General features: G+C 42.3%; 1 protein-coding gene across 1 annotated transcript; it reads left to right on the top strand.

Annotated features, from left to right (window-relative positions):
- Nucleotides 1–34,380: 34,380 nt before the first annotated feature.
- On the top strand, nucleotides 34,381–136,432 carry PDPK1 (3-phosphoinositide dependent protein kinase 1). Its single transcript, XM_077449102.1, has 14 exons — nucleotides 34,381–34,506; nucleotides 96,586–96,852; nucleotides 98,721–98,763; nucleotides 99,205–99,342; nucleotides 102,241–102,385; nucleotides 103,899–103,996; nucleotides 106,670–106,745; nucleotides 110,408–110,476; nucleotides 110,572–110,668; nucleotides 112,200–112,373; nucleotides 116,658–116,875; nucleotides 117,930–117,987; nucleotides 127,515–127,667; nucleotides 129,855–136,432. The coding sequence occupies exons 1-14, from the start codon at nucleotides 34,483–34,485 to the stop codon at nucleotides 129,966–129,968; spliced, it is 1,674 nt and encodes a 557-aa protein (XP_077305228.1). The 5' UTR covers nucleotides 34,381–34,482; the 3' UTR covers nucleotides 129,969–136,432.
- Nucleotides 136,433–144,179: the final 7,747 nt, after the last annotated feature.

Genomic DNA, 144,179 nt, shown 5'->3' with positions numbered 1-144,179 from the left:
CATCACCCCCCCCCCCTCCCCCATCTGATGGGCCCTTGCAAAAAATTAGGGGGGAGGGTGTTTTGGACAGGTAACCCTCTCCACTTGATTGAGAGCTGAATGCCTAAATAATGTGTGATACTTTGGGAAGCCCCTCCTTACTTACACTATTGGCAGCCCACCGGACAGGTAAGAAGTGTAATACCAAAAATTTAAAAAAATGGAAGCACATTTTGACATTCTGCTATTACAAATAAAGATAATAATAGGGGAAAAAAATATATAGCATTTGAAAGTATTGAGGCAGGCCCTTGCACTACATGCTTTGGTGAATTCGTCCATAAATGTGACCATCAAAAAGGTAGGTAGAGTGTGTATTGGGTTTGGTAAAGTCAGCAGATAGAGGATTGCTATCGGCTGACCTAGCAGTTGGGGGGAGGGGGGTTCCTAATGAGTTTGGCATAACCAAAAAAAAAATGTCACTCTGCATGAATTGAAGCACACACATAACATTTGTAGACATTTTAGGGGGTGTTTAGGGGAAAGCAATACTATGGAGCTGACAAAAGACATTGGTAAGTGACTAGACTATAGTTTTATGGGCCAAGAAGAGGATGGTGGGGAAGTTAGTGAGGCAAATATGCATGAGGACAAAGGGGCAGAGTATATGAATTAGAGCATATTGCAATCATGGTAATTAGGGAAGGAGGAAAGAAATGCAATACATTAGCAATCATGAAATACATAGAATGCGATGTTAAAGGATAAAACTTACCTTCATATAGTCCTTCTGCAGGACTTGAATGATGGCAGAACAGGTCTCTGGAATAATGATCCCCAGAACCTGGGGGGAGATGCCTGTGGAGAACTTCAGGTCCTAAAGGCTTCTCCCTGTAGGCTTCTCCCCAAGTAGCGCAACGTGGCGATGAGCCTCTGCTCTGAGTCTGGAGTGATGGCTTGCCGCATGCAGGTATCCTGCCTGGTGATATAAGGGGACAGCAAAGCCAGAAGACGGTGAAAAACGGGGTCCATCATCCAGAGATAATTCCTGAAATCATCAGGATTATTCTCCCGGATCTCACGGAGCAAAGGCATGTGCGAGAACTGGTCACGCTGGCGCAACCAATTCTTGGTCCACAAACGCCTCCTCTCCATGTTAATGGACCGGGTGTTATTGCTCTCACTCTCTCATACTGGTCACTGGAAGTTCAAGATGGCACCTCATGGCAAAGAACTCTCTGAGGATCTGAAAAAAATGAATTGTTGCTCTACATAAAGATGGCCTAGGCTATAAGAAGATTGCCAAGACCCTGGAACTGAGCTGCAGCACGCTGGCCAAGACCATACAGCGGTTTAACAGGACAGGTTCCACTCAGAACAGGCCTCGCTATGGTCAACCAAAGAAGTTGAGTGCACACGCTCAGCATCATATCCAGAGGTTGTCTTTGGGAAATAGGCATATGAGTGCTGCCAGCATTGCTGCAGAGATTGAAAGGGTGGAGGATTAGCCTGTCAGTGCTTTGACTGTAAGCCGCACACTGCATCAAATTGGTCTGCATGGCTGTCGTCCCAGAAGGAAACCTTCTCTAAAGATGATGCACAAGAAAGCCCGCAAACAGTTTGATGAAGACAAGGATAGGGATTACTGGAACTATGTTCTGTGGTTTGATGAGACCAAGATAAATGTATTTGGTTCACATGGTGTGTGCCGCCCCAACGGGGCATAGAATTTATATAGATTGTTTTCCTAACCATTTTCTATGGACATTTATATTTAGTTCACATGCTGCCATCTAGTGACCTTTTGTGGTAATGAATTTGTTTTCTCATGTTTCCTTTCCCTTAGGTCGTGACACGCTTCCTTTGTATGTAATGCTCCACCCTTCTTCCTGAGATTGTACTTCCTGTGTCATGGATGCAGCTAACAGGCCACATGTAGGAGGACACATGTATTCTGCATAGTAAGCTACAGACAATATCATCTTTTGACAGCATAAATACCACAACCTATTCATCTGTTTGTATCCTGTCATCTGCTGTAACCTGATGATCAGAATAAAAGCACCTCTGTGGATGGAATCGGTATTTGGTGAGTTCAAGCTATCTGATGAGGATTGCCCTCAGTGATTATATCTTATACAGGCCAGGCATAGAGGTCTCACAAGGGATAAATTGCTTCACAACAATCGGAAGCCGGAATATAGTGTCAAGCGTGTGGTGGCAACCAGGTGAGGAGTACATAGACAAGTGTGTCTTGCCTACAGTCAAGCATGGTGGTGAAAGTGTCATGGTCTCACCTATCGAATGCCTTCTCCATCGCAAATGGCACACGCCAAGGGTGTCCACTGTCCCCTTTAATTTTTGTACTCACGTTAGAACCACTTCTAAGACACATTCCAGCAAACAGATATATTAAGGGAATAGATGTTAAGGGTCGCATGTTTAAAACTGCTGCTTTCGCAGATAATATACTACTATTTCTTTCAGAACCCTTGACATCCATCCCCAATCTTCTTAAAACTCTTGCCCAGTTTAAAGTCATCTCGAATCTCCAGATAAATGTTGCGAAATCCAATGCTTTAAACATATCACTACCCATGGAACAATGCACACAATGCCACAATAACTTTCCCTTTAAATGGAACCACTATACTCTTTTATATTTAGGCATTCAAATACCTACCTCCTTGACAGACCTATACTCTACAAATTACCTAACTCTTCTCCAAAACATAACCCAAGATCTGAAGAAATGGTCTCTGGGGGTATTTTCCTGGTTTGGCAGAGCTGCCATCATAAAGATGAATGTTTTACCGAGAATGCTATATCTCTTTCAAACAATCCCGATTAAGATTCCCAACACATTTTTCACATCCTATCGCAAGCTTTGCACAGACTTCATCTGGGGCACAATCAGACCCAGATTAAGCTTTGAGAGGCTCGCTATCCCCAAACTCAAGGGAGGAATAGGCTTGCCTGACATACAAAAATATTACTCAGCCAGCCATTTGACAAGAATACTTGATTGGAATATCCACTCAACCACCAAAGACTGGGTCCAATTAGAAAACTTGTTTGCCTCGATCCCGGTAGCCCAAACTCCGTGGCTGATTCCGAAACATGTCCCACTAACATATTCCTCACACCCAATAATTTCTCCGACACTCTCCACTTTTCGATTCACATGTGATAAATACAAAATTTCATCAACTTTAGGACCCCTGACGCCAATTAAACTCAACCCGGACTTTTTACCGGAGATGCAGTCTTCCTTCCTAGCAGATTGCTGGCCACATACCACTGTTATTGCAGACCAATTTTTTGAGAATAACAGCCCGCTTTCATATTCCAACCTAAGGACTAAATTAATGACGGACAAAATCACTCTGGACGTACACTCAAATCAGACATTTTCTGGACACCAAAGCTAAGAACTTAGAATGGTCGAGATGTCAGACACCCTTTGAAGAAATGTGTATGCGTAAAGAGCCCCAAGGGCACTTAATATCATTCACATATAACCTACTGTTCACAAACAAACAACTCTGACAACTGGGCCCATAATAAGTGGCAAGAAGAACTTTCTATTAACTTTACGGAAAGGGACTGGGAAAACATTTACACAATTGTCCATAAAGGATCCCTAAACGTATACGCTCAAGAAAACGCTTACAAATTACTCTCAAGATGGTATAGAACACCCCTAAAACTACACAACATTTACCCGACAACCTCCCCACTCTGTTGGAGATGGAAACGAGAGAACGGATCCCTGTTGCACATATGGTGGTCCTGCTCCAAACTTCAACCATACTGGAAAGAAGTTCATAGACTTACTCAACAAATCACCACATACACTTTGGAATACACCCCTGAACAAATCTTATTGCACAGAACGCCTCCACCACATCGCGCATACCTTAAATCCCTGCCCATGCACATGATTATGGCAGCAAACATGTGTATTCCCTCTAAATGGAAATCGTCTGAACCACCTTCTTTAAAAGACTTGTTTCTGTGCATTAACAAAACAGCAGAAATGGAGGAATTAATTCACCAGGCTAGAGACACCCCTTTCAAATACACTCAAGTTTGGTCATGCTGGCTACATTTCCGTACAACAGACGAATACAGTAATATATTCACATAACCTAACAGTGGGAGCTGTGGTGAACCCCTGGAGAAACTAGATAGCAACGACGCAAGCTAGGCTAAACAGTTCATACCCTTTCTCCAATAGACATATCACAATGGATACGTAATGCTCTTTTTATACAAATACTACAAATACCACACAGATAAAATACGTTAACAACAAACCCCATCAACTACTAAGCTCCATGTCATTTTGTTTGACCATTGATTACTCATAAGCAAACTTTCATTTATTCAACCCCAAAATTCGCAATCAAAATTAATCCAGGTGTAAATGATGATACTATTATGAACATGTAGACACTTTGGACTAACTATCGAATTTCATGTTAAGTTTAAATTGCTAGTCTTTCTGTTATAAATATGCTTAACCAAACCGTACAATCTCTGTGTTCTGATGTACAAGGCATTTAGCAGCTGCGTCCGCAAGTGTTTATTCCTGTTATGCTTTTCAAATCTCAATAAAATGCTTATAACGAAAGTGTCATGGTCTGGGGCTGCATGAGTGCTGCTAGCACTGGGGAGCTACAGTTCATTGAGGGAACCATGAATGCCAACATTTACTTTGACATACGGAAGCAGAGCATGATCCCTTCTCTTTGGAGACAGGGCCACAAGGAAATATTCCAACATGATAATTTGCTAAAGAAGCTGAGGATAAAGGTGATTGACTAGCCAAGAATGTCTCCAGACCTAAGCTCTATTGAGCATCTGTGGGGCATCCTCAAATGGAAGGCGAAGGAGCGCAACATCCACCAGCTCTGTGATGTCGTCATGGAGGAGTGGAAGAGGACTCCAGTGGCAACATGTAAAGCTCTGTTGAACTCCATGCGCAAGAGGGTTAAGGTCGTGGTGGAAAATAATGGTGCTACACAAAATATTAGCATTTTGGGCTCAATTTAGACATTTTCACTTAGGAGTGTACTCGCTTTTGTTGCCAGCAGTTTAGACATTAATGGCTGTGTGCTGAGTTTTTTGAGGGGACAGCAAATTTACACTGTTATACAAGCTCTGCCTTTACCTGTCTCCTGTGCAAAGACTCGGATGACCCTTGTTCCCTGATACTCCTGAAGAGATTGCACCCAGTACGATTTTTTCTCCTCAAAATTTTCTTTTAATCCAACCTGATTTACAGACTTCAATTGAGCAGGCATCCACTCAGTGCACAGAGGCAGAAATCTCTTCCCTAAGAAGTCAGGAGGGGCTCCTTTGGCATCAAGACAGAATTTTTGTCCCACAACAGGCTTCAAGTTCTGAAAACCTTTCCTGACCATCAGCTTGCTGGCCACTTCGGGGTTCGAAAAACAACTAAACTTGTCCAACTGCCCTTATGGTGGCCCACCCTGAGATCTGAATGCAGGAAATATGTCAACTCCTGTACAACATGCCAGCATAACAAGAGGTGCAACGCTAAATCATGGGGCCTGTTAAGAACACTGCCAGTCCTGGAACAACCTTGGAAAAAGATATCCATGGACTTTATAATAGACTTACCCCCTCAGAAGAGTTTACAACCCTCTTGGTAGTAGTGGACCGACTGTCCAAGATGGCACACTTCTTGCCGATGATGGGCACACCTTCCACCATGGACACAGCAAAGATCTTTATAAAAGAGATTGCATGGCATACCAGACAACATTGTGTCAGATAGAGGTGTGCAATTTACTTCTAGATTCTGGAGAAATCTCTGCAAATTACTATCCATCGAGATATGTTTGTCCACAGCCTACCACCCACAGAGTAACGGTCAAACTGAAAGGACCAACCAAATGCTAGAGCAATATCTATGGTGTTTTTCTCAGGACAACTGAATTTCACTATTGCCATATGTGAAATTTGCAGTCACCCTTCTGGGCGAATTACGGGTTTGAACCCTAATTTTTACCCAATATCATTCCCAAGTCCTCAGTTCCGGCAGTCCAAGACAGAATAAACTTCATACAAACAAATTTTGTTGGTCTATTTGAAATAAGACATGAAATTAATCCAGTAGCTTTTGAACTTGCCCTGCCAGAGTCTTATAAAATTCATCCTGTTTTTTTTGTCTCTCTGCTTAAACCTGCGGTTTCTAGTCCTTTTCAAGGGAGAGAAGGAGTACCCCCACCTCCGGTCCTGTCAGGAAACAAAACAGAATTTGAAGTGGAGTCCATTCTTGACTGTGGACGGAGAGGTAGGACAATTCAGTTCTTAATTAAATTGAAGACATACTCTGCAGAAGAGAACTTATGGGAGCTTGCGAGCAATGTACACGATCCTAGGATTTTACAGAGGTTACGCGACAGTCATACCGAAAAATGGGCAGAACTAGGCATCCAGCGGCTACCCCTTGGGGGGGGGGCGTACTATCAGGGAAATAGGTGCATCCCCAGGCGCAATGCAGGGATCGCGAACTGGGGTAGGCAAAGGCACACTGGTGTGAATCAACGCACAAGGACAGGCAGCGCCGTGAACAAGCAAACACGCATGCGCAGCAGCACATGCTCTGCATGATAGTGGTGCCACTGCCTATTTAAACCCACTGCTGACAATGGTGCATTGCTGGTTTATTATCAGTTTGTATCCTGACTTGTTCCTGCTTGCTCCCTGCATCTGATATCGGCCTGGCTTATGGCCTGGCTGACCCTTGGTCACTCTAGTCTTGGACTGTCTTACTGTAAATGACCCCTGGCCTTGCTCCCGACTCAGCTATCCGGTCTGCTCCACTGATCCGCAACTCCTGGACTTTCCAAGCATACCTTGCCTGTCCCAAAAAGCTCCTGGCAACCAGCTCCAGCAATCAGGTAACCCGTGCTTCTGTGGGCACCACACCTCCTGTGTTACCTTCAGGGGTGTGCTGCACTGGGCCGCAAGGGGAGCCCTCCCAGCATCTCGGCTTCCTACCAAGTTCCTGACAAATATATTACATTTTGGGGTTTTGGGCTTAATATAGCTTTAAGTTAGATGACCAACCAAATCATTCTCTTCGTTCCTCCCAAAATCTCCTGCTCTCTAGCTCTCTTGTCACCTCCTCCCATGCTCCCCTCCAGGAATTCCCCCAAGTCTCTCCCATCTTCTGGAATATTCTACCCCAATCTATATGAATATCTCCTACTTTGGCCACTTTCAAACGATCCCTGAAAACTCAACTCTTCAGAGAAACCTATTTGGCCCCCACGTAACCACTGTACATTTATTTTCTTCATCTGAACATCCCCTACAGTTATTACCTCTTAACCCTCCCGCTTAGATTGTAAGCTCTAATGAGCAGGGCTCTCTGATTCCTACTGTATTAAAGTGTATTGCAGTTGTCTACCCCCAAGTTAAACTGCTGTGTAAACTGTCGGTGCTATATAAATCCTGTATAATAATAATAATAGTGTCAACTACATCATCCAACACTAGGTGGCAATAAAGCCTGCCTAAAGAGTAGGTTCCTAGCTACTAACAAAGCCAATTGGATATTGCCTTTGACACATTGCTGCATACAATAGCTTCATGCCGTTAAAATAAGTCAATGTTAAAGTGATTTGCCAACAAATTACCAAAGTTGCACACAAATACAGTAATTAGATATATGTATATATATATATATATATATATATATATATATATATATATATATATATATAGTTACAGTATATATATTTTATACTTTTTTCTTTCACATTTAAAGCTCAGCTCAATACAAAGCTTTTTAACTATAATTCATATTTCATAGGCATAAGCAGGCCCGGACTGGCCATAGGGCAGACCGGGCATTTGCCCGGTGGGCCGGGGGCGCCCGCTCCAAAGAATGTTGCTGTTTAGGCCGCACAGCGGGAGGTAAGCGGCGACCGCGGCCTGAACATGGTTAACACAGGCCGTGGCCGCCGCCCGCCGCTACAGCTATGCGGCCGTTCTGTGTCTCCTCCGGCGGAACTGGCGGCTGCATGGGCTGAGCTGTGTGTCTCTCTCACACACAGCTCAGCCTCAGCGCCGCGCTGACAGTTCCGCTCTCTGATCCCAGGGGCTGCTCCTCCTCCTCCAGCCAAGGTGTCCGCACGGTGAGGCAAGGGGCGGGGCTGCTGTGAAGACGTTTCCCCCGCTCGTGCCCACCCCTTCTCTTGTCGGCAGCACATGTGAGGAGAAAGCTTCCCTCACCATTGGCCACAACAGAGGGCCAATCAGAGACCTAGAGGGGCATCATGGGAAATGTAGCCCAATTGTTTTCAGCAGGGAGCTAACTACACTCCCCAGCATGCACACTGCTGGGGGGGGGGGGGGGGGAGAGAAAAACCTGGAAACAAACAGAAGTGCCTGTAGCAGCTACTACAGGAGACATAAAAAACGAAAGAGAGGACTGTGCTGGGGAACTAATAGCCCCAGCACCACCAGAGAGAGCCATGCTGCACCGCACCACCAGAGAGAGCCATGCTGCACCACACCACCAGAGAGAGCGTCACGCTGCACCGCACCACCAAAGAGAGCGCCACGCTGCACCGCACCACCAGAGAGAGAGCGCCACGCTGCACCGCACCACCAGAGAGAGAGCGCCACGCTGCACCGCACCACCAGAAAGAGAGCGCCACGCTGCACCGCACCACCAGAGAGAGCCACGCTGCACCGCACCACCAGAGAGAGAGTCACGCTGCACCGCACCACCAGAGAGAGTCACGCTGCACCGCACCACCAGAGAGAGAGTCACACTGCACCGCACCACCAGAGAGAGAGTCACGCTGCACCGCACCACCAGAGAGAGAGCGCCACGCTGCACCGCACCACCAGAGAGAGAGCGCCACGCTGCACCACACCACCAGAGAGAGAGCGCCACGCTGCGCCGCACCACTAGAGAGAGAGCACCACGCTGCGCCGCACCACCAGAGAGAGAGCGCCGCGCTGCACCGCACCACCAGAGAGAGAGTCACGCTGCACCGCACCACCAGAGAAAGAGTCACGCTGCACCGCACCACCAGAGAGAGAGTCACGCTGCACCGCACCACCAGAGAGAGAGCGCCACGCTGCACCGCACCACCAGAGAGAGCGCCACGCTGCGCCGCACCACCAGAGAGAGAGCGCCACGCTGCGCCGCACCACCAGAGAGAGAGCGACACGCTGCGCCGCACCACCAGAGAGAGAGCGCCACACTGCGCCGCACCACCAGAGAGAGAGCCATGCTGCACCACCAGAGAGAGAGCCACGCTGCACCACCAGAGAGAGAGCCACGCTGCACCACCAGAGAGAGAGAGCCATGCTGCACTGCACCACCAGAGAGGGAGCGCCACACTGCACCTCACCACCAGAGAGAGCCACACTGTACCACACCACCAGAGAGAGAGAGAGCCATGCTGTTTCTGCACCACCAGAGAGAGAACCATGCTGCACCGCACCACCAAAAAGAGAGCAGGTCAGTGTCACTGGGCAGTGTGGGCACAATAGGAGACAGACAGTACTAGCATTGTATGGCCACAATAGGACTGGGACACTGTAATATAAAGGGGACTGCACTGTAAAGGGGCACTGTAATCATTGCAGTACCCCTTTACAGTGCAGTTCCCTTTATATCACCGTGTCCCTGTACATTACAGTGTGGAGGACCGACACCAGCCACCCCCGCGAATGTCTACCAAATTCCCCCCCCCCCCCCCCGGTCCCTGGAAAAGTTGGCTGCCCAGTCTAAAATGCCTATTTTTTTTCCCAGTCCGGGCCTGGGCATAAGGGTTAAGCCGCGTACACACGGGCGGACTGTCTGTCCAACTTAGTCCGCTGAAACACATTTCAGCGGACAGTCCGCTCGTGTGTGGGCTTCAGCGGACTTTTTCAGCGGACAGTCTGGCGGACTAAGTATTTCGGAATTTCGTAATATTGTCCGTCCAACTTTGGTTTCAGCGGACAGTCCGCTCGTGAGTAGGCAAGTTGGACGGACTAAGTATGGCGCATGCTCAGAAAGGATTTACACGGCCGAAGGTTGCATTGCAGTGTATTGGACGTCGTATTTCTAGTCCCGTCGTACGTGCTGTACACGTCATCGCGCAAGCTTTCAACGGACTGTCTGTTCATTGTGTGTGGTCAAGTCCGTTCATTCAAAAGTAGGACGGACTGTTCGTCGGATTGTCTGACGGACTTAGTTGGCTAGACAGTCCGCCCGTGTGTACGCGGCTTTAGACCCTTTGTCAGTTATTGCTATCTGTGTGCAATGAGAGCCCATTATTATTCTCTATTTTTAAATTTAATGGCAATTTATAAATAATCTGACCACTCTGAAATTATAATGATACAGCAAATATCCCACACATGTTCAATTTAGGCCTCTCTATAGGATAACACACTCATACACAATGAAAAAGAATTAAAAAAAGGAATTTGAAGATATGGAGAAGACAGAAGGTACTTATTCAGTCCACTACCTGTGGGTCCTAGGCATCATGCCTCTGGCCCCTACCTTGGACTCATGGGAGAATGCTGCAGACAGCAGGACTATGGGGTCAATTCACTAAAGATGTCCTTATGCGATATGAAGGTCATGTGACCCATTTTTTGGAAATATCACATTAAAGTGGAGGGCCACCCTAAAAAAAAATTAAATAAATTACATAAAAAGTATCATAAAAATGTGAAAAAAAAAATAATTCCTATTCCATAGTAGTCTTCATTCTTCTCCTCCTGACTTTGTCTTCTGAGGACCTGTGTGTGTTCCAGAACACAGCCGGCCATTTACAAAGCGCCGTGCGACTCGCGCATGCTCAGTAGGGAACGGGCAGTGAAGCCTGCAAGGCTCCACTGCCTGTTTCTCTTAGTTCAAATGGCGATACCAGGACCCGATCCGATGCACGTATCGGCCTCGGGCGGCCGACATCACGGGCACCATGGACAGGTAAGTGTGCTTATTAAAGTCACCAGCTACAGTGTTTGTAGCTGCTGACTTTAAAAATATATATATATATATTTCAGGCACCACTGGCTGCTCCTCTCTGTCCAGTGTATGCTGGCTTCCGAGCTCTGAAGCTGCGTTCATTGACACAGAGAGTGGGACTTGGCCACACCCCCCGCTCCCTTGTCATTGACTCTTCATTGACTTTGATTGGAAGCATTGTGAGCTAATGGCTCCCGGTGCCCCAGAAAAGCCAGTGAGATGTGAGGGGAGAGAAGAGCTGCAGTTGTGCACAGCACTGGATCGAATGAGGGTTCAAGTAAGTATTGGTGGGGGTGGTAAGGGGATGAGGGGCCAAATCAGTGTTTAAACATTTTTTTATCTTGGTGCAAGGAATGCATTAAGGTAAAAAATGTTTAGGCTTAGAACCACTCTAATGATTGATCTTCTTTCTTTTTTTTGTAGTAGTATTTACCTCACATTCTATATTTTGCTTTGATAAACTGACTCTTATTATACTTTTATCATTGAAAGTGAAAGTAAAAGAAATCCCAAATGTTGGGTTTTCCTCAGGGACACTAGTTCCGGTGACTTGGGGGTTCTCAAGAGATTACCTTAATTTGAAGGGATTTTCTCTCACTTCCTGTTTGGCTATGGGACAGGAATTGAAGGGAAATCTACCATATATATATATATATATATACAGTATATATAGCTATATATATCTATAAATTAGGGCTGTTACTGATTAAAATTTTCATGCTTGATTAATCAATTTTTTTTAATCAATTAATTGACTAATTTTGATTAATTATAACGCACATACAGATCTAGCTACTTTTAGTTGATCTCCTTGCATTGCAACTCTGCATTAGTTAGTGGTAAATGTGGTACACACTATATACAATCTCCCGACACTAGTTCGTTTCCACAATCCATGACTTAACTTCACAGTTCACACAAATACGTTTTAAATTCAAACTGTAGCACTGACGTAAGTAATTTTTTTTCCCACAGTAGCGTGATAATCCCTCCCCCTCCGAACTAACTAATCACTCTCACCCTATGGCATGGACCCCTGTGCAAACAGGTGGTCATGCAAGCGAGTATCAAAAGGGTTAACACGGACCATAAACTTCTCTCACGTCTCCTTAGATCTCAGCAAGGACGCCAGGTCATGAGTAGAAAGAAAAGATCTAAGTGCTCACTGCTTAAGTATAAGATTTAATTTTTGTGTTCAAACACAAACTACTCACATAAAGATGATAAAAATACAGCATGTAAAGCCGACAATCGTGTTAGTTCTGTAGGGCAGCAGCGGGTGACGTCATGCGTAGCTCCTCGCCCGCATGCATTTCGTTCAATCAGAACTTTGATGTCACTGGACTCCTCCCCCTTCCCTTCGTTAGCAGATGGAGGCACTTGGGAAAGGGGGAGGAGTCCAGTGACGTCGATGTCCGTGACGTCACCGGATCTCCGACGGAACTCCCTGAAGACCTGGAAGTCGGCGGAGAGGTGAGTACTGATCAAAAGAATTTTGAGCAATCAAAAAAATGTATCGATTAATTGAGGAATTAATCTTTAATTTCCACAGCCCTACTATATATATATATATATATATATATATATATATATATATATATATATATATATATATATATATATATATATGTACTCTATGTAGGTTATTCTATTTATGTTATGTCGTGTCTGAGATTTTAAAATGTTTGTAATTAATTATGTATTTTATGGTGAAGTATTGTGTTTTGTAAGCCTTTGTTAAATGATTAAAAAATTTGTTTAAATATAAAGTGTAAAAAAAAAAAGTTTTTTGCCGTGTTCAGGTTTGTACATTTTTAGCGCACATTTTACAGCCTTTGTTGTGCGTTTTTGCAAAACGCATGTCTGCTTGCTGTGTTTGGTATGCCATTAACTATGATTGCCACTGCGAACACTAAACTGATTTTTAGTGGAAGCAAGTACAGAGCTTTCAAGGGGTTGTAAAGTCAGAAGGTTTTTTATCTTAATGCATTCTATGCATTAGGATAAAAAGCCTACTGTGTGCAGCAGCCCCCCTCAGCCCCCCTAATACTTACCTGAGATCCATCTTTGTCCAGCGATGTCTACGAGTGTCTCGGCTGTCTTAGACTCTCCCTCCTGATTGGCTGAGACACAGCAGCGGTGCCATTGGCTCCTGTTGCTGTCAATCAAAGTCAGTCAGCCAAATAGGAGAAAGAGAGGCGGCAGGCCAGACCACGGCTCTGTGTCTGAAAGGACACAGGGAGCTGTGAATCGGCTTAGGTGCCCCCCATAGTAAGCTGCTTGCTGTGGGGAGACTCGACGAGAGGGAGGAGCCAGGAGGCCAGAAGAGGGACCTGAGAAGAGGACATGGGCACAACACACAGTACAACACACGCTAACTCTTGCACAATATGTACACAATGACATGCAGACTGTGGTGTGAATGAGCTCTCAACCTTCATCTCTTCAGTAAAAATGTATAGTGATTGTTGTGAGTTACTATTTCTTCTTCATTCTTGTTCTGGGTGTGGGCTCATACAGATGGCCAATAAGGGGTGTACACTGTCAAAGATCTGTGTATTTCTACCCTAGGTAGCACAGGTGTTTGTGATCATCCACGACCAGCAGCCTGTACAATAACAGGTGCCATGCTGCACAGCAAGTGGTTACATGCGTTTTGGGACCGATGAAAGGCCTTGGATGTAAACTGTCCATCTGAATGAGCCCTAACACTTGTCAAATAGACAGAAAATGAGGAGCAATACTCTAAATGGGAACACAGACAGCAATTGAAAATAAAAAGTGCAAGTGTAATCTAATTCTAATAGGGAGGTGCAGATCCCCTATCCCCTGCTGCGCACCCAGTAAACTACTTCCTTTCTTTCTCACACTAGTCTTTTTTCTATCCTAAATCTGGCCATGCATAAGTACAACTTAATTCAAAAAAATTAAAGCCCAACTCTGGGCAGAAAAAAAAGTTTTCCCAGGCAAGGGTTCTGTGCCATCACTGCAAAGGGTTAACTGCCCGTTTTGTCCAGGGAAAACCAGAAAGCTTATACTCACCTGATCCTCTGTTCCAGCAGCAAACGACGCTCCCCTGCGATCCAGCGGTGTACTGTTCCTGACGTCCTAACGTTGCCCTTCTCCAATCCCCTAGACAAAAAAAATCAGTTAATCATTGCAGTGCTGGCAAGGGAAAACTTTTTTTTTGCCTGGAGTTGGGCTTTCATTTACAGAACATTCGCTTTTCTCATGGTTAATGGGGACAAATCAATCAAGTGGATATGAAAATCTGAAGGTGTGGGATGGAAAACATTTCTTCTTTATTATGTTTCTTATCTGATTACAACTAAGCATACGAGCCTATATAGTTACTCTATCTCAATGTTTCATCACCCCATGTATTTTCAATAGTTTAAAAAGCTATAAACCTTATTTAGGGATTTTTTTATGATACCAATCCACACACATATACATATATAGTATATGCAGGGCTCGAGGCCTGTGGGAACACATGGGAGCGGAGTTCCTGTACTTTTTCCACAGCAGGAACTCCGTTCCCGTTAGCAGCCGTGCCCTGCATATGCCTGAGTAACTGGTTGCTAGGCTAGGGCCGCACCGCGTCTAGCAGCCAGTCACATGATGTCGGCTGACACGTGGGCACTGGCAGGAGTCAGGGGGCAGTGCACCTACGCGCTACGGCTGAGCAGTGCCTCCAAGAGGAGCAGCCATCCGCAGACACCACACCAGACTGAGCAACACTTACTGCTGGTAAGGATCCAGCCTGTGCCCACTGCCCAGTCAGTGCCAGACAGTCCCGGGGGTCGCCGCCGACTACTCCCGCAGACGTGGCAGCACATTGCCAGCAGTGCAGCCCAACTCTGAGCTGCCAGACTCCTCCATTTCAATTTCTCCTCTCCTGAGCTGAGCCTCCAAGTCCTCCTGCCCACGAGGTCCACCGCGAGTTTGTCGCCCACCAGAGTCATTGACAAACTTCCAGGTTAGTGTATTAAACACACTTTGTTAGTTACAGTGAGCATGCTACCCCTCCATTCTGCTGCTGTGTCCCCCACTCCCCATCCATTCTGCTGCTGTCCCTCACTCCCCCTCCGTTCTGCTGCTGTCCCCCACTTCCCTTCCGTTCTGCTGCTGCCCCCCACTCCCCCTCCGTTCTGCTGTTGTCCCCCTCCAGTTTTCCTCTGTGTCCCCCTTTGTCCTGCTGTCCCCCTCCGTTCTGCTACTTTCCCCTTCCAGTTTTCCTCCACGTCCCCTCCGTTCTGCTGCTGTCCCCACGTACTGCAGCTGCTGGCTTTTAATAATAGGACACTTACCTGTCCTGAATTCCAGTGATGACGGCAATGCAGGTGATGTTTCCATCAGCTGTCGGGTGTTGCCGCCACCATTGTGGTGGGTAAGGGAACCTGGCAATGTAGCCTTACGGCTTCATGCTGGGAAATCTACTGTGCATGCATGAGGCCCTACTCCTCTCTTCTAATGGGCTGGCAGGAGGGGAAGGAGGGGGGAGAAGGCAGGATCCCCAGTGATGAAAGACAGGTATCTGCTCCCCCTCCCCCCGAAATGTGCCAAATGTGGCACCGGAGGGGAGGAGCAGGCAAATGAGCAGAAGTTCCACTTTTGGGTGGAACTCTGCTTTAATGACATTGGCTGCAAGTTTGGGGTTGTTGTCCTGCTACAGAATAAACACATGCCTCCCTGATGGTAGCTTCCTGCCAACGCACGTTTGAGAAATGCATTGACGCTGAGTCACTGTCATCACTTCTGGGTTGTCTCTGACGTCACATCCAGGTCCATGGAAAGCAAGTTGGCTCGGTGGATACAAGTGGCGGTGCGTGGACATTTCCCTTGACTGAGCTGTTTGTGTTGGTGCCTTTCAGGAAGTTTTAAATTTGAGTACATACAACTTTTATTTATGTGATTCCTTTATCTTATTAAATCTATTAGACTTTGAATACATCATTTTATTGGGCTCGTGGCTTCTGTCATTTATGAAAGAGAACATGCATTGGAGAATATGGTGATACCAGATCCAGTCCTCCTCCACCTTTAGTTTTATTTCTAAGGCTCGGCAGGCCTCTCATGGCCACAAATGTGAGTGAGTAATCTTACCACATGTAGCCAGGAGCTGGCTAATATTGTCTGCCTTACCAGGCGACGCTCTGCAGCACTTACTGTAGTAAGACTGCTTCTCTCTAGTGCTCAGCTTAGACTCTGTGTCATCACATCCTGCCAGCAGGGTGAATAATATCAGAGAGTGAAGCAAAGCATCTTGGGGCTTGTAGTTCAAGGAACCGGGGTTTGTATTCAAGTTGGACTGTAATGAACTACAAGTACCAGCTGGCTGAGTAGGGAGAGGAGAATGCTGGGATAGGTAATAAAAAGCCTGGGCTAGGCGGGGATCATTCTCTTGGGACCCCAGCCTGGATCTGCTAGCAAGTGACTCAGTGTCAGACCATGCTGTGGCCAGGTCATGGCCTGTGCTACAGGGAGAGAATCATCACGCCTATGTACAGGAGCATCCACTGCCAGCCATTTCTGGTCATTTAGCAACAGCCTGGAGGCTGTTTTCATCACACCCACGCCGGATCCTGCTGGGCAGCCTCGCAGCTCGACACCAAATTGAGCGCCATCCCTAGAGTCAAGCTCTGCAGAAGCCTATTGTGGAGAGTTCACATCACTGCCCACTAAAGAATATCATCAGGACTGGTGAGCGAGCACTTTCCCACCATCTTAACACAAAGGGGCACTGCATGCAGACAATGTTGTTTTTCTTTTGCCCAAACCCGTAGAACCCTGTGTTACACTTACTCACGGCTAAGAAGTAAGTAGGCATCCCCTGATCAACTTGCACGCTAATAGCCTCAAGCACGGCGGCAAGTCTGATACCTAGCCCCTCCTCAGGATCAATACCCTGATCAGGATCATCATCTTAGGCCCATAGTACCATCAACAGCATCCACAAACCATGTGCCACTTCAAATACTCAGCGGAAGTTCTGCACAGACTAAGGAACATCAACATCACATTGCCATCTTCCATACAAAAAATACTTCAAAGAGAACAACTATTAAAAACCGGACGACAAGCGGCTCCCAACCACAGGAAGACATCTACTCGACCACTACAATTAGACTGCGCCTCGATTAACGCCAGGTCTGCAGTCAAACATAGACTGGAAGTACACGACTTTATCATCGAGAACAATGTAGACTGCCTCTTCATCACCGAAAGCTGGTTAACCTCTGACTGCAACACCATCCTCACCGAATTGGTGCCAGAAAACTACAGGATCCTAACCGAACACCGGATAGGGAAAAAAGAGGAGGTCTAGCAGTGATCTTTAAAGGTCACCTGGATCTCACTAATCCATAATCTCAGAACCCAGTGCCTTTTATGGAAACCCTGACGCTACATCTTCAACCAACACCCCATGACACCACTCATATTCTACTGTGCAACAGACCACCGGGACCAAAGTCCAATCTTCTTTCACCCCTCACAGAATCCTTCGCAATGCACACCCTACAATTCAAAAATTTCCTGTCACTCTGAGATTTTAACCTTTGGGCAAACGAGCCCAAAGTCCCCATTGCGACTGCCTGCATCAATCAACTAGAAGAACTGGGTCTCCAGCAACTGATAAAGACTCCCACGCATGGGTCAGGACACACCCTGGACCTCATTTTCAAACAGAACATTGACGTCAACATACTCGACAATATAACATTGCCATGGACGGATCACCACGCCATCAAATTCAAAATCGCTACCAACATCACCAACGAAAAACGGAATCCTGTAACAACAACGCACTGGACCAGATCGCATAAAAAACTGTACTCTGAATCCTTCAAATCCACTCTGTCCAACAAGATAACTACAATAACCTTAAACCACTCTACGGAGGAAACACTCAATTCCCTGAACAGGGCATTGCTGCAATCAGCAGACTCGGTAGCACCAAAACGCAGGGCTCTCATCAGGAAGAAAAACTCTGGATGGTTTAATAGCTCCCTCGCCATACTAAAGCAAGAACGCAGAAGAGCAGAAAGAACATGGAGAAGAAATACTACCGAGGAAAACCACTTTAACTACAAAGGTCTCACAGAGAATTATCCGAAAGCAATCTTCAAAGCCAAAAAAGACCACTTCTCATATACAATCTCAACGGCCGCAAACCAACCACGGGAACTGTTTAAACTGGTTAATCAATCAATGAATCTGGTGTGCCTAGAACCCCCAGAAAGTGAAAGTGAATCCCCAATTACCGTAGACACTGCAAAAAACATAATTAATAAACTGCGTGACAGTACCTCACCTATTGACATCATCCCCACAAAACTACTGAAAGAATGCTCCGATATCGTGGCTCCAACCATAACCCACCTCATAAACTGATCATTCCATGAAGGGATTGTTCCCAGCATCCTCAAACAAGGCATAGTCAAACCTCTACTCAAGAAACCAAACCTGGACCCTCAGGATCCAAACAACCGTAGGCCAATTACAAGCCTCAACACCATTTCTAAGATCATGGAGAAAGCTGTAGTACATCAACTACAACTCCACCTGGATACTCACAAACTCCTGGACCCGCTGCAATCAGGCTTCCCCCAGAATCATGCAACAGAAACAGCTCTCCTCAAGATTTGGGACGACGCCCTCGAAGCAGCAGATGACAGAGAGCCGTGTCTCCTTGTACTGCTAGACCTAAGTGCAGCGTTGGATACAGTAGATCACAATGCTCTACTCGTCCGCCTCACAGAAGTAGCCGGAGTCCAAGACATACTGTATTTATTGGCGTATAACACTCACTTTTTCACCATGAAAATCGGGTGCAAATAGCGTGTGCGTGTTATACGCCAATACAAAAATTTACGTTTTTTCCTGAAACGTCCCTCTTAAAATGAATGTGCGTGTTATACACCTGTGCGTGTTATACACCGATAAATACGGTAGATCTCCAATGGTTCGCGTCCTTCCTAGGAAATCGGTCACAGACAGTGAAACTAGGAAAATTCCTCTCTGAAACTCGGGCAGTCACCTGCGGAGTCCCTCAAGGCTCTCCTTTGTCACCCGTTCTCTTCAACATTTACATTAGCCCACTCCTTCAAATCATCAGATGCTCAGATCTCTGCTTCCACTCTTACACTGACGACACGCAACTTTATTTCCGGATCAATGGAAAAAAAGATCACCAACAACAACTTGAAAACTGCCTCAAATCAATAAAGGACTGGATGACCACTAACTCCCTCCAGCTGAACGAATCAAGGACAGAGCTTCTTATCTTACACCCAAATCATAAGCCCGCAACCAAAACCTCCTGGTCTCCACCAACTGTCTTTGGGCAGACTGTCTCCCCAAAGACCAAAGCGAAGAGTCTCGGGGTTATTTTAGACGCACAAATGTCAATGGATGCGCAAATAGGAGCAATAGTCAGTGGATATCACCATCTGCTGCGCATGCTTCGCAGACTCATCCCTTTTATCCCAAAGAATGACAAAACAGTGGTAGTTGGAACAATCATTAATTCACGACTGGACTACGCAAATTCGCTTTACATAGGATTACCACAATATCAACTTGCGCGATTACAACTGATCCAAAACACGGCGGCAAGGCTGATAACAGAAAAAAAACCCTGGAAATCCATCTCTCCTTCGCTGAGGAGCTTACATTGGCTAACCGTAAAAAATCGGATCACGTTCAAGACCCTTTGCCTCACCCACAAATGCGTGCATAGAGAAGCTCCGCAATACCTAATGGAGAAAATAAATCATTACACACCAAACCGCAGTCTTCGATCAGCCAACAAAAACCTCCTCCTCATTCCCAAAGCCCGGTATAAATCCAAGGGGGATCTGAGATTCGATGTCCAAGGGCCTCGGCTATGGAATGCTCTACCAATCAACATCCGCCTGGAAGAAAATCACCTGACTTTTAGGAAAAAACTCAAGACCTGATCAAGATGAAGATCAAGATGATCAAAGCTCGCCACAGCGCCTAGAGGTGATTCAGTTCGCATTGTGCGCTATACAAGTATTTCATTAATTCAAGAAGCAACAGTATTCATCTTGCTTTAGGACACCACAAGTACACTTCACATCACGCTGCTTGCCAGGACACCTCAGCCAAATTGACTTCACTCTGCTAGTCAGGATATCTCCAGTATACCACCAAAGAGCTAGCTGATAACACAAGGCCTTCATTTCTCCCAAGGACTACAACATATCCACCCCCCACAAGGGATTAATGCTTTTTGTACCACAAATGCCCTATTTTCACCCAGGATTCTAATTATTAAATGAACAGGTTTAAAATTAAAAGGTTCAATTGTTTGCATTGAATTAAATACAGTGTTATACCTTTTTTCTGGACCTGTGGTGTTGAGGTACAGAAGGAAGTGGTTTGATATACCAAAGAAAGGCCATTCTCCTGCCCTTATTCTGCCTGTACCTATAGATCTCAGCCTAGACAGAGTTTGATCTTAAAGTGGAGTTCCAGTCTCCTTGTTTATTTAAAAACAAAAAAGCATCCCTATGTTTTTATTTGCTAGTTCAATCAAAAGTGTAAATTGTTATTAGTGAGATCATTGATGTGGCTGATAAATCTTTGTTTACTCACAGTGTCCCTGGTATGCATACAGAGCCATTTTTACTGTGAGCCCACTCGTACTTGTTTTCGGGAATTGGTGCACCACACGATCTGGCGCTTGCGCAGTCAGGATACAGAGCGGCGCACTGTGGATTGCAGAAGAAACACAATGGCAGCGGAGGATGTCTGACATATCTTGACTCCCATTGACTCCTGGGATATCAGTGTCATCAATTCCGTAAGTCAATGGAAGTCAAGATGTGATGTACATCGTCATGGCAAAGTGGAAGGAAGTTTAAATTTAAAAAAAGGTAACTAAAAAGAATAAAAAAAAAAACAATAGCCAAGATTACAGGCACAGGTATCGGTTACCAGTGGGGCAGTAGGTGTAAGAAAGGGTGGAACTCTGCTTTAAGTCCTGTAAGATTTGCCTGCTTAATGACCAGGCCATTTTTTCGATACGGCACTGCGTCGCTTTAACTGACAATTGTGTGGTCATGCAACGCTGTGTCCAAACAAACTTGACGCCCTTTTTTTCCCTACAAGTAGAACTTTCTTTTGGTGGTATTTTATCACCTCTGCAGTTTTTTCTTTTTTGCGCTATAAACAAAAACAGAGTGACAATTTTGAAAAAAAACACAATATTTTGTACTTTTTGCTCTAATAAATATCCCCACTTTTCGTTAAAAAAAAGCAAATTATTTACTCAGTTTAGGCCCATATGTATTCTTCTGCATAATTTTGGTAATAAAAATCACAATAAGCGTATATTGATTGGTTTGCGCAAAAGTTTTAGCGTCTGCAAACTATTGGAAAGATTTATGGCATTTTTATATATTTTTTTATTAGTAATTGCGGTGATCTGCGATTTTTATCGGGACTGCGACATTATGGCGGACAAATCTGACACTTTTGACACATTTTTGGAACCATTGACATTTATACAGCGATCAGTGCTATAAGAATGCCCTGATTACCGTGTAAATGTCACTGGCAGGGAAGGGCTTAAAGCTAGGGGCGATCAAGGGGTTAACTGTGTTCCCTTGTGTGTGTTCTAACTTGTAGGGGGAAAGAACTGACTGGAGGAGATGGCAGATTGTTGTTCCTAGCTAGTAGGAACACGCGATCTGTCTCTCCTTTTCTCACAGAACAGGGATTTGTGTGTTTACACACACGTCCCTGTTCTGGTTCTCGTGCCTGCGATTGTGCCATGTGCATCGATTTCCCCGCACAGTGCAGGGGTGTGCGTGTGCCTGCTATTCCTGCTTAAAGGGCTAATGTACAGCTGTGACAGCTCACAGGAACATGCTGACCTGCCGCAGTATATTGACGGCGGCTGGCTGGCAAGTGGTTAAATACTGGAATTAGTTACTGTTTCTTTTTTTGACTATCTTCTACTATCATCAGTTATTTGTTATAGTAAACTCTCAGTAGGCGACAATTTTATGCTACTGAATCTTAATGCTCTTAACCACTTAAGCCCTGGCCAAAGACCAGAGCACTTTTTGCGATTCGGCACTGCGTTGCTTTAACTGACAATTCACGGTCGTGTGACGTGGCTCCCAAACAAAATTGACATCCTTTTTTTCCTCACAAATAGAGCTTTCTTTTGGTGGTATTTGATCACCTCTGCGTTTTTTTTTTTTGCACTATAAACAAAAAAATAGCGCCAATTTTGAAAAAAAAAAATGATTATTTTTTACTTTTTGATTTAATAATTATCCCCAAAACTATATAAAAAATCTTTGGTAAAAAAAAAAAATCGCAATAAGCGTTGATTGATTGATTGGTTTGCGCAAAAGTTATAGCGTCTACAAAATAGGGGATAGTTTATGCCATTTTTATATATATATATTTTTTCTAGTAATGGTGGTGATCAGCGATTTTTATTGTGACTGCGACATTACGGCAGACACATCGGACACTTTTGGCGCGATTTTGAGACCATTCACATTTATACAGCGATCAGTGCAATTAAAAATGCATCGATTACTGTGTAAATGTGACTGGCAGTGAAGAGGTTAACCACTAGGTGGTGCTGTAGGGGTTAAGTGTGTCCTAGGGAGTGATTTTAACTGTGGGGGGGAGGGGCTGTGTGTGACACGACACTTATCAACGCAGAGAGCTGTGATCAGTGTCAATGTCATTAGACAGAACATGGAAATGCTTGTTTACATTAGCATTTCCCCATTCTTCCTCTCCGTGAGATGATTGCGGGTATCCCCGTGGACATAGAATCTGCGGGATCCACGTTCACGCTCATGGAGCTCCCGGCGGTATATCTGTGTGAGGAGGTCGTGAAGCAGTTAAAGCGTAGGTCCGCCTACCGCTGCAAGAATGAATAGCCAGCAGCTGCACATATTGCATAAGTAAGTATCTACAATAATCTGTAGATGTAGGCTATCTCAAATCCTTCCGTCTCTTCTGTAATCCCAGACAGACTTAATGATGATGAGATCAGGGCTCTGTGGGGACCAAACCATCACTTCCAGGACTCCTTGCTCTTCTTTAAGCTGAAGATGGTTCCTAAAGCGGAGGCCAGCAGCTACACATACTGCAGCTTCTGGCTTTTAATAATAGGACACTTACCTGTCCTGGAGTCCAGGGATGTCGGCACCACAGCTGATGTTTCCATAAGCTGTCGGGTGCTGCCGTTGGGCATTGCGGGTAAGTGAACCCGGCAGTGTAGCCTTACAGCTTTATGCCTGCAAACCTACTGCACATGCGCGAGGCTCGGTGGTGACATCAACAGCTGTGCAAGTGGGAACAGGATACCTGTCGAAGACCTGTCATATCCTTCCCCCCCCCCCCCCCCGAAAGGTGTCAAATGCGGCACCCGAGGGGGAAAGGAGACAAATGAGCAAAAATTCCACTTTTGGGTGGAACTCCGTTTTAAGACCTCGGTAATCAAGATTCTTCTGTTTCACTTGATTGTGTGTGTCTCTAATTGTCTTTGGTCATCACAAGAATGTCTAACCTCAGGGTGTCAGAGGTGTTGGAGGACTTGCAAGGTCAGGGCAACCAGTGGGGTACAAATTCTTTAGGGAAGAGATCATTTTTCACTGTCACTTAAAGGCACAGTGATTGGAAAGACACCTATACATCCTATGAACAATATTTGATATTTATTATTGTGTACATTGTGCCATTTCATCAATTGTTTATATGAATACTTTTTAGTTTATCATTTTAATTATCTTTCTAGTGATTATGTAGTGTTTTTTTTTTTTAGGCATTTTACAGGTGTTTTTTAGGTGTCTTAGGCCTAAATCACATTTGAGCGTATTGGAATCGTGGGCATTATCATGTTATTCTGTCTGTGTTTCTGGAACGCACTAAAACCACGTGGGGCACATTTGGGTGCCATTTATTGTTAAAGACCCCCCCAAATGCGATAAAGAAATTGGTGTTTTGTCACCTGACAAAACACTAGAAAAACTAGTAAAAACTATTGCTGCTATTAAAAAATATGCCAATGCAGTGGTGTGAACTGACCACACTGGAGGCAAAGCATTTTGCTATGTTTTGCAGTGGAGCTGTGCTGGAAAATCTACCCAATGCAGTCCTACCGCACCTGATGTGAATGGACCCTTACTGCTAATTTGTCATGACAGATTGGTGTGTTATGACAAAGGAAGGAAGTTGAAAAATAACAGACTTACTGGCAGGATCACCAGGTAAAAAATAAGTAAAAAAGAGCCTAAAAAAAGAGCACGCAGGCAGCCGGCCACCACATCTAAGATTTGATAGGCTGCAATATAATATTTTATAGTTTTTTGGGTTTAATTCCACTTTAACCACTTCTGGACCGCCACACGCCGATATACGTCCTAACTTTGAAGAGGGATATCTTTGTTATGGCAGCAGCTAGCTTCGGGGAGAGGCCCCTCCCCCTCCCCTCTCTCCCGCCGCGCTCTGGTGCCCTCCGCTGCTTACAGGAGCCATCAGCAGCTGTGGAGGCGATCAGATCCTTCTTCCTGCTAGGCATGGAGACATGGAGTGAGGGGAAGATGGCCCTAACCCATCTTCATACCATTGCCGGAGCGGAAGCCACGTCAAAATGTCACTTCTGCCCACAGCTCTTAAAGGGCCTTTTTTTTTCAAATGACAATTTTTTTTATTGCTTTATGTTTTATTGCATTTTAGTGTAAATATGAGAACTGTGGTAAAAAAGAAGTGGTATTACACCCTAAAAAAAAAAATAATAAGTTCACGAATGTGCCTAAAAAAATGTGGAATTTTTTTTTTTTTACTCACCACTAAATGGCTGTTGCTAGGGGGTCCTCCGTAGCCTGCCTCCTTCAGTGCCTGGGCTCTTGACTTAACTTCCCCTTGCCACAGGAAGGGCTCAGTTCTGCCCCCTCCCTCTTGTCAATCATCTGGGACAAATGACAGGTCACAGATGATTGCGCGGCCAATCACGGCATGCGGTGCCACTCGCGCATGCGCACAGCCACGCATGAAGCCACAGCCGGGCGCCCACAGTTACAATGCCGGCGCCGTTGAATGGAGGGGGAGACAAGCGGGGCTTCGATCCCCCACATCGGTGGACCCTGGGACAGGTAAGTGTCCGATTATTTAAATGTATTTATTTTTTTAAATGGGAACCCCTCTTTAAGCGGTCCTGTCATGCTTTTTTTCTTTTACAAGGGATGTTTACATCCCTTGTAATAGCAATACAAGTGAAACCATTTATTTATATTTTTTACAAGAACAGTGTAAAAATAAAAAAATAAAAGGTAAAAAAAATAATAAAAAATAAATAAACACACCTCATCCCGCTGAGCTCGCGTCCAGAAGCAAATGTATATGTGAGTAGCGCCTGCATATGAAAACGGTGTTCAAACCACAAATATGAGGTATCGCCACAATCAGTAGAGCGAGAGAAATAATTCTACCCCTAGACCTTCTCTGTAACTCAAAACATGCAACCTGTAGAATTTTTTTAAACGTTGCCTATGGAGATTTTTAAGGGTAAAAGTTTGTTGCCATTCCACGAGTGGGTGCACTTTTGAAGATTGACATGTTGGGTATGAATTTACTTGGCGTGACATTATCTTTCACAATATAAAAAGAAATTGGGATAACTTTACTTTTGTCTTATTTTTTATTAAAAAAAGGTATCTTTTCCAAAAAAAGTGCGCTTGTAAGACCGTTGCGCAAATGCGGTGTGACAGAAAGTATTGCAACGACTGCCATTTTATTTTCTAGGTTGTTAGAAAAAAAAAAGTATAATGTTTGGGAGTTCTGAGTAATTTTCATAGGTCATATGACTCAAAAACTACATTAATAATGTAAAAGGGGTGCGTTATTGACGCATTCTTGCTTCGTTTTCAATGCACTGTAAAGGGATACATTTTTATTGAACTTTTCTTGTGCTAAAGGTGCCAGTAATGGCCGACAATAAATTCAAATGTATTCAATAAATGTATGATATTAATTAGAAAGTTGAATATAATACAATTTTGGTTTTCAGCCAAGTGCATCCTGCATTTTCGGTTTCGGCACCAAAATTTCCATTCGGTGCACCTCTACTGTATATGTGTATATCTTACCAAGTGTTGCATACCCCATATTGGCAGTACACCGATATGTTTTGTCTTACTGTGGCTAGAAAAAATTTTGTGTTTTGGTTAAAGTGGGGAAGGTGTAAACCTTTGTTGGGTATTAATTGTTGGTTTTACCCCATTTACCAATATCTGCAGGACAAGAGTGAGGGGGAATCTAAAATGTTATATCTGTCACTGAGCAGGTGTAGAGGGGAATCTCCCAGTGGGGAAACATGTTCAGTGGGATTTCCCCCACATTGGGGAAATTTCCTCCCACTTTCAGAAGTAAATGGAAATCACCCTATACTTTTTTTAAGTGATATTCTACTGTTTGGTAAGGAAAAGTCCATGATATTCCAGAACATTAAGTGACTGTCTCTTGAAAAGAAAATCTTTCTCAAAAGGGTTAACAATATATTAAATAGTGCCACGCAGAATTAGATGAAATAAATATTAATGAACTTGTATAATGCCACAAATCATATAGCCAAAAACAAAACCCAAAACCAAAATCAGCTGTGCAAGTTCACAATTATTATGACCTCATGTTGCAAACAGAGTGTGTGGGCCACCATCTTGCGTGAACCATTACCAATGTACTTGTAATCTGATGTGGACCAGCAAAATGTGCACTTTTTAACTTAAGTTTTTAATCTTGGGCTTTATTTTTAGTAAAAATGATCTTAAATATACAGAGACCACTATACTGTATATATATCCTTCTTTTTTGAGCTTCCTATACACAGTAAAACCTTGGATTACAATCATAATTTGTTCCAGAAACCTGCTTGTAATCCAAAGCACTTGTATATCAAAGCAAATTTCCCCATAAGAAATAATGGAAACTCAAATGATTTGTTCCACAACCATTTATTCATAGGTCCTTCAGTTTATAGTCCATATAAAAAGGTTATAGCAATGTGACCAGGTTGTGTAACCATAAAATGTCCATCCACAAATGGAAGCCTCCACAAGGGGATTACAAACAAAATCCAGCAGGCGCTACAGATTATAAAAGAGAAGAGAGGCGCCTCTAATGCTGCGTACACACGACCGGACTTTTCAACAGCAGAGGTCCGACGGAACGAATCCGTCAAACAATTCGATCTTGTTTGGGCTCCATCGGACCTTTGCTGTCCAAAAATCTGACGGACTTTAGAAATAGAACATGTTTCAAATTTTTTTGCCGGAACTCCGCCGGGTCCCAGTTTTTGTTGAGAAATCCGCTCGTGTGTATGCTAGTCTGATGGACAAAAACCAACGCTAGGGCAGCTATTGACTACTGGTTATGAACGTCCTTATTCTAGTCCGGTCGTCATCACATTCAAATCCATCAGACTTTGGTGTGATTGTGTGTGGCCAAGTCCGTTCATTCAGAAAGTCCATCAGAACTCCGCCGAAAGTCCGTTGGGAAGACCATCAGACCTAGTCTGTCGAAAAGTCCGGTCGTGTGTACGCAGCATTAGTGTAGCAATATGTTGCTAAATGTTGTACCTTCATTGAATGTAACCATATTGCTACACTTAGAGGCGCCTCTCTTCTCTTTTATACTCAGTTGTGACATGACGCTACTTGTATATCAAGACATCGCTTGTATATCAGGTCAAAATTGATTTAAAATTTTTGCTTGTCTTGCAAAACGCTCTCAAACCAAGTTACTCTCAAATCAAGATTTTACTGTACAACCACTGAAGGATTCCTGTGGATGGAGGTGGATTGAATCACATCTGTATACAGCAGAGGTGAACAACACTTCTGGCATACTGTACCATACCTTGTTGAAAGAAAGGGAAAGCACATGAGACCTGATTTTTATTGGGTCAAACCACAAGGTGAGAGTATTGGAATGTTGGTGATGGTGATCATGGTGATGGATTTTGCACAAGACAAGTTGGAGTAATCCACAAAAACTTTACAGAAAGAGTACAGTATTTATAGCATAAGTGGAATAAAATAATACTGAAAACACACATTCACATTTCTCCATGGTGATTGGGCTGAGGTCTTTTAATTTCTTTGTTTCTCAAAAAGGCTACCTGCAAAAGAAGACTCTTAAAACGCACCTCATCCACAGGCAGAAAGTTCAAACTTCAATGTCTTCAAAAGATAGAGCCTCCGACAAAACCTTCAGCATCTGATACCTCCGGGTGTGTTGGAGGTATCATGACTGTGCCCCCATCCATCATTGTGGTTCCTTTCACACAGTAGTAATGTGGTGGCAGGGGGGAGGAACTAAAACATACAGTGGGGCAACCAGACATCCAACACACCTATAATTGTTAGATGCTGAGAATTCTTCAGCTGCCAGTGCTCTTGAAGACAATTAGGGTCTTGCTTCCAATGCTGTCAACAGGGCACTTTTGGGTGTTTTTCTGCTCTGTAATGCACAAATGCTTAATACACCTGCAGCGATGCATTTGATAGCCACAGTACACACAGAAGTGACAGCATGTAAGACAAAAATGCTAAGTACAGTGTTTAACCACTTGACCTCCAGAAGGTTTTACCACCTTGACCAGGGCAGTTTTTGCTATTCGACACTGCGCTATTTTAACTGGCAATTTTTTTCTCATGCAACGCTGTACACAATTGAAATTTATATCATTTTTTTTTTTTTTTTTAAAGAGCTTTTAATTTTGAGCTGAAAATTTTGAAAAAAAAAACAAAGAAACATTTTTCTTAGTTTCTGTTATAAAGTTAAGTTTTGCAAACAAATAATTGTTCTTCATAAATTTTAGCCAACATGTATTCTGCTACATTTCTTTGGTGAAAATCAAACCAAATCAATGTATAGTATTTAGTCTGTGGGAAAGTTAGAGAGTCTACAAACTATGGTATATATTGTATATTTGAAAATTTGATCAATCCTGATTTACTGACTAAGAATCTAATTTCTTCAGCCCGAAGATGTCAAGACAGTACAAATATTCCCCAAATGACTCCTTTTTAAAAATTAGACAGTCCGAGGTATTTAGTAAGAGACATGGCAAGTTTTTTGAAGTTGTAATATTTGTCATAATGTTTTGGAAAATGAAGAAATTAAATAAAATTATTATTATATTTTTTTTTACAATTTTATGTTTTTCATACTGTCACCAGTACAGTATGGCATCATCACACAATGGTGTGGTGGTGATCAGGGACACTGACTGGTGACAGTAAATAAAAAAAATAAAAAATAAATCTAAACAATTTATTTTTCATTTTTTACATACATTCATCAGAGTAGTTCAGTGTCACCATGATAAAATGTTACTGCATGATCACTGTAACAGCAGTCGTTTGAACTGTCATGAATGGCTTTCATTTTACTATTGTGATGTTATGATTGGCCACGGCTATCACACGGTACAGGGTGCTGTGATTGGCCCATGTGCCATGTGATCACTGGTGACCAATCACAGATCACACATAGTAGTAAACAATGGTGTCATGAAGGGATTATAGTCATGACTGTTGTTTACTAGGTGACGTGATCGCTCAGCGATCACATGGTGTCTGGGCAGATCACAGCAGCCTGATACTGAGCACTGCAATCCACTGTGTCTGGTGGACACATCAGTCACAGACGACGCGGCTGAGCACCCCAGTGGCAAACACAGTGCACATGAGTGGGGAGACATACTGGTATGTTGTGATGCCTGCTCAAGCCCCTGGCAAGCAGTAAAATTACTGTTGGCACATGGGCTGATGTGACTCACTGCCTGTTTTTTCTTTGTTTTGTTTTTATTTCTGATTGGCAAATCCCATTTGTACTTTAAAAACTTAAAATAAAGAATTCAAAAAAATAATTACTGTTGGCCACTCGTCAAGTGGTTGAGAGTGGCAATACAAGGCTAACAATTGTTTTCTATGTACCCCAGCAGTGACCTGTGTACTGGTATAAGTTCTTGAAAACGAATCTACCACATTGTGGAAATAACACTCATACACATGTGAACATGAGTGTCAATGTTTACAGGTGTATACCTGTGTATAGTGTATTCCATCAATACAGTCTTATGGACAGAATTAAGCACCGGCTGAGACTTCTCGATGCCACAAATAGAGGAGTATTTTATGTTGTATGCCTACATGCCTGTCTTTATGTCAGTGTGAATGAGCAGATCTTCACCTCCAAAAACAAATAGTTTTTATCTTGCTCCAGCCCCTTCAATCTCCCGCAATTTAATATTTTTATTTTTTAGTTATACTTTTTTTGTGCTCCTGCGCCGCACTTCCACCAAGGTGAGAATTATGTTGTGCCCAATCTATGCATGCACAGCTATGCTGAAGGGCTCTGCCTGGCCTTCGGTATACAGCAAAAACCTTCTGCACAGCTGCACATCACGATATGATTCGAAAGGCACCCACACCAAAGAATCGGTGCATGCACAGACCAAATAGAATTCTCCGTACTTTCCTAACATCCCACATTCCCATACATGCCATCCATGAATGTGCAGATTTTTCAGGTCCTAGAGGTAGAACGGAGTACTCTGGCACATCTGTTCATGCGCCTGGCCATCAAAGATGGCGGCGCCACTAATGGGGGACCGGTGTCAGGGCCAGCGGTAAGGGCACTGAAGTTCCCCTTTTAAATTGTTGGGTTTCGTTTCAGTTTATGGCTCATTCACATGTGTGAGGTGACCTGTGTTTTTTCACACTGAATAAACACAGGTCACAAAGAAAACATTTGTTTTGTATGTGCGCTGTTCACTGTTCAACACTGGTATGATGTGTGGTGCACTGCAGTGCGGAAAAATACAGCATGTCTGCATTTTTCTGCACCATACAGGATGAAACATGCATCACACAGTTCCTTGCCTGAGGCAACAAAACATTAGACTGCACAGTAAAATGCTGCATTTTACCATGCCGACCACTGTATATACCTATTTTAATATTGGGAGCGGGGAATCACCAACCAGCTGTTTATGAAAATAACACAATCATTATTGTTCCTTCAAAATCAGGCAAATAAAACACGTTTCTTCATCAAAACAAATACAGACAGTCCACAGTTCTGGTATATTGCAAACAATATTATGGCTCACTACCAGTATACCAGTCCCACACCTGGGTTATGGTTCCCATCTGCTGAAGGGTATAGGAAAAGATGCAGGAGCTTAGAAAACTGAGTGTCAGTTGCCATTCAGTCCACACTAGAAATGTGTGCTGCCGAAAAACTCGTTTTCGTTTCATTCGTTTTTTTTTGTTTTTTTTTTGGGTCATTCATTATAATCTCAATTCATAAAATCGTAAATTAGAAAATTCGTAAATCCAAAAATAAGAAAGAAAATCCGAAAATTCTAAAGAATAACTAAATAACTAACTAAATAGCTAACTATTAAATTATAGGTATTGTAATTTCCTTTCAAATATGGCTGTTAGCGAATGTAACAAATTAGAATTTATGCGAAGTTACGAATTATCCGAAACGAATGCCGCATCTAAACAAATGTAACAGAATGAATTAGTAATAATAATAATAATAATAATAATAATAAAAAGTTTTTTATTATTGTTATTTATTATTATTAATTTGTTACGTTCCATTCCTTTAGATACGGCATTTGTTATTTAAAATAATTCATAACATTGGATAAATTTGTATTCGTTCACTAACAGCTAAATTTCAAAAGGAAATTCCAATACCTATAATTTAATAGTTAGTAATAGTTAAGCTATTATTAGTTAGTTATTATTTCAGATTTTCACATTTCCGGGTTTTAGCATTTGCAAATTTCCAAATTGTCCAATATACAAATATTCTGAAAAATCTGTTAAATGGGTTTTTGTGAATTCGGATATTTCTGAATTAACGAATTTGTCGAAATTTGTTAAAAAAACTAATTTGGAACGAAACAAATTGCACATGTTTAGTCCACACAATAGCACAGCTATGAACTACTCTACTCCACCTCAAAGACAGGTACTGACCCTTTTCAAGGCTCCCTTGCAGGCAGGTTAATCCTTTTTGGAACCAAAGTCCCTGTAATCAGAGTTTGGAGGCTCTTTCCCACCCAAAGGCTCTCTGAGTTTCTCCAAATTCTGGGTCCTAAATGAGGACTTACCAATCCTGGGAAAACTGCCAATCAGTCCTTCCCTCTGCATGGGTGAGAACCCCTGAGTACTAAAAATGTCTAATACTGCCCCTCTTAAAAGCACCACAGCCCAAATAACGGAGAAACATATAAGGAAATGATTATGGATGGCTGCACTTCCAAAATCCTTCTAATGAAGCTTCATATAACAAGTGGTTGACAGATAGAGCAGGGGACAAATAGGTACATGTGCTTCGCACAAATGTTAGCCCTTAGGCACTGCAGTGACCTGCAGTGCCTTGCGGAAATATGCAGAATTCAGACCGCATGCACCACTGAAGTCAGCGACTGCATGCAGGGGGAATAACTCCTAAACCGTACAGGTTTAGAAGATATTTTTTTTACCTACCGGTAAGCCTTACCTGTAGGTCAAAGTAAAAAAAAATGGGTATACAACCATTTAAGCACCACGTCCAATCACTGTCCAAATCCTGCCGCCTCAACCTCTGCAACATCTCCAAAATACGCCCCTTTCTAACCAATGACACAACAAAGCTCTTAATTAATTCGCTAATCATCTCTCGCCTTGACTACTGCAACTCCCTGCTCATTGGTCTACCTCTACATAGTCTATCACCCCTTCAATCCATCATGGATGCTGCTGCCAGACTCATCCACCTTACCAATCGCTTTGTCTCTGCTACCCCTCTCTGTTAATCCCTCCACTGGCTTCCGCTCGGACAAATAATTAAATTCAAAATACTAACTAGGTACAAAGCAATCCACAATTTAGCCCCCAGCTACATCACTAGCCTAGTCTCTAAATGCCAACCTACTCATTCTCTTCGTTCCCCTCAAGACCTCCTTCTCTCTAGCTCCCTCGTCACCTCCTCCCATGCTCGCCTCCAGGACTTTTCCAGACCCTCTCCAATCCTATGGAATGTCTTACCCCAATCTGTACGCTTATCTCCTACTTTATTTGCCTGAAAACTCTTCTCTTCAGAGAAGCCTAACCACACCTAACAACTGTTTTTTAATTTTCTCCATCAGCTCATCCCCCACAGTTATTATCTTTTGTTCCACTTGACCCTCCCTTCTACATTGTAATCTCTAACGAGCAGGGCCCTCTGATCCCTCCTGTATTGATTTGTATTGTAAGTGTACTGTCTGCCCTCATGTTGTAAAGTGCTGTGCAAACTTTTGGTGCTATATAAATCCTGTATAACAATAATAATAATATACTCCCTAGTGGTGACCCTTTGTTGTTTGAGTTATACAACTGTTAACCTTTTCATTTTTCTAAACTTTATTGAAAGTGTTTCAAAAGTGTACACGCCATTCAAGCCTCCACCCAGCAGTGTAGTGACCTGCAGTGCCTTCCAGTGCATTGCCTAAATATGCAGAATAAAAGACGGTTGTTTCCTATGCCCCTTTGTTGCTTTTTACAAACACATGGCACTTGTTTACTTTTTTTTCTAAACTTTATTCAAAGCATACAAAGCGTACACTCCAGTCAGGTCTCCGCCAAGAAGCGCAGTGACTTGTGGAAATATGCAGCATAGAAGACGATTGTTTCCTATGCCCCTTTGTTGCTTTCCTTTTTACAAAAACATGGCACTGTTTACTTTTTTTTTCTAAACTTTATTCAAAGCATACAAAGTGTACACTCCAGTCAGGTCTCCGCCCAGAAGTGCAGTACCTTCCAGCGCGTTGCGGACAATGGTTTCCCATGCACCCTGGCGGAGGCCGGCGTTGTTCCAGGGCAGGAAAACGCAGGTTACCACCATCTGTGTGAGGGAGGCCACGAATTGAAGACCCCTCTTCTGCACTGATATTTAATAACAGGTATTTTATTTGTCATGCCACACTAATTCACCCTGCATTGCCCACACATTTCTAGTGTGTCCAACGTCCATGGCACACAGAAGCCCTGAGTGCCGGCAGGTGTGATTGTGCCCTGGCTGTGCTGTGTATGAGGCAGTCCCCCTCACAGAACATCCTCACACACATCACACTGCGAAATGGAGGAAACAAACAAGGAAACGAAGACGCTTTTTCTGTGAATGAGGAGGAGGGGGAGGAGGGCGCGGCCAGCGCTCACAGACGAGCACTCGCGTCGCCCAATCCACGGCGAAAGGAGGCGGGCCCGGGTCGACGGTACCCAATGGCGGCGAGGAGAGTGGCGGAGCGGCGCCTCCCTTCTCTACCACGAACATTGTTGTGGAGTGACGTCAGCTCCAGACGATGCGGGCGGCCATTACTGTTGGCTGTGTGATTCCCTGAAGCCATCTGAGGAGAGGGGAAGAAGGCCATGGCCAGGACCACTAGCCAAGTGGTGAGGCGCTTGTGTGATGCTGGCGGGGGTGCGGTGGCGGGGGGCGGGGTACGGGTGGGCTCAGAGAGGGGAGAGCCCAGGGCAAGCAGGCTGAGGGAGAAGGCACCGGCAAGCAGGCCTCTCCAGAGCTGCTAGGATGGGCACATACCCTATGTGCCCTGTGCCTGTCACTTGGTCACACATGGACAGGAGGTGATGACAGGCCAGGGGGAGAAGAAGAGGGAGGCCTCCCAGACTGAGCCCCCACCTCTGCCCCCTGAACACTCTTCTTATGTATTTCTATGGAGTGTTTATGGCAGATCTCCACCCATACAAGGCTCAGGTCCTGCACAGGTTAGACACAGGGCGCTATGCACGAGATCGCCACCCCTCCATTCTGATGTCTGTGTGCAGAGTGTCCAGACAGCGTATCTAAGGGCGCAACCCCTCCCCCCCCCCATTTTGTATTGAATAAGGGGGAGGGGTGGCGCATAATCCCCGTCAGTTTTTTTTTTTTTTATGTCATCTTTGCCCCATTGGGGAGATTTTCCTTCACTTCCTGTCCCATAGTCACAACAGGAAGTGAAAGGAAATCCCTACAAAGTGGAGAACCCCGGGTTGTCACCAGAAATACTGTCCCCATTAAGGATGAGCTCCAGCATGTTCACACACTCCACGTGCAGAGCCCGCCAGGAAGTCGGCGCAGCGCTGCGCTAATCACAGGCAGTGAGACATTGCCCCGATGCGCGGCTGCAGAGATCGGGCAAGGTCTCACTGCCTGTGATTAGCGCAGCGCCGACTTCCTGGCGGGCTCTGCACGTGGAGCGTGCGAACACGCCGGAGCTCATCCTTGGTCCCCATTAGGGTTGCCACCTCATCCCTTTAAAGCAGAACACATATGAATTACACAGGTTCTGAGGCTAAGTGAATGCAGAGTGAGTTTAATTACCACCTTAATCGGCCACAGAACCCGTGTAATATGTGTTCAGTTTTAAAGGGATGAAGTGGCAACCCGAGTTCCCTTCTGTTACTGTTCTGGGGACAACCCCCAATTTGGGATTTTTCCATACTTTCACTTTCAGGGTTAATGGTAAAGAAGGCAAAGAGAGATTCCACCTAATGGGGGTGCAGACAGCTTAAAAAAAAAAAGCTGACAGGGGTTCTAATCCTTCTCCATTCTATCCAAAACTTAAAAAAAAAAAAAAAAGCTTTTATCCTTTACTTAAAATCTACTTTAAAAGTATAAGGCAGAAGGTTTTTTCTTTTGTTTTTGTTTTTTAACCTTAAAGTGGTTGTAATTTTAAACCCTTACATATACCCAGTGAAGTGACTGGCCTTGTCTGATACACAGAGATGAAACAAATCTTCCTACATAAGGTGCATTTGTTTATCTTCAGTCTTCTCTTCTCTATGTCCATTTAAAGTTCAGAGAGCTGAAGTTACACCCTGCAAATCTCAGTGAGGAGAGCTCTGAGAGCTGATTGGAGGGAAGGGACACCCCCCCACACTCAGAGTTGAAGCTGTCAATCAGCGGGGGATCCCTCCCTTGTCACCATTTTTATTTTTTTTCTCTTGGTGTCAGGACAACTTGTCTGAAGTGATTCATGCTGATAGCAGAGGAATGAAACAGCAGACAGAAATGACACTTAGTGCTCTAAATTGAGACAAGTACACACTATAGAGGGATATGCTTTGTTCATATTTAATGTCTGAGGTTTACAACCACTTTAAGACATAAATCCTCCCTTCATTTTTTAATAGCACTGTAACAGAATGAAAACGGACTCTGATCGCTTCCTAATTAGGTGTCGGTTTAGGCAAGATTCACACTCTTGGTGCAAGAATCCAATCGTATTGATATATGGAATGTGATAATTTTTTGCAATGTACAACCACTTTTAGGTAAAAAGCCTTCTGTGTCACATGATTACCCCCAGCCCCCCTTACACTTACCTGAGCCTGATCTGGATCCAGCAATGTGCACGGGGGCAATGGCTCTGCCTCCTCACAGGGCAGGTTGATAGCAACGGGAGCCATTGGCAGTCCATTAATGTGATGAGGGGGCGGGGTTGATAACAGTAAATTGTCCTTCTGTGTTCCCATTTTTTTCTTTTCTAAGCTACACTCGCCCCAGCTGCCTAACCAACACAAGGGCACATAGAAAGCAATTGTAAAATTGTGGGGGGGGGGGGGTTTCGGTGGCTGCAGAAGATTGTAGACATGCAGCATTTATACACCGTGAAAGGTACCGCATGTCCCTGAGCTGCAGCTTATTGTGCCATTTTGTGACACTTCGATAAAATTGAAGAAGGTAAACCGTGCCTTGGGTTGTATAAATACAAAGCAGCGTCCCCCTACATGGAGGATGCCAGCCTGCATTTTTAGCATATGGGCTAGTGTGAAGAAGCTCTGATTGACCTGATCATCAGTGTCCCCAGGAATAAATGTGAAAGTAAATCCACAATTTTTGAGTTGCCAACAGACTAGTAATAGAGGTGAAATCTTCCACCTGTTCTGTCTAAGAGGAGGGTTCCCTCACATTGGAAAGATATCCTCTCACATTCTGTTGAGTCTACAGGACAGGAAGTGAAATGTAGTTAGGGTAAGCTCAGGTGTGTTTAGATCCTAGCCTGAACCCATGTGAGGGTGCCAGCCAGGAAGCTGCCACTGTACTGGGTCAATCCTGTGTGACTGAGGCATTCCCTGCCCCGCGGATGCTCATATAGAAGAGGTGTGTGTATGTGCTACTGCAAGGCAAGGAATGGCTCAGCCACAGGTGATTGGCCCTATACAGTGAGAGCCTCCTGGTGGGTTTGGACTAAGATCCAATCAGGCTTGATCTCTTCTCTATTTATGAGGTGTAGATGGCCCCTAATATGAGAAAAAAAGTTAGGGCTTTAGGTTTACTTTGAAGGCATTGTACACTTTTTGTTGTTGTTGTTCAGTAGGTGTTAGTGTAGTTCTATTCCCTGTGTTGTTTACCTTGTAAGGCTTCATGCACACAGGGCGTTTGCTCAGCTCTTCTGTACGCCTTTTCTCCTGGCAGGAGATAAGCAGCATTAACAACTTGCCTGATGCCATGTTTTGCTGATGCATTTGGGCATTCATTCATTTCATTGGCCAGAACATGAATTGACTCTGGCCATTGAAACAAATGCTCAAGCGCTATATGCACCTAGCGCTTAGGCATGCTTATGCATGTTTTGTGTTTTTTTTTGCCAGAGCTCTCCTGAATGTGCAAGTGAGTTTTATTTTTATTTTATTTTTGCCTCTAAACACCTTTTAACGTCTGTGTGCAAGGATACAGGGGGTAATATAGAGGGTCGTTTAGAAGCAATAAAAAAGACATCAAATGAAAAGTTGTGTTTTTGACCCCCCGTATGCATGATACCTAATGATGGGCTCACATGCTGTGGCTTGTAGCATTATGGCTGGCTGATTCCCATATGGCCATGCATTCATTCACCTAGCTTGTCCCTATTTGCTATAGGAACAGGCAACCTTCCAAGTCACGCAGTGTCCAGTCCATGCCATTCCCTCTGTGTTTTATCACAAATGTGGCAGTGCTAATGTGATGAATACGCATCTCTTCCAGTAAGGTGATCTCTTTGTGAATGATCTGCCTGCTTGTGGCTGTGTCACATCTAATGACTGCACCTGTACCAGTTCTAGATTAAGAAACTCAGTGATTGTGGAATATGTAGGCTACTTTTACACTGAGGCGGAGTTTTGGCACTAAAGCGACGCTAGCTTTAAAAGCGTCCTGTTAGCGGCTGAATAAAGGGTTCAAAGTGCCGCTGCAGAAGTGCTTTGCAGGCGCTTCGGCAGCGCTGCCCATTGATTTCAATTGCAGGGGCAGTTTAGGAGCGGTGTATATACCTGCACCACCCCAAAGATGCTGCTTGCAGGACTTTTTCTCTAAGCATCTTCCTGGACAGCCACGAGACCTAGGGCTCCTCCTTCCAAGACAGGAAAATCGTTAACCCCCACCAGATAAAAGGGCAGTCCGGACAGGGGTAACATGTTTCCTGGAACTAGTTCCCCCTAAGTCTCGAGCGTGGCTCCTGTGGCAATGGGGTGGTATTCCTACTTTCTTCTTGCGTCCCAGAGTGGCACAGCCACTGGGGGAGTAGGTTTGTGGCTGCTATCCCTGCTTCTTAATGCATGGGGAATGCCATCACCTCTGTATTTGTCTGAGCTCCTGCACGCGGGCCGCATGGCGGCAGTCAGCTTGTTTTCCCTGCTAAACAGCCTGGCTGGAGTGTGCAGTGGAAGAGAGGCAGCCATGCACGTGGAGGGGCGGAACTTTCATTCCAAGCTGGCCCACAGGAAGTACCCTGCGGGGTCACTTCCAGGGCGTGTGACATCATCAGCGGGCGCCGGAGGCGCTAGTTCCGGTCTCTAAACCGCGCGAACAGGGACGCTGGGGAGCTGGTGGTTTTAAAAACAGTGGAACCCAGCAGAAGCTGCGGACCACTACAGGGGCAGGATGGACTCCTCTGCTATACCTGCACAGGCAGCGGAAGCAGGCCCCAACACCAACACCTCACAGGTAAGCCTGAAGTGTATTTTACTTGCTTGCACTGTTGCACATCCTGTGAGTGTTCTCCCCCTTGTAACCAGTAGGGACTAGGTGAAGGGGGTACATTTTCCTTTTCTTCTGCACGGGGTGTTATGGAGTGTATGTGGCCTAAAATTTATTAGGGTCATTTGTTCTCTTGCAGGCCAAGACTCAGGACAAGGCCCAAGCACAGCCACCAAAAAGTAAATGTGCGGTTTGTGTAAACAAATTGAGCTCCTCATGGAGCAAAGCAGTTTGCCGCACCTGTATAGACAGCCTAGTTAAGGATGACCTGGTTTTCTCCTGTCAGAAAATGCTGACTTCTGTTAGAGATGAGCTTACGTCTACGTTTAGCTCATTTAAAACTCTAATTGACAAGATTCAAGTCCCTTCAGAGGGTCCATCTCCAGTTAGGACTTCAGCCGGTCCTAGCACTCCACAGCAGAGGGGCTCGAGTTATAAGTTATCATTGGAAGATGTAGATGACTTATTAAGGGCTGTCTTTATGACACTTGATATAGGGAAGAAGAATGTACAATTGTCTAAACGTGACCTTGCGTACAAAGGTTTGCATAAGAAAAGGGCCAGTTTTTCCAGTGCATAGTTCTCTTGTTGATACTATCAAGCTGCAGTGGGAAAATCCAAAGAGAAAACCTTTTCCCGGTAACCTAAGGTTTCCATTTGAAGAGCCATGGAACAAAAATCCTAAGTTAGACACACCTCTTTCAAACATTTAAAAAAACTCAGACCTACCGTTTGATGATATGGGCACGCTTGGGGATCCAATGGATAAAAGAGGAGATATCCTTAACAGAGCCTTGGACTCAGCCATTGGGAATCTTAAACCAGCACCCGCCTCCACTTCTGTAGCCAGAAATGTAGAAGTACGGTCAACACAAATACAAACACATTTGTTGGAAAGTACCTCCTAGAGAGCAGAGTCTGAAATCTTTCCCTCTCCTCTTTTGTGCAGTGGGGTTTTTGGCTGATTCTTCCACAGAGTTGGGAAGAATGACAGCTAGGACCTGGGCCTGAAGAAGCCAGAATCGGAGAGAGTGTTTAGAGAGCCTTGCAGGCATTTCAGACGGAAATCAGGGGTCACAATCTCCTGATTCTATCTGACAATATCGATATGTTTGTGTACCTCAACAAACAAGGGGGTACGAGGAGTCGGATACTTCAATCTATCGCCCAGGAGAGTTTTTTTATCATGGGCGGAAGGGAATCTAGCCTCAATTACAGCAGTGCACCTGAAGGGGACACAAACCTGTCTGGCAAATTATCTCAGCCGCTACCGGTTATGTCGATTTTATTGGTCCCTTTATCCTGAAATCTTTGCGGGTTTTATTGACAGATGGGGATGTCCCAAAGCGGACCTGTTCACAGATCAGAACATTCGCATGACAGAGAAGTTCTTTTCTCTGAACCCAGCGGATCTATCATTGGGGATCGATGCTCTGCTGAATCCGTGGGCATTCGGCCTCTGTTGCGCCTTCTTGCCGATCAGGCTAATTCTGTAAGTCCTCCGGAAGTTTCTTTTATAAGAAACCGATCTTATCCTAATAGCCCCTTTCTGGCCCAAGAGGCCATGGTTTTTCCTGTTACAGAATCTGGTCTCAGAGCCTCCACTGTGTGTTTTCCGAAGCTTGATGCTCAGGTATCTGAAGAAAAGATACTAAGCACCCAGGGGTTCTATGACAAAGTAGTCAAAACCCTGATAAACTGCAGAAAAACAGTCACTAGAGCCATATATTCCAAGGTTTGTAAGAAGGTACAGGTGGCAACTATCAGTGTTTTTCTCTAATTTTCTCTCTTGGAAAATCCCGCAATAGCTAGATTCTTCAAATCATTTCTGGGTTCAGGCCAATAGTGGTTAGAAGTTGTCCAACCTGGGACCTGTCCCTGGTGCTTCAAACTCTGGTAGAATTCCCTTTTGAGCACCTAGAGGATATTTCAGTTAAGTTACTTACCTTTTAAAAAAAAAAAACTATTTTTCTTGTGGCAATTACCTCAGCTTATAGGCCCTATCAGTGAGGGAGCCTTTCCTCACAATTTTTGAGGATCCGGTTGTTTTGAAAACAAATCCAGGATTTCTGCCTAAAGTGGCCAGTACATTCCACAGATCCCTGAACATTGTACTGCCAACCTTTTGTAGTTCGCCAAAGGGTGACCAAGAAAGAAAATTTAGTTTTTAGCTGTGAGAAGAATTCTTCTTGTCTACCTTGAGGTCACCAAGACCTTTAGAAAAACGGACGCGTTGTATTTTCTCTTTTCAGGAGCACAAAAGCCACCTTGGCTAGATGGACAAAGCAAGCTATTTCTGAAACTTACAAAATTGGGGACTTTCCCCTCCGCCTTTTATCACTGTGCACTCAACAAGAGCCTTGTCTGCATCTTGGGCTAAGAGGGCTGGAGCCTCACTGGAAAAAATGTACAGGGCTTCCACATGGTCCAATTTTTCGACCTTCAGTAAACATTATCGCCTGGATCTCCTGTCTGCTCAGGTGCAGGCGTTTGGTCATAAGGTTCTACAGGCAGTCATCCCTCCCAAGACTGATAAGTTCTGGCTCATTGTCTCATGGCTGTCCTGGAAGACACTTAGAGAAAAGCTGGGTTAGGCTGACTTGCGTAGCGATTCAACCTTCAGCTTGATTGTCGCAATTGCCGGCCGCTCTTAAGTTTGGTCAGGACTGTCCCCAGCTCTACTGATGTGACCTGACTATGTCATTGTACACTCATAAAGCTACCGAGTGAGCATAAATTGGGGACCCTTCCCATGGACGGTGCCGTAAATTAATAGCCACAAAATGTAAGAAAAGGATAAAAATAAAAACAGATCCACTTTAGACTGATATCTTCCGCTTGTTATTTTGTTCTATCTGGGCTTATTTATACTTCAATGACATAGTAATACATATTTAAAAATTCTATGGATCAGGGAGGTTGAAGCTTATTTTACCTGGGCACCACTGCCTAAATTGTATTTGTGGACAAGGTAATGTACAATGAGATGTCACGCTAAGAGCCAGCTAACCATTCTAAAGCAGTTGGTAATGTGTGCTTCTGTTATCAACAAGTTAGACCACAGAGACACCCACTGTCCTTTTATAGGTCTATTGGCTGCATAGCTCATTAGATTTGTACAGACTGTTCCCCCTTTCCAAGTTCTGGAGATTTGTTATATTCCTCTTTAGATTTCTCTTCCTGTGTACTTGTGTTTTGTATTTGCATCTTATTCTTCAGTTTAATGTTCTGACGTCTTCTTAGATGGTTACTGACAGTTCATGAGTACAGTAGTCTATGTACCGGTTGTTTTCAGTTATCGGAGTTCTGAACTTATGTACCTGGAAGGTATTTTAAAACGTAGGCAGCTTTGTTAGTCGCGTCATTTCTGGCAGTGCGTTGCAAAGTAAACATAGTATAGTCATCTGAAAGAAGACTCACTACTATCTAATGTCCTATGTTGATCACATACATACCCTGCTGGCACATGGATTGTGAGAGTAGGTTTTCCCGATTTACAGATTGGAGCAGACCTTCTACCAGGGTTCCTCCAAAGCTTGCCAGAGCATGGAATCATTTCTGCCCTTCAGCTAAGTAACCAATGATAGCTAATTGTAAGAGGGACATTCTCCCCCTTCACCTCTAATCCGTACAAGGAGCATTCGTCTTACAATTACTAGTATGAGGGGCTTCCTTCTCCCGGGGATCACCAAGGAGAGGGGCTTCCTTCTCCCGGGGACCACCAAGGAGAGGGGCTTCCTTCTCCCGGGGACCACCAAGGAGAGGGGCTTCCTTCTCCCGGGGACCACCAAGGAGAGGGGGCTTCCTTCCATATGACTCATTCCAAAAATTCTAGTTGCTTGGCTCACTTGTGTCCTCTGACCGCAATGACCTCCAAGTCACTGACCCAGAGACGATATGCAAATATTTCATAGAATAGTGAAATGCCCAATTCTGTTTAGTTTTAGTTTTTTCCCATATATCCAAATGACATTCTAGTTCCCTTTGTGGCAAGTGAAAATAGGAAGTTGGGGAAAATGGTAAACATGACGTTTTATTCAATGATATGCATGATAGTTCTGTGGTGTTGTGTGTGTGTGTGTGTGTGTGTGTGTGTGTGTGTTTTTTTTAAGAAGTAATTGAAGTTCATTGTCAGTCCCAGGATTTCTTCCATTAATTGGAAATTTGAAAGGAAAAAGAAAGTACATTTCACCTAATAATATGTGTTGTTGCCGTGCTTCCCCGAGTTGCCTCCTAGTTTCTCTGCAATATTTATGGCAGGCGTTGTGTTGTACAATTATGGCAACATGTAACTACATGTGGATGTATACAAGGTTTTGGAATGTGAATATGCCATTTACATGCCTTTATGACAGATCGCTTTTTCCGTTTGTACAATTTTAAGATTTAGTGAACAAGCTTGTTCAAACGTAGTTTATGACTGTATTACTACTACTGTTTTGTGTGTGTAAAATATTTCATTAATTTACATATATATTTGTAGAACTAATGCATGTTTACATTATTAGTCCAGTAAATTGTTGTAAAATCAAATGTAATTTTGCATGTGTGTTTATTTCTGTATAGTTGCTTTGACAAAATTACAGGTGTTGTGTTTGAAGTTATTAGTAAAGCTGTCATTCTGTTTTGGTGGTAATATTGCCTTTCAGTGGTAATGTGGACAGGAAGTCTGATGTACCAAAGCAAATGCTAAATATACAAAAATGGATCTCAGATACTTTGTTCTCACGGTTTTAAGGTTTTCTGAATGTATGCGTTCTGTGTAGTAATATTCTATATTATTATCAATTTTGTGTCCGCTCCTAATTCATTCTCATGGTAAGCTTAGTAATAAAGATTTGAGTCATGTAATTTCAGATATGTCGTATGATTTGAATGGTGTTTTTATATTCCCTTTTATCCCAGTCATATCTGTGTATTAATATGATAGTGGTAATTATGGTATTTGATGTTTATTGGTTTCCTTTTAATATTTAGTCTCTGGACCACAATGTGCAAAATCGAAACTTTTTGGTAAAAAAGTACATTAATATATATAAAGTTCATGTCAGTAAACCGTTCTTTGCATAAAAAAGTTACTTTTTGTTAATCAAACGAAATAATTAATTGTATAAAAATAAACCCCTGTTTTGCAGTCTTAGTGAGCATACAAATAACAAAACTACCCTGCCTGAGACAGTTGTAGCCTGGGTTACTCTTTGGGTATTTTTTTTACAATTTTAATATATTTTAATTGAAAAATAAAACTTCCTAATCTTTTATTGCTATTTATCCAAAAACCTGACACTTAGTTCTTTGAATTAGTAATTCATATTTGAGTCTAATAAAGATTTATTGTTTAAAAAAAAAAAAAAGAAATAAAATGCTCAAACATATTTATAAGTAGAGTCTTTCTACTAAAGTGCCTTATGTGCAAACATGTCAAGTCCATTAGAGAATATCTTTTATAGATGAATTGCTAGAAATTGATATTGTAAAACATGTCTATGGTAGGTTCAATTGATATTTTTTTAAGTATGCAAACTATGCAAAAGTTAGTTATATTTAAACTTCTTAATAGAACAAATATCTGAAGGTAAAGATCTCATCAGCAATAGTTACTGATGGTGAATACATAAGCAGCTTTCAGCCTAGTCAGTGACCCCAGGAATTGGTTAAGTAACAATCCAGATACAGTTTTCTCCCACCACATCATGTGAAATCGGATGTAAGCTATAAAAAAAAAAAAAAAACTGTCACATTTTTCATTTACAGTGGACCACAAATTGTGACATTTTATGGAATGTTAGATTGTAAATGATCACAAAGAGGCTTTCATTCACAAAGCACGTGGTTGTGAATGATAAATATGTACATTATCAGGAGGAAGAAAACAAGGGAAATAGTGATTCATTTCATCTCAACTTTGTTCAGCTAAGCTATTAGAAAAGAAAGTACAAGTTTGTATTTCTTCCTTTTGTGCAGTTAGTATGAGCTTTAGCCTACTGTGTTTAAGTTTATTTTTTTGTTTTTGTTTTGTTTTTTATGTTATTGTAAATATATTTGATCAAATTACTGCTGCAAATAGGACATTTAATTTGACGTGAATAATATAGACAATATACCAGATATAGAGGCTGATTTACTAAAACTGGAGAGTATGATGTCTGGTGCAGCTGTGCATGGTAGCCAATCGGCTTCTAACTTCAGCTTGTTCAATTTAAGCTTTGACCCAAAAAAAAACAAAAAAAAAATTGAAGCTGATTTCTTTGCAGAGCTGCAACAGATTTTGCACTCTCCAGTTTTAGTAAATCAACCCCCCTATATCTTGTACATTGTCTATATTATTTATGTCCTTGCTGCAGTGGATTTTTAATTTAATAAATCAACCCCTAAACATATAGGCAAAATGCCTCATTTACCTTTAAAGCAGCCAATCAGATTAGGTATGTGAAACTATTTTTCTTTTATAAAACAAGTATTCATAAACAATAATGTTTTTTTTTTTTCGATCTCTTCCGTGAAAACCTTTTTAATTAGGAAATCAAAGACAAATACTCAGCCATGTTTTTTGTATTCTCTGCAGGATTTATGTATCAGATGATTACGCTCTCTTAAAAAAAAAAAAAAGAAGAGATTAAAGAAAGACTGTCTCATTTAAACTGAGAAACTGGAACATTTCAGTAAAATATTCGGTCATATTCAGTATGAGTATTTTCTTTTTTTGATTGCCAGTCTTTGCAGGAATGAGAACAATTAAGTAATAGCAGAAATATCAGTTATGTAATTTACTGTTGAATAATTCATTTTCCCAAAATAGGCATTTGTGAAATGATGTATAATCAGATTGAAATAATAGGTGCTCTCGTGTTCACTGTATAGTTTTAATGTCACAGCACATACTGTATACCTCTAGAAGAACGTTTGGCAATGAATATTGAATGAGGAATAAGAATAGCTGTAGTCTTTGCTGTTTTTTCTGCTGACCTGGAAATTGGATTAGCTACCCAGCTTGTAGCTTGTCTCCTGCCTTGAATAGGGTTTGTTTTCTGTGTCTTTTAGATTATTATTTTTTTATTCTATTTTTAATGGTTGGTGTACACACAAGCAGTTTTTTGTTTTGGAAGCAGAAAGTGCTTTAGTCTACCTTCTTGTCTGTTTAGTGCTTGTTAACTTGCCAAATTCCACCATGTAAATTAAATGTGTTTGCTAAACCTAAGTTCAAATGGTTTATTGTGCCTGGGATGGCAGTTGTGGCTTTGAACAGAGTGACCCAGCCACAGAATTGGGTCAATAAAGCAATTGACGGGTTTGTGTTAATTACACAACACAGTGACAGGACCAGAGTTTACTAATGTCATCGTTTTAAAGGGATACTACAGTTTAATAAAGAAATATAACATATACAATAATTATTTGATCCCCTGCAGATTTTGTACATTTTCCCACTTGAATGAAGGATCTATAATTGTTATCACATGTGTATTTTAAATACAGACAATCAACCAAAACTCCAGAAAAAAACATGATACAAATGTTATAATATAAATGGAGTTGCAGTTCAGTGAGTAAAATAAGTATTTGATACCCTACCAACCCACAATAATTCTGGCTCCCACAGACTGGCTACAGTATGTGCTCATGTGGTACACAGATTAGTCCTGCCAATTTAAAGTGACTGTAAAGAATCTCCTTTATTTTTTATTTTTAGATAACAAACATGTTTATACTTACCTGCTCTGTTGCAGTGGATTTGCACAGGGCAGCCCAAATCCCCGTGTCCCTCTTTGCTGCTCCTGGCCCCTCCCTCCTGTCGAGTGCCCCCACAGCAAGCAGCTAGCTATGGGGGCACCCGAGCCAAACTGAAGCTCACTGTGTCCATTCAGACATGGAGCTGTGGTTCGTCCCCCACCTCTTCTCTCTCCTGATTGGCTCCCGCTGCTGTCAAAGTCAGTTAACCAATGGCGCTGCTGCTGTGCTTCAGCCAATCAGGAGGGAGAGTCGTGAATGGTTGAGGGACTCATGGACATTGCTGGAAGGGGGGTGGGGGGGGGCGACGGGGGCTGATGCACACAGAAGGCTTTTTATCTTAATGCATGGAATGCATTAAGATAAAAAACCTTCGGACTTTACAACCACTTAAAGAAGGTTCTTATCGCAAATTCTGTTCTTCCTTGCATAAGCAAGTGACTGAAAGCTGAACTCTGAGCAGATATAATAGATGCTAATTAATGCAACTTTGTAACAATGAATATATCATTGAATTAATAAGTGCAAGCAGTGTAAATACTGTATGTACATTTCTGAACTGGTATTGGTCTCTTGCAGTCCCTGTACATCATGGTTGGAGTGTGGGAGGAAGAACTAGCAAAAAGAAGCCATTCAGTTCATGTGCTTGCAAGGAGCATGCTGATAGGAGGAGAAAACAGAGTGTCAGCAGAAAACAGAGTGTCAGCACAGCTGATCTCTGTATTGCTTCTCCTTTCATTATCTAGGCCCAGGCTGGGTGGGTCCGTGACTGTGTGGGCATTGGAAGAAAAGAGGTTAAATGATGACTGCCATCAGACTGAGGCAAAGATGTAATGTGGGAGAGAACTCCAGTTTGCAAATGAATATTGCAAAAAAAAAAAAAAAAGCTTATTTGTTTTAACTTTATTGAGCTTCTACTTTGTATTCTGTTATTTTTGTTTGGAGTTGTGATTTTTAAGTATATTGTCGATGAGATAACTAAGGCTGCATTCACATTTAGTAGGGGTGCACTGAAATTTTGGTGCCGAAACCAAAAATGCAGGATGCACTTTGCCGAAAACCGAAAATGACAGTTTTTAAAAAAAAAAATTATATTTTTTATATAACTGTATTATATTTGACTTTTTAATTAATATCATCTATTTAAATTAATATGAATTTATTATTGGCCATTATTGGCACCTTTTTAGTGCAAGAAAAATGCAGCCTCTAACGTTCTCTTGTATCTTGTCCTCGGTCTCCAACCTTCTCTTGTACCATGTGCAAGTGGGATGCAGCCTGCCTGTGCCCATAGAATGCAGCCCCACCAGTGCCTATGGATGTAGCCTGCCAGTGCCTGGAGTAGAGTGGCAATCTCCCGCTGTGTCACGGAGCTGGATTTGAATTTCCTGGGCCACAGTAACAATGTCCCGCCTCCTGTGATCACGTCACACTGATTCAATGTCCCGACATTGGATCAGTGTGCCTTCTATCACAGGAGGCGGGACATTGTTATTACAGCCACCCGGACAATTCGGCTCAATGATACGCAGGGAGATCACCGCTCTGTGAGGGGGAGGACAGGACCTAGAGCCGCCAGGATGACACCCTGCAATGGGCAGCACCCGGCAGCGTGCCCACCGCTACTGCAGATGCACTATTATCGGTGACTATCGACAAAATTTTTGCTTAAATCTCAGCGCATCCCTAACATTTAGGATTTTGTGATCACGTGTAATCGTGCCGAGACAATCGCAGTAAAGTGGCCCATGCACGTTTTTTGAATGTCGAGCCTTGTGCACTTTTTAACCAAATAGTTTTCTGTCTGAATTTGGGGTGCCCTTAACAATGAATGGTTTTGCAAGCGTGACAGGTCTTTTTCAGTTCCTAGTTAACAATAACCACAGTCAGTTTTCAGTGTTTCAGTCGTGCTCCTTTGTTGTCACAATGTCAGTACAATTGGCCGTGTCAACACGCATAATGCAGGCATGGTTCACTGTTGTCAGCATTCGAAAACCCGCCCCATGCAGCCATCATTAAAGTGCATGCATGGAGACAGGAAGTGGTTGTAAATAGGGTGCAGTAGATCATCAGCGATAAAAGATGAGAAAGAAAAAGGTAAAAATAGGTATATTATATATATATATTTGCAGTTTTTTTGTGGTACACAGTGCCAGTGCTTTAGCAGATTGAAAGTAATTCAGCTAGGGTTTACATATTTTAATGGGGTTAAAATTACACTAAACAATATTCTCTTTCTCCTAAAATAATCAATACACATCCACTACTTAATCATTCTGTTAGCTATTTTTACTGTGTTTTTCTGCCTCCTTGCAACGTCCTTCATGAGTTCTTCTCCCGAACCTCTCCTTAACACCCCCCAACATTTATTTTTGTTTGGAACAAGCAGTGCATATTAGTTACAGTCATGTTCACTATTCTATGCATACTACACACCACCTAGTCCATAGGAGCGGTCACTTTAATGCACTAAAGGAATTTAAAGTGTATATAACCCCCCAAAAAAATGGTTCCTGTTCCCTTAAAGCATTAATAACAGCACAGTGCGTGTGCTGTGTAATTTTGGCTTTTTCTATCGCCTAAAATACCTGGCTGATTCTGCCTGGTTCTGTGCTCCCTCCTGTAAACTGACCACAGTTTATCATGGCTGCTGAGCCCTGACACCGTGGTCAGTTTACGTGCTCCCATCATCTGGTAGCTCTCCTCTGTCCTCCCCCAAACCCCCCCTCCCCCGCCTGTCAGCTAGTCTGTGCCACTATGCTCCCCGCCCCTCCCCTTCCTGCTGCTATAATTTTATTGCAAACAACCAATCCCCTTTGTTCGCTATCATTGTGTCCTAGTGTCTTTGCTAAAAAAAAAAAAAAAAAATGTATGATTATACCTTATATCAGAGCATCTCCTCAGCTGGGGGGGGGGGGGGGGGCGAGGAGGCACGTGATCACCAGGAGACGCTCTGATATGAGGTATAATTGGGATTTTATGTTTCAGCACAAACACTAGGTCACATAATCTTAGCTAACAAATCTGGTATGTTTGTAGTACAGTGTCGTACTTACCTGCTCTGTCCAGTTGGTTTTGCACAGAGCAGCCCTCCTCTTCTCGGGTCCCTCTTTGCAGCTCGCTATTGAGGCATCTGAGCCGAATCATAGCTCCGCGTGTCCATTCAGACACAGGGCTGAGGCCCGGCTCTCTCTCCTGGTTGGCTGACTGACTTTGACAGCAGCAGGAGCCAGCCCATCAGGGGGGAGAGTCTTGGATGGCTGAGACATTTGTGGACATTGCTGGACAGAGATGGGGCTCAGGTAAGTATTAAGGGTGTTGGGGCAGCTGCTGCACACAGAAGGCTTTTCTCCTAATGCATGGAATGCATTAAGATAAACCTTCTGCCTTTATAATTCCTTTAGGGCTGCTCAATTTGAGCAATTGAGAATGGCATTCAAGAATCGGCCAACTCAATAGTTACAGAACAAAGACAGGTATTAGATTTTTTTTATTTATATTTGACTTGGTGTTTGTTTTTTCCAACAAAAAAAGAACAGGTCCATCTCTGCTCTCTGTGCAGGGATGGCTCTGTCAGAGCCCCGCTGTTCTCTATGGCAAGATCAAATGAAAATGGACAGCATATCTGTTTTCATCTGATCCGATCTGCTGGACGGATGGCAAACGTATCGCCATCCGTCTACTTTCAGCGGATCTTGACGGATAGGATGGCAGGCGGGTGTCAGCGGACACATCTCTGCTGACATCCGCCTGTCCATACAAGTCAATAGGTGGCACGCTTGGATACGCCTGAAAAAGGGACAGGTGGATCTTTATGGGCCAATAGTGTGAAAGGGGCCTACAGCAGAAGGTTTTATTCAGCATTAAAGAGGAAGTAAACCCTGATGGGTTTTACTTCCTCTTTTTTGCTCCCTGTATAGCCTGCAAATTAAAATCGTAATGGGCTAGAATGCATCACATACTAGCCCATTATGTGACACTTACCTGCAAAAGAATCCAGCAATGTCCCCTGGGTAGACAGCATCCATCTTCAAGCCCCTCTTCCTTCCAGGACGTGGACTCCGGCTCTGTGATTCGCCGGAGCCGCGGGACGTCACTCTCACACGTGCGCACAGTAACAGCACACGCTATGGAAGAAACGGCACAGAGTTTAGTTTCTTCCGCATGCATGCGCTGTTCACTTTATCAGCAGACTACAAATGAAATGTCTTGTCTTGATTGTTTACATCAAGCTTTTGACTTTCACATACTTATTAAAAAAAACAAAAAAGACTGCATTCCTGCATTCTGTTTAACTGTGGGTGTTGCTATTTATTTGGTAAGCCCCCCCCCCCCCCACCTCCTTTCTATCTCCTATGAAGTGGTCATTTTAAAACAATGCCTGTTAATGATTTGTTTGGCTGATTACATAATTTGTGCTCTGCCCTAAAAACATATAATAGTATGTACACTATGCCATTGATCATCCTGTCAATGAGTCAGTTACCATATAACCCTTTGTAGTTATCCTTCTGGACCGTAAATTACACAACATATTAGGTTTTATTATATATTTGGATAACCACAAGAGTCAAACATGAATTGATCAAGCTGTATTTGGTTCTGTTTGTTGATTAAGATGACTAATTAAATCACAAAAAATATCAAGTACATCTTTCCCCTTTCTGTATGCTCGTTGGGCTATCAGTAAGCTAATATTGGCTGACTGCCATGTACTGGTCATCTTTCAGAGCAGAAAAAATTAAACTTTCCATGACAAGATTTGTGGAAAGAGCCAAAAATTTGCTAGCTATATAAAGCTTGATGGCTTGCTAAGATATTGAAAGTGATTGACCATGATCATAAGAAAAAAAACATGTTTGTTTTGCAACCTCCAGCAAACTAATCTATAGCTATGAAGACTTGACGTTTCTAGTTTGTTATTGTATTGGTCCTTGAAGCGTGAAGCTTTCAATTTTAATGCAACAACATTTTTGGTGCTGCTTGATGTCATTCCTTCAAACACAATTGGCAGGTTACGTTTTCCAAAGTATTGATTATACTGCCAACTCTACAGTATTTATATTTGCAGAGCATACTTGATGTTTTAGGTATTCTATAGACATTGAGTGGTTATTTCAGTCATTTGTGGCAGGAATGGATGAAAATCCACCCACCAGTCCCGCTGACCTGGAGCGAGGCGATCTCCCATTCTGAGCCCTGCTATAGCCGCGTCACCGGTCCGGGGCTTAGAAATTACATTTGTTCTGTAAAGGTGAACTTATCCTTTAAATGTCTGGAAGCAGGCAGTGCAGTCTAGGAAGTAGCACAGGGCTTGACAAATTTGCTTTTGAATCTAGAAGCTAGCTAAAAAAGTTAAGCCGGATACACACTATTAGGCTGCGCTGTGTTAGCGGTAAAGTGCCATTCATTTTAGAGGCCACTAGCGGGGCACTTTTTACCCACCGCTGACAACTCTGGTTGGGAGCCGCTGTACTAACCATGCAAGGTTAGTTCAGCGATCTCCACTGCTGAGCTGTTGTGTTCTGACGGGGTGGCCTCCCTCTTGTCAGAACACTACAATCAGCGCTCTCTGCCATTGGCTGTTCGGGAGTCACCGGCTCCCGGTTTTTCAGCATACACGTCTGAGAGAAGCCTGCCAAACGACCGGCGTTTGTCTCCCGCATTTGGCCTGTGTGTACCTGGCTTTTGGAGCCATCTTTTTTTTTCATTATTTTTTTTTTTTTTTTTTTTTTTTTTTTTACACAGGACTTTATATTCAATGACGGAGATGGCAGATCTTGAATTTGCACATAGAGGGGACTGGAGCCGGGCATGCTGCTGGTTGGGACGGCTTTCTTGCTGGGTGGTTTCAGGGGATTGGTGTCCCTTTTTGAGTCTCTTGCGGTGTGGATTTGACTCTTGAGGTTGTTGGGGCTGAAGCTTTTAATGCGCTATCTTGTGGTGTGTGGGATGCTGTGTGGGCAGGATTCTGGTCGCCTTCAGCCCAGTGCGTGTGGACTGGCAGGGAGGAGGAGTGTGGGGGCAGTGGGTCTGCTGGGGTAGGGGACAAAGGGTGCATGGGGATGCCAGTGTGTAGGGAGGGAGAGAGAAACTTTGGCTCTGCTGCGGGTATGCAATAGAGCTGAAGGTTTTTTGTTTGTTTGTTTTTTTAATGTTGGAGCTAGATCGGCTGCTTGGCGCCCAGAGCTGCATGTCTGGGGTGTTGGGCAATGAAAGTTGCTCGCACCTGGTACCAGCGCGGTGAGTTGGATGGTGGAAGCCCAGGCGCTGGGACATGGTTTCTGGTTGCCATGGCGACTCGCCGTCTCAGATTTCTCAAGCCCTGAAGTAGCAAACACTTTTTAAAGCTCAGCACTTCTGAAAAAGCTTAACACAGTTAAAATTAAATGTGTAGGAACTGTTTTAAGTGTAAAAATATTGGGATTCTGTTCCTTGACTTTTTAATTCACCTAGTTTTGAACACTGCCTGGTCAGGAATGTGTTACCACATTTTAATTTTCTGTTACATTTAAAGCTGAACTCAGAACATTTTATTAGATCTCAAAACATTAACATTATGGGTGCTTTCATGCCTTTATGAAGATTTTCTTCTTGCTTAGGTACACTGTTATCCTGTCATTGAGAAGCCTAGTCGCCTTTTCTCATGGAAAAGATCTGTCCCTTTAAAGCCCAAATAAAAATAATGGTCCCTTGCAGTGGGGCTATGCAGTCTCTGCAAGAGTTAAGCAGAGGGTGCAAGGAGCTTTCTCAGTTGGCACAACACAATGATTACTGCTAGGGGCTGTAGCCAACGGCGGTAATCGAATGTAAAAAAATCAGACAGGTTGGCTGTACCCAAGTCGATCCATCAACAATTAGCCTGCCCATACATGGGTTGAATCTCAGCTGGTCCCTGCTGAAGTGGCCGAATTTTGATCCATGTATCGTCAGAGCGGGGTCCATAGCCCTGCACTGGGCATGAGGATGCTGAGAAACAACCCACCGTGGATTGTGGAGAAGTGCTGCCTGCAGGGGGAGCAAAGGATCAGGTAGCTAAAACTGCTTCTCCTCTCCCATAAACAAAACAAGTTAACCCTTCCAGTGAAGACACAGCCCCACTGCAAGGGATAATTTGTTTGGTGTATAGAACTGGTGGTAGCAATGCATGCTGTGCCCTTGGCCACTTATCTTGTAAATTTCAGACTGTAGTACTTTAGCCAGTGAGTGGTTATTTAACCACTTAAGGACCAGCCATCGCACTTGTACTGTGGCAGGTTGGCTCTCCTGGGCGAATCATCATCATCATTGTACGTCGGCTGCTTTAAGAGCTCTAGGGGGTGCACCCGTGGCTGACGGCTGTGATGGCCACCCGCGATTGCTCCTGACAGAGACAGAACGGGGATCTGTCAATGTAAATAGACCTCCGTTCGATCAGGGGAAGGGGGACAGAACTGCTGTTCCTAGTGATTAGGAACAGCCATCTGTTTCCTCCTCTATTCAGTTCCATCCCCTCACAGTTAGAAACATTCTGAGGGAACACATTTAACCCCTTGATCGCCCCCTAGTGTCAACCCCTTCCCTGCCAGGGACATTTATACAGTAATTGGTGGCTATTATTAGCTCTGATCGCTGTATAAATGTCACTGGTCCCAACAAAGTGTCCGATCTGGCTGCTCCAATGTCGTAGTCCTGCTAACAACCGCTGATTGCCACCATTACTAGTAAAATAAAAATTAATAATAAAAATGGCATAAATATTTTTTAGACGTTATAACTTTTTGCTGAAACCAATCAATATACAGTTACTGAGATTTTACCAAAAATATGTAGAAGAATACATATTGGCCTCAACTGATGAAGAAAAAATTGTTTTTTACAAACTTTTTTTTTTTGGATATGTACCGTATATACTCGAGTATAGGCCGACCCGAATATAAGCCGAGGCCCCCAATTTACCACAAAAAAACTGGGAAACTTATTGACTCGTGTATAAGCCGAGGGTGAGACATGCCTGTCCATCCCTGTGTGTCCGTCCATCCCTGTGTGTCCGTCCATCCCTGTGTGTGCAGCCTTGTGTGTCCAGCCTACCTGCGTCCCGAGCCTGCGTCCCGAGCCTGTGTGCTTCTGCCATGCCAGGATCGCCGCTCTTCTCGTCTGACAGACGGCGTCGGCGCCTCGGCGGCCATTCCACTGTTCAAAAGCCGCGCATCCATCTGTGATAGGCGGAACACTCAATTTCCCAGCAGTCTGTGTTCCGCCTATCACGGACATCCTCTCATCCTCGTCCGTAGTATGAGGATGAGCGGATGTCCGTGATAGGCGGACCACTGACTGCTGGGAAATTGAGTGTTCCGCCTATCACAGACAGGGAGGCGCGGCTTTTGAATAGTAGAATGGCCGCCGTCTGTCTGCTCGACACGCTGATCGGGCAGGCAGACGGCGATGATTCGAGTATAAGCCGAGGGGGGCACTTTCAGCCTCAAAAAAGAGGCTGAAAATCTCGGCTTATACTCGAGTATATACGGTATTTTAGCAAAAAGCAAAAAGTTATTTTATTTTATTTTTTTTTCTAAATTGTTGCTCTTTTTTTATTTATAGTGCAAACGATAAAAACCGCAGAGGTGATCAAATACTACCAAAAGAAAGCTCTATTTGTAGGGAAAAAAAGGACCTCAATTTTGTTTGGGTACAACGTCGCATGACCACGCACTTGTCATTTAAAGCGACGCAGTGCCGAATCACAAAAAATGGCCTGGTCATTAAGGGGGCAAATTCTTCTGGTCCTTAACGATTAAAACAGTGAGTTTTTACAAAAGTGTGAAATAAAAATAAAAAACTAACAAACACAAAAGCATTTTTACTTTGCGAATGATAATGAACTATTGTGAAGATTTAGCTTTAAAGGGTAACTCCACTTTTGTGGGGGGGGGGAAAAAAAGTCATATTGTAATTTAATTTTATTAAAAATTACCTTTCCTTTTCAACCTGCAGCCGCTGTAATTTTCTGTAAATGCAATATGGCTACCCGGAGTTGTTCTGTACACAGAATGAGTACGACCACTCCCCAGAAACATCATTTTCCCGGAAGTCTGTCTAAGATACAAGTCAGATTTTGGTCATCCCCTGCAACAAGAATTTTATTTTTTTGTAAGATACTCCCAATATGAACACTTCTAAATGGATGCAGTCAAGCACCTTTCCTCATTAGAGGTCTGCAGCTGCCACAGCTGACTGATAATTATGAAACCACTCCCATTAGACCCACTCAGAACAGGGGTACAGAGAAACAAACAGGGAATTCTTCAGACTAACAAAAGTTTATGAATCTGCAACAAAGGTTGTTATAATCCTTGCAATGTACATAGTGGGGTTATGCCTTAAATGTATAGCTGAAGCCAAAACTTTATTTTTAACTAAAAAAGCCTGATACAGTATAATACTAATATACCCATATGTGGCAATTGACTAAACACCCTTTTCTTCTTTTTTTATTTATTTATTTATTTTTTTTTGTGTCCCATTGGGGAGATTTACTCCTTGTATCAAGATTAACCACTTAAACCCAGGAAGATTTACCTCTTAATGACCAGGCCATTATTTGGGATACGGCACTGCATCGCTTTAACTGACAATTGCGCGGTTGTGCGACGCTGTACCCAAACAAAATGAATGTCCTTTTTTTTCCCCCCACAAATAGAGCTTTCTTTTGGTGGTATTTAAAACCACCTGCGGTTTTTATTTTTTGCGCTATAAACAAAAACATTTTGAAACCCAATATTTTTTAACTTCTGGGTGTATTTATTATTGTATATATGATATAAGTAATTACATTATTACTTTCACTCTTTCACAGTATAAATGAACCCCTTACCGTAGCGATTATCTTCTCTTTTTGTACTATAAAGGGCTAGTTTTAGTTTTTCTTTTAACCCCATTATGACAGGTGATACAAAAAAAAAGCATGGTGCTGCTACTAAAGGTTTTTTTTTGTTTTTTTTCTGCTGCCGCTTTTTGCAGAAAAGCGCTACAGTTAATTCAACATGGTTTCCTATGGGACACGTTCACATCTATGCTTTTTTTCAGCCACTGCGTATTTGGAAAGGGTCAGGGACTTTTTTTTTTTTTTTTAACTCAAAACTGTGCTTTTTTGGGTTCAATATACTTCAGCAGAGAAGCTGCATAAAAGCATGTAGTGTGTTTTTGCTGCAATTTGCGTTTTTTTTTTTTTTTTTGCTTTTTTTTATCTACTCAACAACAAATTGGCCAAAAAAAAAGCATAAAAAATGCAGAACGCAAATTGCAGCAAAATTGCATGTGCAAAAAGCATGGCAGAAACGGATCAAAAGCAAACTGCATAGGTGTGAACCGAGCCTTATACTGACCATACAAGTATAGATTTTCAGACAAGAATATTCGTACAAAAATTTTTTTGTACATTTGCTGAATGAAAGAATGTCGTTTTGAAAATGTGTCCCTTTCTTTAAGCATTACATTTTAAAACGATTGTCGTTTCTGAACGAAAACGACATACACTGTCTGAAAATTTCTTTGTCCAAGAAGTTTTCTATTTTGCTCCTTTGAATTTTCCCATCGCTCTGGTCGAAAACATTGATTTGACCCCACTAACGATTAGAAAATGGAATAAACGTTCTTAAAATTACTTTTTTTTTTTTTGAAGGAAGACATTGTTTTTGTATGGCCAGCATATAATATATTACAGTTCTTTCTGAAAATCGACAAAACAGTCTTTTAAAAAATTTGATCTCTGAGTCTGATGATATTTACAGGATTCAACCTCTAATAGTGTGTATATATCCCCTCTAATAGTGTATATACAGTATATCTTTTCTGTCCTCAAAGTGGATTAGAGATTTTGCTCCCTAACCATATATCTGGGTATTTATATTTACCACTGCATAGAGATATTTAAGAATAAATTGCCTTTTTTTTTTTTTAAACTTTACATATTAACTAAATTATACACCACAGTTTTTTTAAGGTTATCCAATTAATCGAAATGATAATCGGCCAACTAATCGATTATGAAAATAATCATTAGTTGCAGCGCTAGATAACACTAGGGAGGGATCTAGGGGTTAAATGTGTTACCTAGGGGGTGTTTCTAACTGTGGGGGGGGGGTGGGACTGCCTGGGGGAGGAGACCGATCGTTGTTCCTAAGCAGTAGGAACAACTGATCAGTCTCCTCACCCCTGACATAAAGGTGATCTGTCTATTTACATTGACAGACCTCCGTTCTGTCTCGGGAACGATCGCGGGTGCCCGGCGGGCATTGTGACCTGCGGGTGCCCGGCGGGCATTGGCTCCGTTGTAGTGCCGCCAGCGCCCCCCTGGGGCTCTTTAAGCAGCCGATGTACAGCTACGACGGCTCGCCCAGGGGAGCCAACCTGATTCAGTATAATGATGCTGGCTGGTCAGCAAGCAGTTAAACATGAAATGAAGGGAATTTTATGGTCAGAGCATACTTAGTAATTTCAGAACATCAACATTGTAATAGCAATATAAACAATAGTTATTTCTGACAATAAAATATAAGCTTATTGAAAACCCTTTTTAGTGTTGAGTTCTGCCTGTCTGCTGGTCATCTCTTTCCACAACTTCCTGGGTTCCCAGCATACTTTACAGCTTCTCCTCTGCTGTTTACTTTCAATTTCTAAGTACTACATATCCCATGGTACCTTGCCTGCAAGCACTGGCTGCTGCTAGCTAGAATATCTCCTAAACATTGCACGTTTTAGGAGATATTCATTTTACCCACAGGTAAGCTTTATTATAGTCCTTACCTGTAGGTAATAACCTAATTGCAGCGTTTACTACCACTTTAACGGCTAAGCCCAATTTTTTCAACTTTGGCATGTGTTGCTAAAACTGTACATATCAGCACAACTACTCAGTTTATCCAGGTGATTTTATTTGTATCTTGCTTTATTTCAGTAGAGTTTTGGTTTTCAGTAGATTGTAAATGTTATATATCTCCTGTTGTGTGTTTTTTATTTATGTTTTGTTTTGTGTTTTGTTTTTATAGGAAGGAAATCTGTCCCAAAATAGTAGAAAAAAAAAAAAAACTCTAGCCTTATATTTTGCCAAACAAGTGGTTCTAAAGGCAGAAGGTTTTTTTTTTTTTTTTTATATTGGAGGGTTTGTAAATCCTCTTGTGCCTTTTGTTATTTTTATAACAAAACAAAAAAAAAAAACATGCTTATACTTAACTTCTCTGTGCATAGAGTAGCCCTGATCCTCTTCTTCTGGGGTTCTCTGCCAATGCTCTAGGCCCCTCCTTTTATCGAGTGCCCAAAGGGAAAGCCGCTTTCCCAGGGGGAACCTGTGCAGGCTTGCTCCCTAGTCTCGCTTTTGCGTCCATTGACACATGTCCAATTAAAAGAGAGACAGCGGCTGGAGCCGCTGCGCTCTTGCACATCTCTGGATCAGGTAAGAAAAATGGGGGGGGGGGGGGCAGTAAGGTGAAAAACCTTGAGGTTTTTACAACCACTTTAATGCATTCTATGACAATGTGCTGTCAGTATGCAGAGCTACACATGGCTATATACTGATAGGCTTTTTAACAGCACCAACATCTAAGCAGCTACAGCAGCAGCAAGAGTGACGATACTGCAGTGATTTTACTGCAGTAGGAAGGGTGGTGTTTCCATTGAGAGGGTCACGTCTATCCAGTGATGGGAAGACACTTTGGCCGAAGCAGAATTCCCTAAGAGTGCTTCCACTTGCCTATAATATTGCTCTCTCATTGACTTGTAATGCTGCTGAATACCATTTGCTAGCAAGGAAGACGATCTAGAGTGAACTTTTGCTGCGCTGACTAGCAAAGGAGTAAATTCTGTTGCTGGTTGTCACCAGTGAAAGGATCAATTATGAAAGGCTCTAAGGCTGGTCATAGATTATATGGTTTTCTTTCCTTCCACTACTGGTGGAAGTAAGGAAAATGACTATTGTGTATTCTGCCATAGACATTCCGACATGGGGAGCATTCCTGGCCAGCAGTATACAATTGTAACTGCTAGCAGCTGTAGCCACGGGCAGTAACCATATGTAGAAAAATCTGATATGCTAGTCATACCCAAGTTGGGCGATCAATCAACTTGGGTACACTTTGCCTGCCTATACATGGATCAAAATTCAGCTGGTCCCTGATGAACTGGCTGAATTTCGATCCATCTATGGCCGGCCTAACTGGTATGGGTACCATACCTCACATGTGATTTTATATTTTGACTATAGTAGTTGTATCTTACTTGAATAAGGAAATTTGATGAACAGTTTATAGTCACAACAGTTCACACATGCAGTGTAGAAGATCACTCTTCTTTCCTGTAAAAGGATGATGCTAAGTGCATTTTAGGTCAATATTGTCCATGCACTAATAAGATAATGGTTTGTATATGAATCACTTCCTGCATCTGAATCCTGTTTTAGCTGATAATGATTGGCTTTAATGAGAGATGAAGTAGCAGCTCAAAGCATCATATTCTGTGAAAATATTAAGATTACGAAGTACTGGGCACTATTTATAAAACTATCTGTAGGAAGAACTCTGTACCAAATGGAACAACCAAAATATCAAACTGGCGTTCACAAACTGTTATTTTCTAGTGCATGTTTGAACTTCATTAGCTGTTGTGAGCTGTCAGAGACCAATCTGCCCCTGTGGTGTGTGTGTGTTTTTTTTTTTTTATTTTTTTTTTTTTATTTTATACGCAAGGACCATACTTGGTTCAGTAGGGGAATTTACTAAAATTGGAGCAGCTGTGTATAGTAACCAATCCGCTTCTATTTTCAGCTTGTTCAGTTGACGTTTGAAAATGAAAAGTAGAAGCTGATTGGTTGCCATGTACAGCTGCTCCAGTTTTGATATATTCCCCTTATTGCCTTGCACAATACAACCAAAAATGTAGATAAAGAGATGGGGTTACCACCGCTCCAGGTAGGTCTGCTGAAACAAAAAGGTTTTTGCTCCAGGAAATGTAGAGCCCCAGGTAAACGTATTTTATTGGGACTTTATGTGATCGACCAACACAAAGTGGCATATAATTGTGAAGTGGAAGGAGAATGATAAATGGGTTTTCTAAATTTTTTTACAAATAAATATCTGATGGCGTGCATTTTGTATTCGGCCCGCTTTACTCTGATACCCCTAACTAAAATCTAGTTGAACCAATTGCCTTCAAAAGTTACCTAATTACTAAATAGAGTCCATGTGTGTATAATTTCATCTCAGTATAAATACAGCTGTTCTGCAAAGCCTTCAGAGGTTTGTTGGAGAACCTTAGTGAACAGACAGCAGTGTGAAGACCAAGGAACACACAAGACAGGTCAGGGATAAAGTTGTGGAGAAGTTTTTAAGTAGGGTTAGGTTATAAAATAAAATAAAATGTCCCAGGCTTTGAAAATTTCACAGAGCATGGTTCAATCCATCATCCGAACATGGAAATGTATGGCACAACTGCAAACCCACCAAAGACATCGCCATTCACCTAAACTACAGGCCAGGCAAGGAGGGCAATAATCAGAGAAGTAGCCAAGAGGCCCATGCTAACTCTGGAGGAGCTGCAGAGATCCGCAGCTCAGATGGGAGGATCTGTCCACAGGACAACTAGTAGTTATGCACTCCACTAATCTGGCAGAATTATGGAAGAGTAGCAAGAAGAAAGCCATTGTTGAAAGAAAGTTATAAGAAGTCCCATTTGCAGTTTGCGAGAATCCATGTGAGGGACACGGCAAACATGTGGAAGAAGGTGCTCAGGTCAGAAACCACAATTGAACCTTTTGGCCTAAAAGCAAAGCGCTATGTGTGGAGGCAAACTGAACATCACCCTAAACACACCATCCCCACCGTGAAACATGATGGTGGCAGAACAGGGAAGCTGGTCAGAGTTGATAGGAAGATGGAGGGAGCCAAATACAGGGCAATCTTAAAAGAAAACCTGTTAGAGTCTGCAAAAGACTTGAGACTGGGGCGGAGGTTCACCTTCTAGAATTACAATGACCCTAAACATAAAGCCAGAGCTGCAATGGAATGGTTTAGATCAAAGCATATTCATGTGTTTTATAATGGCCCAGTCAAAGTCCAGACCTAAATCCAATTGAGAATCTGCCTTGAAAATTGCTGTTCACAGACGCTCTCCATTCAATCTGACAGAACTTGAGCTATTTTGCAAAGAAGAATGGGTAAAAATGTCACTCTCTAGATGTGGAAAGCTGGTAGAGACATCTCCAAAAAGACTTGCAGCTGTAAATGCAGGGAAAGGTGGTTCTACAAAGTATTGAAAATCATTTATCATTTTCCTTCCACTTCACAATTATGTAGCACTTTGTGTTGGTCTATCACATAATATCCCAATAAAATACATTTACGTTTTTGGTTAACGTGACAAAATGTGGAAAATTTGCAAGGGGTGTGAATATTTTTTCAAGGCACTATAAATAAATAATGTATTGATTTCCTAATGAGTCAGTCCAGCCTTGGCTCTATTTAGTGTGGAAAGAAGGCCAGTCAGTTACAAGGGAATGTGTTGTTTTTCTGTATGCCTTACACTCCTTTCACACAGGGGCGCTTTGCAGGCACTACAGTGCTAAAAATAGCATCTGCAAAGCACCCTGAAATAGCCGCTGCTGTCTCTCCAATGTGAAAGCCCCGAGGGCTTTCACACTGGAGCGGTGCGCTGGCAGATAACATGGACTACCAATACTGATAACTGTATTGGTAGTCCACATGAGCACTATTGTTTCTTTAATTTTACCATGTCTTATGGGGAGAATAAAAATGTTGGGGAAGATTTATCAGTTTTGCTGTGCCACAAGCTAGTGCAAAGCGGACGTATAGGAAATATATTTCTATAAGTGCACAGTTTATTTCATACATTACTTCCAGTTTGGTTTACCCTACTTTGGTGCTTGATCCTCTTGGCAATTTGCTTTTTAAAATCTCCTTCTTAAAAAAGACATTGTCACTTTGTCCACCTCTGCAAAGCCCCCTCTAACCTCCCACCCAAACTCACCTTGGCTCTGCAAGCCAGTGTCAGGTCACATTCGGATACCCATCACATTTGGCTACCCGCTGGAGTGCGAATGCGTGACGCCGACATATGCGTTCCAACACTGTTGTAAGACCACTTTTCCACAGGGCCCATCGCAGGCTCGATTTGCTCGCCTAGCTTTGGGCATGGCCTCACTTTGCTCGGCATAATTAAGATCTGACTCTATGTCCACTTGGATGGTGGGGCTTGAAGCTGGACTCGGGGGTGTGGCCATAAAATTCTGCACAGATTGCCACAGTGTTGGAACGCATATGGCGGCATCACCCGTGCTCAGTCCAGCGGGTAGCCAAATGTGATGGGTCGCCATATGTGACGAAACACCAGCAGTGAAATGACTGATTTCTGACTAAACCCTTTTGGGTAAAACATGTCAGAGTGAGGCTTGGTCTGGGCTGACTGGTGATTTCTGTCCTGGTACAATAAAGCTTTGTGAAGACTGATGTCATTAGAATGCAGTTGGCTTGTTTTTTGATTATACTGAAATTAGTTGTGTGGGCAACCTTGGGGAGCGGTGGCATCACAAACTACCCCTTTGGCTGTGAGACTGGAGCCCTAGAACAGGGGAGGAGGTCACATGTTCTCCATACCTAAAATAACTTGGTATTGTTCTCCGACTGTGGATGAAGAAAGAATGAGTGCTGCTAATTATAATGAGGAGCCTGCATGGGCAATGTGATTGTGTCCTCTTTGCATACAACATGGACATTTTTTTCAAATTTTAGGTAGTTATATTTTGGAGATCATGTCTTGGATTTTAGTTTCACAAGTCATTTGTAGTTTTGGAGGATGTAGTGTCTCTCAAGGCCCACTTAAATGTTAAAAAGTACATTTTCAAATATTAATCATGATAGTAAAGCTGGTTGTAGAATGTTAAACTGGCATTCCACTGCAACTCTGTTAATGAGTAAAGTATTACTTTATTGCAGTAAACAGTTTAAGGCCTTCCCATGTGAGTCAGAAGACAAAGAAAAGAAAAAACAGAATCCTTAAGTGCCCATTCACACGTTTACATTGCAACTTATGTTAACGTGTGTTCCCACTGTGACAGATATTCGTGATTGGTGATAAATTGGATGTGCACAGTCTGCCTTCAGGGTTAATGTGTGTTACCCAATTTTTTTTTTCTATGTGTGTGTTCACATGTATTTTATAAATCACATAAATATAACCTATTATATTACATACATTATTTTATTATTATTATTTATATTATATACATTATTATAACTCTATAATTTTCATGTACTTCTTCAATTTTCAGTACTTGGTTGATCCTGCCAGTCACCTTTCTTCCTTGTTTTAAACTGACCACACAGAGCACAGAAGCTGATCTGTGTTAGTGTGGTCAGTTTTCATCTTTTGGCTGGCCATTCAGAGGTACAGGACATTGTGCAGACATAAAGCATGCCTGTATTGGGTAGTTTGTTCAGCCACCACACCCCCCTCTCAGTCACAGCGTGCTTCTTGAACACGCCTCCTGCACAAGCACAGGCTGTATCTTGCCTGAAACGCAACAGGCTATGGAACACAGGCACACTGATGGGTTGATTTACTAAAACCTGGAGTGTGCAAAATCTGGTGCAGCTCTGTATGGACACCAATCAGTTTTTTTTTTTTTTTTTTTTTTGTTAAAGCTTAATTGAACAAGCTAGTTAAGAAGCTGAAAGGCTACCATGCAAGTCTGCACCAGATTTTGCACCTTTGCATTTCTGTCAGGTAATGCACTACTTCACCACCCAGAAAATTGTTGCAATTACAAATGTTTAGGCATTCTCATGTTTTTGGTTGTATTGGTATGATACAAAAGCCAAATCTGACACATTCCACGCAAAACTCCAAAAATAAACTGGACAATAAATTGACACCTTGTAAGAAATAATTGCATACCAAGTTTGTGATGCTCCTGTCATTTTTTTATTTTATTTTTTTTAACTCGCTTGTATCAATTAACAGGTACTGACCATATAGAAATTACTCAAGGAACCAGTTAAAATGGTTTAAAATTGACTCAACCTTTCTGTTTGTCTGTGTGCCACACGGAGCATGAACAAGAGAAAGAGCAGCAAATAATGGAAAAAAAAATTAGAACAAAAATTGTGGAAAAGCATAGACAATCTTAAAGTGATTGTAACTGTTCATTTTTTAAAATGTTGTTTTTGTAATAACAAACATGTTCTGCTTACATGCTATGTGCAAGGGTTTTTCACAGAACGACCATAACCTCCTTTTTTGGGATCCCCTGGCGGCGCTCCTCTTCTTCGAGTGCCCCCATGGAGAGCCGCTTTCCATAGGGGCACTTGTTTGGGCACGCTCCCAAGTCCTGCTGCTGCGTCCATTGACACAGACATAACTTAGCCCCGCCCCCAGCTCCTGTGTCACTGGATTTGATTGAAAGCAACGGGAGCCAATGGCATAGAATGCATTAAGGTGAAAAACCTTGAGACTTTACAACTCCTTTTAAGATTTCATGTCCATCTCTAGAGATCCTAATGTTCCTGTGTCCACTGTGCACAACATTGTCAAGAAGTTTACAGCCCATGGCACTGTAGCTAATCTCCCTGGATGTGGACGAAAGAGAAAAATTGACCATAGATTGCAACAAAGGATTGTTCGAATGGTGGATAAAGAATCTTCATCAACTTCCAGACAAATTTAAGCTGACCTTCAGGCACAGAGTACAACTGTCACCTCACGCTATGCGTTGCCACCTGGATAAAAAGGGTCACTATGGTGGAGGACCCCACTGCTAACACAGAAACACAAAAAAGCCAGATTGGAGTTTGCCAAAACTTACCTGAGGAAGCCAAAATCCTTTTGGGATAATGTGCTGTGGACAGATGAAACAAAATTACAGCTTTTTGGTAAAACCCATTATTTTACTATTTTCAGGAAAAAGAAATTAGGACTTTAAAGAAAAGAATACAGTCAAATATGGTGGAGGTTCACTAATGTTTTAGAGTTGCTTTGCTGCTTCAGGCACTGAATGCCTTGACTGTGTACATGGCATTATGAAATCTGAAGACTACCATAGAACTCTGGGAGGCAATGTAGGGCCCAGTGTCGGAAAGTTTGGCCTCCATCAGCGGTCATGTGTATTAAAGCAGCACAATGACCCAAAGCGCATATCAAAAAGCATCCAGAAATGGTTTAGGACAAATTGCTGGAGTGTACTGAACTGGCCACCAATGAGTCCAGATCTAAATCCCATGGGGCACCTGTAGAGAGATCTCAAAAAAAAAAAAAAAAAAGGAACCTTTCCAGTCTGAGAGAACTGGAGCAGTTGGCAGAAGGAGAGTGGTCCAAAATTCTAGTAGAGGTGTAAGAAACCCCTTGATGGTTACACGAAGTAATTGATTTCAGTTTATTATTTATATTATATTATTATTATTATATTATATATATTATATTTTTCCAAGGGGTGTGTCACCTAATATTAAATTAAGGGTGCCATTAATTTTGTCCAGTCCATTTTTGGAGTATTTTTCATGGAATGTCAGATTTGGCTTTTTGTTTCCACTTTTTTTGTGTCATTCCAATACGAACAAAAGAAATAAACATGAGAATGCCTAAACATTTGTAATTGTAACAGTTTTTCTGGGCGAAGTGTTGCATTATCTGACAAAAATGCAGGGGTACCAATATTTTTGGCCATGACTGTATTTTAAAGAATTCAAGACTTGGGTGGTACATTGGAGGACATTTTTTAATCCTGTCGCAAATGGTAAACGGATTCAGTGAGACACATCGTGATACAGATTTATAAGGTAAAAAAGTAGTGATTTTCTCCTTCGGCTGTTTTAGGCCTGGTTCACACCTATGCATTTATTTTTCTTATTTTTTTTTTTTTTTTGGCGCCTTTTCAATTTTGTAGAAACACACTACAGTCCATGTAAAGTGGTTGTAAACCTGTTTAAAAAAAAAATAAACCTGCAAGACAAAGGCATAATGAGCTAGTATGCATACACTTCCAGGTATCGCAGCTCCGGAGCTGTGATTGGCCAGTACAACTGAAGCAACAACTGTTGCTTCAGTTTGGTTAAGTGCGCATGTGCCGATAACGTCGGCACGTGCAAGTACATTCATATCTCCTGAACCGTGCAGCTTTAGGGGATATCCAGTGTAGCTACAGGTAAGCCTTATAGGCTTGCCTGTAGTATATAGTGGTTGTAAAGGGTTTACAACCACTTTTAACATGGTTTCCTATAGATGTAGTTCACATCTGTGCATTTTATGGAAAGGACCAGGGACTTTTTTCTGTTTTTTGGTTTCATAGACTTCAATGGATCAAAAATGTGTATTGAAAAACACAAAATGCACCTGGAATAAGCAAACTGCAACCTGCGTAGGTGTGAACCAGGCCTTAAATTCCAATCTTATGACTGCATTAAACCCCGACCTCTTCCTAATTCTGTGTCAGTTTGGGGGGGCCGCATGCGCACACAGCATTTGCCCAGCTCTCCTAAACGCCATTCCTTCTGGCAGCAGGGTTTTGGGTGGAAAAATACTTGACGTAAGTAAATGTGTCTAGACACATCAGTTGGCTTGGGCTTTAATTCATTTAATTGACCAGAGTAATAATTTATTCTGGCCATTGAAATTAACTCTCAAGTGCTTGGCGCACGTAATGTTTAGATACCTTTGCACGTGCCGCTTTTTTTCTGCCAAATAGTTACTGTATTTAAAAAAAAAATAATTCTGTTCATCGACACACATGCTAACATTGAGGGATGTTAAGAGGTAGAAAAAAATTTGCTAGACTATTTAAAAAAAAAAGCTGCATTTTTAAGGTTCAGTGTGCATGAGGCCTTATGCCTAGTACATACGATCAGAAAGAATACAGCTTTCTGGGCGATCGTACGATAATCTCATCATTCATACATAGCTTTCGAGAGGTGTGGCAGCATGACCTTAACTTTTTAGGGTAGATCTTGATGTGCAGCTAAATGTACCTTTGCTCTGGAGCCTGATCTGCGTTCAGGTTGTGCCTGAGAGGTTACTGACAGACAGTGAGGAAGCAATGTACCACGACTATAAACAATGTACCACAGCACGTAAACACCCCCAACCGCTGCCTATTGCAGCTTAAGGGGGAGGAGAGGGGGGGCGGTTGGCAGGTGGCAAACATATGGCTCAACCACACATTTTTACTGCCCTCCAACCACGTGTCCAACTGAAGCCTTAAAATGAAGGTCAATTCTTCTGGTTGAATGTTCATAAGGGTTTTTTTTTTTCTTTTCTTCTTAGCCAAATGTTGGGGAATGTTAACATTTAATCCTATGAAAGACAACAAATCGAAACTGACCTTACACGTATATTACATTTGAGGACTTTTGTGCACATGCTGAGACATTTGCAAAGCAATATTTTATCAAAAAAATATATATATATGTGTGTGTGTGTATGTATATGTGTGTGTGTGTGTGTATGTGTGTGTGTGTGTGTATATATATATATATATATATATATATATATATATATATATATATATATAAAATCTCTCCTGTAGTGTGAATGTTTCCTTTAATATTTGCGCATAATTGGTACATGGATGTAATGCTGCTGCAACATTTGCATTCACAATCGCAGTATTTTAGAGAAACAGATCGTTAAACAGTAGACTGACCTCTCCACAAAACAGTCATTTAAGGAATCTGCTGAGATCACTAGATGCCCATAAACATCCCAGTGTTCCTGTCCCTGTGGGTTTTGAACTCAGGACCCCAGAGGTGCAAAGCATGATAAGCTAATTTTGATAATTTTACATATTTTTCTCTGTGTTTTAAGTTCTTTTTCTGCCAGTTTATAGCATGGGAAATGGCAAGTTGCGAAAATCAAATGCTTCTGAAGAATAAAATAAATATAAAATATAAGAAATATGATCCTTTAGTTGTGTATTTATAAAAAAATAAAAATTAAAGTGGATGTAAAGCCAATTTATGAAATGTGAGCTGATCACATATATCTGCATTGTTTTGTTATCTCTCTTCAAAGCGCTATGTCCTGTAGCTGTCTGCTGCTCCGTTCTTCTGTTATCAGCCTGATAACTTCTGACAAGTTCTCCATCACAGATCATGAAAGGAGCCTGAGTTTTGTGTTGGGGGGGGGGGGGGGATACTATAAATAGATTAGCACTGAGCTGAATAATTCAACAAACAGAGCATAAAGTCTCTACCTATGAGGAGAGGTGTGTGTGCCTAGGAAGCAGCAGTTTCTTCCTCCGGCCAAGCAGCAGACCTCCGGTAAGTCTGTAGGGGGGGGGTTCCCTCTCCCCACCAGACACCCCCCTGTGACTCTCAATGCACAATCTCCTTTTAGATCTACCCACAACTACAGTGGGTATAGAAAATAACCCCCCCCCCCCCCTTTTTGTTTAAAAAAAAAAACTAATTTTGTTGCTTTTGCAGCCTGAAATGAATACTGACACCGTTTTTGTTTTATCCAGCTGTATTTACTGAGTGCAAACTATAACATCCAAGTGAAAGATATAACATCAACATGTCAGAAACAGAATAACAAAGTTGGAAAAAGAATCACCCCTTATCAGTATTTTGTTGAACCACCTTTTGCTTTCATTATAGCTTTTAGTCTGTTAGGATATGTCTCTACTAACTGCAATATTTGCCCACTCTTCTTTGCAGAACTGCTCAAGTTCAGTTCAGTTTGATGGTGAACATTTGTGGACTGCAGTCTTCAAGTAATTTCACAGATTTTCAATGGGATTTAAGTCTGGGCTCTGACTAAGGCCATGCCAAGGACATTCACCTTTTTTCTCCTTCAACCACTGTGCGGTCATTTTTGCTGCGTGCTTTGGGTCATTGTCATTTTGGAAGGTAAACCTTCTTCCCATTGACAACTTTGTGGCAGAGAGCAGCAGATTTTGCCCCAATAATTTTTCCTTCTATCCTGACAAGTGCTCCAGTCCTTGCTGCAGAGAAACTCCCCCATAACAGGATCTTACCGCCTCCGTGCTTTACTGTAGGAATGGTGTTATTTGGATGGTGAGCTGTATTGGATTTCAGCCAGACATCATTTGATGTTGAGGCCAAATTGCACCTTTTTCCATGTGACCTCAGAATCTTCAAGGTGCATTTTTGGCAAAGCTCAGTCGTGACTGTATGTAGCCTTTCCTGTGGCGTGGCTTTTTTCTTCCGATACAAGCCACAATTGCACACAATGACCACTCTCTTCTTTTTTTTCCATAAATTCCTGCAACTGCTTCACAGTTGCTGTGGGCCTCTTGGTAGTCTCTCTAAACAGTTTCCGCCTGGCTCATTCATCCAGTTTGGAGTGACGTTCTGATTCAGGGAGGGTCTGTTTTACCAAATACCTTCCACTTCTTAATAATAGATTTCACTGTGCTTCTAGGCATTGATAAATCCTTTGAATTTTTTTTTTTGTAGCAATCTCCTGACTTGTGCCTGTCCACAACTTTATCCCAGGGATCTTTTGACAATGCCTTGCCAACCATAGTTGATTGTTTGCTTCAGTTGCACTATCAGGGACTGAAATGCTCCAGGAAAGCTCTTTTCATGCTGAGCTAATCAAAATGGCCACAGCTGATCACAGTTGAAAATCGTATGGCTTTGTGTGTCATTGAGAAAGTGAAGTCATTTTTAGTAAGTTCTTTTTCCAACTCAAGTATCAGTTACACAGATGAGATAAACCATCCAACAATGACAGGTGCTTACAATGGACAGCTTTTATTTATGTAAAAGCATTATCCTAAGACCCCTTTCACACTGAGGTTCTATAGCACTAAAAATAGCACCTGCAAAGCGCATCTTTTCTCACTCCAATGTGAAAGCCCGAGTGCTTTTACGTGGAAGCAGTGTGCTGCCAGGATGTAAAAAAATGTCCTGTTAGCAGCTTCTTAGAGGCGCTTTAGGAACGGTGTATATGACGGCAAAGTTCCGGTAAAAATATCGGCACTTTACCGCCGACGCCCAGGCGCTGCAAGGGTGAAAGAGCTCTTAAACTGTTTGCTGTAATTGCTTATTAAGTATCAGTTGGAGTTTGGCTTCATTTGTTATTGTTTCTAAATCTGCTAGTACAGCTAACACTCCCCTCCCTCGAGGCTGACAATGCTGCTGTCCAAATGTGCCCCATGTGCTCCTTCATCCAAAGTGGAGGCACTCTAATACAGTAGGTGTGTTACTGGCCAGATCACCAGGTAAAAACAAAGGGGTGAGACTAAAAAAGAAAGAGGAGAACTTTCACTTGCATTGCCTAGGCCCTAGGTGATCCAAGCGGAAGTTGGAGGCAGGTAACTGTCAAGCTGTCAAAAACCACCACCCCTACCCAAAAAAAGGTGGCAAACATGTCAGGGTAGGAAAAAACCCTTTTGGGTGAAGTTTCGCTTTAATTTTGTTTCTTTCAGCCCAAGAGAAATGCAGTCACTGTCTCCAATCAACACTATTTTGCCCGGAGTGCGACTTTAAAGCTACACATGGACTTGCTTGGCGAAACCATACCGTCAATAAAATATTATGATTATTATTATTTTTTTAAAGCATTCAAAAGATACAAATGTCGCGGTATTTGTACGTTTCTTTCATCATTGTTTCAGTAAAACTCTTACCCTTGAATGACACATTGTAATAAAGTTCCTGTTGGCCTTTGTTACTGAAATTTGATAGGTGAGTAAGTAGCAGCTGGAATGCGACCTAGAATTCCTGCTCCTTTTCCCCCTTAGGAATTTACCAATAGCCTCTACTGTTAAATCACAAGTCATGGACACAGACTTGGGCAAAATGTGCCGAGCAGTGTGTTTCTGATAGGTATATAAGCTGAGCAAAGCATTGATTATTGCTTTATACAGTATATTACTGAAGTATACGGATAAGCACGATCACCTGGTTTTATTAGGAAGTTAGCAAATACATGCTCTGCATTCACCTTCTGCTTACCTTTGCACAGCTCCTTGCAGTTTGCACTGTTTGCTGCTGGATTCTGCAGCCTGAGGCACATGAAGGCATTGGGGAATAGTTTATGCTTATTACAGGTAAAACACTAGCACAGAGAGGTCTATGCAAAACACAACATTAACCACTTAAGCCCCGGACCATTTGGCTGCCTAAAGATGGTCATGCAATGCTTTACCCAAACAAAATTTGCGTCCTCTTGTTCACACAAATATAACTTTCTTTTGATGGTATTTGATTGCCTCTGCGATTTTTATTTTTTACGATATAAATGGAAAATTTTGAAAGAAAATATTTTCTACTTTTTGTTATAAGAAAAATCCAATACTCAAACTAAATTTTAGTCATACATTTAGGCCAAAATGTATTCAGCCACATGTCTTTGTTAAAAAAATGCCAATAAGTGTATATTTATTGGTTTTCACAAAAGTTATAGAGTTATAGAGTTATACTCACCTACAACCTAGGGTACATTTTCTGGCATTTACACAGCTTTTAGTTTATGACTGCTCATTTCTTGAGGGGATAAAATGGCAGGGCAGTACAACCCCCCCCCCCCCCCCCCCCCCGAAAAAAAATACCCAATTTTGGAAAGTAGACACCCCAAGGAAATTGTTGAGAGGCATTTTGAGGCCATTAAGTATTCTTTTATTTATTTTTTTGTCCCAAGTGATTGAATAATGACAAAATTTGTTTTTTTTGTTTTTTTTTTTTACAAAAAGTTGTCACTAAATCAGGGGTTGACAAATTTGCTTGGAATCTAGGAGCCAGCTTAAATGGAGACTGGCCTGACATGGAGACGAGTGAGGGGAAGATAGCAGCGCCGTCGCCGCCCCCCCGTCTCCAAGTCATTGCCCATAGCTCTTAGAGGGACATTTTATTTATTTTTTTCAAATGACAATTTTTTTTTCAATTGCATTTTAGTGTAAATATGAGATCCGAGGTCTCTCTGACCCCAGATCTCATATTTAAGAGGACCTGTCATGCTTTTTCTATTACAAGGGATTTTTACATTCCTTGTAATAAGAATAAAAGTGACACATTTTTTTTAAAAGAACAGTGGAAAAAAAAAAAAAAAGTTAAAATAAGAAGAAAAAATAATAATTTTTAAACGCGCCCTGTCCTGCCCGCATATAAAATCGGTGTTCGAACCACACATAGGAGGTAGCGCCGTGATCGGTAGAGCGAGAGCAATAATTCTAGCCCCAGACCTCCTCTGTAACTCAAAACGTGCAACCTGTAGAATTTTTTTAAACGTCGCCTATGGAGATTTTAAAGGGTAAAAGTTTGTCGCCATTCCATGAGCGGGTGCAATTTTGAAGCGTGACATGTTGGGTATCAATTTACTCGGCGTAACATTATCTTTCACAATATAAAAAATAATTGGGCTAACTTTACTGTTGTCTTATTTTTTTATTAACTAAATTATTTTTCCCAACAAAAGTGCGCTTGTAAGTCCGCTGCACAAATACGGTGTGACAGACAGTATTGCAACAACCACCATTTTATTCTCTAGGGTGTTAGAATAAAAAATATATATAATGTTTAGGGGGTTCTAAATAAAGGGAAGAAGAGGCAGGTAATATAAAACAGAGGAATCTTCATTAGCATTGCTGGTTTGTCATACCAACGGCGACCACAAGAGGGCGCCAGATTTCATAAGGAATCATAGGACCGCAGAAGGCCTCAAAGCCGCGGCCTAAATTTTCGGCCGCCGGCGGAACGGCCCGACGCGATCACGCTGGGGGGGGGGTCCACAGAGACAGGATACCCCCAGCTGTGCTGCCCCAGGCGCGAGGTCGCTATTTCTAGTCGCCAATGCGACCTGGCGCCCGGGTTTTGTCGAGCCCTGCACTAAATGATATATTGCTCACACATGCCATGGTTATATGTGGATTTGCACCCCAAAATAAATTTTGCTGCTTCTCCTGAGTACGGGGATACCACATGTGTGGGACTTTTGGGGAGCCTAGCCGCGTACGGGGCCACGAAAAACCAATCACTGCCTTCAGGATTTCTAAGGGCGTAAATTTTTTATTTCACTCCTCACTACCTATCACAGTTTTGAAGGCCATAAAATGCCAAGATGGCACAAACCCCCCCAATGACCCCATTTTGGAAAGTAGACACCCCAAGCTATTTGCTGAGAGCCATGGTGATTATTTTGCAGCTCATTTGTTTTGGAAAATGAAGAAAGTAAAGAAAAATCACTTCCTCTGCTTCTGTTTACATTTCTATGAATCGGTAGCCTCCCCCTCAGGATGGATCGCACCTGCAACGATGCTGACTGCCTTTGGCACCGGGGGGGGCACGATCGCACCCCCTGCCTGTGGGATGGTAGTAACGTACGGGTACGTTACTCTGCCTGCCTGTGCCATTCTGTTGATGTGTTTTAGATTAAACGTTGTTCCGTAAAAGATTTAGATATGGGTATAAAAACCTGTATACAATTTTATGTCTTGCTTTTCTGTGTTGCAAATAACAACAACCACCAGCCATTGCATGCAATGCAGTGTGGCTAAGAAGTGAGTCATTTCATCTTCTGCTTTAGGCTGGTTTCACACTATTACCGCATGCGGCTCACAGCAGGGGTCCGGTGCAGCCCCATTCACCGTTTCAGCCCGAATCTGACAGGTATTCTGTTCCCACTTCCTGAATTCCAGGCCGCAGCCCGTGACATCACCGTGGGGCTCTCTCTTCCTCTCCCTGTCACCGAGCCAGTGGGAGAGAGGAGCGGGCCCTCTTGCATGTACCAGTAGGGTTCCCGGTGTGAAGCCGTAAGGCTACACTGCCGGATACCCTTACCCGCAATGGCGGCGGCAGCACCCGTCAGCTGATGGAAACATCAGCTGCGGTGCCGACATCGCTGGACTCCAGGACAGGTAAGTGTCCTATTGTTAAAAGCTAGCAGCTGCAGTATATGTAGCTGCTGGCTTTTATTTTATTTTATTTTTTTGTTGGGTGGAACACTGCTTTAAAAAAGCCCTACTTTTACCTGCACTGTTTAAAAAATGCAAACACAGCAAATGTACAATTACAGAAAAATCAGTTGACTGAGGTACAGTTCATTTTGTTTGCTAAAGTATTGTTTTATAGTAAACCGTTAACAATTTGTTAACCAATAAACCAAGTTTTTTAAAGTGAAATATTTGTCACTTTTTTTTTTTTGCCCTTTGCTGCATCCGTGCTGCTGATCTTTTGCAACCTCATTATAACCACATTCTGTCAGTATGTATGCACTCCTGGGAATCGTGTGGCATGACTTGGGGCTAGGATGACAACAGTGGGTCCTGTCTGTGTATCATTTGATGAAACAGTCACTGGTAGTCTGGAAAAAGAACTTGAACGTGTTCCTTCATCCATGCTATACAGCGCTGATGGAAGCATCCCTCTGCCGCGCTGTTGTATTCGGACGATTGCCAATATCAGACATCAGGATGCCTGAACAGCAGCAGGTGCAGCCGCTCTTTGCCCGGCAGTTTTCCTCCAAATCAAAGGGGCGAATTTGGCTGGTTCATCAGGAACGGGCTAAATTTTGTATATTGTATGCACAGCTTATGGGTCATTGCAATTTTAGATCATAGTTGCTCTTAGTATTACATATTTAAGTAAGCCAGACAGTTTTATTTTAGCATTCTATAGCTATATGGGAAATTGCTAAATGGGGGGAAAAAGTATGGTGAACAATACCTGGATCTTTATCATGTTTCATGTATCAGGAAAGTCCCAAACATTCTACCTGTAGATATTATATCAGTGTAGTTTTATCATGTTTTGCAGTTTTTATCTGCACAGGTCCCCACTTTCGGCAGCTTCCTACTGGAAAAACAGCTGCTTCATTACCACCCCTAACCACCTCTGTACAGTAGAAGTATAAAGGGTGCAACTGCACAGTTACCACATGAATGAACAGAGCCAGATAGTGAATTTCCATTAAAGTGGAACATTTTAACGCATCTAAAGTGCTTTTGTTTTTAAACCATATACTAATGGTGTTACCAAACACCTTGGGGTCTGTATTTAGTAGGGAAAATCTGTATAGAGTGTCATTGGGTACCAAGAAGCCATGGTTTCTATACACTGAACCGATGATGGCCTAACAACCTAAAATGTCCTTATGCTCGTTCAGGATTTAACAAAAATAAAATAAATTATTATACTCATCTAGGTGGATCCAGCATCAATTCAATGCTACATCTGTCCCCCTGCCAGCTGTCCCCCTGCCAGCTCTACAATGAGAACTGAGGATTGAAACACCATTGATCGCTCAGTACTCGTCCTCTGTTCTGAGCAGAGAACCATGACTGTCAGTCAGCGTCTCTCTGCTCTCCCCTCTAGCTCTCACTGAAGTATTGGACTGTGGAAGGGGCTGGCTCAGGCTCCCAGCAGCTCACTGAGAGGTGAAGCCAGATGTCAGTCGAGGCAACTGGGTGGATCTAGACTATATGGTTTGGGATCTTTCTCAACCCTGGACCTGCTTAGTAACGTCAGCTGACAGCGGGCTTTGGCCCACTGTCGGCTGAAAACGGGTCACCAGAGTGCAGAATGAACAGCACTCCTGTGATACATTGGAGAAGTATGGCCAGTAAAAGCTTTGGCCTAATATTGGTCTATAAGTGCACTATATGCCAGCGGTTATCGATGTGCATCTATTTGGCTGTTTGGGCGTAAAGGAATGATATTTGTATGGCTCCACCCAGTGTTCTAAAATAAGTAAGCCTCTTATTTTAGGGATATGTAATGGAATTAGACATGTGAATACCTTCTGTTGTATAAAAGCTTTACTCTGCTATGCACTGATTAGAGTCGAGGGCTTTTGTAATTCTTTACTCTCTTCACCATAACCTGTATAGGTATACTGTCTTGTAGGGAAAGCAAGATGATCAGAACTCCACCTCCTGCCAGATATCCAGATATGTTTTTAAACAGGTGCGCTCGGTTAGCCATAGATAAATACACAGTAACAGCCCGTTCACACCTGAACGTTTTGTAGCCCTACGCCTGAAGCTACAAAACGCTGGAGGGGAAAAAATCCATTATTCTCAATGGAGATGGTTCACATCTCCACTCCATGTCGCCTCTGTACTCTCCTCTTGTCAGAATGTTCTTGTCAGCATGCAGAACACCTGATTGGCTTCCAGTTTTGCCCCTTCTACTCCCAGTCTGTTGTGAATTACAGGAGACTGAAATCAAGTCAAATTCAGGTATTTATAATTTAAATTTTAAAATACATTTTTTTTTTTTTTTTTTGTAAATGCATAAATACCTTCGGTACAGCTTTAAGCATTCACAACATTTATTTAGAGATGTGCATGGTACCATAATATTTATGGCACGGCCTTTATGGTGCCTTGCAAAAGTATTCATCATCCCCCCCCTTTGCCATTTTTCGTGTTTTGTTGCCTCACAACCTGGAATTAACATGGATTGTTTGAGGATTTGCATCATTTCATTTAGAGGATAATTTTTTTTTTTTATTGTGAAGCAAACAACAAATCGGACAAAATAACAGAAAAAATCAATGTGCATAACTATTCACTGCCATAAACTCAATACTTCACAGTATCACCTCAATACCTCAATACTATCACAGCTCCAAGTCGCTTTGGATAAGTCTCTATGAGCTTGCCACATCTTACCACTGGGATTTTTGCCCATTCCTCCTTGCAAAACTGCTCCAGCTCCTTCAAGTTGGATGGTTTGCGCTTGTGAACAGCATCTTTAAGTCTGACCACAGATATTATTTTATTTTATTTTTTTTATTGGATTGAGGTCTGGGCTTTGACTAGGCCATTCCAACACATTTACATGTTTCCCCTTAAATCACACAAGTGTTGCTTTAGCAGTGTGTTTGGGGTCATTGTCCTGCTGAAAGGTGAACCTCCATCCTAGCTTCAAATCAAACAGAGTGGTACAGGTTTTGCTCAAGAATATCCCTGTATTTAGCACCATCCATCTTTCCCTCAACTCTGACCAGTTTCCCAGTCCCAACTGCTGAAAAACATCCTCACAGCATGAGGCTGCCACCAGCATGTTTCACTGGGGATGTGGTGTTCTTTGGGTGATGTGATGTGTTGGGTTTGCGCCAGGCATAGCATTTTCTTTGATGGCCAAAAAATTAAATTATAGTCTCATCAGACCAGAGCACCTTCCTCCGTACGTTTTGTGAGTCTTCCACTTGCCTTTTCGCAAATTCAAAATATACCATTTTGTTTTTTGCTGAAAGTAATGGCTTTCTTCTGGCCACTCTGCCAAAAAGCCCAACTCTGTGGAGCGTACGGCTTATTGTGGTCCTATGTACAGATACTCCAGTCTCTGCTGTGGAACTCTGCAGCTCCTCCAGGGTTACCTTATGTCTCTGTGCTTCCTCTCTGATTAGTGCCCTCCATGCCTGGTTCGTGAGTTTTGGTGTGCGGCCATCTCATGGCTGGTTTGCTGTTGTGCCATATTCTTTTCATTTGGTTATGATAGATTTGATGGTGCTCCTACGGATCATCAAACATTTGGATATTTTTTTTATAACCTAACCCTGTACTTCTCAACAACATTTACAACTTACTTGTTTGGAGAGTTCCTTGGTCTTCATGGCAGTGTTTGGTTAGTGGTGCCTCTTGCTTAGGTGTTGCAGCCTCTGGGGCCTTTCAAAAAGTTGTGTATATGTAATGACAGATCTTGTGACACTTAGATTGCACACAGGTGGACATCAGTTCACTAATTATGTGACTTCTGAAGGTGATTGGTTGCACCAGAGCTTTTTATGGGCTTCAGAACAAAGGGGTCGAATAAATACGCACATGTCAATTTATCCGTTTTTAATTTCTGAAAAATAGTTTTATGTATATATTTTTCTAATTTTACTTCACCAACTTAGACTATTGTGTTCTGATCCATCACATATAATTTATATTAAGGGGAGGTGAATATTTTTGCAAGGCAGATTGAGATAACACTGGATTTAAAATTGAACACCCTCACACATCGCTAGAGGTCATTGGAGCCTAGATGCCCAGAACACATTTACTACTAGCATCAGTATTTATCTGTCTACTTGGCTGTTATCCTACCTATATCCTATCCGAATTTTCCTACTTATTTTTTTCCCTTTTTTACTTTAACGGCTGCATGATCCCAGCTCTAAAAAATACATTGTTTAGAGTTTTGTTGGTAAGGGAGCAATATTGAGGTGTGTGTGTGTGTGTGTGTGTGTGTGTGTGTGTGTGTGTGTGTGTGTGTGTGTGTGTGTGTATATATATATATATATATATATATATATATATATATATATATATATATATATATATATATATATATATATAATATAAACTTCCAGTTTTACAAATTGCTTTATCGGGATTAAAGATCTATAATCTGTCCAGTGTTTTTTCAGATGTAAATGTAGAAGATGATCAAAGCATGTTCATATAAAAATGTGTTACTATACCAATAAATGTACTAGAGATGCACCGAAAATTGTGTGTTTGGCATTTTGTAGATAGAGAAAAAGGTGCAGATTAATGGTGCCAAAAACGCACACGATTTTACTACGATTTTGCTCTTATGGTGTGTTTTTCAAAGGTCATGTGACTCAAAACCCACATCAAAAACGTAATGCAGGTGGGTTATTGATGTGTTCTTGCTGCGTTTTCAATGGAGAGGGGTAGTATTTTTTGTTATGGGTTTTTTTTTTCCTTTAACTGACCAAAAATGCAGCAAGCAAGATCATTAACAATGATGTGCAACTGACCAGTGTGAAGACATACATATTATTTAAAAGGATACATTTTTCTTGCGCTGAAGGTGCCTACAATGGCTGAAAATAAATTAGTATTCATTTAAATTCATATTAAAAAGTTTAATATGACCCAATTATTTATATATAATTTGTTTTAAAAACTGTCCTTTTCGGCCAAGTGCATCCTGAGTCTTTAGTTTTGGCACCAAAATCTCCATTTGGTGCACCTCTAGAACATACATATTGTAGTATCACAAAAATATCATCAAAGAGTTAACGGAGAGGAGAGTGCATTCTTTAAATTAAATGTTTACAAGGTACCTGGTAGTCTTAGACAATGCAATTTTTCCTTATGCTGGGAGCTGGTACAGCAGTTTACAAGGCCAGAAAGATAGTGAAGACAATAGAGAAATCAGGAGTATAGCAGTAAAGAGGAGATGAAGTTTAAATAAAATAAAAAATTTTCATGAATAAGAAATACGCCACAAAATGAGAACGGGGGGGGGGGTTCTGGTCGGGGGATCGTGTCTGATAATTATCAACCATATATTTAACCTTATATTTTGTCAATGTGTTTTGCAGGCTGTTGGTCCAGGCTTTACATTCCGCAAAAAAATATATATTTTCATTCTGGATGCAAAGCCAGGACCACTGCCAGAAAGTCAAGTCTTTACGTACTCCTCTTTATCTAGTAAGTGAACCTGTCCATGAAACGCATTAACATATATATATATATATATATATATATATATATATATATATATATAATATTTTTAATATGTACTGTAATTGTCATGGATAACACCCCTTCCTTGATTTATGGCGAGCGGTGGTCATATTCAATTTGTATATAGACTCCATGCATGCTTAGAGCCCGTTCACACTAAGGCAGCACGACTTGCAGCGCAACTGCCTCAGGCGACCGGGATCCGACTTTAGCGGCGGCTTGTGAAATGACTTCTGTATAGAAGTCAATGCAAGTCGCCCCAAAAGTCGTACAGGAACCTTTTTCTAATCGGAGCGACTTGAGTCGCTCCGATTAGAACGGTTCCATTGCATAGAGCAGGACGCGACTTGTCAGGCAGCTAAGTCGCCTGACGGGTCGCCCCTGTGTGAACCGAGCCTTAAGTTGTTGATTTTGTAAACATTTATTTATTTTTATTTGAATTTTAAAACAAAAAAAAAGAAATTTATTAAAGTCCTGCATTTTTATTTATTTTAATAATAGCTCAACAATAGCACCCTATTTGTTTTTCTCGTGTTGTATACTTTTTGTATTTCACCATTGAAATCAATGGAAACCCATGTTATTGCACATTCTGATGTGCACAAAAAAAAATGAAAAAGTTTGTTTGGGCTGAAGGATCTCCTTCACATTATGGTGTTCGGTGGTGATGTTTCCTGCATTATATGTGTTGCATTACAGCAGCCGCCACCCGCGTATTTTTGCGGGTGCTATTTTTAACACTATAGCGCATGCAAAACTCTCCAGCATGAAAGGGGTCTTAGAATGGGCAGCAAAAGCACAGCAAACAGATGACCTAGATTTTAGACCTTTTTTTAAATGCAGAACTCCATAATCCATGTTTTGTGTTTAGTAGTGTGCTGCTGGTGGGGCCCCTTGACACCTATGGTACTTATAATAATAATAATAATAATATTTTTTTGTATTGCGCCGTCAATTTACGCAGCACTTTACATATACATTGTACATTCACATTGGTCCCTACCCCTCCAGGAGCTTACTATCTAAGGTCCCTAACTCGCATTCATATATATACTAGAGCATATACTTACGTGTTTGGGTGTAAATGAAGGGCATTGGCACACACCATAAAGAATGCCGTGTTTTGCGGTGATGCATGGCTTTACCTCAAATTACTGCAACTGAAAGGAGTCTAGGTAACCCTAAAGTCTATATATATGTAAATCAGAAAACTAACCACTTGCATGTGATGGTTTTCTGTGCTGTTCTGTTTATCTAAACAATACAGATCTCGTGATAAATACTTTTTTTTTATTTATTTATTTTTTTTGGGGCGACTTACAAGGCCACTTCAAGTCACCTCCAGGACAGGTGACTTTCCAGTGGCCAATCAAACAGCAATCAGCTCTGTGGGAGGGAGGGGTTTGCATGAGAAAATGTTTTCTCTTCCTGTATTGTTGCTTCAGTTAAGACACGATCCGACTCTGGAGGCGACTTCCATTGAAATCAATGGGTAGAAGTCGGATTGAAGTAGTACGGGAACCTTTTCTGAAGTCGGAGCGACTTCAGTAGTGTGCTTTAAGATGGCTCTCATTCACTTACATTGATTTTATCATGTCGCGTGACTTGGAGCGACTTCAAGTCGGATCCAAAGTCACCCCTGTGTGAATGGGCTCTTACAATATAAGCAAAACCAAAAATGTAATCGAGAAGGAAGTAAGTTGGTTCAAAGATTCCATATGAAATTACTTGTTACAAAGGTTAGGCGTATAAGACAGGACTACATCACAGAAGAATAATACAACTCACAGGTAATATACTGTGACGTTATAAGGGATACTCGGGGAGTATTCTCCATATAAAGGACAAGTAATATCCATGTAAAACTAAAATCCTGAGTATATAACATATGGGTGGCGTATGAACCATTAAAGAGACCAAAAGGTAGAGCATAGATTTATGTTATTTGGCCGCTTAAGGACCACCGTCCACATACATATACTGCAATAGTGTTGTTGGACCTGCACAGGAATTAATGCAGTATTAAAGGAGTTCTAAAGACAGAAGGTTTTATATCTTAAGGCATTCTATGCCTTAAGATAAAAAAAACCTGTGTGTAACAGCCACCTCCCCAGCACCCCCAGTTACCTACCTGAGCCCCTTCTCTCTCCAGCGATGTCCATGATCCCAGGGCCAGATTAACATAGGGGCTATTGGAGCTGCAGCTCCAGGCCCCTTTCTTAAGATAGGCCCATTTGCCCAAAAAAAAAAAAAAAAAAAAAGATTGACTTCGAGGATTGTAGCTCGGCGATCAGGAGTCACAGAGACCCCACATTTGTGGGGTAGGTAGCTAAAGACCCACTCCAGCACTGGTTAAAATATGGGGCTGCCATCATCTATGGTTCCGGAGATACGGGGCTCCTTGCACAGCCTGTCAGAAGCTACATACAGAGCGGACAGTTTAAACACAAGCTGGAACACTCTGCAGCCGACTGAGAGGATGAACTCACAGAGCTCATAATAATTATTTGTATATTACTTATGATAATTAACCCCTTGCCACCCAGGCCCATTCTGAGACTTCTCTCCTACATGTAAAAGTCATCATTTTTTATGCTAGAAAATTACTCAGAACCCTCAAGCATTATATATTGTTTTAGCAGACACCCTATGGAATAAAATTGTGGTCTTTGCAACTTTTTATGTTACATGACATTTGCGCAGCAATTTTTCAAACTTTTTTTTTGGAAAGAAACAGTTTCATTCATTAAAAAAACCCACTAAAGTTAGCACTATTTTTTGTTGTGTACTAAGCGATGCTTTAAATTTTTTTACAGGTTACATGTTTAGAGTTACAGAGGAGGTCTAGTGCTAGAATTATTGCTCTCGTTCTAACGATCGTGGCGTATGTAACCTGTGTGTATCTGGCTCTGATACTAACCAGTGCCTACCCAGGGACTGACTAGTATCTATCCCCAGCCTGTCCTGACACACCCTCTCACCTGCTGACCTGTGAATGGGGCAATCACTCCCGCAATGTTATTGTGTTCTGCCAGTGAATACAATGATTAGTGTTGCTAACTATAGCTGGCAGCACTGATTGTTTTGGGGAAAACCTGACAGGCTGGTTGTACTCAAGTCGGTTAATAGGTTGACTTGTGTAAAACCAGCTAGCCCATACATAGATCGACTATGGCTGGTCTCTGCTTAATTGGTGTAATTTCAATCCATGTCTGGCCCGATTAACCACTACGCAGTCCCTAAACATCCTTCCACAAACCTTTACATTTTTCCTTCCCAGATTACTTCATCCTCCTCTCCCATACATAGTGCCCACTGTCATGCTCTCCACACTTCTCTCCTATACATAGTGCCCACTGTCACACCCTCCACACTCCTCTCCTGTACATACTACTCACTGTCATTCCCTCCATACTCCTCTTCTGTACATAGTGCCCACTGTCATACCCTCCACACTCCTGTACATATTGCTCACTGTTATACCCTCCACACTGTTCTCTTATACATAGTGCCCAATGTCATACCCTCTACACTCCTCTGCTGAGCATACTGCCCACTGTCATACCCTTCACACTCCTCTCCTGTACATAGTGCCTTCTGCCATACCCTCTGCACTCCTCTCATGTACATAGTGCCCACTGTTAGACCCTCCACTTTCCTCTCCCTCACCTGCACATACTTCCCACTTTTATACCATCCATACTCCTCCCCTATGCCTCTTACCCACAAAAACTGTTCTTTAAAATTATACTGAATATCCTCAATGTTACCAGCTCTAGAATGGGCACTTTTGTCAGTTCAACTAAAGGAAATCTCACAGTCCTCATATTTGTTCTGCCCCATTATTAGTATTTATTTAATTTTGTAATTACTATTGTGATGTATAGAGGAACACGGGGCATGTCAGCTACTCTAAATATAGCAATTGTAAAAAAGCGTCCCTGAAAATATTTTTGAAATGTTGACAACTATGCACTTAGGCACTGCCCAAGGGCCACAGGGTCAGTAGGGGGCCCCATGAGAGGCTCGTGATATTAAAGCAGTAGTAAACTTTTCGAACATTACTACTTTTTAGAGGCCCTGGGGTAGGTTATGCCATAATGTACAAGTATGCCCAGCATACTAGCACATTAGGGTACACTTAATTTGCCAGACTGAGCCCTCCAGTGCTGTGCTGTGATCAGTCCGGTGGGGCCTGGGCACTAACATCTTCACCCGGTCTTCCTTCTGGGTTCTGTGCCTTCGGTCACTTGCCTTGGCCAGGCTGCATTGAGGTCATTCCCACACATCCTCATGTGCATCCTCTTTCTCTCACCCCCCCCCTTTCTCTCTCATCCTCCCTCCCTTACCCCTCACACCTCTTTCATCCCCTTTCTCTCTCTCAATCCTCCCTCTCTCTCTTTAATTTAATTTGTTATAACAAAAAAATGTTTGCATTTTTATTTACTTATTGTTTATAAAAGGCCCTACCAAAATCCTCAGCACCAGGCCGATAATGTTCTTAATCTGGCCCTGCACGATCCCCTCAGCCATCCAGTACACTCCTCCTGATTGACTGAGACAGAGCAGCAGCGCCATTGGCTCCCATGGCTGTCAGTCAAAGTCAGTCAATCGGGAGAGAGAGGGGGCAGGGCCAGGTTGGGGCTCCGTGTCTTAATGGATACACGGAGCTCTGACTCGGCTTGGGTGACAACCTGTAGAAAGCTGCTGGCTGAAGGACATTCAAAGGAGGGAGGGGCTAGGAGCAGCAAAGAGGGACCTCAGAAGAGGAGGATTCGGGCTGCTCTGTGCAAAACCAACTGCACAAAGGAGGTAAGTGTAACATGTTTTTTTTTTTTTTTTTTTTTTTTAAATAACAGCCTTTATAATCACTTTAAACCCAAAGGCCAACATTTGTTATATTGCAGCTTACCAATCCTTAGATGTGATGGCTGTATTCGTTTTTTTAGTTTTTCCTTTTTTAGGCTTTCTTCTTTTTTCATCCAGTGATCTGGCCAGTATGTCTGTTGCTTTTCACAGTGGTATGTATCAGTTTACATGGATGGGACAAACCATTTAGGCTACTTTCACATTGGGGCTGCGGGAGGGCTAAATCGTCGCTAGTTTAAGCGCCGCTCATTTAAGTCTCTAGCGGCGCTTTTAACCCCTGCTAGCAGCCGAAAAAGGGGTTAAAACCACTGGTGTTGTGGTGCTTCCGAAGCGCTGCCCATTGCAATGGGCATGTCGTTTTGGCAACGCTCCCCGACACGCCCCAAAGATGCTGCTTTCAGAACTTTTTCTAACGTCCTGCAAGCCCACAGCCCCAGTGTTAAAGCACTCGGGCGGCATGGGGAGGCAATTTTTGGACGCCATGTCTAGCGCTGAAACGCCTGAAAACTGCCTCAGTATGAAAGGAGCCGCTGGCAGGGGTGATTGACATGATCAGATTTTATTTATTCATGCAAAACCTTTATCCAAAAAGGAGAAACCTGCTATAACTGAATATAAAGTGTGAGCTGGAGTTTGACTTCAATATATAAGTGTATGTAAATCTGCTAATACAGTTATCATTGACAATGCTGCTGTCTGCTCTGCCTCATGTGCTCATTCCTCCAGAGTGCTCCCTCACTGATGCAGGAGGTGTGTTACTGTCCAGATCACCAGGTTAAAACAGGTGGAAAAAGCCAAAGAAAAGAAAACAAATGCAGCCACCACATCTAATGATTGGTAAGCTGCAATATAATATTTTTTTTGTTTTGGGGATTAATACTGCTTTAGCGGGTTGGTCAGGGAAAACGCCAGGATTACCAGGTAATTTTAGCTGACGGGTTTATATTATAGGACTCTTGCAGAAGATGAATTTTTTCCCGGAGTGACACTTTTTTTTTGATAGACGAGAGCCCTTTTGATAACGATTGGTAAAAGATTTGCATACTTAGTAAAAAATAATTACAAAGATATTTTCCTTATGAAATCCCCCTCTTGAGTTTTCCAGTCAAAGCAAGCATCTTATTTTTCATGTCTTCGCTGACATTAATTGAATTGGCCTCGTTAACACAAGGAGGCGATTCTTTCTCATCTTCACCCTGTCTGGCAGTGAGCATTCATTCAGTGTAAATATTTTCAAGGCATTGCAGGCAAGGGACGGACCCCTGTGGTTTTTCACTTGATAGAAGTTACAGAAATAGCATGAGCAGCCAGGTGCTTGGAAAGTACCAATTACTGTTTATCTACTTTAGCTTTTAAGTTTTGTAGTGTGTTTGCAGTTCACGATTTGCCTCTGAATAGTTTCCGTCACAAAAACATTTCCAGTAGTAAAGCAATGGGCTTCCTTTACCAACATGGTACAAAGAGCGAAGGTAATGAGCTTCATTTCAAGAAGTTCAAAACCATATCGAATGTCATATAAGCTTTATCATGTTAAAGAGGAGCTCCAGTCTCCCCTAAAAAAATACTGTAGCTTCTGACTTTTAATATAAGGACACTTACCTGTCCAGGGATCCCACTATGTACTCACCCGAGCCGATTCTTCAGTTGGATTTGCGTACAGGTGCTGGCATCTTGGGTAAGGGAAAACTGGCAGTGAAGGGCAGCCTTCAGGCTTCACAGATTGTTTTCTACTGCGCATGAGCCATGCTTTGTGAATGGTCCGGCATAGGGCTGGGGAAAAAATTGATTTGAATCTTGAATTGAGTTGAGAGGTCAAATCGATTCAAATTTTCAGCAAATCGATTTTTTTGAGTTTTTTTTTTTTTCCTTTCACCAGGACCGGTGCTGACACCGCATCGGTCCTGATGAGCTGCGGGCAGGAGAATTTTAGGGGAAGCTGCAGCTTCAGCCTAGTCCGTGAGGCCGGACGTCGCAGATTAGGCCGAAGCCGCGGCCTTGCCTTAAAATTTCCTGCCCGCAGCTCCTCAGGACCAGCACAGTGTCCATCAAAAAAAAAAAACCTTAATGTGAATCAAATTTTTTTTTTTTTTTTTAAATCGCTGAATTTTTTCAGAGAAAATTGCCCAGCTCTAGCAGTCTTCTGGGACCTGTGATGTTTCACAGGAGGAGGAGGGAGCCGAACGTCCGCACAGATTGTTGCAGCAATCTGACCGGAAGTGGGTGCAGGTACCTGTCAAAACCCGGGTAATTGTGGGGGGGGGGGTGCAAACAAGCGTAACTTCCCCTTTTGGGTAAAGTTCTGCTTTCAATGTCATTTTAAAGTTGTTCTCAATCTTTTTATCTGCAGCTGTGGTAAGAATACCTGGCCACCCTGGCATAAAGGATTTTGTTCAGGTCCTTCTTGCTAGGATCACAACCATCCACTTTAGGCCCCTTTCACACTGTGGGGGTAAAACTGTACTATTTTTAGTGTTGCTTTACCATCGTTTTAGCAAATGGGGCAGCGCGGCTATACTGCTGGCAAAGCACCGCTGCAGCAGCACTTTGCGGTGGTTTTAACCCTTTCCTGGCCGCTAGCAGGAGGGTAAAAACCGCTCCCACTAGCAGCCAAGAAAGGGTTAAAACCACCACAAAGTGGTGCTGCAGCGGCACATTGCCGGCGGTATAGCTGCGCTGCCCCATTAATTTCAATGGGCAGGAGCGGTGAAGGAGTGGTATACACACTGCTCCAAAGATGCTGCTAGCAGGATTTCTTTTACCGTCCTGCCAGCACACCACTCCAGTTTGAGGATCGGCTCTTTCAGGGCGCTTTGCAGGTGCTATTTTTAGCGCTGTAGCGCCTGCAAAGCGCCCCAGTGTGAAAGGGTTTTTATTGTACTCCTAGGATGTTACCTTGTTACACGTGTTTCAGTTTGAAATTGGGAGCACTTGTGTCAATGCACAGGCATAGTCCACCATTGTCTTTATCATGAAGCTGATCATGTAGAATGATTTGCGGCTGAGGGAGTACATGTAGACAGGAAGTTCCTAAACAAGACTGAAGAAGTCCGCCGGCAACTGTGATAGGCTCCTAGAGGAGATGAATAAGGCCTGATTTACACCTATGCAGGTTGTGGTTGGTGCGTTTTTTTTGCTTTTTCTTTTTACATCTTGATGTGTTTTTAATGCGCTTTTGATGCATTTTGCTTATTTTGGGAGGTGTCTGTTGTCATGCAGGAGAAACCAGCAGAAACTCATAAACGCAGTGCATGCATTTTTGATGTGTTTTTATTGAAGTCTGTGGAACAAAAATTGCAACCTGCTGCGGGGAAAAAAGAGTTCCTGACCCTTTCCAAAAAATGCAGAGATGTCAATGTGACCCCGAGATAAACCATTTTGAATGGATTGTAGTGTGTTTCTGCAGAACTGTAAATGCACAGAAAAACGCATTGGTGTGAACCAGGCCTAAAAAGTGAGAACAATACGTAATAAAATCTGCACACAAAATGTCATCCAGTTAGGGATTTGAATTTACTTTTAATGTCATATGATGAGCAGTAATCTGTAATTTATTGCTGAAAGTTTGTAAATGCTGGTCATTTTGGCATATTGTTTTTAGTCTTATGTGATAAAGAATTACATTTTCATTTTGCACTACCTGTTTTATACGGGGCCATTGCATGGGTTACAGTATTCAGCAGCACTGCTCTGTAACAAATGGACAGGTCGAACTCTTTCGGAGGAAGATGGGGCTGGTGTCAGGCTTACAAAGAAAAAATGGCAAGTCGTTGTCTTCCTCCTAATGTAGACTTTATTATGGCCACACCTCATTACAGAAGCAGCAGTGCTGGAAGATGTAAACATTTTTGCCAATGCCAACCATGTGCAGGCTAAGCAGTGCAAAGGAAGACTGTTGCAATAGGAGGATGCCTGCCTAAGGGAGCCTGTGGGAATAGAATGAGACACATTTTTTGATGCTTGGGTTGACAGAAAATCACTTGATTCCCCCATCCACACAGTGTTGATTGGGGAATCCCTCCCGCTCCGCTGTTGTTTTCTGACAGTGGGAGGGTTTACCTGCCATCAGAATACAATGTTGGTGGCTATAGTCGCTGACAGTAATTGTACCAAAATATATGTATAGATAGATAGATGGAGATATAGGACAGGCTGGTTGTACTAAAGTCAATCGATCATTATTTACTTTCTTAGCGATGATACCTGTGCAGTTGTTGACTGCTCCAGCCCCTTGTTACGTTGTTGCAGTTTGATCCCTGGGGTAGAGGATACTGATGAAATGCTTTCTCCTGCCTGCAGCAGATAGATGACCTCTCTTTATTTGAGCTTATGCCAAGTCGCTACTGAAATATCAAGTATGGCTCTTTAGAGTCCTCCCTGAAGAATGAAAAACTATTGCTGTGTAGTGTGACATGTCAGAAATATTCATGCAGACTTGTAAAGTTACTGAAAGGGACAGAGCTGCTGATTTATCGGCCATGTAGGCTGACAGGTGTACGGTGTTAAATGCATTGGGTTAAAGTGATTGTAAAGTCTCAATTTTTTTTTATTCCTAAAAAATAACACGTTATACTTAGCTCCTGTGTGCAGTTGTTTGCACAGAGCAGCCCTGATCCTCTTCTCGGGTCCCTCTTCTGTGATCCTGGCCCCTCCCTCCTGTCTAGTGCCCCCACAGCATGCAGCTTGTTATGGGGGCACCTGCTGAGTTGAGTCACAGCTCCCTGTGTCCATTCAGACACGGAGCTGCCCGGCCCCCATCTCTCTCTCTCTCTCTCTCTCTCTCTCTCTCTCTCTCTCTCTCTCTCTCTCTCTCTCTCTCTCTCTCTCTCTCTCTCTCTCTCTCTCTCTCTCTCTCTCTCTCTCTCTCTCTCTCTCTCTCTCTCTCTCTCTCTCTCTCTCTCTCTCTCTCTCTCTCTCTCTCTCTCTCTCTCTCTCTCTCTCTCTCTCTCTCTCTCTCTCTCTCTCTCTCTCTCTCTCTCTCTCTCTCTCTCTCTCTCTCTCTCTCTCTCTCTCTCTCTCTCTCTCTCTCTCTCTCTCTCTCTCTCTCTCTCTCTCTCTCTCTCTCTCTCCTCTCTCTCTCTCTCTCTCTCTCTCTCTCTCTCTCTCTCTCTCTCTCTCTCTCTCTCTCTCTCTCTCTCTTCCCCCCCCCCCCTCCCTAGGCAGCCAGTGTTGCCACTGCTGTGTCAGCCAATCCGGAGGGAGAATCTCAGATGGCTGAGACACTTTTGGACAGAGAGGGACCTCAGGTAAGTGTTAGAGGGGCTAAGGGGGGCTGCTACACACAGAATGATTTTTATCTTAATGCATATCATTCTGCCTTTAGAACCACTTTATCTAGCAATACACAGCCAATGTGTCGCATTGTAAATCAGAAAGTGAAGTCTGCAAATGTAATGAGAAAAACATGGCTAACCCATGTACATATTTAATCAAAAACTACATATAATAAGATTTTTTTTATTCTACCAAATATTTCTTTATTGAATTTCAACTTGAAAAGTAGTAGTTAGAAACACTTATTCACAATTTTACAAAAGGCCACTGTACAAACAGGCACTGAAAAAGCACTAACTAAACTAAAAGAACTAACAGCATGCATCCAAAAGCTCTAAGTACGGTAGTCAAGTTTCTTAAGTACAAAAATATGAACAAATAAACCATTTGTTAAAGAGAATCCTTGAGCAGTTCAACATATTGTATTACATCTTCAAAGAGAAAAATAGTACTTTCTACTTCTTTTTAGCTTGTTCCCATGGATTCCAATAAACATGAAATTGTTTCCTGTGTTATACGCCGTTATCCTTTTTATACATATGGCTCAGGTCTAGGTACATTTTAACATCCAAAAGGCTAGGAACATTCAGACCCTTCCAGTTCCTGACTATCATCAGCTGTGCAGCAAAGTATATATTCATTGCCATAGGTCTCAGAAGGGGTAGATGTTTTTTCATACCGATATCTAATAATGTTTTTATAGAAGTACCTTTAAGAAGTACTCGCGAAATATCCCTTTCCATTAACTTTGTAGATTTGGACATGGACATTACTGATCTTTTACATTACACTGATACGACTATATATTTTTGAGTATATCCTTCGAGAGGAATTTAAAAAAAAAACCTACGCTAACTAAACCCCAAACAAAGTACATCTTGATGGGAATTGACACTAGACAGCAGTACTCAAGGAAAGACTGATATATGTAACGATAGATCTAAAGATATCTAGAAATGGAAAAAGAAAACCTGTTGGAATGGATGATTTGTCCTGTTGTGATGTCATCACAAACTGTATCTGCCTTAAAGTGTTACTAAACCCAGGACCCTGCATTCACTATATCTGGTCTCCCACAGTACACACAACATGGAAATGCAATTATTTTCATAAATATAAACTAATAAGTACCTTTTCTCATAAGAAGTATATAGCAGCTTTGTGATTCTGTCAGTGTCCAGCCAAGCACTGGTTAAAGCTTGTAGAAGGAGTTTTCTGACTGTCCTATGAGGGTGCAGTACCCCTGACCCTCTGTCTGGACAGTGCTGCTCGGCCCTGTGCTGATCACATGCACCCTCCCAAGGAAAAAACAAAACAAAAAAAACTCTCTAGCAAAACCGCACCAAATTGAGCATGTGCAGCCTGACTCCATAGACTGTGTATTCAGGAAATTATAAGGGAACACTGGAAGAGTGGGGGATCAGAGAAGACAGAACCAAACAGCCTTTTTACACAATGCAGAGAATTAACCCCTTGGGTTCCACAGTGAGTATAACAAGCATGTTTTGCTGCATATACAGACTCATTTTACTGTTGTGGGTTTAGTAAAACTTTATGAACCAGTGACCATTTTAAAAAATGTGCTTTTACTGAAGGCAGCAATACTAAATAAGGCCTAATAGTATATACCGCAATCTGCAGGACACCACAATGATTACGCCACACTGCACATGCATTTTTATTCATTAAAAGAAGATGTGGAAAGTGTGTAGACTTCAGTGTTCTTGAGGCGTGACATGTCTGCATAACTCCGCTTAGAAAACGTACTGATAGGAGGAGATCCTGGTAAGACCACCTGCCTCCCAACACTTTATTTTTTCCCTTCATTAAACTGAATGAGACTTTTGCTTGCTTCAGAGTTCCCAAGCAAGTGAAGTGGAGATCACATTTTTAAGCTACAAACCTGGGCTTTATAAATGTTCCTGATATTATTTTTATTCTTTAAGCAGTAATATGGCTGCAGTTAGGCTGTTCTGTTAGATTATAAACAAGCCTCTTACCTAGGCACCAGGAGACATTTTTTCATAGGTACTTTATTGATTTTAAAATACATTTTGAACCTTAAACCCTTTCCGCTGACCACCTCCTGGCCCTTTAAGAGTTCTAAAAGCCAGGAGGCGGGCGTTTGGGTCATGCCACTGTTATGATTGGCTGTCACAGTGGTTACATGATCAGAAAGCTCCCAATCGCAAGTATGCTTCGGGAGCTTACCAATCCCCGCTGGCTACCATGCTGGGTAAGTTGTAAACACAGATCTGCATATATGTGGCTACTCGGCGTCAAGGCCCGCCCGCTGAGAGGCCGCATATATGCATACGGTCAGCTCCAAGGGGGTTAAAAAAAACAGCTAAAAATAATTTTTCTATCTACCGCTTTAGTACAATACTTATCTGTAATGAAGTATATCCTGCAATGGTCAGGCTGTTGAGTTCTGTAGAAATCCACACTGCAGGGCCATCCTGTCTTCTTCCTGTTGCGGAGCCTCTCTGGGAGTTTAAAGCTTTGGATCTCTGGGCTCAGCTACACTAAAGATGATCTGATGGAGGCATTCCGCTCCTTCCCTCTCCTCCATTGAGAAAATTTTAACTTTTCTCAATGGAGGGGAATGTCCCAGTCAGATCACCTTTAATGCAGCTGAGCCCAGAGACCCAAAGCTGTTAAAGAGGGATTTCACTGAAAAAAAAAAAAATTGTTAAAAGCCAGCGGCTATAAATACTACAGCTGCTGACTTTTAATAAGTGGACACTCACCTGTCCCGGGGTCCAGCGGTGCCGGCAGCCGAGGCCGATCGATTGCTCGGCTCTCAGCTGCTGCCGCCGCCATTCTAGGTGAGGGAAACAGGAAGTGAAGTGTTGTGGCTTTACTTCCCGCTTCCCTACTGCGCATGCGCGAGTTGCGTAGCGCACTAGGAATGGTCCGCGCTGTCTCTAGGACCCGTGTGTGTCCCAGCAGACAGTGCAGTGGGACAGGAAGAGGGAGTCTATGCCTGGAAGTGGGTGCAAATACGTGTCTTAGACGGGTATCTGCACCCCCCTCCCCCCTGAAAGGTGCCAAATGTGACACCGGAGGGGGGGTGGTTCCGATGAGCGGAAGTTCCACTTTAGGGTGGAACCCCGCTTTAAACCCACAGAGACAGAAGTTCAGCAGCAGGAAGAGGACAAGGTGGTCCTCCAGTGAAGATTTTCTTTAGAGTGCAGAAGCCTGCAAACCACAGGACATACTGCATTACATGTAAGTAATGTAATTAAAGCTGTACAAAATGATTTTAACTAAACTTCAGTTTTAAACTCTCATTCAAGAAAACAAAATTCAAAGCACTTCCTCTTGACTTCCATCTTGAATGATATTTATTAGAGGGGCATCCTAGTCAGTTGCAGAGATTGATTAAATCCATTAGATGAGCTACAGTACCACTCACTAATTATTTCTAGACTTAACAGGCTCCTATTTATTTGGTCAACTAAATTAATGCTTCAGTTGCATTTTGGTCTTGAAATGGAAATAAAAATGTATAGTACAGACCAAAAGTTTGGACACACCTTCTCATTCAAAGAGTTTTCTTTATTTTCATGACTATGAAAATTGTAGATTCACACTGAATGCATCAAAACTATGAATTAACACATGTCCAATTATATACTGAACAAAAAAGTGTGAAACAAGTGAAAATTTGTCTTTATATTCTAAGTTCTTCAAAGTAGCCACCCTTTGCTTTGATTACTGCTCCGCACACTCTTGGCATTCTGTTGATGAGCTTCAAGAGGTAGTCATCCGAAATGGTTTTCACTTCACAGGTTTGCCCTGTCAGGTTTAATAAGTGGGATTTCAAGCCTTATAAATGGGGTTGGGCCCATCAGTTGTGTTGTGCAGGAGGTGGATACAGCACACAGCTGATAGTCCTACTGAATAGACTGTTAGACTTTGTATTATGGCAAGAAAAAAGCAGCTAAGTAAAGAAAAACGAGTGGCCATTATTACTTTAAGAAATGAAGGCCAGTCAGTCCGAACAATTGGGAAAACTTTGAAAGTGTCCCCAAGTGCAGTGGCAAAAACCATCAAGCACTACAAAGAAACTGGCTCACATGACGACCGCCCCAGGAAAGGAAGACCAAGAGTCACCTCTGCTGCGGACGATAAGTTCATCCAAGTCACCAGCCTCAGAAATCGCAGGTTAACAGCAGCTCAGATTAGAGAACAGGTCAATGCCACACAGAGTTCTAGCAGCAGACACATCTCTAGAACAACTGTTAAGAGGAGACTGTGTGAATCAGGCCTTCATAGTAAAATAGCTGCTAGGAAACCACTGCTGAGGACAGGCAACAAGCAGAAGAGACTTGTTTGGGCTAAAGAACACAAGGAATGGACATCAGACCAGTGGAAATCTGTGCTTTGGTCTGATGAGTCCAAGTTTGAGATCTTTGGTTCCAACCACCGTGTCTTTGTGCGACGCAGAAGAGGTGATGGACTCTACATGCCTGGTTCCCACCGTGAAGCATGGAGGAGGTGTGATGGTGTGGGGGTGCTTTGCTGGTGACACTGTTGGGGATTTATTCAAAATTGAAGGCATACTGAACCAGCATGGCTACCACAGCATCTTGCAGCGGCATGCTATTCCATCCGGTTTGGGTTTAGTTGGACCATCGTTTATTTTTCAAATAGGACAATGAGCCCAAACACACCTCCAGGCTGTGTAAGGGCTATTTAACCAAGAAGCAGAGTGATGGGGTGCTGCGCCAGAGGACCTGGCCTCCACAGTCACCGGACCTGAACCCAATCGAGATGGTTTGGGGTGTGCTGGACAGCAGAGTGAAGGCAAAAAGGGCCAACGAGTGCTAAGCATCTCTGGGAACTCCTTCAAGACTGTTGGAAAGCCATTTCAGGTGACTACCTCTTGAAGCTCATCAACAGAATGCCAAGAGTATGCGGAGCAGTAATCAAAGCAAAAGGTGACTACTTTGAAGAACCTAGAATATAAGACATATTTTCAGTTGTTTCACACTTTTTTGTTCAGTATATAATTCCACATGTGTTAATTCATAGTTTTGATGCCTTCGGTGTGAATATACAATTTTCATAGTCATGAAAATAAAGAAAACTCTTTGAATGAGAAGGTGTGTCCAAACTTTTGGTCTGTACTGTATATCAAAAATAAAATTAGTTTTTTCAAAATGTAAAACTCTTAGGCACATTGACGCTATTTTCTCTGGATACTTGCCTTAATTGGCGCATTTGCTGATTAGCGATGTTTGAGAATTGAAGCAAAGATACGATGGAAAGTTTGTAGTGTAACAGTGCCCCCTAGTGGTTACCTTAAGTTATTATGGTTTTCCTTTGATAATTTAAAGGCGTCATTCTATGTTTGATTCTACTAATTGCGTCGGAACTGAACTATATCTCAGCATTTATTCATATATTTTGTTTAATTTGCAGGTTTGCAGTTGGATTGGCTGAGAAATATGATGTGATTCCAGCCATTAGAGAGAGAAACATTGACATTAAATAGGATACAACAGAAAGCTGATTGGCTGTTCATTCTCCTTCTAATGCCCCATACACACGGTTGGATTTTCCGTTAGAAAACGTGCGATTGGATCATGTCGGAAAATCCGATCGTGTGTGGGCTCCATTTGTCTTTTTCTGTCGTATTTTCTGACGCACAAAGTTTGAGAGCAGGATCTAAAATTTTCTGACACCAAAATCCGATCGTGTAAATTATGATCGTGTGTAGACAATTCTGACGGAAAAGTGCCACGCATGGTCAGAATAGACTAAGAGACGAAAGCTATTGGCTACTGGCCTCTTTATAGTCCCGTTATACGTTACCGCGTTCTGAACGATCAGATTTTCCGACAACTTTGTGCGACCGTGTGTATGCAAGACTAGCTTGGTCCGACTGTGTGTACAAGGCATTAGAGTAATGGTGACTAAAGAATGTACAGATGGAAGGTACAAGTATAGGCATTGGGGTTGACGGGTTTATTGGGGATGAGCAGTGAAGAGAAGGCACTGAAAGTGGAGAGATGTATAGTATATACAGAATAATGCATAGTGGTTCTAGGAAAAGATGTCACTAATAACAAGCATGCATAAAGTCAACAAATTATGTTAATTGAACTAGGGCATGTATAATCTGTGTAGTGATTGGCTACCTGTGACTTCTAGTCTAAGAGATAATGATACAGTTTTCTTTTCTTTCTTTTTTCCCCCCTTTTAGTATGATGCTATGCCTATTCAGTCCAACGTGGTCATGTGCTCCTGCCCATCTCCTTCATTAGTGATTAACCCTGACTCCAGCTCTCCAGCAACTCTAGCAACTTGCAGCAGCCAAGCAGGTTCCACCAGTGAATCGAAAACCACAGACTTCAGGCCCAGTTCAGACACAGAGCAGAACACCGGGCAACAACAAACGCAACAGCCTCGAAAGAAACGTCCGCAAGACTTTAAGTTTGGCAAGATCCTCGGTGAAGGGTCCTTCTCCACAGTAAGTTCACCATTGCTGGCAGATGGAGTAGTTTGATTTCTAGGAACTTTATGTAATAATAAATTGCAAATACTAGCAACGTGTAGTTGGCCATGACAACAAAACAAGCTGTTAAAAGCTGAAATCTTACTGGCTGCTAGAGCTTCCAGGTGCTCTTTGCATGACTTAAACCAGTAAAAAAAGGGGGGGGGGGGGTTGTCAGGTTGACTGTATAGGGCCCAGTGGTTTCTAACAGCAGTCCTGGTTTGCCCCCCCCCCCGCTCCTCATCATACGTGTGTGCATCTGTAGCAGTCCTGTGAAGATCCTCTTCTATCCCCAGTGTACAAATGAGAGGGATATCTAATTGAAGACTATTATTTCATAGCTGACCAGTGCCTGTCTGTCATCCACACTGAGAAGTCTGACCACCCCTGTTCTGATGACCTAGTACGTATCCATTGTGACAAATCGGGCTGAGGACAAAAGCTTATTTTATCATTTTTATAGTTTTAGTTTTTGTAATTTTTTTTTAATAATTTTAAGAAGTCCAAATATTTATGCAGATACCTCCTTGTGCTTGTATTTTATTCCTATGGACAGCCTGGCAAGTTTTTTTAAGCACCAGGTGTACTTTTATAGGCTTTATGTACAAATGTGCTAAATGAGCTGCAATGCAGAGATGTTGGCTAGCACAAGTCCTATTTTACTATGACCAATCTCAGTTGCTACAGAAGGCACACAGAGACTCTAATGTAAGAGATGTTTTGGTAAATCATTCATGTGTTTGTATCGGCATGAGTCTTCTGTGGTGAAAGATTTAGCCACAATTGTGACATTTATACACAAGGGTCATTCTCTTACCGAGTTAAAATGGTATTGCACACAAAAACAAACATTTATTATATTGCAGATTACCAATTCTTAGACGTGATGGCTGCATTCATTTTCTATTTTAAATTTTTTTTTGTTTTTTGTTTTTTTCAACTGTTGATCCTGCCAGCAAGTCTGTTGTCTTTTAACAAAACAAGCTGTCCTGCAAATATAGCAGTTATAGGAATGAGACAAACCTTTTACCACTAACAGGGGTGCTTACAACAGTCAGCTTTTATTAATGTAAAACCTTTATCCCAAAAGGAACAAAACGCTTGCTGTAACTGCACTTAAAAAGTGTGACTTGAGTTTGGCTTCAATTTGTTGTATCTAAAGCCCCGTACACATGGGCTGAATGTCGGGAGACATCGGCTGGTTAAAAAAAAGCAAAAGTCATTTGGCCTGTGTGTATGCCACCCGGTCCAACAGAAGACATTTGGCTGGCTTCTGGTGAACAAGCATGCTGGGAAACCAGCAGCCGATTGACTCCCAATCACCGCTCTCCTCCAATGGTGAAGAGCTCTGATTGGAGTGTTCTGGCAGGGGGGGGGGGGGGTCATACCCTCGTTAGGCTGTTCAGTAGGGGAGGTTGATGTACTAACATCACCTAGTTAGTACAGCAGCTCCTACTGTTTTTTTTTTGTTTGTTTGTTTTTTTTCATCTTGATGGATTGAACGAAAAAAAAACTCATATTGTGTACCAGGCTTTAATTTTCCAGTACATTTAATGCCAACCAATCCCAAGACTGACTGAATGTTGCTGCCCAAAGGTACCTCTGTAGCTCCTGTTTCTTGAACCAGAGTGGAGGCACTCTAATACGGGGGGTGTGTTAGTGGCCAGCTCACCACATAGGGGAAAAAAGGAAACGAATGCAGCCACCACATCTAATGATTGGTAAGCTGTAGTATACTATTTTGGTGGTAATTAGTTTTCATGTTTGTATCTTTAAAGTTCATGTGAAAGTGTAATGCTGATAATGTCCTTATTAAAACAACTTTTTTTTTTTTTACTTTGTAGGTTGTTTTGGCTAAAGAGGTAACAACAGGAAGAGAGTTTGCCAGTAAGTTTTTTTTTTTTTTTTTTTTTTTTTTTTCACAATGTTTAAAGTGGAACTTCAAAAAAAAAAAAACTTTCACACTTTTTTTGTCTTGATCCCAATTAGTTCTGTCTAATGCTGTTTATTTTGGGTCCGGATTGCTGCTGGGTATGGTTCACATCCTAGTTTTATTCCTGCCGGATACAGCAGGGATCTTTTCACAGCTGACAGTTACAGCTATAGTATGGTGAAAGATCATGTTGTTCATTCTTCCTTTTTTCTCCCCTTGTCCATTCAGAGAACATCTTGTATTTTGTTAATAAAATATGAGATGTTTTGTGAATTAACAAGGGGAGAGGAGAGGGTGGATAAATGACTGAATGTTCATGTTTATGTGTGTGTGTGTTTTTTTTTTTTTTTTTGTTATCTCTGAAAATGCCTTCATTTATTGTTTGTCTTTGTTAGTTAAAATTTTACAGAAGCGTCATATTGTAAAGGAGAATAAGGTACCTTATGTGACGAGGGAAAGAGATGTGATGTCACGTCTGGACCACCCGTTCTTCGTCAAACTCTACTTCACATTTCAAGATGTTGATAAGCTGTGTATCCTTATCAGCGGTGTGCTACCGTGAAATGGGAGGGAATCTGTTTCCAGAATATGCTAGATTTACCAGCAAAGTATGTATTATAGCCAAACTCCAGGCTTTCTCCCAACTCAGTTAGATGGTAGTCTGTACTCTGCTTCAACTATATGTAAAAGCCAAAAGAAAGTCCTTTCTAAGAGGTGCCCTAAATGCCTCCTGACTCACTATTGTACTCCATGGCCACCATAGCTGTTACTCTGAATGAACGTCCTGTTTACACTGTGTACACACGCTGTCATTAGACAGCACAGATTACAAACAAAATCACAAGAGCCAATTAGAGTGGCTATGGACCTTGTGATTATACACATGCCAAACTTCCTCTTACAACAGCAAGGATAGGAAAGAGGATTGCTGCTCCCTGGTACAACAATGGTATTTACTGTGTTTATGTACCAGCACTGGCACTAACTACTGATTGGGGGGGGGTTGGGGTTTGGGTAGAATGTTGTTTATACTGATCACCAGTGATTTGGGATTGGGGATGTTTGCTAGCACTAATCACAAGTAAGGGTATTTTACTGTCACTGACTACCAATAATTAAGAGTAGATTTTATTGTTAATCATACTACTTATAATGCTTTCAGAGAGATTCAGCGCAACAAAACCATGCCCACTTTTTGCCTAAAAGTCTCTATTTTAAACCCTTCTTGATTGGTCATTGTAGTAACCTTTTCTTTTGAACAGATGGTTAAAACATCGTTGTGTTAACTGCACATGTGTTATCTTTGACATGTAGCCATTGCATTCAATATGATTTCAGCGCAATGACATTTCATCCTCCATGGAACTCTCTTCCACCAATAAAATAATACTAGCATTATGCTTCATACGTTGGATTTAAAAGGCTAAGTGCAACTTAACCACCTCAATATCAGCACGCTTCTTTATTTCCAAAAAAAATGGCAACAATTAGATGATCATGGGGTGTATACTTTCCAAAAAGGGGTAATTTTGTGGAGTGTTTGTAATAAACTTGCAGTTTTATTTGATATGTTTTATAACAGCAAAGGGAAATCGTTTTTTTTCCTCTTAATTTTGGGTATTTTTCATTTGTATAGTAAAAAAAAAAAACAGTGGTTATTAACCTCTTGCTGAAGCTGGAACAGGTAAGGATTTGCATAGAGCACACCATGCTAGGCTTTTTTTTTTACTATATGACCTGGTTTTCTAAGAGCTGAGCAAGGTACCAAGATGCAAAGTTGGCTTGCATCAGGCTGGAAAGGATTTTTTGTCTCTTATTGGCCATTGGTGCGTGGGCATGCACACCCCCGTTTCTAGTTTGTTCAGTATAATTACTTTCTAGTTTAATATTGTTTGTACATTATAGTAGGCAATTTGTTTAGTAGTAACTTTTGGAAAGGGTTTGCTTCTACACTTCACTCATGTAAAGAGGCATGGCAGATATCGAGTTGCCCTATAGATGCTAATGTAAGGATGTTCTTCAATAGCATGGTGAGTTGGTTCAACAAGGAGTATTGGCACTGTAGGTGCCAGGGTCTCATTTCCCCATAGAGGTTGTTAAAGAGGAGCTCCAGGCTCCTTCAGAAAAAACAAAAAGTCAGCAGTTCAGAAAACTGTAGCTACTGACTTTTAGTACTAGGGCGATTTACCTGTCAATGAATCCAGCGGTGTCTTCACCCCAGCCGATTTTTCGATCCGCTCTCGGGTGCTGCCGTTGCCATTTCTTGTAAGGGAAACTGGCAGTGAAGCCTTGCGCTTCACAGCCAGTTCCTTACTGCACGTTGTGAATGGCCCGGCGGTGGGGGAAGGAGGGGGGTACCCCCCCAAAATGTGTCAGTGGAGGTGGGGAGGAGGAAACCAAACAGAGCCTCCACTTTTGGGTGGAGCTCTGCTTTAATGTACTAAAGCGAGGGGTGCTCAACCTCTGGAAGAGCACGGCCACTTTATTGATTTGATGTCCGGCCAGGGACCACAATGAAATGAAATGTTTCATAACTTGGAACTTTGTTTATTTTGAATAGCCTAATGAAAATTTTAAACAACAATCAGGTCACCATTTTCCATAGGACTAATCTCTGTTGGATGTTTACCCACTGTTTAGTCACAATCACAAAAATCTAATTTATTATTAACCAGATTATCTTTGATCCCACTCTCGCGCTCAGGTGTGACCAGCCTTCACTATATCAGTTTCTTTGCAGCTATCCCTTAAATTGCCAAAACAAGGACTGTGAATCTAAACAAAAAACAAACCAGGAAGCGCTTGCCCTAGTAATGCAATAAACTTCATTATTAAGCAAAAATAAAATGACACACAATGCACTCGCATGCTTCAGAAATGACACCAAGCTCATCACAACGGTAAGAATCCACCTTTACAACCCCTGTATGGATGCCACTAGATGCAATCCCTCAGCTAAAGACTCCTCTGCCCATGTCTGTGTGTTAGAAAGGAAAGAGAAGAGTGGGGAGCCAGCTGCAATAGCAGCTTGTGTATTACAGCCGCTGGGATTATGGAGGACCAGCAGTCATTCAGTAGAGCGGTGTGCACCAGATGAGGCTGTATAGGTTGCCATAGGTTTACAATCACTGGCAACATTAGACGGCTCTGAGGGTCATGGGTTGAGCCTGCCTATACTAAAGGGTCTAAAATGAACATGTCTGTGTTGTCCATGGCCACCAATAACTTTTCACTGTCAAGCTGAAGGTTGTATAATGGAGAGGAGCTAGAGATTGATGGCTGTAGTCAGCAGACACTTTTTAATGTATGTTGGACATTGTTTAACTAGTTTTGTTTGTTTTTTAGCACAGTTTAGAAGTGGTAGCTTTTCGTTTTTTAGAAAGGGGAAAAAATATACTTTTGTACATGAGGTTTCTTAACAAGTGCTGCAGATTTTGGCCTCAGTTACGCTAAGAATGGTGAACTACTGAAATACATAAGGAAGATCGGCTCATTCGATGAAACATGCACAAGGTTTTACACTGCTGAAATGGTGTGCGCTTTAGAATATTTACATGATAAGGGAATTATTCACAGGTAAGAAAGTCATGTTAAATATAGTTACTAATGTATGTAGAATGGGAAAATTCTTACCAAACTTCAGTTGTACAATTGGTTTGAAGTAGTGACTGCTGATGGACCTTTTTCTCTAAACGTGAAGTACAAAGCAAGTTTGTGTAAAACAGAATTTGAACTGGTTGTAAATGCTGAAGGTTTTTACCTTCATAGCTTTTTACCTTCATTCTATGCATGAAGGTGGTAAACCCTCAGTGCGCAGCTCCCCTCTCAGCCCCCCTCTTTGCCCCCCTCTTTCACCTGAACCCAATCCCGATCAAGCAACATGCACTAGAGAAGAAGCTCTCCCAGGTCTCTATTTCCTTATTGGCTAAGATACAGCAGCAGGAACCATTGGCTCCCAGTGCTGTCAATCACAACAGGGAGGAGGGAGCTGGAGGTGGTGTCGGACTGTGCTTTGTGTGTCTCATAGACACACACGGGCGACTTGGGAGCGAGCGAGCACACACACACGAGTGCCCCCAGAGCAAGCAGCTTGCTCTAGGGGCACTCAGCAGGGGGAAGGGGCCAGGTGCTCCAGCAGGGAACCCGAGAAGAGGTGGATTGGGGCTACTCTGTGCAAAATCATTGCCTAGAGCAGTTAAGTATGAAATGTCTGTTATTTCAAAAAAAACTATTGTAAACCTTTACAAATGCTTTAATAATAGAGATAACATTGTAGAGGTTTTCTAAGGAAATGGCATCTAAAGCTATTTAAAGATATCACAGTGCTTGTCATTTGAAATAAGCATCTGAATTCCTGTTCATTAACAGTACCTCTGGTAGATACCTGCTTTTGCCTTCTTTTACCCAGAAAACAATTTCAGTTTGCTTGTCTAAAGCTAGTTTCATGTTGTTGTTGTTGTTGGGTGTGATTTAAAGCTGAACTTTGGGCACAAACCACTTTTATTTAAATATGTTCAATAGTCACAGAGGATATAAATCCAGTTTTTTTTACAACTTATTCCTTTCCAAACTGAGATCTCCATCATCACGTGCAGAGAAGAGAAATGTGGGATGGAGCCAGCAGGTCCATACCCACCACAGGCAGCACCCAAAAAAAAGGAACGGTGGGTGCCTGGACTAATTACCTTTTTTTGAATCACAGAGGGCTTTCCAAGATGCAAAGTCTCCTGTTGGATTACTGCACAGATCTGGAGGAATTGCATAAATTGGAAGTAGTAATATACATGCCTCTTGTATTTAAACAATGTTTGTTTATCCCAAAGTACAGTTTCTAAAGGGAATCCTTTCCAACTCTTTTCCCCATCCAATGAATGTGATCTTATTGGCAATTGAGACACTTTCTTTGGATAGGGAGCTAGCCATGAAGTCAGACAAGTCAAGTCCTGAGTAAAAAAAAAAAAAAAAAGTAAAATTATTTTCAGTGATGCACACAAAGGTGGAGTTAGCATATGCACATAGAGGAGGGCAGCTGATGATGTGCAGTTGTTACCATTGTTTACATGCAGTGACTGCTTTTCATTTGTTTCAGAGACCTAAAACCTGAGAACATTTTACTTAGTGAAGACATGCATATTCAAATTACAGACTTTGGAACAGCAAAGGTCTTATCGTCTGACACCAGGCAAGGTGGGGTCTCTTGTTTTCATCATCTTATAATTATTATTAGTAGTACCGTATATACTCGAGTATAGGCCGACCCGAATATAAGCCGAGGCCCCCAATTTACCCCCAAAAAACTGGAAAACTTATTGACTCGTGTATAAGCCGAGGGTGAGACATGGCTGTCCATCCCTGTGTGTGTGTCCGTCCATCCCTGTGTGTCCATCCATCCCTGTGTGTGTGTCCGTCCATCCATCCCTGTGTGTGTATCCATCCATCCATCCCTGTGTGTGTGTGTGTGTATTCATCCATCCATCCATCCCTGTGTGTGTGTGTGTGTGTGTGTGTGTGTGTGTATCCATCCATCCATCCATCCCTGTGTGTGTGTGTGTGTGTGTATCCATCCATCCATCCATCCCTGTGTGTGTGTGTGTGTGTGTGTGTGTGTGTGTGTCCGTGCAGCCGTGTGTGTGTGTGTGTGTGTCCGTGCAGCCTTGTGTGTGTGTCCAGCCTACCTGTGTCCCAAGCCTCCGTCCCGAGCCGCCGTCGTCCCGAGCCTCCTCCGACCCGTGCCGTGCCTCCTCCGTCCCGTGCCTCCTCCGTCCCGTGCCGTGCCTCCTCCTTCCCGTGCCTCCTCCGTCCCGTGCCGTGCCTCCTCCGTCCCGTGCCTCCTCCGTCCCGTGCCGTGCCGATGGATCGCCGCTCTTCTCGGCGGCCATTCTACAATTCAAAATTCCGCCTCCGCCTGTGATAGGCGGAACACTCAATTTCCCAGCAGCCTGTGTTCCGCCTATCACGGACATCCTCTCATACTCGTCCGTAGTATGAGAATGAGCGGATGTCCGTGATAGGTGGAACACTGACTGCTGGGAAATTCAGTGTTCCGCCTATCACAGGCGGAGGCGGAGAAGGAGGCGCGGCTTTTAAATTTTAATGTCCGCCGTCTGTCTGCTCGATACGCTGATCGAGCAGTCAGACAGCGGTGACTCGAGTATAAGCCGAGGGGGCACTTTCAGCCTCAAAAAAGAGGCTGAAAATCTCGGCTTATACTCGAGTATATACGGTATTATATTTTATAACATATTTACATCAGTACAGATTTAACTGTGGTATAGCCACAGCCTGTTCTTCTAAGGTTCTTGGGTAGTTTACAGAGACTTGGGATATGGACACTTGGCACAGCATAAACCATATTTCTGTTTGAAAGAGAAATGGGATTTTTGATTTATGGTACCTCTGTACAGGAAACGCTAAACTGTCAGAAATTCCAATTTACCTTTTAGTTTTGCTATCCATTAGCACAGATTAAACAGTTTGGCAATCTTATGAGCTACAATTGGCATGCTTGGAAAGTGGATACAGAAGTAGCTTGGATTATACAGCTTGCTTTTAAAGTGTTTTTAAACCCCAAAGGAATAATGTAATATAATGCAGCTTACCAATCCTTATATGTGATGGCTGCATCCGTTCTCTTTTTTCCTAAAGCTTTTTTTTCAGTTCACCTGTGTTCCAGTCAGTAACACACATTCTGAATCGCCAGGTGAGAATAGAAAAAAAAATGGAAAAAAGATAACTAATGCAGCCACCACATTTGAGGATTGGTGAGTTTTATTATATGTATTTTTTATTTTATTTTTTTTGCTTTTAAGGGCCGGTTCACACTGGTGCGATGCCAGACATTGCATGTGATTCGCACCGCATTGCTTTGCAGATCACATGGGATGTCTGTGTGATGCAAATTTTCATCGCATTCGGACCAAACTTGTGCAGGAACCTTTTTTTTTTTTTTTTTTTTTCCATGTGATCCGTTTCCTGTCTGAATTCACAGTTCGCACTACGAACCGATCTGGAAGTGTCAATAACTTTGTATTGACACCCGCAGCTGTTTGCAAAGGGCAATGTGAACTACCTGCAAATGCAATGCGGGAACTCACACTGTATTCACAGGGTTTCCCGCATCACACCAGTGTGAACCAAGCCTTAGTTTTAATTCCTCTTTAACTTATTTTGTAAGTTCCCATTCTACTCATGGAAAATGTGTTGGGCGGGTTTCCAATGAAGTTAATGGAAATTTGAATTATCATTCTGAGAAATATTTAAAAAAAAAATATATATATTTTTTTTTTTTAAAGCAGAGAGCTGAAATATAATATAATACTGCTATAAACTCCATTATGGTGGCCAGCCATGCTTCATTAAATGATTGGCTTCTTTTCTAATTGATCTCTCTTGATAGGAGTAATTGATCTATAGTTGACAACCCATTTGATCAATGTGCCACACACAGGGAAGTGGATCTCAATCGATCGTTAAGATGTGATCATAACTTACCAATTGCATCTCTGTTTCCACCATGTAATTGTATAATCTGATCGATCAAAGTGCAATCATATTCATAAACAAAGTATCTCCGTGCTGACAATTGGCGCAAAGTGATTGATCATTTTCCACTCTGGCCGATTGACTCGGTTTAATTGAATTTGGTTGAAATAGAGTCTAAATTGATCAAAGGGGAAGTTAAAGCTATTCAATTTTCTACAGATTCAATCATTTTGAATAAAATCGACACATGTATGGCCACCAATTACGTGCTCTCCAACACTGAAGAACACCAACAAGAGACAATATCTGTGTTATGAAATTAGCAGTGAAAATTTGTTCTGAGTTTGCTAATATTTTTTCTCTTTTGTTGGTTCATAGCACGAGCAAACTCGTTTGTGGGGACAGCGCAATATGTGTCACCAGAACTTCTCACAGAGAAATCTGCTTGCAAGAGGCAAGTATTCTTTTACTCAGCTCCTAGTTTTCTCAATTACTTTAGCATACCTTAGAATATTATGATTAGTTTATTTGCATTTTGAAGTTTAGTGGTATGTTTGGTATATACAGTACAGCAGCCCTGAAGTTGCTGCTGGGTTCCGCCATCTTGGATGTAATGTCAGCAGCCCCTGCAGGCTCAGAATTTACACTTAAGTGACGTTCTTTAGGCCCCTTTTACACTGGAGCGGGAGCAGCGTCATATTTTTAGTGCTGCTTTACTGTCATTTTAGTGGCGCGATTGGACCACTAGCGGGGCTATTTTAACCCCAGCTAGCGGACGAAAAAGGGTTAAAACCGCCCGCAAAGCACTGCTATAGCTTTGCTGGCGGTATAGCCGTGGTGCCCCATTGATTTCAATGTGCAGGAGCGTTGTATACACTGCTCCAAAGATGCTGCTTGCAGGAGTTTTTCTAACATCCTGCACCGCTCCAGTGTGAAGGCTCTCAGGCTTTCACACTGGAGACACAGCAGTGGCTGTTTCAGGGCGCTTTGCAGGCGCCATTTTTAGCGCTGTAGCACCTGCAAAGCGTCCAAGTGTGAAAGGGGCCTTAGTATTTCCATTCTCTTCTCTCCCAACAGCTAGTTAAAAAGTTATGTAGGGAGGTGAGAGGAGCAATGGAGCAGCTTGGCTAGCACAAAGAGTAATTGGGTGCTCCCAGAAGAGGAGAGAGGAATGCGGCATGCAAAAGAGGAGCTTGTTGTCCTGGGAAATTGACTATAGTAGCAAATGTTTTTTTTAGCAAATTTAAAGATCTATATCACTTTAATAAAAAAAAAAAAAAAAAAAATCACTGATGGGGGGGAGCGCTGCAGGTCAGCATTACAATACTTGATGATTCTATGCTTTTACTTGCAATTTTTAAATTGGTGACCGGGTCTTTTTAACAATAGACCCTGGAATAACCTTTAAATGTATGGATCACTAAAAACATACAGCGTATTTCCCCTTTAAGAAAAAAGTCTGCTCCCATGATACCAGTGGATCCCCTCTGTTTGCTGCTCTATATAAGTTCCGCAGTTAGCCAGCATGCTGTATTGAAGGAGGTGGGTGCACACTCAAAATGCAAACATTTAGGCTTCATGCACACGAGACACAGATGCAAACTGTGCTGGACACATGTTTTTAAACGCTGAAACCGGCGTTTAGAAACGCGCGTTTTGCCGCGATTTAGCGACGTTTTACCACGTTTGCGTCTAGAAGCGTTTAGTTAAGCTAACATCATAGACCCTCCCCAGCTCAAAAAACAGTATTAACTATTTCAGCAATTTTGTGAGACCAGAGTGAGTAGCAGCAGCTGTGAGAGCTGCAGTGTACTTGTATTTAGCGTGTCACTTGCCACGGCACCTGCCACAAGTTGTGGATTGTCCAACTGCCACGTCACCTGCCACAAGTTGTGGATTGTCCACTTGCCACGTCACTTGCCACATCACCTGCCACGTCACTTGCCACGTCACCTGCCACAAGTTTTGGATTGTCCACTTGCCACGTCACTTGCCATGTCACTTGCCACAAGTTGGGGATTGTCCACTTGCCACATCACCTGCCACGTCACCTGCCACAAGTTGTGGATTGTCCACTTGCCACGTCACTTGCCACATCACCTGCCACGTCACTTGCCACGAGATGTGGATTGTCCACTTTCCACGTCACCTGCCATGCCACCTGCCACAAGTTGTGGATTTTCCACTTGCCACGTCACCAGCCACATCACCTGCCACAAGTTGTGGATTGTCCACTTGCCACGTGACTGGCCACATCACCTGCCACGTCACTTGCCACATCACCTGCCACAAGTTGTGGATTGTCCACTTGCCAAGTCACCTGCCACGTCACTTGCCACAAGTTGTGGATTGTCCACTTGCCACGTCACCTGCCACAAGTTTTGGGTTGTCCACTTGCCACGTCACTTGCCACATCACCTGCCACAAGTTGGGGATTGTCCACTTGCCACATCACCTGCCACGTCACTTGCCACATCACCTGCCACAAGTTGTGGATTGTCCACTTGCCACGTCACTTGCCACATCACCTGCCACTTCACTTGCCACTTCACTTGCCACAAGATGTGGATTGTCCACTTTCCATGTCACCTGCCATGCCACCTGCCACAAGTTGTGGATTGTCCACTTGCCACGTCACCAGCCACATCACCTGCCACAAGTTGTGGATTTCCACTTGCCACGTGACTTGCCACATCACCTGCCACGTCACTTGCCACGTCACTTGCCACGTCACTTGCCACGTCACCTGCCACGTCACCTGCCACAAGTTGTGGATTGTCCACTTGCCACGTCACCTGCCACGTCACTTGCCACGTCACTTGCCACGTCACCTGCCACAAGTTGTGGATTGTCCACTTGCCACGTCACTTGCCACATCATCTGCCACGTCACTTGCCACAAGATGTGGATTGTCCACTTTCCACGTCACCTGCCATGCCACCTGCCACAAGTTGTGGATTGTCCACTTGCCACGTTACCAGCCACATCACCTGCCACAAGTTGTGGATTGTCCACTTGCCACACCACTTTCCACGTCACCTGCCACGTCACCTGCCACAAGTTGTGGATTGTCCACTTGCCACGCCACTAGCCACATCACCTGCCACAAGTTGTGGATTGTCCACTTGCCACATCACTTTCCACGTCACCTGCCACAAGTTGTGGATTGTCCACTTGCCACGTCACATGCCACGTCCCCTGCCACGTCACCTGCCACAAGTGGATTGTCCACTTGCCACGTCCCCTGCCACAAGTGGATTGTCCACTTGCCGCGTCACTTGCCACATCCCCTGCCACAAGTGGATTGTCCACTTGCCACATCACTTGCCACGTCACCTGCCACAAGTTATGGATTGTCCACTTGCCACATCACATGCCAGTCACCTGCCACAAGTTGTGGATTTTCCACTTGCCACGTCACCTGCCAGGTCACTTGCCGCATCACCTGCCAGGTCACTTGCCACGTCACCTGCCACAAGTTGTGGATTGTCCACTTGCCACATCACTTGCCACCTGCCATGTCACTTGCCACAAGTTGTGGATTGTCCACTTGCCACGTCACTTGCCACCTGCCATGTCACTTGCCACAAGTTGTGGATTGTCCAATTGCAATTGTTTAAAATATTTTTCTAATGGTTTCTCATCATTTGCAATCATTTTTGAGATTTTTAATGTAAAAAAAAAGGTCACCTTTAAAAACGCTTATAAACGAAAACGCGGCAAAACGCGATAGCGGCGTTTTGCCGCGTTTTACCGCGTTTTGCGTCTGAAACGTGGAAACTTTTGCGTCTGAACCCATTTTTTTGCTTCTGGAAAAACGAGGTTAAACGCAACTGCATAAAAATGGCAAAAAACGAGACTGTGTGCATGGATACATAGGATAACATTGAATGAGTTCAGGAGCAGTTGAAAAAAGTGTCCAACTGCCTCTGAACACGCGTTTAACTGCGTCTCGTGTGTATGAGGCCTTAGTCAAACACTGGCCTGCTTTTTAGCTGCCCAGCCTAAATTGGTTGTGTATAGTAATGTAAATATTTTTCTCTTTTTAAAACCTGCTTTTTTTTCATTAGACTGATATTCTGTAATCATCTTTTTTTTTTTCTCTCCTCCCTGCAGTTCGGACCTCTGGGCACTGGGCTGTATTGTATATCAATTAGTAGCCGGACTACCACCATTCAGAGCTGGGTAAGAGATTGGCATGATTGACGTGCCATTGTACATCAGTGCCTTCTTTTTGTTCTAACTTTATTAAATAATGCATGTGTCCTTCTATCTTGCAGAAATGAATATCTTATATTCCAGAAGATAATAAAGCTGGAGTATGACTTCCCAGAAAAATTCTTCCCTAGAGCAAAAGACCTTGTGGAAAAGCTTCTGGTAATTTATTTCCCCTTATAGAACCATGTCTGCGGTTGTTGAATCTGTCGCAGATGTAAACTGGTTAAGTTATTTATCCATATTATTTATCAAAGTGTTTATGTTCAGCTCAATTATCTATGACATTTCCCTGAACTCAGTTAAAGAGGAAGTAAACCCTGATGGGTTTTACTTCTTCTTTTGTTCCCTGCAAATTAAAAGCATAATGGGCTAGTATGCATCACATATTAGCCCATTATGTGACACTTACCTGCAAACGAATCCATCGCAAAAACTGTGCAAGCTGCGCCCATCTTCGCCCCTCTTCCTTCTGGGGGCTGCGGACTCCGGCTCTGTGACTGGCCGGAGCCACATGTCAATAACAGCACACGCTGAGGGAAGAAACGGCACGGAGGTCCGCTTCTCCGCAGCGCATGCACTGATTACATCATCTGCGCACTACAAGTGAAATATCTCGTAACCGGAGCACGTATATTTCCACTGCCTATAGGTAAGCCTTACTGTATGCTTACCTGTAGTTAAAAGTCATTAGGGAGGGTTTACAATCACTTTAAGAGATCTTGTTAAAAAATGTAAAAAAAAATTTAAGTTTCTTTCCTGTCAATTGAGGGACACCGGAATTCATTATCACTTGGGTTATACTACCACCCACAAGTGGTTGGGACACTGGGAAACAGAATCCATAATAAGCAAGCCCTTATATAAACCCTACTTTACCCAGCATGTCTTTTTTTTTTTTTTGCTAGCATTTTAGGAGTTCGGGTGCCTAAGCTTGCGATTTGGACTCAATCAGATAGGTCCTCCCAGGTGTCTGTCATCAGTGGCTATCTGTCATTATCAGGGGAAGGCTGTTCAATTTAAGCCTTACTAAAAAGTTCTACTCCCTGTATGTCATTAGGACCTTCATTAACAGTCGGAGTTTTCCCACTTTAACCTATTGGGAGTCTGTAGGGCATTGAGGGAACCCTTCTAGTGTAGTCTACCCTTCTCTTGTTTGCTCCCGGTCCTTCTGTTTCCCACTTTTTTGTGCTGGAGGCCTGGGCTCTGGGTGAGACATCCAGAGAGTCTTTATAGACCAGGAGTTCCCTGACATGATCCGTCAGTTCCTTTGAGTGAATGGGTGTGGTCTCTCCTCCCTTCCCTCGGGGGACCAAACTTGCCAGGATATCCCATTGCAAGGGATTGTAGTTAGTTACCCAGAGCAGATGGTTCACTCTTTGTCAGGGGGATCCTACTTAGTTGAATAACGTTCATCCCTCACCCAATTTGCTGGGGTACCTCTTGTGCTCTCTACCCTCTTTATAGTCTGGTACCCTTCAGTTTTCTAGCAGAGTCTCAGCGATCACTTAGCTATCCTAAGGGGTATTTCGCTGTGAGGATTCTCACATTCTCATTGCGAGATTAATTACCTGGCCAACCTCTGTGTCCCTCAGTAGACTTTTTGCTTTTATATTAAGTACAAAATCTTTTTTTCCTAAAGCTTTGTTCCTCTTCTTTTTAACTACTCTTTGGATTTTGTCCTCTTTGCCAGGTCCAAGACCCTATTAAACGATTAGGCTGTGAAGAATTGGGAGGCTTTGGCCCCCTTAAGGCCCATTCGTTCTTCGATGGCATCACGTGGCAGGACCTGCACCTTCAGACACCTCCAAAACTCACAGCTTATTTACCGGCAATGGCTGAAGACGATGAAGAATTCTATGGAAATGTAAGTATAGATGTTATGTGATGTTAGACCACATTTGTGCCAGTTCAGTGTCAATGAAGATCCCAGCTCAGAGAGAAAAAAAAGTGTCTCACTGTTTTGAGAGTACCAACAAACAGGGTTTCAGTTCACCTGTGTATTTAAGATCATTAATTTGCAAGGGTCCCAGTTGTAACACAATACATTTTATGTCTTTCAGAAACTAAGACTTATGTGTTGATGGGTAAGCAGCACCGTGATATGAAAAATCCTTATTTGTATTGTTAAAGCAGATGGCAATACTGCCAAGGTACCACTTTTTTATGGTTCTGCAATACAAATAAAAGCATCCAGAGATTGACTAGGTGTTAAAATGAATTTCTTGGACCATAAAGACTGCCCCGTGGTGGTACTCTAATCCTTGGCTTCCCAACCTCTAAATTGTGTTGGATGTTTTCAAATTTTTTAGAACTGTAAAGTAATGGGTTCTTCATGCTGAAAAGCCTTTTGACCACTGTTTGCAGTGTTGTTCACCCACCTACACATAAGCTACAGTTTTTAAGGACCTGTTCATCCCCGCCACAGGAAGTTTTCCTTATCACCTCCGGAATCAGAGAAAAATCCAAATAAATTTTGCTAATTAAGCACAGCACATTCATACAGGCAGCATTCTCGGAACAATGACACATTATACCATTCCATTCACACACAGACATTTACTTGTTAACACTCTGTCTTTGTTTACACGTCTTTTTCTCAACAGGTTGGGTGCAGAACTAGGTCTCATGAGCTGTATAGACTTGAAGTCCTCGTTCACACTGAACGGGGGTTTGATTTCAAGCCTGCATTTCAGTACGAGTTCAGGGGGGATTTGAAAGACATCTATGTGGGTTCATGCACAAATGTATATTAAAGTCGCCCCTGAAGTTGCCAAAAGTAGTGCAGTAACTACTTTTGGAAAGCTGGCGCCACACCAATTAGGGCAGTACTGTTGCCAGCAATAGGCTGCGATTTGGCATGCGATTTTGTCAAATCGCGCCGATGTGAACGGGGGCTAAGTGTCTATGCACACTGACTTAACAACTGCTTTTTCTACAGGAGATTTATGTTTTGCCCAGGGGTGGCCCATCCATTAAGGGCGCACGGCGCCGGCTCCCTTGCAGGACGCAGGGCGCATGAATTACAGTGGCGGGGGTGGTTTCTTTGAAGCACTGATTAGAGCCAAAGTCTCTAATAGGCTTCAAAATAGAGTGGACTCTGGTCGCAGAGAATGTGCTCACAGCCCACCCAGGTGTGTTAGAATAGCGAATATTAATTCGCTATTCTAACACTGGTCCTCCTCCTGTCCAATCAGGAAGTGGGTATGAGACCCGTCACCCAATTGGCTGTTTTATGGCTAATTTAATCATATAGTATGTCCCATATTTAGACAAAGCTGCTTGGTTGCTTTATTCTACTTTGCTCTTTAACCTGAGTTTTTAAACAAAGCCCACTGCTTTGTAAAGCTTTGGAAGGATTGGTCAGGGAAGGGGGCATACTGAACTTAAAATGTTACATATTCCCTAATATTGATGCTTTTCTCCTGAATGCTTTCCCTCCTCTGCAGACTCTTCCATTTAATCAGAGTGGTGAGGAAGAATATACCAATTTTATTACTTTGCTCTTTCATACCGCACTAGTGTATAAGTTAGTATTGCACTTGGTAGCACTTTCGTGCCATGTGAGCATTACATAGGGAATATTTCAGTACCTGTGATAATTAGTATGGGGCATGTAGAAAACACTCATGCATACTGCTGGAAGCACAGTCCTCTTAATTTAGCAAACACTGCTTATTTTGCCTGATCACATATGTAAATAATGAATAATTCAAGGGTTACAGCAAGTTTAATGTTATGTAAGTCGGGCCTATAGCCAACAGCATAACATAACAGGTCCTCAGGCATTTTAGTACTTAAAAGACAGTATGGGTAATTTATCAAGCCTGGTACAGGAGGTTATTTTGTACTTAATACTAACAATTTGCATATTTTTAAACCTTTTCTTCAGGTTTGATTACACATTATGGCATATGCTTATTATATATCAATTTCAAGTATGCCCTATGTCATATAAAGCAAGAAAATGTTTAGAAATCATACCTAAAAATGTTTCTTAACGTGGTATATTTAACACAAGGGGTATTCCTGCCTGTCAAGTTCCACTTGGTATTTCAGTTGGAAGGCTTAATGAATACTGGATCTTTCACAGTGCAAAGTGGATTATTTCATTTAAAGCATTGCTTGTAGACTACTGTTGTTTAGATGGTATATGCAGTAATGGTACAAATTTACTGGGTAATCTGTATTCCTACTAAGGACGTACAAAATGTAATGTTGACAAATGTTCTAACACACTCTTATAAATAAGCCCCCTTATTAGGAAATCCTCAGATATTAGAGGAACAAGGTGTTTCCCCCGCAGTAGTCTTTATAAATTTCCTGTTTCTTTATGTTGATATTTGTCATTCTAAAGGGATCAAATGTGCGGCCTTCTCTCCAAAATTCTTCTGATTTGCATTTTATATCATGCACTGTATATTACATTTACTGACAGGTTCATGCTGGGTTTACACTGGTACGACAAACGCTCCAACATTGGGAGCTCATGTCGCATGACGTGTGAAAATCAATGTTTCCCTATGAGAGCCGTCTTAACTGGTCTGACACAAGTCTGTCCGACTTTGAAAATGCTCCCTGTACTACTTTGGTCTGACTTTGATCCTACTTCAGCCCATTGAATATTATTGAAGTCGGCTCAAAGTAGGATCCTTGTCCTAACCATCTGACAACTGACATGGCAATTACAGCAGCAGTATAAAGGAATTTGTCACTCTGGGATTGTTTTTATTGGTCAACAGACGAGTCGTACAATCTCAAAGTCAGTGCAAAATCTTATCTTGTTCCTGCAAGTCGGATTGAAGTAGGACCAACGTAGGACAGATGTAGCAGGTCAAAGTAGGATGACAGTCGTACCAGTGTTAACCCAGCCTCAGTCTGCAGCTCGGAGTTGTTGAGAAACAACATTTCTTTGCACAATAGGAAATAGGCTGACTATAAAACAACTGATCCTTCAGCCTTGTGGCACCTGTTTGCGCTTCTAAGTCCTAAGGTTGAGCACCTCCAACCTAACCGCACAGAGTTAAACATCAGATTGTTTTCTGTTTCCTCTGTTATTTCATTTTATTGGTACTGCAAGTTTTCTCCCTTTTCTATAGAGAAAAAGGATCAGACATTTTATATTTTATAAACGAGCACACTTATTGGCCCGCTGTATGAAAATGTCAGGTGTTGAAGTGAGGAGTTTCTCACAAGGCACATTTTGAACTCTATGGAGAAAACCTTACCATTCTTTACTTCCTAATATTAACCAGAGGCTGGGATAGTGGAGCTATAGTATAGTGTTTTAGGTATTAAATGGTGCCAAAGTTGGATGTCGCTTTGGCAATCTTTCGACTACGGCAGTATCTTCACTTCCAGTGTGATGTTGCAAGACAAATCTAATACTTATGTGTACTACGACGATAACCCCCAGGAAATGATGGGATAGCCTGCACAAAGTTGTTAATTCTTTGGTAACACACACACTGTCCGTTTTATGGCTAAATACAATTAGACCAGATCATTAAAAAAAAAATATATATATATTTTTTATTTTTTGTTAAATAAAAATGTATTGAATGAATATCATTTCCAATTTTTGCTCCCCCATTTGTGATCCAGACTTACAGGTGGTATACCTAGAGTATAGTCATCTAATATACCGTATTTATCGGCGTATAACACGCACCTTTTCCCCCTGAAAATAGGGTGAAAATTGCGGGTGCATGTTATACGCTGACAGCATACCTCGGAAGGAAGGAGGGGGACGAGTGCCACTGGAAATCAGAGTCGGCATCTCCTCTCCACTCGGCTCTCCGGCACACAGTCCCGCCACTGGCATTGGACCAGTGTTCTGTCTATCACAGGAGCTGGTCCAATGCCGATTGGACTGTGTATGTGACTACTGACTGAGAGCGAGGAAACAGATGACAGCTCGGTGATTTAATCCGAGATATGGTGAGCTGCATTGAGGGGGCAGATGGGCACACAACAGGCTGCAGATGGGCACACAACAGGCTGCAGATGGGCACACAACAGGCTGCAGATGGACACACAAAGGTTTTTTCCCCCTAAAACTTTCCTCTTAAATTGGGGTGCATGTTATACACTGGCGGGTGTTATACGCCAATAAATATGATAATTTAATGTATGCCTTTCTGTCTTTCAGTATGATGACCTTCTGAGTCAGTTTGGAAATATGCAAGTAGCCTTGTCTGTATCGCCCCAAACACTGGTAACACCAGAGCCCATTCAGCCAAAGCGGTCTGGCAGTAACATAGAACAGTACATCCACGACATTGATAATAATTCTTTTGAGCTTGATCTACAGTTCTCAGAGGAGGAAAAACGGCTACTGCTAGAAAAACAAGCCGGAGGAAACCAGTGGTAAGCATCTCCATTTCTGCCCTTTTAAATCAAACCTGTTAGGCTTTAAATTATAAAGATTGCATAAGAGCAAAGTCCACCTTTTTGTCACCATGTTTTGTGTTATACTCACAGGAAGTCACTGCACTTATAGTTCATTGTTTACTTCCTCCAGCTTTATAAAGATGGGCTCCTTCCTACTTCCTTATAGACCTGGGCCTGAGGGAAGAATCTGAAGGAACTTATAAATTTCACCTGTGATTGCAGTTGCAATGCTCTATAGACTTAATGCACAAAATTGATAAGTGCACATTTTTTTCTTTTTTATTAAGTTTTTTTTGTTTGTTTTTTAAATTGTGGACTATGACTTTAAATGCAGGCATGTAGTGGCTACTTATGTAACTAAAAAGTGTCCAAACTAAATCTACGTAAAAGAAAAGTAGGTTTCTGGGGGTTATTTGTACTTGCACTTGACATTTATTTATTTAAGAAATGTATGCAAATACAATATAAGGGTTTACAGGGTCACCATGCCAAACCTACAGACCCTGCTCACCCTTTTTCCTTTCCCCTCTGATCCCATAATAAATACCCTTCCTAATACAGACCCTACCAAAAACTGAAAAACTTAGTTTATACATCCTTTTTAACATTACTACCTTTTTTTTTTTTTTTACTCCTTACCTATGCCAAAAAACTGTTGAGTTCATAACTATTGTTATACCCAGTTGAAGTTACTTTTGCTACTCATAATATTTGTGCATTGTACCTCCTGAGAGTCAATGTTAGTTGTAAATGTTCAGATCCTTTGTACTGCCCTAGCTATATTATACAATGTATTAGGTTTGGCACACTCCCTGCAAAAATGCAGCAAGCAGTGATTTTTCCAGTGCACCTATAATGTTCAGATGTGAACAGGTCCTTACTGCTTATCAGTGTATTGTTTGTTGCATGAAGAGTTATGTAAGGAATCATCTGTTATCCTGTGCAAGGCAAGTACTACATTTGCTTAAGCATGTCAGTTTTTGCTTGGTTTTACTAATTTTTGTTTGTTTTTTTCCTTTTTCTTCCACAGGCACCAGTTTGTAGAAAATAATTTAATCCTAAAAATGGGTCCAGTAGATAAACGAAAGGTAAGCATTAGTTTATTACTCATGGAATCTATAGTTTTGTACATTTACAGTGGATATAAAAAGTCTACACACCCCTGTTAAAATGTCAGCTTTCTGTGATGTAAAAAAAATGAGACAAAGATAAATAATTTCATAACTTTTTCCATCTTTTAATGTGACCTATAAACTGTACAACTCAATTGAAAGACAAACTGAAATCTTTTATGGGGGAAGAAAAAAAGGATATGGTTGCATAAGTGTACACATCCTCTTATAACTGGGGATGTGTTCAGAATTAAGCAATCGCATTCAAACTCATGTTAAATAGGAGTCAGTACACACCTGCCATTATTTAAAGTGCCTCTGATTAACCCCAAATAAAGTTCAACTGTTCTAGTAGGTCTTTCTTGACTTTTCGTTGCATCCTACAGCAAAAGCAATGGTCCGCAGAGAGCTTCCAAAGCATCAGAGGGTTCTCGTTGTTAAAAGGTATCAGTCAGAAAAAGGGTACAAAATAATTTAAAGCATTAGATATACCATGGAACACAATGAAGACAGTCACCATCAAGTGGAGAAAATATGGCACAACAGGGACATTAACAAGAACTGGACGTCCCTCCAAAATTGATGAAAAGAAGAAAACTGGTCAGGGAGGCTGCCAAGAAACCTACATTAAAGGAGCTGTAGGAATATATTGCAAGTACTGTCCCGTATTCTTCATATGTCTGGGCTATGGGGTAGATTGGCAAGATGATGGCCTTTTCTTATGAAGAAAAACATCCAAGCCTGGCTAAATTTTGCAAAAGCCTGTGGGAGAATGTGTTATGGTCTATTGAAACCAAGGTTTAACTTTTTAGCCATAATTCCAAAACATGTTTGTTGCAAAAACACTGCACATCTACAAAAGAACACCATACCCACAGTGAAGCATGGCGGTGGCAGCATCATGCTTTGGGGCATTTTATCCTTCAGCTGGAGCGGGGCCTTAGTCAAAGTGGAGGGAATTATGAACAGTTCCAAATACAAGTCAATATTAGCACAAAACCTTCAGGCTTCTCCAAGAAAGCTAAACATGAAGAGGAACTTCAACATGACAATGACCCAAAGCATGCATCCAAATCAACAATGGAATGGCTTCACTAGAAGATTAAAGTTTTGGAATGACCCAGCCAGAGTCCAGACCTGAATCCAATTGAAAATCTGTGGGGTGATCTGAGGAGGGCTGTGCACAGGAGATGCCCTCATAATCTGACAGATTTGGAGAGCATTTGCAAAGAAGAGCTGGCAAATATTGGCAAGTCAAGATGTGCAATGCTGATAGACATTTACCGAAAACGACTGCGTGCTGTAATAAAATGAAAAGATGCTTCAACAAAGTATTGGTTGAAGGGTGTGCACGCTTATGCAGCCATATTTTATTTTTTATTTTTACTTCCCTCCACCTAAAAGAGTTCAGTTTACAGGTCACATTAAAGGTGGAAAAAGTTCTGAAATTATTTATCTTTGTCTCATTTTTTTACATCACAGAAACCTGAACTTTTAACAGGGGTCTGTAGACTTTTTTTTTTATCATACATCATGGGACACAGAGCCTTAAGTAATTACTTAATGGGTTATGGGCCACCTTCATGTGTTGACACTGGTATACCCAATACAGGAAGTTGACTCCCCTATATAACCCCTCCTCCTTCCAGGAGTAACTCCGTTTTTTTCGCCAGTGTCTAAGGTGTTGGTCAGGAGTGAAGATGTGCTCTGAGGAGCTCCAGGAGGGATCCATGCTGGATTTAAAAAACCTCCACAACCGGATCCATCGACGCCATTGCGGCCACAGGATGGCACCCTGGCCTCACATAGAGTGATGTTTTTCCTGTAACGCTTTTCTTTGAGAGCTGGAACCTAGGGACCAGGACTCTTTTTGGTCTTGCTACTTTACCTAAAGTTGTCCTGAGGGGTGCTATACAGGTCCAAAGGAGTGGAACCCCTATTATAGGAACCCGATCTTTAAAGGTTTAGCTACGCTGCCCGCTGTGATGGGTGAAGTTTGGACCTATCTGCTTTCAGCAGTATTCTGCAGCGAGAATAAGGTAAGGGAAGAAGCCTAGAAACTGAAAGGTCCACCTATGCTTTTCTTCCATATATATTAACACTAGTATCCCTTAAAAATCTCCGCTTAGAGGGAGTATATTAAACTTACCTTGGTATGTTGCTTCCCTGCAGCTCTGTGTCCTGGCTGTAAAAAGCATGTGTGGTCCCAGTAGTCAGCAGTATTTTTATTTATTATTTTTTTTTATGTATAAAAAGGCCTTTACAAACAGGTTACATATAATATCCTGACAGCATAATATTTGGCTGATAAAACTACCCAATGCCTCCCAACCTCCCCCCCCCCCCCCCCTCGGCGATCGTGTGCATGCACTTCTAAAGCACAAAAACTCACACATGCTCAGATCCAACTACAAGACGGAAGCTATTGGCTACTGGCCATCGAACTTCCTTTTTCTAGTCCCGTTGTATGTTGCCGCGTTCTTGGCGGTCAGAATTTGGTGTGACCGTGTTTAGGCAAGACAGCTTGAGCGGAATTCTGTTGGGAAAACCATCAGACCTTTTTCCGACCATAATTACGATCGTGTGTATGCGACATAAGCGTAATCCCTGCAGAAGAAGTCTGACTCACTAGAGGACACAGGAGCACTGGGTCACGTGAGGAGTGTATAAGGCATTTCCAGTACAGGAAACACAATTGTTATTCAGCACCAAAGCTGATCTTCATGGTAGCATTGTTTTTTCTAAACTATTGCTCAACAAGTGATTTTCCTAATTGCCTCTGGTTTCGTGCATTGCACTATAACTTCCAGAACTACCGCTAAAGGTACCAAAAATTCCGGCCCCAGGCACTGCAAACTCCAGTCATGCCTCCACATTGTCATCCTCTCTGAAGATACCAGACATGGCAAGCCAGGGTGAGTCATTGGAACCTGTTGGTGGTGCAACTGCTTCTCACACTTCAGCCCCTGTATACAGGACTGAAGATGCATTTTCCTCTGCCTTGCAGGGCTTAGAAGGAAGATTAGTGGCTTTAATCGCATCCTCCATCCAAGGGGATAGGAAACATGCTAGATCCCTCTCTCCCACTCCAAACCCTTTATAAAGGAATGAACGAGTGGGGCCAGGATGAGGTATTACCCTCAGGCGATCGAGAAAAGAAGCAAGCCGATTATTCCTCTGTGGAGGAAACAGTTGATGATTCAGCTTCACAATCTGAGGTACAAACCCTTACGGAGATGGGTCGCTCTACTTTCATGCTACCCTTAACAGAGTCAGCTGAAAGTCCGGTTTCTTCCTTGGGTTCTTTGAAACCTTCACAACCTATGCATGCGTTTCCTATCCATACATTACTAGAGAAGCTTATTTATGCTGAATGAGATCATCTGGATAAGCATTTTCTCCCTCCAAAGAGATTCTCAGTTCTCTACCCCGTGGAGGAAACATTCACCAAAAGATGGAAAGTTCCAGTTGATGCTGCAATTTTCAGTGTGAATAAGAGTTTGACTTGTCCAGTAGACAATGCACAAATGCTTAAAGATCAAACAGATAAAAAGTTGGAATTCCTGTTAAAATCCTCTTTTTCCTTGGCAGGGTATGTTACTCAACCTGCAGTCGCCGCAATAGGTATCTGTCAACTCCTTAAAGGACCAGTTTACAGATGCTCTTAAAGAAGTCTTTACGCGACAGGTCCGTGAGTTGACCGAACTACCAAAAGCTTTATGTTTTGCTATAGACGCTATGAAAGATTCTATTCACCAGGCATCCCGACTTGCGCTTGTGCTAATACACATGTGTAGAACCCTTTGGTTAAAAAATTGCCAAATTTCATAGGGAGCGATGATTTGGATAAATACATCCAGACGATTTCTAGTGGAAAGAGTACTCTTTTGCCAGTCAAAAGAAAGTATAAACGTCCTTCATTTAAACGGACTTTTCTCCTGAGCCGAGTCATCCACCTCTAGGCAGGGGCGACAGCCTCTGTCGTGAGACTCCAGAGATAGACCTCTGGGTCAGACCCAGGCACAAAAGAAGACCTGGGGCCGCAGATCTGCAAAGCAGAATACCAAAGCCTCATCATGAAGAGGCGTCCCACCCCCCCCTCACCAGAGTGGGGCGAAGAATTCTGAAATACTCAGAAGTCTGGCAAAGGGAAATTCAGGACAGATGGATTCTCTCCACGGTGTCTTTAGGGTACAAACTAGAATTCTGGGAGTTTCCACTGTCTCGTTTTCTGAGATCAAATGTTCCCAAGGATCCAGGGAAAAGGCAATTCCTGTTTCAAGCATTAGACCAGTTATTGGCTCAGGGGGTGATCATACAGATCCCCACAGAAGAGCAAGGTCTGGGGTTTTACTCAACTACGGTACCAAAGCCAAATGGGGATGTCAGATCCATTCTAGATCTAAGGACTCTAAATCGGTTACTGAAGATCCGTTCCTTTTGCATGGAGTTTGACAAGTCAGTAGTTTCCATCCTTCGAAGTAGAACAACAGCACTTTCAGTTTGTAGCCTTGCCCTTCGGGCTAGCTACCTCACCCCGGGTGTTCACAAAAGTACTGGCCCCACTTCTAGCCAGGTTAAAGCGGGAGTCCGCCGGGATTCCGCGTTTTTTTTTTATTTTTTTTTATTTTTTTTAAAAGCCAGCAGCTACAAATACTGCAGCTGCTGACTTTTAAAATAGTGACACTTACCTGTCCAGCGCGCCCGCGATGTCGGCACCCGAAGCCGATCTGTAGATCGTTTCTCGGGTGCTGCCGCCGCCATCTTGGGTATGGGAATCAGGAAATGGAGCCTTTCGGCTTCATTTCCCGGTTCCCTACTGCGCATGCGCGAGCCGCGCTGCGCAATAAGGACGGTCCCCGCTGCCTCTGGGATCTGTGTGTTTTCCCAGCAGGCAGCGGGGCACTTGCGGAAAGGGGCGGGCACTTGCGGAAAGGGGCGTAATCTACGCCCCTTTCCGCAGAGAGCTATCCCGGAAGTGGGTGCATTTACCTGGATTATCCAGGTAACTGCACCCCCCTCCCCCCTGAAAGGTGCCAATTGTGGCGCCGGAGGGGGGGAGGATTCCGATGAGCGGAAGGTCCATTTTAGGGTGGACCTCCGCTTTAAGGACACAGGGCATAACAGTCTTGGCATACTTATATGATCTATTGTTAATAGACCAGTCAGTGGCTCGCTTGGAGCAAAGTGTATGCATTACAAGCAGTTACCTGGAAAGTCTGGGTTGGAGTCTCAACCTAAAGAAGTCATCCTTAAAGTCACTAAGAAGGCTGGATTATTTGGGCCTGATAATAGACATAGCCCAGGAAAGTGTGTTCTTGCCTCCGGTAAAGATCAACTCCAGACGAGAGCTGGTGCAGATGGTCAGGTTGAAAAGAAATCCTTCAGGGGCTATATCAGGCAAATTTCCCCCCTCTTCTCAGGAAACTGACAGATATGCTCTCCTCCTGGGCTCACCTTCCAATATCCTGATTGGGCAGAATTGCTGCGGTGCGTATGTCTTACCTCCCGAAAATATTATATTTCTTCAGGGTACTGCCAATCTCAATCCCCCCACATATATTGCGTATCCATCAAAATAAACTTTTGAAATTTTATATGGGGCTCAGGTCGTCCCCAAATTAACAAAAGGGTCTTATGCGCCCGGAGGATTAATGGAGGATTTTCAGTTCCCAATTTACAGGCATATTACACCGCAGCGACTATAGCCCCATTAGCTTATCTTCATGATACATACCAACTACCCTTATGGGCCACCATAGACCTGGTGGATTCTCACCCCATCCCTCTGTCATCACTACCCTGGCTCCCTCCTGCACATTGTCCAACTAGGCTCGGACCATGTTTGACTCACTCTCTCCTCCTGTGGCACTCCATAAAATTCTCGGCAGGTTTAATATCCCCTCGTTTACCTTTACTTAGGCTTACACATTACCCGCTATTTCCTCCCAGGTCTGACAATCCAAAGCAATTCTCCTGGTGGATTAAGAATGGATTCATGGATGTTCATTCTCTGTTTACCCCCACAAGAATATTGACTTTTGAATCTCTTAGATCTTCCCATGATATTCCCCTGCGAGAACATTACAGCTACTTAAAATTAGGCACTTTCTCCATCAATTAATAAAATCCCAACCTACCCCATATACCTTGACCATTTTGAGAGCATATGTAGGGCACGGCCCCATTCTCCAGGGATAATCTCACTGATTTACTCTTCAATTATTGCCTACAGGAAACCCCCAGTACGATCGTATCATCTACAATGGGAGAAGGATTTAGGAAGGCAAATAGACCCAGAGGATTGGCAAGTTATGACAATAAACCTAACTAAAAGTTCCAGGAATGTCCTTATATTGGAAAACGCCTACAAAGTTTTCTATAGATGGTACTACACACCCGCTAGGTTGGCCCGTTTCATCCCATCTTATTCTTCCCTATGCTATTGGGGCTGCATACAAGATAGAACAATGGCCCACATTTGGTGGACGTGTCCTAGGGTCTGCAGGTTATGGGTCAGGGTCTACACTCTCCTCCATAATATACTCCATATTGGTCTCAAAAGAGACCCCTGTGAAGCTCTTCGTTGTAAACCGATCCCAGAACTGTTTCACCCTGAGTGTTTATTGGCCCAACACCTTTTCACTGCCACTAAGCTGACTATCGCTAGAGCCTGGAAGTCCCCCGTGCTTAGTTTAGAAGCAGTCAAACACCGTATGAACGACATCATGATCAATGAGAAATTAACAGCCATTGCTTCAGACACTCATAACAAATTTCTCAGGGTATGGCAGCTGTGGATAACATACTCCCAACCTTCCAGGTTCGACAATAGACTCCTCTCAATTTAAAGGCTCCCTGTTGCACCCCCCGTTGGACTCCTCTCTCCTCTCTTCTTTTCTTTTCTTCTCTACTCTTCTTGCTTTTACCCTTTTTATTTCTTCTTTTACTCCTCCGTTTTGGTCATACTATAATTATTACCTTCACACAAAATGGTTACAATGGTTCCATACCACCATTACAGTATATTATTTTGCATGTATAGGCAGCCTCTCTCCGCATAGACTGCACCGTTTCCTACCTTACTCATTTATAGGATCTGCCTTGGTTGTAAATGACCATAAACTGTAAGCTGGAACATAGACTGCTCCACTAGAAGGACTTCAACTAACCTTACATTGCTATTGTGATGTTTCCTACATCCTAACTGTACCTCCTTGCTGGGGGATTTACCTTTTTATTTTATTTTATATATATATTTTTTATTTTTTCCTGCATGCTACATATATTGTAACCAACCTACTGTTTCTGTTACTGTAACCTGTTTAATTTACCTGTTCCGCAAATAAAATACTTTGTAAAAGAAAAGAAATCCCTTAATTCGCCTTTGCATGAGGTTGTTAGGAAAGATTGTTAGGAAAGCTTAATTTTAAGAAGTTCCCTATGCCCAGTTCCATTCGAGACTGTTGCAAAACAGTGTCCTGTCTGCTTGGAACAAAACGATCCAAGCTTTGGACTTGCCAATGCGGCTGTCCCCAAGAGTGTCCAAACATAGATCTAATGTCCAGGTTCAACATAAAGTTAGTCAACTTTGCGTCCAGGACAAGGGATCCACTCGCATGCGTAACAGATGCGCTGGTTACCCCGTGGGATCAGTTCTCACTGATCTATGCATTCCCCCCCTATTCAGTTGCTGCCACGACTTCTTTGCAGGATCAAGCTGGAAAGAAAGCGGGTAATTCTAGTAGAACCAGCATGGCAGAGAAGGTGATGGGACGCAGAAATTGTAAAGATGGCAGTGGAGGGTCCATAGCCACTCCCACTAAGGCCGGACCTGCTCTCACAGGGGCAGATATTCCATCCTACTTTGCGAACGCTAAATTTAAGGGCCTGGCTATTAAAACCCACATTCTGAAGAAGCGTTGGCTTTCCAGGTCAGTTATCTCAACTTTAATTCGAAGAAGCCAGCTTCCGGAGCTATATATTGTAGAGTTTGGAAGGCTTATGTTTCCTGGTGTGAATCCAAGGGTTGGCACCCTCAGAGATATATCATAGGCAGAATTCTTGCCTTTCTACAATTAGGCATAGAGATGAAATTGGCCCTGAGTACTATTAAGGGCCAAGTTTCAACCTTATCGATTTCATTTCGAAGACCGCTTGCTACGCATTCTTTAGTCCGGGGTTTTATGCAAGGGGTGATGCGGATTAATCCGCCAGTTAAATCACCCTTGAGCCCTTGGGACTTGAATTTAGTTTTGTCATTGTTACAAAAGCAGCCATTTGAACCGATACAGCATATTTCCTTAGTCCTTTTGACAAGAAAACTGGTATTTTTGGTTGCTATATCCTCAGCAAGGAGGGTTTTGGAATTGGCTGCTGTTTCTTGTAAAGAGCCATATTTGACGATTTGCGAGAACAGAGTGGTGTTACGCCCTCGTCCAGGTTTTTTGCCAAAAGGGGTTTCAGGCTTTCATCTGAACCAAGATATTGTCCTGCCATCGTTTTTTTCCAAAACCATGTTCCAGGGAAGAAAAGTCACTACGTTGTCTTGATGTGATGAAAGCAGTGAAAATCTGGCAAATGTTTAGATTCGTAAGACTGATGTCTTATTTATTCTGCCAGAGGGTCCTAAGAAAGGAAAGGCAGCATCGTAATTCACTGTCAAGTGGATTCGGCAAGTTATTATTCAAACTTATGATTTAAGGTGTAAGAGTTCCCCTTTTCAAGTCAAGGCGCACTCTACCAGAGCAGGTAGTGCTTTTTGGTGGGCAGTGCATCACCAGGCCTCCATGGCTCAGTTCTGCAAGGCCGCAACTTGGTCTTCAGTACATACATTCACAAAAGTTTATCAGGTGGATGTAAGGAGGAATGAGGATATCGTCTCCGGGCGCAGTGTGCTGCAGGCAACAGTATAAGTCCTCAGGTCTGGGGGTGCCTTATGGGTTGTGTCTCCCTCTCCTCAAGTAGCATTGCTGTGGGACATCCCATTAAGTAATAACTTAAGGCTCTGTGCTACAAAAACTGAGGTACTCCTAGAAGGAGGAGGGGTTATATAGGGGAGTCAACTTCCTGTATTGGGTATACCAGTGTCAACACATGAAGGTGGCCTATAACCCATTAAGTAATTACTTAAGGCTCTGTGTCCCATGATGTACTCCAAGAAAAGTATTTTACAGGTAAGCTGTTATAAAAATCCTATTTTTATATCCACTGTATTTTCCTTGTCAGGATGAAATAAAAAAATTGGTGAGATGATAATTACAATAAGTACATTTTCCCAGTTGAAGAACAGATGTATGTGCACATAAGCTGACAACTGTTTTAGGAAAGAGGGGAAATCTATGTTTCAAGATTTTTTGTGAATATATTACTTCATAATTTACATGATAGAGTGATCCCAAGCCAAATGGGTCTTTAAATTGCCTTAAATTGATTTTGATATCTGGGAGAAAGATTCGCCTATGTTATGTACTAAAAACTAATAATTTTCTTTGTATATGCAGGGGCTGTTTGCTCGCCGACGTCAGCTGCTTCTTACGGAGGGCCCACACCTATATTATGTGGATCCAGTAAACAAGGTCCTGAAAGGAGAGATTCCATGGTCACAGGAACTGCGCCCAGAGGCCAAGAACTTTAAAACATTTTTTGTTCATACTGTAAGTCTATTTTGGAATGTATGGCAGTAGTGTTTTCATGTAACATTTAGGCAGACCTTCCATGGAAAATGGTCCCCTTTCTTGCTAGCCCCCTTCCCCCAACAAAAATAATGTTAAAATGGCATTAACCACTTTACCTCCAGAAGATTTACCCCCCTTCATGACCAGCCCATTTTTTGTAATATAGCACTGCGTTACTTTTACTAACAATTGTGAAGGCGTGTGATGCTGTACCTAAATAACATTTGTGTTAATTTTTTGTGCTATAAACAAAAAAAAGACTATACTGAGGGCAGGTTTGACAAATAATTAAGGCGATAACTAATAGAAATAACAGAGGACCCGTGGTGGGTGCCTATTCCACAGGGATAAATTCCCAACTAAACTATATATGAGGTCATTAGTCCCTCAGTTACTAAACGCAGCTAAAATTTTAATTCCTCGACAGTGGCAAGAGTTGGAATGTCCCACCATGAGTAGTTGGGGTAACAAAGTGAATTAAATTTATAATTTAGAATCGTACAGCCAAGCAGTTACACATTAACAGGTAGTAGCAATGAACTACCACAGTGGCATGATAGTTCATTGAGAACTACAAGCCAACAGACGTAAAGGCTACCGATTCTTGTAGTTTTCAATTCACAGAATTCTGTGAATGAGTGACTTGGGCGGAGCCCCGCACGGGCACGTTCTCTGCAGATTCTGACAAAGAGCGTGGGGAAGCAATTCCCTGCCTCTGGTGACATCGGGGAGGTGCGGGGGCTGGTGGATTTGTAACATGTTACACCATGAATATGAACTTATCCTTTAAATTAAATAGTTTTATGTGGAGATCTGTATACAATCTAGCATGCAGATGTTCTAAGCAATGTTGTTACAGCCAAGCTGTTACAGGCATTGCCTCTGAACATCCGTCTTGAGCGCATTTTTTTTGCTTTCCAAAAAATACTTCTAACCTCAACTGCATGGAAACCACTATAAACAAATCCGTGTACATGTGCTGATAAGATAACATAGAGGAGAGTTCAGGGGCAGCTGAAAAAAATGCCCAACTACTCCTAAACATCAGTTTTACCAGCAGCAGTGTACATGAGGCCTTAAAGGACAAATTCACTAAGTTGTGCATTTGAGAAGTGTGGCTTTCTCCTCTTATCTTTACTGTGGTCTGGTGGCAGGCTCAGTCCTCTCAGCTGTGCTAGCTGCTACCCTGTCTAGTGACTCCCTGCATCCTGACAGCTGATACTAGGGTTTAAAGAGGAAGTAAACTCTCTCACTCTGATGCTTCTTTTCATTTAGTCCATTATAATAAGTAACTATCAAACTATAGCCACTGTAATCCAGCCCAAATCGCATATTACTTACTGTTTAAAGAAACTTTAAAAAACTTGTTTCCAGGGGTAAGGCAGCGCCATCTTAAGTATTGTTTTCTGAGTCCACAGTGGAGTGTATTTCCGCCCTCACACTGAGCACTTCCTGTACTGTTAACCAAGCCTCCTTCTCAATCCAACATTTATATGGCAACCCTGCTTCCCTGTTCATAGCTGACTTGTTTTATATCATAGTATTAACATGTGCCAATTATCTAGCATTTTAGCTGATAAGACTGCAGTAATGCTGCCCCATGCCCTGGTTTACACTGCATGTGATGTCACATGGGGTGTAGGAGGAAGCTCTCCGTCTCCTGGGATTTCAGTGTTGTGCCGTAGGAAGTCCTGATAATAGATAGACAAGTACACAGAGTGTGCTGTAAATCAGGGGAGATCTGGGCATGCTCAGTGACGTCATTCTAAAGAACAAAAAGGATTACAACAATACTAAGCAAGTAAGGAGATATCTACAAGCAGTGTTCATTGGGGTTTTTATGCTGATTTACATGGGCCAAAGTTGTGAGGGAGAGTTTACAACCACTTTAACTCCTGTCACATCCATAGTGTACAGTTTTAAATATGGGAGTTTATGGTTATTCCTTTTCCTTGTCTCTGTTCTGGTTGAATTTTCTTGGATTTGTTACCATTGTTTTAGTGATGGAGTGTTAACTGGTTAAATTTTGTGATTTCAACAGTTCTTTATTTTAAAACAATACTCCATTTCTATTTCTCAGGTGCTTTAATTGTATGCTTGTGTATTCGTATATCTGTAAGCATTATCACTTTTTTTTTTTTTTACTTTTGTGGTTTTCACTTGCAGCCTAACCGAACATATTACCTGATGGACCCCAGTGGAAACGCTCACAAATGGTGTAAAAAGATTCAGGAAGTGTGGCGGCACAGATACCAGAATCACCAAAACAGCAGCATGTAGCATTGCGTCTCTTCCACGTCCTGCAAGCTTCCCTCATGCTGCTAGACTCCCTGATTCAACAGATGAGCTTTACATAGCAGAACAGAAGAGAGAACCCTTCTCCACTCACCCAAACCACCATCTCTCCGTGACAAATCATACCGTCAGAAATCTACATAGAGTGAAGAAAAAAAAAATTACAAGAAAAGACAAACATGGACATTAATGGAATCCAGGGTTTACCTTGCTTCTTCTCTGTGCTTCTGTTGAGTTACAACATGCATATCGTTGCTGTGGTGATTTTGCTTTTGTGCACACCAGCTCTATATCTTCTGCAACCTAGTGGGTAGACCTTGTTATGCCAGCTTTAACGTACAGTCGGTAGAAACACAGATCGTTGTACTTGTGCACACATTGACAAACTCATATACTGTAGTCTGTGGGACCTTCCTCTTGCCTATTTTTAGGTTTTTGTTTTTTTTCGGTTTGCCAGTGAAACTAGTTTTTGGTCAGGAAGCTTTACAACCTATACAATGCTGCAAGATAGAACATAGCAGTCTTGTAATGGTATCCACTACCCAGTGGTGCACGGAACACCAGTTCTGCTCTTTACTTATGTTTTTTTATTTAAATAGTGCATTCAGTAAGGTGAGCTGTACAATTAGTAAACTTATTGTCACCGGTTCTGCGTGGTACTTCTAGTTGTGTTTGTTTAGGAACGGTGCACCTGTCAACACAGAGTTTAAATAACAAGAATCGGGCTGCAGAGGAAATAGTATGTTGATGTAAGCACTGACTATAGAGTTATATACATTTTATATATATAAATATATATACATATATATTTAATAGTAAAAAAAGTTATCTGAATTTTTATCCTCAGTCTGATAGTACCCTTTTTAAATCCATCACAAGAAAAACATTGTTGCAGGATAATTTGTATGGAGTAAAGTATTTTTACCTCCATATTTGCCTAGCAAAAAAAAAAGGAATGAAAGGGTCCACACAAATGCCTAAAGCTCACATTTCAGCTCTAGGTGTGGAAGTTGGGGACATTGATCACGCACATTTCCTATGCCTCATAGAGATTTATTGCATTGACATCTCCCTGTCACCATTGGAAGTTTTGAAAGAATATCACTCTTTGTGTAGGGTGATCTTTATTGTAAAAATAAAAGTAAAGTAAGTAAAAATTTCCAGTGGGGAGAGTGAGACCACTTGTACCGACAGTGACAGGTAGGCAGAGCTAGGAACTGGGATGCAAAGATCTTGCAGCTCAAACCTATGGGAGATACAAGCCAAAAGCCTATTTATTTTGCCTACACCAGTTTCAGGTGGCCTGACCTTTTAATTTGTGGATATTAGTAGGCTTAGTTTTATGTGAAAAGGGAAGGAAAAGACTGTTCCACGGATTACACTTCAATTTGCCCACAGAAAGTTGTCTTAGCATAGAGCTGTGTTTGCCTGCTGCTATTTCAACCATTTTTTGTTTTTTGCTTTTTAAAACCATAATTATACAAAGGCCACAAATGCGTTAACAGACCGGTCAGAATTAATGGTACTCGTCATATACCAAACTGGTAGTTCACGAAAGACTTCTGTTTGGTGGTCAAAAACATTTCGTCATTTCTGTATGAAAGCAAAAGGCCTAATCTGTCATTTATTATATAGGGAACCTAAAAAGCACCTGTTGCATGCACACAGTGGGGGCTTTTAAATTGCAGGTCAAGCCAGTACTTTTTTTTACATTTAAAAGGTTTATTGGGAACTGGCAACTGCTCACAAGGAAATTCATAATACAGTTCCTGATTGATACTTGTGGAGAGATAACTTTTGGTGAATCAGTTTATGAAAGGTCCAATAGAACTGGCAGTTCTTCCCCTTTGCAATCAACCAACTGCTATTTCCAGACTGTCCTATCTACAGAAAAAGGAGAAGGATTGGTTGGAAGGAGGGGAAAATACAGATTCATTTTCAAACATGTCATGTGTCAGGCCTGAAATGCCTCAAGTGATTTCCTACATTCAGTAAAAAAAAAAAAAAAAATGATATATATATGGAAGATCCCCTTTTAACCTGCTAGTGATGTCTGGCGACGAAGTTTTAAACCAGCTTACACCACTTACTGAATCCCTGTTACATCAAATTGAAGAAAATGTTCACCTTTGTGGCATTTTCTTCCTCTAACATGTTTACTGTACATTCTTCATTTTCTTATCTTTCTTTGTCATTGGTGTTTTTTACACACGTTAAGGCTTTGTGTGTACAGAACAAACTGTTTTTCTAAATTCACCTTAACCCAACTGGACAGTGCAGCTTGTTACATCCCTATGACAAAACACCTATTCCCTTTCTTGAGCTGAAAAGACTTGAATTGCTGCAGTAGAAGGCAATTTATCTTTAGACAGATTAATCAAATCCTAAGCATCATGGCATGCAGCATATTCTTCACTGATGAGCGGACAGGTACTTGACCCTCAGCTTCACTAACAGGCTAGGATTTCTACATTTTCTTTTCTGAATGTGGAGTTCCATTTCACTTCACTGTGTGTAGGCAACAAATTCACTTTAGTCTGCTGCGAGGAGGAATTTTGACAATTAATCTTCTGCCTTGTGCCAATAAGATCCATTTTGGCATAAAAATGCTTTCTAGGCCTAACACCTGAGCCTCTTAAAGAAATCTGTTATCTTGCTCAGTCTAGGCTATTAACCTCCACAAAAATAAATTTTTTATCTAATTAGTAGGCTAAGGCTGGCCATAGACAGAGCGATATTGCAGAAAAGAAAAATGCGTGAGTTCCCCATCAACATTGTGTTGATGGGGGAATCCCTCCCACGTAGCCATTGTGTTCTCCCAGTAGGAGAACACAGTGATTATTGCTAGCGTCTATAACAGTGGCTAGCAATAATCGCATGTAAATTCCGACAGGCTGGTTGTACCCAAGTTGATCGACCGTTCAGCTTGGGTACATTCTGCCTGCCCATACAGTGCCTTGAAAAAGTATTCACACCCCTTGAAATTTTCCACATTTTGTCATGTTACAACCAAAAACGTAAATGTATTTTATTGGGATTTTATGTGATAGACCAACACAAAGTGGCAGATAATTGTGAAGTGGAAGGAAAATGATAAATGCTTTTCAAAATGTTTTACAAATAAATATGTGAAAAGTGTGGCGTTGTATACTTTGTAGAACCACCTTTCACTGCAGTTACAGCTGCAAGTCTTTTTGGGGATGTCTCTACCAGCTTTTCACTTCTAGAGAGTGAAAATTTTGCCCATTCTTCTTTGAAAAATAACTCAAGTTCTGTCAGATTCTCAATTGGATTTAGGTCTGGACTTTGGGTCATTCTAACACATGAATATACTTTGATTTAAACCATTCCATTGTAGATCTGACTGTATGTTTAGGGTCATTGTCCTGCTGGAAGGTGAACCTCTGCCCCAGTCTTAAGTCCTTTGCAGACTCTAACAGGTTTTCTTCTAAGATTAAAAGTATTCTAAAGTGGTGTTGCGCTCCTAGCGTGATGATGTCAATAATTAATGTGATAAAATTAATTAATATAAAAGTGGGAGAATACTCAAATATAAAGTGAATAGTGCTACCATATAAAGTGTTGCTGTGCTACTAAATAACCACAATACTATATAAAGTGCTGATGTGCTACTAGATAACTACAATATTCACAGTGATCATAAAGAAATAAAATGGTAAGATAAATAATCAAACATGGAGGTATCAGCATGAATAATAAAAATAAATAAATAAACAAGCGTGACACATTGATATAAAAAAAGGTCAGTGATCCACAATACTGCATATAGCCCGATCTAAAATGCCAAGTGCTACTGAAGTGAAAATTTATATATGTAGTGAAAAAAATCTTCAAAACAACAGTGAAGCCAGTGAAAAATGACACATAGGTGGCAGATAGTGTTCAAAAGCACTAGGGATTCTTTGGTGTCCACCGAGCCTGTGGGTGTACTAAATAATTACCTTACAGCTGTAAGGTGAACAGCACAAATCGTTAAATCTTCAGAGGGCTGGCTCCTGTATTTCACTTCTCCTGTCCAGACCAACTTCTTATTTCCAAGATAGATATCGAGGGTGACTTGAAAAATGCTCATAAAACAAAATCGTGGAGCCTGCTATGGTGTAGTATTTTCCATAATCCAAAATGTATTAAAAGTGAAAATTCTACTCACCTCATATAAAATGAAACCGCACAATACACAGATACCAGCGGCCCACTCGTGTATGAACGTCACTTCCGGTGTCCTGCTTGGAAATACTATTTGTTCACTGAAGTTCTCTAACAAGCCACTGAGGGCTTCATAGAACAGTTGTATTTATACTGAGATTAGATTACACACAGGTGGACTCGATTTACCAATTAGGTCACTTCTGAAGGCAATTGGTTTCACTAGATTTTAGTTGGGGGTATCGGAGTAAAGGGGGCTGAATACGAATGCATGCCACACTTTTCAGATATTTATTTATTTGTAAAAAAGTTGGATAACCATTCATCATTTTCCTTCTACTTCACAATTATGTGCCATTTTGTGTTGGTCTATCACATAAAATCGCAATAAAACACAGTTTGGTTTTTGGTTGTAACGTGACAAAATGTGAAAAATTTCAAGGGGTGTGAATTATGTTTCAAGGCACTGTACATAGTTTGAATCTTGGCCTGTTCCTGCTGAACAAGCCGAGATTCGAAAACCTCTATGGTCAGCTTGAGCCATTTCAACAAGAGTTATACAACTAGCACCCAGCCCTGAGTTAAAGTGATGACTACATCCAATGGAAGTTACTAGCCTCTGCTTGGCTAAGAAGAAGAGAAGAGAACTATATAGACTGTCATTGCTGAGTTCCATCTGAAAAAAATAGTTGCTTGGCTTCCTATGGTTTAAGTATAATGACGCAGAACAAACATGCAGCAAAGCCATACTGAAGTCATAACACCCGGTCTTATTCAAAGTCAGTAAATTAGAAAAATTAATTAAAGCAACTTGATTGGCATGACTATTAATTTGTTCTCCGCTATATTTTAGAGCACTGCACTTTTATTTCAATTGCCTTCCAGGCAACTAGAGTTTTGGGAATTAGATGATGGCCGTGGCAGCTGAAATATTTCTCTTGGCTGAGGTTTCCTTAAAGCAGGAGTCCGCGTTTTTTTTTTTTTTTTTTTTTAAAAGCCAGCAGCTACAAATACTGCAGCTGCTGACTTAAAATAGTGACACTTACCTGTCCAGCGCGCCCGCGATGTCGGCACCCGAAGCCGATCTCTCGATCGTCTCTCGGGTGCTGCCGCCGCCATCTTGGGTATGGGAATCAGGAAGTGGAGCCTTTCGGCTTCATTTCCCAGTTCCCTACTGCGCGAGTCGCGCTGCGCAGGGGAAGCCATCCCAGCCAGGAGAACAGTGATTATTGCTAGCTGCTATAACAGCCTCCAGCAAACATTGCATGTCAAATCTGACAGGCTGGGTGTACCCGAGTTGATAGATCGATCAATTTGGATACATTCAGCCTGCCCATACATGGTTCGAATTGGCCAGTTCCTGCTTAACGAACCAAGATTCAAACCATCTATGGCCAGCTTAAGACCACTCAGGATGGCCAGGCATCTTCCTCCATGAAGCTATGTCGCTTAACAGTAGCAGTATGCCTCTTTAAATGGAACTTACATGCATCTTGCTCAGTGACCTGAATGAAAATAATTATTTACTATAGATTTGGTGACACTGCTAGCCAACAAGTCTGTGTTGAACGAGCATTGGTGAATGGTAGATAAAGCCTCTCACAATGACCACAATCTCTAGGTATAACGTGGTGTCTGCTAAAATGCCTTGACTGGTGGCAGAGTTTAGTACCTGCTGTATTTAGTAACAGGAATAAAAAGAAAAATAAAGCTTGAAGATAGTAGGTTGGCTTTCTTTTCAGGTTGGCGGAAGTTGGATATAAATGTTATGTTATTTTTCTTTCTTATTTTTCCTTCTCTATACCTGGTTTGTAGCTGACTGTAACTGTGATGTACAGGCTAAGCTTAAAACTGAAAAAAAAAAAAAAAAAACTTAAATAATGCAATGATAGGATATTCACTTTTGTATTTTTATTCTTGTATAAGGTTATTTGCTGGCTAAATGTTGGCCTCTAGTTCAGTCTGTGTTATTTAAATTCTAATATATGAATTATTTGAATTGAATTCATGTTCCGGGCCACGTTGTTGTATGTATTGATGTACAGCCATGAATGTGAATAATTATTGTAAACTATATTTTACAACTTTTTTTCTGGCTTTATTATATAAATTTTCTATTTGGTCGATGATTTAATCATATTTCTCATAATTTAATGAATTTTTGTTTCTTTTTCTTCTTTCCAAATATTTGTGCCCCTAGATGTAGTTACTGAATGAGGAATTTTTCACATATGCTCGATTTAGTCTTGTAATAAAAAGCATGTAGGGTTATAGGTGTACAACTTGTCTGTTTGTTTATTTAAGGCTGTTGGGATTTAATAATAACTGATTTCTGGTGTTTGTGGATGAAATATTGCCCCTTGAAAGTGTAGCTTAAACCTAGGTTCACACTAGTGCGGTGCATGGAACTGCATGTGATTTGGACAGGAATTGCCCCGCATTCCTGTTCAAATCCCATGCGATTTGAGCCAATTCATTTTGTATGGCTCAAATCGCACCACACCCGCACGGTAATGATGCATGCACCTTTTTTTTTTTTTTTTTGCCACAATGGAATCGGATCATATGGGTGTTCACAGCCATGGGATTCAATTCAGCCAATCACACTGCGTTTTGCAAACTGATTTTTTTTTTTTTGGTTGTTAACTTAACATTGACACCTGCAGCAGTTCACATAAACAGAGTTTGATTGTGATACAGTGTGGGAAACGCACAGGAATCCCTGCAAATTCCTTACTGCATCAGTGAACCGGGACTAAAGTGTATCTACACCCGAAAATAAACATTTAATTTAATGCTTTCCAGTTATCAAATGTGGGAACTTTTTTTTTTTTTTTCCAGGCTTTTTTTTTGTGTACCTTCACCTGGGGAGCCTTTGAATAACACACGTCCAGTCCCTTCATGGCTACGCTCACTTCTCCGCTGTGTGTTTGCTGGCAGCCATAATGGCAACCCAGGTTGGACTTCTAACATGTCTGCCTCTTCTTTTTCATTACATGGTAGCTGATTGCATTTGTAGTTTACAAAAGAAAAAGAATATTGTTTTTCTGTCTTTTTGGCTCACATGAAATAGCAAGAAATACTGCATTTTGGCAAGATTTAGGCTGGGCTCACATATAAGCACGCAGTGGCTCACAGTGGGAGTCCAGAGCGGCTCTGTTCACCATTTCAGGTCTGAATTTTTGGCTAAAATTTCGGGCCAAAAGACGCACAGGACTCACCAGAGCCACTGTGGAGATATATCTCTGTAGAGAGCCGGTCACAATCTCCTGCTGTGCGAATCCAGCCTAATACTTATTAAAAAATGTTCTATGCTTGAAAAAAAATACAGCCACCACATCTAAAGCCTGGTAAACTGCAATACATTTAGTTTTTTTGGGGTTTTAAATACATTTTAAATCAAATATGAGAAACTATAACCAGAGATACCACATTGAGGTGGGCTAAAATGAACCAAAAAGCCACCCACTAAAACCTTGGAAAAATTATGACCTTGCTTTGCCGTGTCTCCACCTTGTTCAATCAGAGAATGCTTTATGTTCACTGAGAGAATGCAAAGTATTCTCTGAATTGTACCCATGCTGGCCGAGTGACCTCCTGTGTTCACAAACCCCTTGGTGCTGGCTGTACACATATATGCTGCCTCTCAGTGGGTGGACCTGGATGCCAAGTGGCCACGTAAATGCAGCCTTGTGTTTAAAACTTACCTTGCTGAGAGCACCCTCCCAGCATGGTAGTCCACCACGGAGATCAGTAAGCTCCCGATGAATACTTTATCGGGAGTTTTCTGATCGTGTGACCGCAAGCACAGTAGTCACATGACCCAAATGCCTGCCTCCGCCTTCTGACTTTTGGAACTCTTAGGCCGCGTACACACACGGGGACTGTTCGCTCAACTTTGTCCGTCAAACAGTTTCAGCAAACAGTCCGCTCAAAATTAGCATGGACGGACTTGCCCACACACGACGAACGAACAGTTTGCTGAAACCGTGCGCGATGACGTGAACGGCACGTACGACGGGACGGAAAATACGACGTCCTATACACTGCATTACAACTTTCGGCGTGTAAATCCTTTCTGAGCATGCGCGGAACTTAGTTTGACGAACAAGCCTACACACGAGGGGACTGTTCGCTGAAACCAAGTTTCAGCGGACAGTTTTTCGGAATTTCCGAAAAACTTTGTTCAGCAGACTGTTCGCTGAAACTGTCCGCTGAAAGCCCACACACGGGCGGACTGTCCGCCGAAACACTGTTCAGCGGACAAAGTTGGGCGAACAGTCCCCGCGTGTGTACGCGGCCTTAGAGGGCTGGTTTGCAGGAAGGGGCTAAGCAACAGGGCAGCTACTCGGCATGGGACCTGGAAGCTAGCTACGATAACTGTAGTAGTGGTGGCTACTACAGTGATTTCCAGCTTCCACAGGGATCTTCCATGTATGACAAATGCAAAATTACATCGGTGCAAACTGGACCACTGTAACCAAGCAAAATATGCTTACCTGATTTTCCACTTTAATGCCGCATACACACGATCTGAATTTTGGTCGGAAAAAGCTCTAATGGTTTTCCTGATGGGATTTCGCTCAAGCTGTCTTGCATACACACGGTCACACCAAATTCCGACCTTCAAGAGCGCGGTGAAGTACAACACATACGACGTGACTAGGAAAAGGAAGTTCAATACCTAGTAGCCAATAGCTTCCATCTCGTAGTTGAATCAGAGCATGCATGAGTTTTTGCACGTCGGAATTGCATACACACGAACGCATTTTCGGATAGGAACTTTTTCCGACCGAAAAATTGAGACCATGCTCTCAATCTTTAACTGGACGAAATTCGGCCAGCAAAAGTCAGATGGAGCATACATATGATCACATTTTCAGACCAAAAGCTCTCATCTGTCTTTTGCTGGCCAAATTCCTTATTGTGTGAAGTAGACATTAATCACTGACATACAGTGTTTCCCACAAAAAGTCACTGAGTTTTAAGGTCGAGCTGCGGTACAAGATTTTACAGCATTGTGTTCTGAGATAAGCCAGAAGCTGCAAGGGATAGAACCTTTCCATTGCTTCAAGAAACAACCTTTAAAAATGATATTTCATGATTAGGTAGCGGAAGGCAAGCAGTACAGCCTCTCTCCTGTATAAGGGGCTCAGCTGTTGCTACAACCTCTGTTCCTTCACGAAGAAAGAAATTATGAAAAATTTAATTTTTAATAAATCTATTATTTTGAGACCTTTTCCAGAAGCATTAAGGAAAAACCTGATGGGTCTGTCTATACTAGAGTAATCTAAAGCTATTAGTTGACTTATTCCTGAAAATGCTATCTGTGTCATACATCTGATCTTAGCACTTTCAGGGTTTCTTTTCAATGGGTTCGGGACCATAAATATTTTTTTGCAAAGGGGGATGTGCTTGTTACAGGTTCCAAAACTCAATCAAATTCATTAGTATACAAAGCATAAGGAGATCAATTCCCATCTAAGGCTCGGTTCATACTAGCGTGACTTTAATGTGACTTTACACTCTCTTACATAAAAGTTGCATCGAAGTAGTGCAGGAACCTTTTCAAAGTTGCTGCAACTTTAAGTTGCATATATTGTAACATGCTTTTGGAATCATAGGGCTGCTGCTTGTCATGCAAATTTATGGGTGACTTGTCATGCGAACAGAGCCTAAAGCATAAGACATCCAATATGTTTTATTGCTATGCGATTACTGATGCTTTTTACAACTAAAATTATGTTAACAATTTTCATGCAAATATCAACTGAATTGCTCATTATATTATTCATGTTGATGTATTTTAAAGCTGAATGCCAGGAAAGCAGCATGTTATACGTATATAGAATCTCAGGCAAAAACTAGGTGTACGCTATGGGACTTGATAGCAGGAGCAATAAAAAGTGGAATATTACATTACACGCAATATGACATCATTTAAACTGGTTTTGTTACTGCTAAACTTGTCTTGAGAAAGGCAGACTGCACTCTGCTAAAACCGTTTCCTGAATATTCCTACTGCCGTGGAGTGTACCTGATTTTTGCCTCTAATTCTACAGCCGTGGCCAAAAGGATTGAGTGACACAAATATTAATTTTCACAAAGTCTGCTGCCTCGGTTTTTATGATGACATTTTGTATATACTTCAGAATGTTATGAGGAGTGTTTAGATGAATTGCAATTAAAGTGGTTGTATACTCAAATTTTTAACTTTTACCTACAGGTAAGCCTATAATAAGGCTTACCTGTAGGTAAAAAAAATATCTCATAAACCTGTACGGTTTAGGAGATATTCCTCTCGGTATGCGCCGCTGACTGCAGTGGCGCATGCGCACAAGGGGATTCTCGGCCTGAAAATCCGGCAGTGGCCGACCGGCCGGAATAAAATCTCCCACGCGCATGCGCGGGAGTGACGATATCGCCGCTCCGGCCACTCAGCGCCGGAGCCGCGATACCCGGAAGAAACGCAGAGGGAGCATGTCAGCTCCCTCGGCGTGGATCGGGCCAGATGTCGGGGCCTCGTTCTAAGGTAAGTATTTCATAATGATCTAGTATGCGGTGCATACTAGCTCATTATGCCTTTGGCTTTGCAGGTTTAAAAAAAAAAAAAAAATTGCGGGTTTACTACCGCTTTAATCACAAAGTCCCTCTTTGCCATGAAAATGAACCTAATCCCATAAAAAAATAAAATAAAATAAAACATTTTAACCGCATTTGTGAAGAAGGCTTCAGAGTGCCCAAGAAAGTCCAGCAAGTGCCAGGACCATCTCCTACAGTTGATTCAGAAGCGGGATCGGGTACCGCAAGCGCAGTGCTTTCTCAGGAATGGCAAGCAGCAGGTGTGAGTGCATCTGCATGCACAGTGGAACGAAGACTTTTGGAGGTTGGCCTAGTGTCAAGAAGGGCAGCAAAGAAGCCATTTCTCTCCAGGAAAAACATCAGGGACAGACTACTGTTCTGCAAAAGGTACAGGGATTGGACTGCTGAGGACTGCGGTAAAGTCATTTTCTCTGATAAATCCCATTTCTGATTGTTTGGGGCATCTGGAAAAAACTTGTCTGGAGAAGAAAAGGTGAGTGCTACCATCAGTCGTGTCATGCCAACAGTAAAATATCTTGAGATTATTCATGTGTGGGGTTGCTTCTCAGCCAAGGCAGTGGGCTCACTCACAATTTTGCCTAAGAACACAGCCATGAATAAAGAATGGTATAAAAACATCCTCTGGGAGCAACTTCTCCCAACCATCCAAGGACAGTTTGGTGAGGACCAATCCCTTTCCCAGCATGATGGCACTTTGCCATATGGCAAAAGTGATAACTAAGGGGCTTGGGGAACAAAACATCATAATCTTGGGTCCATGGCCAGGAAACTCCCCAGGCCTTAATCCAATTGAGAACTTGTGTTCATTCCTCAAGAGGGGTGAAAAAAGAAAAAAAAAATCACAAATTCTGACAAACTTCAAGCATTGATTATGTAAGAATGGGCTGCCATCAGTCAGGATATGGCCCAGAAGTTGATTAACAGCATGCCAGGGCGAACTGCAGAGGTCTTGCAAAAGAAGGGACAACGCTGCAAATATTGTCCCTTTTCATAAAGCTAATATAATTGTCAATAAAAGCCGTTGACACTTATAAAATGCTAGTAATTATACTTCAGTATACCATAGTAATATCTGACAAAAAGATCTAAAAACACTGAAGCAGCAGACTTTGTGAAAATCAATATTTGTGTAATTCTCAAAACTTTTGGCTACAGCTGTACATGCCTCTGTTTAAGACTGCACTTGGGCCAACATCTGAATGAATGAATGAAATACTTGTATAGCGCACAATGCGAACTGAATCGCCTCTAGAAGGATGTGCGGTAGACTACCCTTTTGCTAACCGAAAACTTGTATCACTTAGCGTTTATCACTATAAATATAACTAATGTACAGATGACAATTAATGTCTTCCCCACTGAAGGGGAAAAAAAATCTTCAAATAAAATAGTAAAAAGGTCAAGTCTGAGCATGTAGGCCCTTTACAAAATATTCTGGAGTGGGTGACTGGGGACAAAGAGAAGGCTATTTTATTAAATATTTTCTTCAGCTCTGTGTATACAAAGGAGAATGGGGGAGCTCATGTCCATAATGGGGGGTGGTAGTGACACAGCTCCAAATCCACAATGGCTCAAAAGTGATATAGTCCAGAAATATTTGCCCATTGTATCTAATTTTTAGGGACTCATTAATGACGGGGATAGTACCACAGGATTGGCGCAGGGCCAATGCGGTGCCTATATTTAAAAATGGAACAAAGTCTTTACCAAGTAACTATAGACCTGTCAGTTTAACTTATATAGTTGGGAAGATACTGGAGAGATTAATAAAAGACCACATAGACGAGTTTTTGCAGGAAAAAAATATTTTAAGCAACAGACAGCATGGATTCATGAAAGACAGAATTTTTCGGATAAACCGGTTTTCTTTTTATGAGGAGGTAAGTAAAACCTTGGACAGAGAGGTGTCAGTGGACGTGGTATACTTGGATTTTGCAAAAGCATTCGATACAGTTCCGCACACACGGCTCATGTGTAAGGTAAAGTCTACAGCAGGGTTTCTCAACCAGGGTTCCTCCAATGGTTGCTAGGGGTTCCTTGAGCAATGACCAATTTTTGCCTCTAAGATAATTTCCCACTGACACCAATGATCTTTTTAGCTGTTTGTAGGGGGGGAATTCTTCCCCAAGGCCACAGATGTAAGGAACACTCTTCCACTGACCATCACATCAATGTATCATGAGTTGTAGATATAGCCATTTTAACAGGGGTTCCCTGAGACCGAAAGGTTATTTCAAGGGTTCCTCCGTGTTGAAAAGGTTGAGAAAGTCTGGTCTACAGGTTTGGAAATATCTGTTTGTAAATGGATAAAAAACTGGCTAAAAGACAGAATTCAGAGAGTAGTGGTTACTGATTCTTACTCTGAATGGTCTAAGGTTATCAGTGGTGTACCCCAAGATTCAGTGCTGGGACCCTTACTTTTTAATATCTTTATAAATGATATTGGGTCTGGGATCAAATGTAACATTTCCATCTTTGCAGATGACACCAAGCTATGCAGTGGAGTAACGTCCTTACAGGATGTCTCCAATTTACAAGCCGACCTCAATGTTCTGTCTAATTGGGCGACTATGTGGCAGATGAGGTTTAATGTTGAGAAATGTAAAGTTATGCACTTGGGGGCTAAGAATATGCATGCATCATACATTTTAGGGGGAGTACAACTGGGGGGATCCATAGTGGAGAAGGATCTGGGGGTTTTGGTAGATCATAAGCTCAATAATAACATGCAATGCCAAGCTGTGTTTTTCCAAAGTGAGCAAAGTCCTTTCTTGTATTAAGAGAGGTGTGGACTCCAGAGAGAGAGATATCATTTTGCCCCTGTTCAAATCATTAGTAAGATCATCTGGAATATGCAGTTCAGTTTTGGGCCCCAGTTCTCAAAAAGGATATTGGGGAACTGGAGAAAGTGCAGAGAAGGGCAACCAAACTGATAAGAGGCATGAAGGAGCTCATCTATGAGGAAAGATTAGAGGAACTGAATTTATTCACTCTTGAGAAGAAGAGATTAAGGGGGGATATGATCACCATGTATAAATATATAAGGGGTCCATATAGTGAACTTGGTGTTGAGTTATTCACTTTACAGTCAACAAAGAGGACAAGGGGGCACTCTTTACGTCTAGAGGAAAAGAGATTTCATCTCCAAATACGGAAAGGTTTCTTCACAGTTAGAGCTTTGAAAATGTGGAATAGACTCCCTGCAGAGGTGGTTCTGGCCAGCTCAGTAGATTGCTTTAAGAAAAGCCTGGATTATTTCCTAAGTGAACATAATATAACTGGGTACTAACATTTATAGGTAAAGTTGATCCGGGGAAAATCCGTTTGCCTCTCCGGGGATCAGGAAGGATTTTTTTCCCCTGCTTTAGCAAATTGGATCATGCCCTGCTGTTTTTTTTTTTGGCTTCCTCTGGATCAACTGTGGGT

Source organism: Lithobates pipiens, unplaced genomic scaffold (genome assembly GCF_037356315.1).
Source record: "Lithobates pipiens isolate NorthernLeopardFrog02 unplaced genomic scaffold, aLitPip1_a1.2 Scaffold_22, whole genome shotgun sequence".
Taxonomy (NCBI): Eukaryota; Metazoa; Chordata; class Amphibia; order Anura; family Ranidae; genus Lithobates; species Lithobates pipiens.
The sequence above is the reverse complement of the archived record's forward strand: the minus strand, read 5'-3'. Positions and strand labels throughout refer to the sequence as shown.

Coding starts and splice junctions, on each gene's coding strand:
- PDPK1 (XM_077449102.1), top strand. CDS start 34,483: ATGGCCAGGACCACTAGCCAAGTG. Junction 96,853..98,720: donor GTGAAGGGTCCTTCTCCACA/GTAAGTTCACCA, acceptor TTTACTTTGTAG/GTTGTTTTGGCTAAAGAGGT. Junction 110,669..112,199: donor ACCTTGTGGAAAAGCTTCTG/GTAATTTATTTC, acceptor CCTCTTTGCCAG/GTCCAAGACCCTATTAAACG.